Source organism: Phyllostomus discolor, chromosome 1, assembly GCF_004126475.2.
Source record: "Phyllostomus discolor isolate MPI-MPIP mPhyDis1 chromosome 1, mPhyDis1.pri.v3, whole genome shotgun sequence".
Lineage (NCBI taxonomy): Eukaryota > Metazoa > Chordata > Mammalia > Chiroptera > Phyllostomidae > Phyllostomus > Phyllostomus discolor.
In genome coordinates this window covers 83,337,745-83,481,923 of record NC_040903.2, presented here as the reverse complement: position 1 = coordinate 83,481,923, position 144,179 = coordinate 83,337,745, and the positions used below count along the sequence as shown (strand labels likewise).

The window sequence follows — 144,179 nt, the reverse complement described above, 5'->3', positions numbered from 1 at the left end:
TATTTCCTGTACCTTTTCCCCTTGCTCTCCCCTTCCCCTCCCTGCTAATAACCCTCCACATGATCTCCATGATTCTGTTCCTGTTCTAGTTGTTTAGTTTGTTTTTGTTGTTGTTGTTTTAGGTTCAGTTGTTGATAACTGTGACTTCCTCATCATTTTACTGTTCATAGTTTTGATCTTCTTCTTTTTCTTAGATAAGTGCCTTTAATGTTTCATATAATAAGGGCTTGGTGATGATGAACTCCTCTAATTTGACCTTATCTGGGAAGCACTTTATCTGCCCTTACATTCTAAGTGATAGCTTTGCTGGATAGAGTAATCTTGGATGTAGGTCCTTGTTTTTATGACTGAGTACTTCTTTCTAGCCCATTCTTGCCTGCAAGGTTTCTTTTGAGAAATCAGCTGATAATCTTATGTGAACTCCTTTGTAGGTAACTCTCTCCTTTCCTCTTGCTGTTTTAAGATTCTCTCCTTGTCTTTAATCTTGGGTAATGTAATTATGATGTAACTTGATGTGCTCCTCTTAGTATCCAGCTGGTTTGGGACTCTCTGAGCTTCCTGGACTTGTGTTTCTATTTTTTCTGCCAGTTGGGGAAGTTGTCTTTCATTATTTTTTCAGATAAGTTTTCAAAATCTTGCTCCACTTCTTCTCCTTCTGGCACCCCTATGATTCAGATGTTGAAATGTTTAAAGTTGTCCCAGAGGTTCCTATGCCTCTCTTCATTTTTTTTTTTGAATTCTTCTTTCTTCATTCTGTTCTGGTTGAATGTTTATTTCTTCCTTTTGCTCCAAATTGTTGGTTTGAGTCGTGGTTTCCTTCCCTTCACTATTGGTTCCCTGTATATTTTGCTTTATTTCACTTTGTATAGCCTTCACTTCTTCCTTCATTTTGCAACCAAAGTCAGTCATTTCTGTGAGCATCCTGATTACCAATGTTTTGAACTCTGCATCTGATTGATTAGCTATCTCCTAGTTGCTTAGTTCTTTTTCTGTAGTTTTAATCTGTCCTTTCATTTGGGCCAAATTTCTTTGTCTCAGCACACCTGTTACATTATAAGGGGTCGAACCTTAGATAATAGCCAGGGTGGAGCAACTCACAGTTGCTGCACTGTGGTGCTGTATGTAGGGGAGAGGTCAGAGAAGGACCAATGCCACTTGCTTGGCTCTTGCCCTGCTTTCAAGAGACTGGCAGTTTCTCCCACCACCACAACCCCCAAAGGTTTTTATATCCAGAAGTTCGGAGGCTTTATTTTGCCCATGCTGGAATCCTGGGTTTCATGGTCTGTCTCGCTCCCTAGCTGTTCTTCCTGGTTTATCTGCACATGAATGTGGGACTGCTGGGTCTGCCAGCTGCTGGCTTGCGCACCTGGTCCACCAGCTCCTGCCTTCCCTCATGTCCTCTCTGCCCTGGCTGCCCATCTCTGCCCCTCCTACCAATCTGGATGAATGTCTCTTCTTTACTCCTTGGTTGTCAGGCTTCCATACAGTTTGATTTTCTGGCAGTTTCTTTGAAAAAATTATTTTTTTTCTTCTTTTGGTTTTGTGAGGAAGTGAAGTATCTCTGCATACACCTTCATCTTGGCCAGGAAAAGATTTTCAAGAGTGATAAAAAATTACCTGTGACAGACTAAAAATCACATTTCCAAAGTCAGTTCAAAGAATGATAATGCTACTCCTATTATAATCCCCATGTTACACCACAGGAGGATGACTCGATTCATTACTATAGTTCTGCCTAAAAACAAATTCCATAATGAAAGATAAAAAAAATACACTACTACCACAGGATTTTAAACAGAAACAGGGATTTCTAATTCAATATGGTGAAAATGAATAGATGTATTAATACCATTCTCTCTTGAATGCCTATAAAATGACAATACTAATATTTAAAATGTATAGGCCTTAAAGATGTCTAAAAAAACAGAAAAAAAAACAAAAAGGGATAGGAAATATCAACATGTTTTGGAGGATAGACAATTTATGACTTGGGAAAGCAGAGGAAACTGAACCTAAGTTTCTTCAGAACAAGGAAGATTCTGCAAAAGCTCAAAAATTTGGTTTAATATTTTATAAGTAGGCAAGACAGTGGTGAAGTAGGAAGATCTGTCTCATGCTGCATCACAGGACCAAACTGGAAACAAAAATAAAGAAGGGAACAGTCACTCAAAATAAACAACTGAAGACTACTGAAGAGGACTCTCTTGATCAAGGATGGGCAGAAACCATCTCAAGACAAGTAGGAAGGGGAGGATGCGAAGGAGTCCAGCACTGATATTACGGGCAGCAAGCTGAGGTTACAACAGGGCTGTGGGAGCTTCCCCACTCAGAGGAGTGAAGTCTGGACCCCAGGCAGGTCTCCAAAGCACAGAGCAACAGTGCTGGGATCAGCTGCCTATTTAGCAACTGACAGTGAAAAGGCTGAGGAGTTTTTCTGTGCTTGGGAGAGAGGGAGCCTGCTAGTGACAAAGTCACTATTTTTTTCTTCCTAAGGGGAGAAAGCAGAGGCTTCTTATTCACAGCCACTCATCTTGGGCTAAGGCAAAGCGAAGGCAGCATGGACTGGAGTCATCTAAGGACAGTCTGGAGTGGGAAGCTTTGGGGAGAGACTTGGGGGAATGGCTGCTGGGTTCCCTCTGCCAGGATTTACCTCAATACCACAGCAGCTACTTTTCTTGAGAAGAATAAGCCTCTCCCAGGGAAAAAAACAATTAAACCACCCTGTGGGAAACCACTCACCCCACCCTCTGGTATCCTGATCTCTCCATCCTGCATCTATTTTTTTCTTACTTTCCCTTGCCCTGCTTCTTAACCCCTGCTGAGGAGACAGCAACATAGGCAGACAGAGGGGGTGTCAGAGACTGGCTTTAGGGTACTGCCATCCCATACACTGTCCTGGGAATGAGAATGGCTCTTTCTCCTCAAAGGAAAGCCATAGAAACACCCTACTGCTTTCTAGTAGACCCAAATTCTGGGCTCTGGTGGCCCCACCTGCTTTCCTACAAGGAGTGCTGCCCTGCCAAATTCAGGGCAATAATCTGGGACAGACTCAGACTTGTGGCTCAGGGACAGGGGAACACATCCACCATCTTTCTGAAGTCTGAGTGGCACCTCCCATGGGAGACCCAGGGGTCCATCATCCTGATTCCATCAGAGTCCCTCTCAGAAACAGGTTAGTGGCTAGACTAAGACTAACAGCAGTGGAGGCAGATCATGTAGTGCCTTTGGTCATTTGCTGACTCATCCCTGGACTCTGTGCTGATAAAAGCCAGCTTTGCAGTGTAGTGAGGCCTGTCCTGGGTGCAGATCAAGACTTGGGACAGCCACAAACTGTTGTAGCTTTGAACAGACTGCTGAGGGCTAGACATGGATAGCATCTGACATTGGCTTACACCAGCTCCAAACAACATAATTGCCTCATCCAAAAGGAGAACTCAACAGGCAAGCACTAATCTCTGCTGAGACAAATTCCACTTCATTCTTTTTCATTATTTAATTTTTTCTTTTGCATAGCTTTTTTATTATTTTTTCTTTTTCTTCAATTTTTTTGTTTTTTCTCTATTTTTTTCTCTCATATCTCTTATGATTTACTCTTCCTTTTTCTTCCATTTTTTCCTTTTTTATCCCTTTTTTGTTTATTTATTTTTTCATTTTCTTTGCTCTTTTTGGTGATTTTCTCTTCATATTCCTTACTCTTAATGTTTCTCTTCCTTCTCTTATAATCATTTTTCTTTTCTTTGGTTTTCTCATCTTCTTTTTTCTTTTACTATTCTATTTCTCTTTCCATTTTTATTATTCTTTGCTCTTTTATTGATTTAGCTGTTGTTATTGGAGATATTTTCTTTGCTTATTTTAATACTTTTTTGTGTGTGTGGTTTTGTTTGTTCTGTCAGAACCTGTATGACAGCATACGAGATGTTGTGGGGGTGGAGCCTCACAGTTAGCCAGCCAGAGGGGAGATCCCACCAAGGCACAGGACAACGGCAATCAAAAGCCAGATATAACAGGACAGTCCATATAACCCGATAAGAGACATTCCTAGAGCATCCAGCTCAGGAGACCAAGGAGACTGTACCACTGAGTCCCACAGGGCTCCTACCACTAAAGGCCACCCCACAAAGACAGGGAGTCAAAGCAGATATATCTAATACATAGAAACAAATAAGAAGAGTCAGCAAAAATAGGGAGAGAAAGAAACAACTCCAAATGAAAGAAAAGGAGAAATCCCCAGAAAAAGAGCTAAATGAAATTGAGACAAGCAATTTATCAGACATAGAATTCAAAGTAATGGTTATAAGGGTACTCAAGGAACTTAGTGAGAACTACGAGGAACTTTGTGAGAATTACATCAGCAGGAAGAAGGACATAGACACTATGAATAAGAACTGGTTGGAAATGAAGAATGCAATATCTGAAATGAAGAATACACAAGAAGGAATTAAACGCAGACTAGATAAAGAAGAGGACTGAACCAGTGATTTGGAACACAATGCAGAAAAAAACACCTAATCAGAGCAACAAAAAGAAAGAAAGGCTTAAAAAGAATGAGGATGGTTTAAGGGAACTTTGGGACAATATGTAATGTAATAGTATCCACATCATAGGGATACCAGAAGGAGAAGAAAGTGAGCAAGGGGTAGAAAACCTGTTTGAAGAAATAATGAAGGAAGTTTTCTGTAACTTCCCTAACCTGGGGAAGGAAAAAGTCATACAAGTTTGGGAAGTACAGAGAGCCCCAATCATGATGAACCCAAACAGACCCACACCAAGACACATCATAATTAAAATGGTGAATTTTAAAAACAAAGAAAGAATCTTAAAGGAAGCAAGAGAGAAACAGTCAGTTACCTACAAGGGAGTCCCAAGAAGACTGTCAACTTATTTTTCAACAGAAACACTTCAGGCCAGAAGGGATTGGCATGAAGTATTCAAAGTAATGAAAAGCAAGGATCTGCGACCAAGACCACTCTATCTAGAAAGGCTACCATTTAAAATTGAAGGTGAAAAAAAGAGCTTTCCAGACAAATAAAAGGCTAAAGGAGTTCATTAACATCAAACAAACATTGCAAGAGATGTTAAAGGGACTGCTTTAAGGAGAAATGTTGGGGGGAGGGCATAGGTATAAAGAGATAAAATGGCAATGAATAAGTAGCTATCAATAATAACCTTAAATGTAGATTTAAGTGTAAATGTAAATGGATTAAATGCTCCAATCAAAAGACATAGGGTAGATGAATGGATGAGAAAACATGACCCATATGCTGCTTACAAGAGACCACATCAGAACAAAAGATTTACACAGCTGAAAGTGAAGAGATGGAAAAAAATGTTCCACACAAATAGAGATGAAACTAAAACTGGGGTTTCAATACTTGTGTCTGACAAACTTCAAAACAAAAGCCTTAACAAGAGACAAAGTAGGTCACTACCTAATACTAAAGGGATCAATCCAACAAGAAGATATAACCCTTGTAAGTATATATGCGCCCAATATAGGAGCACCTAAATATATAAAGAAAATCTTGGTGGATTTTAAGGAAGAGACTGACAGCAATACAGTCATCACAGGGGATTTTAACACATTAATGTCACCAATGAATAGACCTTCTAGACAAAAAATCAACAAGGAGACAGTGACCTTAAATGACACCAGATCAAATTAATTTAATTGATAGTTACATAACATTTCAGCCCAAAGCAGCAGAATATACATTCTTACCAAGTGCACATGGATCATTCTCAAAGACAGACTATATAGTAGGTCACAAAGCAAGTCTTAACAAACTCAAAAAAGTTGAAATTCTGTCAAGCATTTCCTTAGATCATGGCTTGAAACTAGAAATCAGCCTTGATTAAAAAAAACCTCAAAAACATTCAAATGCATGGAAGCTAAATAGCATGTTATTAAATAATAAATGGACCATCAATGAGATCAAGGAAGAAATCAAAAAGTAACTGGAAACAAATCAAAAGGAACACACAACAACCTATAACCTATCAGACACAGCAAAGGCAGTCCTAAGACAGAAGTTCATAGGATTACAGATCTACCTCAAGAAGATAGAAAAATCTTAAATAAACAATCTAACTATACACCTAAAAGAACTAGAAAAACAACACACAAAGTCCAGAGTGAGTAGAAGGAAGGAAGTAAAAAGATCAAAGGGGAAATAAATTACAGAGAGACTAAAAAAAAATTTTAAATCAATGAACCCAGCAGTTGATTCTTTGAAAAGATGAACAAAATTGATGAACCTTTAACCAGAATCATCAAGAAAGAAAGACAGAGCCCCCCTCAAAAAAAGTCAGAAATGAAAGAGAAATAACTACTGATACCACAGAAATACAAAGAATTGTAAGAGATTACTACGAACAACTATGTACCAAGATATTGGACAATATAGGTGAAATGGATAAATTTCTGGAAACATACAATCTTCCAAAACTGAATCAGAAAGAAGCAGAAAATGAATAAACCAATAACAACTAATGATATTGAAGCAATAATCAAAAAACTCCCAACAAACAAAAGTTCTGGACCAGATAGCTTCACAGGCAAATTTTACTAGAACTAACACTGGTCCTTCTCAAACTATTCCAAATAATTCAAGAAGAGGGAAGATTTCCAAGCTTTTCTTATGAGGCTAGTATTACCCTAATTCCAAAATTAGGTAAAGACACAACAAAGAAAGAAAAGATAGCCCAATATGCCTGGTAAACATAGAGGTTAAAATCCTCAAGAAAATATTAGCAAACTGGTTCAAACAATACACTAAAAAGGTTACACTATGATCAAATGGGATTTACCCTGGGGATACAAACTTGGTACAATATTTGCATGTCAATAAATGTAATACATCACTTAAACAAAATAAGAGATAGAAACCACATGGTCATACCAATAGATGCAGAAAAGCATTTGATAAAATATTGCACCCATTTATGATAAAAACTTTCAGCAAAGTGGGAACAGGGATATACCTTATCATAATAAAGACTATATATGAAAAACCTAAAGCCAACATCATACTCAATGGGCAAAAACTAAAAGCATTTTCCTTAAGTTCAGGAACAAACAGTGGTGTCCACTTTCACCACTTTTATTGAACATAGTACTGGAAGTCCTAGCCACAGTGACCAGAGAAGAAGACATAAAAGGCATCCAAATTAGAAAGGAGGACGTAAAACTGTCATTATTTGCAAATGACATGACATTGTACATAGAAAATCCTATTGGAGCCCCAAAATTCTACTAAAAAGTGAATTCAGCAAAATAGCAGGATACAAAATCAATACCCAGAAATCTATGGCATTTTTGTACAACAATGACCTATCAGAAAGAGAAACTAAGAAAAAAATCCCATTTACCATAGCAACAAAGAAAAAAATTACCCGAGAATAAATTTAACCAAGGAAGTAAAAGACTTGTACTCAGAAAACTATAGGACACTGAAGAAAGAAACTGAGGAAGATACAAATGAGTGGAAGCATATGGGATCCTGATGTTCATGGATGAGAAGAATTAGCATCATTAAAATGTTTATATTACCCAAAGAAATCTATAGATTCAACAAAATCCTTATTAAAACACCAATGGAATATTTCACAGATCTAGAACAAATATTCCAAACATTTACATGGAACCAAAAAAGACCCCAAATAGTCACAGCAATCTTGAGAAAGAAGAATAAATTTGGAAGGATTGCAATGCCTGATATCAAACTATACTATAAGACCACTGTAATCAAAATACTCTGGAGTGGCATAAGAACAGACTCATAGATCAATGGAACAGAATAGAGAGCTGAGAAATAAACCCATGCCTTTATGGTCAATTTATATTTGACAAAGGAGAATTGAGCATACAGTGGAGTAAAGGCAGTTTTTTTAATTAAATGGCGTTTGGAGAACAGGACTAGCACTTGCAAAAACAAAAAAAGAAAGAAACTAGACTATCAACTTATACCATACAGCAGAATAAACTCAAAATAAATAAAAGACTTAAATATAAGTCATGATACCATAAAAATCCTATAGGAAAACATAGGCAGTGAAATTTCATGTATCTCACATAGCAATACTTTGGCCAATATTATCTCCTAGGGCAAGGGAAACAAAGGGAAAAAATAAACAAATGGGACAACATCAAATTAAAAAGCATCTGCACAGCTAAAGAAACCATCATCAAAATGAGAAGGGGAACCTACTCTATGGGAGAACACATTTGCCAATGATACATCGGACAAGGGCTTAATCTCCAAAACATATAAAGAACTCGTATGACTCAACACCAAAAAGACAAATAATCCAATTAAAAAAAATGGACAAAGCACCTGAATAGACACTTCTCCAAGGAGGGCATACAGATGGAAAAATGCTCAACATTACTAGCCATCAGAAAGGTGCAAATTAAAACCCCAATGAGATATCACCTCATGCCTCTCAGAATGGCGATCATTAATAAATCAACAAACAACAAGTGCTGGTGAGGATGTGGAGAAAGGGGAACCCTACTGTACTTTTGGTGGAAATATAGCCTAGTGCAGCCACTCTGGAAAACTGTATGGAGTTTACTTAAAAAATGAAAAAATGGAACTGCCTTTTCCCACTGATTTCACTTCTGGGAATATATCCTAAGAATGCTGAATAACCAATTCAAAAGAATACACGCATCCCTATGTTTACAGCAGCACTATTTACAATAGCCAAGATTTGGAAACAGCCTAAGTGGCCATCAGTAGATGAGTGGTTAAAAAAAAAGCTGTGCTGTAGTTATACAATGGAGTACTGTGCAGCAGTAACATAGAAGGAATTCTTGCCTTTTGTGACAGCATGGATGGAACTGGTGAGCATTATGCTAAGTGAAATAAGCCAGTCAATGAAAGACAAATACCATATGATCTCACTTGTAAGTGGAATCTAATGAACAAAATAAACTAATGAGCAAAATAGAATCAAAGGTAAAGAACCCTAGAGGAGACTGACAGCTGTAAGAGGGGAGTGGGGAGGGGGGACTGGTTGGAAGAAGGTGAAGGATCAAAGAACGAAGATGCAGGACCCATGGACATGGACAACTGTGTGGGGATCCACTATGGGAATGAGCGGGGGGCTAGGTGGAGGGGAGCAAAAGGGGGAAAACCAGAACAACTCTTATAGCATAAACAATTAAATAATTTTTTAAAAAACTGAGTTTTGTAAAAAGGGAGTATGAGGCAGCGATCTGGAATTAAGAGAATCATTTGAGAGTCTGCATAAGACACAGACCTCAAAGAGTTGGTGACATTCCCTCCCAAATTCTCAGGCTTGGGATTGATTCCTTGTAAATATGAATCAAAAAGTTCTTGGGCTTAAGGACAATGAGTGCAGAAAACCTCAAAGGCAGCTAAAAATAAGGAATGAAGTGCAAGTTTTTATATTCATCAGAAAAGCATATCTCCATCATTCATCAGCCCTCTTTCTCTGTCCAAGTCCCCAAGCACCTACCTACCTGCAGTCAGGCACAAGACTCGAGTGTCTTTCTGTGCAGTGAACAACCCCTGAGAATACTCTGCAGAGTCAAAGCCATTTGCAGGCATGCAAAGTGTCAGACCGGGAGAAAACCAGTAAAAAAGAAAACATGATTCAGGAAACAAGGAACCCAACAAAGAGAGAGAGTGAGGGAAGTTTCCAGGATAATAGCAAAAGAAAGTGACAGAATGACAAACCATACATAGGGGTAGAAAGTGACCAGCTGAGACAGGAGCAGGAGAGCAAAGGTTTCTGGAAATAAATTTAAAATGGAACTCAGATTATCTGGAAAGTCATGGGTTATGTGAAGACTTATTTAAAAGATTACTAAATTAATAAATCGACACAATTTTTAACTCCAAGAAAAAAGAAAGAAAGTGTAATCACGGTATACTACTAGATCAGCAAGGAAATATGTGTAGACAGTCACAATCACGTAAATACAGAATAAAACTTAGATAAATCTGTGATTTAATTACATTGGGAAGCTAGAGTGAGGGGAAGCAGGGTGTATGAGACAGCTAAATCTTTTTTTTTTTATTTTAATCATTGTTCAAGTACAGTTTTCTCCCACTTACTCCCATTCAAGCCCACCCACCCAACCCTCCCCTCTTCCCCCCCATTACCCCCCAACCCTAGTTTTTATCCATGTGTCCTCCAAATTTGTTCCTGTAAACCCTACCCATTCCCCCCTGAAATTCCCTCTTCTCTCCCCTCTGGTCACTGTCAGTCAAGACAGCTAAATCTTTATTTACCAATGTAAAAGGTCAATAGATCACGTATAAAATTGATAATATCAAGATATAGTATCATAAACACATAATTTTTATATATGAAAATAAATGCCAGAAGACACTGGAAACAGACTAGAGCTTGAGGGGTGAGACTGGGCAAAAGGAAAGGTGGGTAATTTTTTTTAATTATAACTGTTTTGTTACATACCATTATTTTAATTAAATTAGCTTGTAGTCTGTGTTTCTCAACAATTTTTAAGCCAAGACTACATTTGATAAACAAAACCCCAAATTCCTATATATTCTTTTAACATTATTCGAAGATTAGAATAAAGCAAACCTTGTGACTGAAAACACTTTAAAGCAATGAGAAAAAAATGCTGTTTCGTTTTCAAACTGGACATGCCCTTTCTTCCCCCTACCCCAGAACTAGATAAGAACACACTTCCCCATCCTGCTGAAGATAACAACTGTTCACCTTTTCTTAACTCTTGGCTGAAGCTGAGAATCTTAGAGTGTCTCCTTATTTCAGTTAGCCCAATTTAATGCATTGAATCCAAATTGTTTTCTGCCTGGCTTTCGATGCCTACCCTTCTCTCACAGCCATCTGCCTATCTAACCTTATTTTCCATTACATCACTATGGGCACTCTCCGATCAAGTTGGATGGATCCCTTAGAACCATGCAGGCCCTGGGTCATAACTGCTGTTATCTTTGGGTTCGAGCTGTTACTAAATACCTGGGTTCATCTCCTCTGTACCTGGCCAAAGCCTTCTTGTTCTTCAAAGCCTGTTTCAGGACTGGCAAAGGTATTTCTTATCATAATTCCATTTTATCAACTTTGTAGCTTTGTCTTTATTATTGAAACTTAAAATACTACTTAAGGAGAAAAAATTAGTGAAAGATACCCTTTATGGCATTTCAGGCAAAAGAAAAATTTAAACATACAAACACTTGCTCAAATTCAAGAGACTGCGGTAAATCTATAGGGTGTGTTATACCAGTCAGTTTCACAACTTATGTGCCAGGGGTTCTTTCAGCATTTGGCATTCTCCATTAGAGAAGTTTCATCTTTTGCCCTGGCTGGTGTGGCTCAGTGGATTGAGCTCTGGCCTGTAAACCAAACCGGGTCGCCGGTTTGATTCCCAGTCAGGACACATGCCTGGGTTGCGGGCCAGGTCCCCTGTTGGGGGCTCTCAACAGGCAACCACACATTGATGTTTCTCTCCCTCTCTTTTTCTTTCTATTCCCTTCTCTAAAAATAAATAAATAAAATCTTTTTAAAAAAAAGTTTCATCTTTTTAAAGTACTTAGTTTCCAAAACATGAACACACAAATCATTTTTTTTGTTTTGGTTTGGTTTTTTATTGTGTTTATTGAGTTAATTGGGGTAGCATTGGTCAACAAAACAGTACATGTTTCAAGTATACAACTCAACAAAACATCATCTGCATACTGCATTGTATGGCCACCACCCCAAGTAAAGTCTCTTTTCATTCCCATTTCCCCCTACTTTGCCCTCTTCCATTTCCCGTCACCCCCCCTTTCCCTCTGGCTATCACCATACTGTTGTCTGTGTCCCTCCCCTCTGACAGCTGTTTGTCTGTTCCATGTATCTATGCTTCTGTTTCTATATTGTTTGTTAAATTATTTTGTTCAGTCGCTGGTTCAACCCCAGGTTTCAACACACACACACACAAATTATTTTGTTCATTAGATTCCACACATAAGTGAGATCATATAGTATTTGTCTTTCTCTGACTGCTTATTTCACTTAGTATAACCTTCTCCAGTTCCATCCATGCTGTCGTAAAAATGAAGATTTCATTTTTTATGGCCAAACTGTATTCTATCATACACATCATCTGTCATTGTCTGTTTGACAGATAAGTAGCAAATCGAGGCTGGATTGAGACAAGCCAATAAATCTGGTAAGTATTTTTATATTGATCTTTCCTGTTTATTACTTAAAGATTACCATTTTTAATGTATTTATGGCACAAACAATATAATAATAATATCAAAGAACAAAAAGAAAAAAGTTATCTCTACTTCTACCACTCAACCTGTTTTCACTTTTCCATGTATTCTTTTATTTCTCATCTCTAGACATACATAATTTTACATGCAAAGCATTCTACTTTTTATTCTTGGTACTATGCTATAAACATTTCATGTAAAACCTCCTTTATACTTAACATTTAAATATTATAAAATAAACTGTCAATTAATATCTTTATAAAATTGGTTTATTGCAGTACCATAATTATTTGTGTCTCTGTCATTAGTCATTTATAAATCTTTCCAATTTTTTTTAGTAGGCTGTGGACAAATAGGCACTCATGCAACTGACAATGCTTATCAAATTTAAAAGGCACATACGCTCTGACCTAGCAAATCCATCTCTTGGTATCTATGCTTGCGAGGCAATTATGGAAATGTGTAAACACACATGTACTATTTGCTGTATTGTCTCCAAGTAAAAATACAAGTTGCCCTAAATTATCAAAAATAGGGTACTAGCTAAATAAACTTTGGTATACTTATATATTACATATTATATGGTCATTAAAAATAATGAGTTAGCCCTGACTGCTGTTGCTCAGTGAATTACACAGCAGCCTGTGAACCAAAAGGTCACTGGTTTGATTCCCAGGAGGGCACATGCCTACGTTGCAGGCCAGGTCCCCAGTTGCGGGTATGTTGGAGGCAAAAGATCAATCTATCTCTCACACACTGATGTTTCTCTTCTCTCTTTCTGTCTCCCTTACCCTCTCTTTAAAAGTAAATAAATAAAACCTTTTTTTGATTAAAAGGCATATTAACATTTATTAAATAAAAATTTAACTACATGTATATCTAATACAACATGTACAAGATCTATATGAGGAAGACTACAAAACTCTGGTAGAATATATAAAAGAATAACTAAATAAACAGAGAAATACTGCATGTTCATGCATAAGAAGACTCCATATTATCAATAAAGACAACTGCCAATGGAGCAGAGATGATGTTTTCAGCAAATGGTATGGGGCAACTGGTCATTCACATGCAAAAATGTGTCAGACATAGACTTCTCACCCTTCCAAAAAAATAGATCATAGACTCAAATGTAAAATGCAAACTTTAAAACTCTTAGAAGGTAAGATAAGAGAAAACCTTGCTGATGCTGGGTATGGAAATTACCTTTTAGATAAAATACCAAAGGTACAACCCATGAAGAAATAATTAATAAACTGGACTTCATGAAAACTAAAAACTTGGACTCTGTGAAAGGCAATGTCAAGAGAATGAGAAGACAAGCAATAGTTTGGGGAAAAAATATTTGCAAAAGATGCATCTGATAAAGGACAGTTATCCAAAATATACAAAGAATTCTTTTTTTCTCTCTAGGATTTTTGGCTCATTCATATGTGAAAAAACTTAGAAACCATTTGATACATCTACAACACATATACCCACACACTGTAAGTGAAGCATCTATCTTTAGAATTTGAAATATCAGCTGCTGGATAAGGCTATAGCTATAACTATAGATAGCACATCAGCTCCCAAATTGAAAGATTCCCTTATTTATCTCAGAATTGGAGTGGGAAACGCTACTAGCACAATATTAACCATTTCTCCTAAGGGAACACTGTACCAATCAATGCTTACACATTACCTTGATCTTCATTGTATACATATCCTTTGCCAAGCCCATTTGAAAAGCCATTCAATTGGAAGGTTTAGTTGATCAATCTACTTTGCAGTCAAGACAACTTCCAGTTCTGCAGTCAAAATATTTTCAGTCCAAACTGGATCCCATATATAAAATGATAACTGTGAACTAAACCTTAGGAAAACAACCCATAGCAACCACATAATCAAGATGAAAGCTTCACTGCTCAGCTAGGTAAAAATTATGTTTATATAAAGGGCACAGAAAAAAATTATCTTTACGATCAAAATAAACCAACCAAACTGTTTAATTTCCTTCCTTCTCTTCAATTAAAGAATTTCTCTGGTGTGGGAGACAGTTTAGTGGCTGAGACTATAGGTTCTGGAGTCAGACTTCCTGAATTTGAATTGCACTTCCCACAGCTTACTGCTCTGCACCATGGCCAAGTTATTTAACTCTTTTAGGGCCTCAATTACACCTATAGAAGAGGGGAAGCAAAGCTGCTAGTTTCATAGGGTTGTTGTTAAGATTAATTAAAAAATAGAAATAAGGTGTTTAGAACACCACCAACACCTAGTAAACATACGATAGTTATTATAATTACTATTTAATAGTATCATAATTCCTCATTGAGTTTCCCAATTTTTCTTCTAAGTGATCCAACTTAGAATATAAAATTGTCTTTAAGCAAGGTCTGTCTTGCTTTTGTCCCCAGACTTGACACAATACTCATTGCATAGCATCAACTCACTACGTGTTTTATGGAAGAAGAAAGGGAGGGAAGGAAAGGAAAGAGAAGTGAAGGAGGGAGGAAGGAAAAGAAGAAGAGAAGAGGGGAGGAGAAAGGAGGAGCCAATGAAAGAAAAGAAAAGGAATAAAACTTAAAATTTATACTCAGGAGTAAAAAACCAATAATAACATGTCATGGGAATAGAATTTCCCCATTAATTTCACAGGTAACATGACTGTTCTTTTTCTAAAGCTACCCATTTAATATTTTTGTTATACATGTACAATCACAGCAGTGTGAATACATGACAGCAGACGTGCTTTCTGGTTAACTTCCCAAAATTTTAAAAAATTTAGTTCATTTACTTTATGTACAAACATTGCAATTATGAGGAAAAACAAAGAATAAAGCATAAATTCATGTAAACAAACTAATTCAAACTTTAGTTTTTAAGTTTGTTTACCTTCAAGTATTTCCTTGGGTAAATATTGACCAAATAACTAGGTAGTTTAATGTGCTCATTTAAAAGTTTTATAATCTTAACAAGAAATAAGATATTTCTTATTTAAGTATACTTTTAAATTTTGAAATCAATTCTTTACTGGGCAGTGAAACTATAATTATACATAGTAATAAAAAAGAATGATGATAATATGATAAAATGTAAAAATAAATTTAAAGCAGGTTAATTATTTTGCTAACTTAAATTCAATTAAGAGTACATTTGAGTGGTCTGAATGATGTAGTTTGACTGACTTGATTTTCCCTTAGCAAAATAGTCAAGTTTTCTCTTTATTTTATATCTAATAAACTTTTACATAGGTATTTGTTTATAATTTGAAGTGAGATATTTTTCATGCTTTTCTAGGAATGCTAGTTCCTCTGGAACAAATATTTCCTCAAATTATATGTTCTACTGATGGAGTATTTTTATTCACTAAATTAACATTTTCTTGTTTATGTTGTTGTGTGGGACAATTCTTTTTAAAACCACTCTAATTATCCATCTATTTATCTTACAAGTGGAATCATAATTTTTGAGGTTGTTTTATTTACTATGGAAAGAATACAGTGATTTACTACAAAAGAACACCAAAAAGGCCTTTAATTCTGGTAGTTCTTACCCATGAGTCATAAAAACAAGAAAAAAGATTAAAAAGCAGTGTTTATAATCTTAGGCAAAACTGTACCCTAACCTAGTTATAAAAGTATGTCTTTTTAAAAACATCACACTCAGAACTATGATTTTAAACCCCTTAATTTAACTTTGCTTTGCCTTTGAAGGCAAAAACTCCTTGAACTTAAATAGCTTTTAAAATTAACTCTGCTCTCTCATTGAATTTTTCAAGTCCCAAAGCCACTGTTTGTTGGATTACAAATAGCATTTGTAAGAGAGGCCCCTCACTAACTGTGTACATGTACTTGCCAGCTACCATTTCCAGGGCCAATTTCCGTACTAGTGATTAAAGGGTTAGGTTATAATAAACCCAGTTGGTAGAACAAAGGCTAAGAGAGCAAAACTTCATTACCTTCAAGATCTCTATCTTTCTTATGTTGAATATTAAAATGTACTAAATAAAAGTGGAAAGGAAAAGAAGGTAAAAAAATTTGGGGAGAGGGGTAGATTATAAAAGATGGGCAAATGCCTGCATTAAATTTCATAGGAAGGAAGCCTAGGTTATTTGATATTAATGTAATGACTGTAAAATGAAAAAATTTAATTAGAGAAAAGTTAGAAGAAATTTACTCCCCCCCCCAAAAAAAAATTTGACCTGCCTGAGTGGTTCTCAGCCCCAGTACACAGTAGAATGATCTGGAAAACTTTTACAATATAGGCAATGCCTGGGCCCCAGCCCACTGAGATTCTCACTTGATTGTCCTGCTGTGACACCTGAGCACTGGCATCGCTTTAAATCAGCAAGATGGCTCTAATGGCAGGAGGGCTGACAATGCAGATCCATGTATTACCACATCAGTACTCCGCAGGTCTCTCACCAAAGGCCCTGGTTGCTTCAGCACCAATAAACGCTCACCGCTCACCGGGGGCCTGCACAGTGCCAGTGACTGTGCCAGGCTCTGAGGAGACAAACATGTTTGAAAATTAAAGACTTCATAGCACACCTGCAGTTCATATTTCTAAAAAAGTGGTCTTTAAAGTCTTCTGCCTTTTTTCCCCAGAGAAGATTTTTCCAGGAGAAAGCTATATACATCAACATGTATTTCTAATGACACAAACTCTTTTAAAACCCCAAGACTGATTTGAAAACAACCCGGAATTTGAAAAATAAGAACACAAGTGTCAATAACAATTAAAACATTTACTAACAAAAAATAAGGACTAATGTCTCGAGTTCAGGTCAAAACTAGAATCATGAATTTAAAGTAGATGACCAAAAACTTCCTTTCAGATTTATATACATCAATTCTTCTGGAATAACATATTTATGTAATAAACATTTTTCAGCATTTTATGCATTTTCAGTCAAAGACCACAGATCTTTTAAATGTTTATAAACAATTTCATAATAGATTTTTAAAAAGTCAATGTACAAACTTTAAAAATGTGTTTTCTGTATCTACAGTCTTACATATGGCTATGGTTTTCAGTGATACTCAAATATGAAGTCTTTAATTCTCTAAAAATCTATGTGCAAAAATTTTCACTATAACATTACTGGAAATAGCAAAAAAAAAAAACTTCAGCACTGAAAAGAGAGTATTATTCTGAGACTATTTACAAACATGGAGAAATTCTCACTGTATAGGGTCCACGAGAAGTAACATCTGCTTGAGTGTGGTTGGTAAGGTAATAATATGGGTGTAATAATTTATAGCTTTAATTTGAACACTTCACCTAAAATGTCATATGCTGTACTTGAGTGTGATATTGTCATGTTACAGAATTATATGCTTTATGACTTTGTAATAAAAAGGGGTTTTATTTGTCCTAGACCTTGTATAATTAAGTTAAAAGATTATTTTTTTACTATAATCACAAGTTTGCTTTTAAAAAGTGTATATATATATATATATATATATATATATATATATATGTATGTATATATAAGGACTAAAAAGGAAAATAAAATATTAACAGTTTACATATACAAATCCATTTTTAGTGAAAAATCCTGCGTAGTCCCTCGCTTAACTATGAACAAGCCTAGAGACCTCTCTCCACACAGAGGAGATGACAACCAAACACGTCAGGCCAAAAACAAGAGCATGCAGAGAAAGCACTTCAGGCTAGAGCTCTGTGATTGTCAGAGAGGAGGCTTCTTCCCATCAGTAGAAAAATTGAAGTGATGGGATGATTTGAACAATTAATATTAAGTAAAAGGATAAAAGCCCCTTTTTCAGGCCCTCTTTGCCAAGGCTAGCTGGATCCCCTAAGGCATGACGGACTCTTGTTTTATGAGTCTCTGTTGTCAGGACTAGAAAATTACTGGAAGTGCCCTGAAGGTGCGGAGGTCCAGGACAAGACTGATGGAAAAGCCTCAGATGACATCCAAACAAGCTGCAGCCTATAGGAGACCCACGGGAACATCCTGCTCTACAAATGCCCTAGTTACCCAGCCACAACCCCCTCACCCTTTATAACCCAATAAAAGCTCAAATCCCTAACCCCTAAGGGCTGGTGCCTTTCTCCAGGCCTATATCCCCTTTCCTTCCCTGAGAAGCAAGTGAAACTTTGCTCTCTCCATTTCCCTCTCATTGTGAATCTTTCACAGCCAGTGGTCACTGGCCACCCTAACATTAAGAAAAACTCCCCAGCTTCCTCAGCCATAAATTTAATACAGTTTTTTTTTCTCTTGATATATGAATGTTAATGAATAACAGTCCCTACTCTGTTGTGAAAACAAAAACATAATCCAAAGTTAAGTGAAATTATTTGTAGATTATTAATAAATGAATTTAAAAACCTGAATTTGATCCATAAAGAGACCTTTTCACAAAAAGTGAAAGATGATTTTTAAAAAGCATAAATGATATCTTGGATTTTATCTGAATACCCAAATCATAAACATTGGTGCTAGCATTATGACCCCCAGTCACATATATGGGCCCGATTCCAAAGTAAGAAGTAATAATTATGTTTCATGAGGAAAATCTGGAGAGTATATGTCACTATAACAAGATATTGATTAAAAAATACATGAAGTTTTCCTTAGATTTAAAGTGAATCTCTATTCAAAGGCCATGTATAAAAAAGCATTCTTTTTGAGAAACCTGTAGCATTTACTTTTACTCTCCTGTATTTGATTTCCTGAGGACTGCAATGGTTTTTCAATTAGGAGTTATTTGAAAGAGTTCTTACCATATAATACCATTGAAATAGTTCACTATGTGTGTATATAAGGTGTTTACTGCCATCACCACCACAAGTAATGGTAATATTATAATGATCATACAATTCATTGGGCTCTATTATATACATATCACGTCCTTAATGGGTGCTAAACATTTTTTATCTCACTTAATCCTCACAATTACCTATTTATTCCTATTTTAAGAATGAGAGGACTCTTGTTTTGTTCATTTGTTTATTTTGTTCATTAGATTCCTCTTATGGGCAAGATCATAATGGTGTTTGTTTTTCACTAACTAGTTTATTTCACTTTGAATAATGCTCTCCAGTTCCACCATGTTGTCACAAAGGGTAGGAGTTCCTTCTTTCTTTCTGCTGCATAGACTAAAAGTGACCAGAGGGGAAGGGGAAAAGAGATAATGGTGGGAAGAAGGGGAAAGGACCAGACAAAGAACATGTACAAATGACCCACAGACAAGGACAACAGTGTGAGAATTGACTGTAGGAGTGGGGGGTGGGATGGGCCGAGAAGGGAAAAGGGGGAAAATTTGGAATAACTGTAATAAAATAACAATTTTTTAATGATTTTAAAAAGGAATGAGAGGACTGTAGCTAAGCACAATTTTAAAATTTTCATGAGGTCACAGAATTAGCAAGTGGCAGAACTAAAACCAAAGTCCTTTCGTTTTTTTTCTCTTTTAAATTGGAAATCAAATACATTCCAACAACATATGCTCATTGTAGAAAAAATTTTAAATATAAAAAAGTCAAAGAGAATTAAAAGGCTTAGCCCTGAAAGATAACTGTTAAAGCATTTTTGTTGCATTTCCTTCCTATTTTTTTGCTGTGCCTTTTACACCAGGGCCTGTGATCTTATGTACCAAACTCTGTAACCCTCTATATTTCCTTCTGTGTGTATTCCAAACCTGCCCTTCTAGAGATTCCTGGACCCTGCTCTGTCCCTTACTCCTGTGCTCTAGACACAAGTATACAGAAATGCACAAGGAATTACACCCCCCATCCTATCTCCCCATGGTTATCATTTCCTGGACCAGGTCTTTCCCCTATCAAAAAACTGGCAAAAGGAAAGAAGCAAAACACAAATGACCAGACAAACCAAGAATTGCTTCAAGACAGACCGAAGTACATAATCAATCACTGGGAAACAATGTCTCAGGTCTCAAAAAATAGAGATAGAAGTTGTCATCAAGGCAGAGAAAGGAAAATATTGCATGATTTCATTGATATGTGGACTTTTAAAAAATCAAAACAAATGAACAAATAAAACAAAACAAAACAGACTCATAGAACACAGAACAAACTGATGGTTGCCAGAGGGGAGGGGGGAAAAAGAATGGGTGAAAAAATGAAGGAGAATATAATCAACAATAATGTGATAACTTTGGTGACAGATGGTTACTAGACTTGGTGTTCACATCATAAAATATATAAATTTCAAATTCCTATGTAGTACACATTAAATTAATATAATATTATGCATCAACTATCATTTTTAAAAAATGTGTCATCAACCCATGTCTCTGGAGAACAGACAGCATGCAAAGTGGAATCTTTAGTGTTCAACAGGAATCTAATAAAGTGTGCTCCAAGCTCTGATACACACAGAGACAGTTTACAACTGTCTCCTTAGTGACTGTCTTCATGAGTCAATACTTCTGAAACACAAATTGCAGAAAGTGTATATTGCTGTGACTTCTTTGAATGGCATTTTGGAAATAACTACAGGTGTGTAAAATATACTTACTCTTTTATTAAAAGATTTTATTTATTTATTTTTAGAGAGAGGGGAAGGGAAGGAGAAAGAGAGAGAGAGAAATATCAGTGTTTGGTTGCCTCTAGCACACTCGCAACTAAGGGCCTGGCCTGCAACCCAGGCCTGTGTCCAGACTGGGAATTGAACCGTCAGCACTTTGGTTCACAGGCTACCACTCAGTCCACTGAGCCACACCAGCCTGGGCAAATATACTTATTCTTTAATCAGAAGTTTCATTTCTAGAATTTTTTTCTTCAGACCTACTCAAGTACACAAAAAGTATGTACACTAATATTAGTAGATTATTGTTTGTAATTGAGAAAAATTAGAAAGCATGTACATATCCATCAGTGAGGGATTGCTATAGGTGCTGGGGATACAGAAGGTGTCCTCTGTCACAGAATGTCATTCCAGTGGACATCTGACTTGTCCTGCCATAGCAGTCTTAGTGTAAAGCACCCTCTGTGAGTCTGCATCCTGAACTGCTTCATCAGTACCTCAGATAATATCAATGAAAAATGATAAAATTAGCGCTTTTTTTTAATGTGACAGAGCCAGACAACTAAATGGAGAACCAGCTAAGAATTCAACAGACTGGTTATAAGGACGTTCAGGGAACTTAGTGAGGACCTCAACAGAATCTTAAAAACAGCAAGAGAAAAGCAGTTAGTCACCTACAGGGGAGTTCTCATAATACTTTCAGGTAATTTCTCAAAAGAAACTTTGCTAGAAGGGACTAGCAAGAAATATTCAAATCATGAAAAGCAGGGACCTATAGCCAAGATCGCTCTACCTAGCAAAGTCATCATTTTGAATTGAAGGACAGATAAAGAGCTTCCCAGACAAGAAAAAACTAAAGTTCATCATCACCAAACTATTAGTACATGTAGTGTTAAAGGGGCTTATTTAAGAAAAAGTAGAGGATCAAAACTATGAACAATAAGATGGCAATAAATACATATCTATGAGCAATTGAATCTAAAAAACAAACTAAGCAAAGAACAAGAACAGAGACAGAATTATGGATATGGAGAATAGTTTGATAGTTTTCAGGTGGGAGGGGGCAGTGGGGAATGGGTGAAGAGTTGAGGGATTAAGAAGTACACATAGGTAGTTACAGAATAGCCATGGAAATGTAAAGTACAGTATAGGAAATGGAGTAGCCAAAGAACTTATATGCATAACAGATGGACATGAACAATGGTGTGAGGATTGCCTGAGGGAGAGGGAGGTGGTAGGGGGCAAAGGGGGATAAACTAGGACAACCGTAATATTATAATCAATAAAATATAATTAAAAAATAAAACCATTTTGCTAAGGCAAAGGGAAATTTCAGCATAACCAAATCCACTGTATTATCACAAATTTAGAATTAGTGAAAATGTAGAATTTTATGGTTGGATGAGATCTCGAACTATCAGGTTGAACCATGCAACGTTCCATAATATCCCTACCAGTCATATACATATATAGGTATGTGTTTGTTGAGCATATACTATGTGCCAAGCCCATAGGAGGTGGTTTCTAGCTGAAGAAAATCTCAAGGGGCAATTCCTCATCTCCCAAAGATGTCCATTCCTCCTTAGGCAGCTCTAACAATTAACCCTGAACTGACAAATTATCCTCTGAAGTTGTTATTACGTCTGCCAGTGACGTCTGCCCCCCATTGCAAAAATCACTGCCTTATTTTTAATTTCATATTGCTTGAACTAGCTCCAGCATTTGACATGAATGACACCACCTTATTTTGAACTTCTGATCTAATTTCATGTCTTCCCCCTAAATTAGATTAGGTCCCCTCATTAAAACCTGTTACAGCACCCTATACTTTCCCTATAGAGTACTTATTAGAAGTTGTAAATAAATGCTTCAGAACATGGACCTTGGTGCTATACTGCCTGGATTCAAATCCTGCTCTAACACATACTACCTGTTTTACCTTGGGCAAGTTTTCTTTACACTCAGTTTCCTCAACTAAAAAAGACAAGAATAATAACATCACCTATCTCACAGGCTATTATGAGTAGTAAATAAGTTACTATTTATGAAGTGCTCAGAAAAATGTAATTGGTAAAATACTAAGTAATATGTGCTTGTAAGTTAAAGTTAAATAGATCATTTGATTAAAATCAGTGGCTCTACTAGATTATAAATTCTGTGAGGATAAGATGAAATCAAGTCTATTCTGCTTACCATTTTATGTCCACTGCCTAGTTCTGTGTCTTTCACATCAAAGTGTTTGTTGAATGAGTGAAGGAATAAATGTACAAGTGGGACAGGCTTATTGTTTCATATGAAAACTATGCACCAACCCAAGGACCATCCCACGATGGTCACTGTCAAGCACCGGGACAATTTCCCTGGAATGTTCTCACCTTGACTGCACTCAACAACTGTCCTTGGTCTCTTCTGACTCTCACATTTCTGGTTACACAAGCTGACCTTTGTGAAATGCTTCTGCCTTTTAACCTTGGCAACCTGATGTGTGGGTCACCAGCCAGCAGTGATCACGGAACGCTGTGGATGGCTTGTTGAAACTCGAGAAAAACATACACAGAGACAACCAGGTCCTGTGGGGGGAATAGGAACAGCAGGGCCACTCCTCATGTGGGGAGCGCGCCACTTAGCCACCCTCCCTGGTGGGGAGAGCGCTCCATTCCCCCTCCAGAGAGGCTTTTTATTGGTTTTGTCTGAATAAGAATTCAGGTAAAAGCTCATTACTCATTGCTAGGAAGTAAGGATCAAAGAATAGATAACAAGGAATTCTGAGGGTCTATTTTGAGTCAGGGTCAAAGAGCTGTAAGACTTTAAGGAACAAACTAACTTCTTCCTTGGACCCTTATCATTCAACTGAGAGCATTCTAAACAAAGGAGGTTTCACAGGATTTTTCATATTCTTTCTTAGGCCTGATCACCCGGGAATCCGCCCTTTTCAGCACAGAGCTGCACCACCCTGTCATTGTTTCAGGCTTAGGCGGAGCAAGGAAGTGAGGCAACCAAGAGATAAGGAGATTTTCTCCTAGACGGTGAGGACTCAGGCTAGGTCAAAGCCAAGGAGCGAGGGTCCATCACCCCCAAAATCCTTCTTTTGGGGGCCTCCCACGTGATCATGCCTGTCTTAGATTGTTCCCCCTTGGGGAATCTTACCCGTCATTGGTTAACTGACCAAGCTTTGGGGTTTAGTTATGAATGAAGCAGCAGAAGCAGCGCTCCTGCCAGAGAGATAAGCTTTTGTCTCCTTGCTGGCTTACTGTTCCAAGGGCGTTCCCTTAGCCTTAGCCTAGGCGGGGGTTACAGTTTCTGATACCAGGCAGTGTGGTTCCCAACAGATACCGCTTCCCTGCTTACTGAATGGGCACCCACAACAGCCTTCAGTTTTGCTTACTTACTTGATGTTAGTGTTTTTCTGAAGCCAAAGGTGCATAGCTGGTGTGTGTTGAAGCTGACACTGGAGCCCAGGTCTTCTGACTCATGATACATGATGTCATTTAAACTCTAGCGACCTACAGTTCTTGGATAGAAGGTTAAGAAATTTGGCAATCTACTAGTTAGAGTACTTTTTATTCTCCTCTTTATTTCTGTGTTAGGATCTCTCCATTTTGACCAGATCTAAATATGTAGCCCCTATTCAAAGTTTGCCTGCTATACATTTGATACAGTCAGCTTTGTATCTGTCACTTCACTCTGTTTTGTTCTCGTTGTTGTTGAGTTCTCTGTCATCTTTTAAAGGGAGCATTTACAGCATTTAGATCCTGCAAAACACTTGGACAATGCTAGAAATTATTTGGCATAAGAGAAGATTATGGGGTATAAAATCTACACTGCTCTAAAATAGTGGTAAAGATCCTCATAGTCTCTAGGTTAAAAGATGATAATAGGATGTGGAAGGAAAAGCATAACAGCAAATACAACTTTGCCTAAAAATCATAGTTTCCTCATGTAATATTTAGTCACCAGGTTGTGAATATGTGCCTATTGTAAAATACCTAGTCACAGAAATAAGATTTGAAAGCTACTGCATAACAAACTCATGAGTATCACAATGAGTTTATCTTTCCATGTTCATTTCTTTTAGGCAGAACTATTAGTAGAACTTGGTCTAGAAGGCAGACCCCTTGGCCCTTGAAAGTCAAGAGAATTAATGTAACAAAATCATAGGAAAACTAAGGTCAAAGATCACAAAAAGGACTCTACAATAAATTATGCCTTACCCTCTCAATTTTCCCTCTGGATAGTCTCAAGAAAATAAAGCCAGAAGTGTTTATTAGGTGTAGATAATAAACTGAGAAACAAGTCCTTCTCTAAGGCTAAGACCAGAAAAGTGGTAGTAGAGTGAACTGAAAATTGTGTGTTTTTTTAAAAATTGTTAAAATAATCAAACTCTTCCAGACACATACACTTGAGCATGCACACATGCACCCCACTTGTAAGTTAATATCTGATACTTTTTACAAATGTTAATTTTGTTGTCATTGATGATTTACCTGGTAATACTATTTGCTATTTACCTGGTGTTAGGGTAAAAATTTAAAATTTTGTGTCAAAGAAATAACACTTGAGTGGACGAAAACTAATGAAGTCTATTTTTCTCTCATTTAACAGTCCCACAGGGTGAATAAGTAGGCTGCTCTGCTCCACCTAGTAACTCAAGGATCTGAGTTCTCTCCATCTTTCTAGCTTATTTCATTTGCCTTTCAGAAAATCACACTCAGCTGATATACCACCTATCTTTTTTGTCACTCCTCTGTTTTGGGAGAGCTGGTTCTCCCTCATCTATCCCACTTCTGAAGGTAGGGGACAGGGTTCAGCCCTTGGATTGTTCCTTTTTTTAATATCGCTCACTCTCTAGGTGACTCATCCAGTATTGTGATATTAAATAATAACTACATTGATCACTTCTAAATGAGTATTCTTTTTTTTGAAATGTAACAAGTTTAATGTCATTTAATGTGTAATGGAAACTTAGTTTTAAATTATAGAAAATGTATCTAATTAAATTCAGGTACATACAATTTAAACAAACAGTTTGGGGTATGTAATTCACAAATTAGGAAGTACCAGTGTGTTTTTCCAGTTTGAACTTTTTTTTTAAGATTTTTATTTATTTATTTTTAGAGAGGGAAGGGAGGGAGATAGAGAGAGACAGAGAGAGAGAGAGAGAGAGAGAAACATCAATGTGCGGTTGCTGGGGGTTATGGCCTGCACCCCAGGAATGTACCCTGCCTAGGAATCGAACCTGGGACACTTTGGTTCCCAGCCCGTGCTCAATCCACTGAGCTACACCAGCCAGGGCTTAGTATTCTAAGTCTGGATTCCTCTTCTAACCTTCAGACCCATACTTACACTGGTCACCCAACACCTCAGTTGAAATGTAATAGGCATCACAACCTCGTCTAAAACTGGGTTACAGATATTTCCCTGAGTTACAGTAAATATCTGTAAAGCTGAGTTACAGATATATTACCCTCCTATAGTCTTCCCAATGTAAATTATAGAAACCACATCTTTCATATTCCTCAAGCCAAAATCATGTTTTCCTTGACTCTCTTTTTTTCTCTCTTTCACACCCCATAGCCAATCTCTCAGCAAATCCTACAGGCTCTCTACTTTCTTTATTTCTTTTTTATATTTTGGAAGTTCTCTTTTTATAGTTTACTTTTTATTGTATATTTTCCATTACCATTTATTTCACTTGTGGCTTTCTATTCAACATTCACCCAGAATGCAACAGCTCCTCATCTCATTACTTCATCTAGACGCTTCTTTGGTCCCATAATGGTCAATCAGCATTTCACGTCTCCATTCCTGGGCTAATTTTTCTCCTTAGCATTTATTTCTAACAAACTCTACATTATATTTATTTACCACTTTTTGTTGTCCATTTGAGCTCAAGGTGGGGGGGAGGTATTTTGGTCTTTCTATTCACTGACGTATGGCCAGCATTTAGAATGTTGCTTGCGTGGAATAGACTCTCAGTAAACATTAGATGCAAAATGAATGAATCTGGCTTCTCCTCCATATTCCAGGGTGTTTTCTTACCTGCTTGGTTGAGACTTAGTCCAATGATGGTTCGTGTTTAGCAACCAGAAGTGGGAGAGAGCACTGAGGAGTGGACACATAGTTCAGGGTCTGCACCTGGAAATGGCACACATCAGTTCCATTTATGTTCTACTGCAGAGAACTTAGAAACCTGGCCATATCTAGCTGTCAAGGGTTTGGAAATGGCACTCACAGCTTGAAAGTCATGGGCCCACCTACAACTTTATAATTTAGAAGAAGGATGGAACAAAATTTGGTAAACAGCTAACAATCTCTACCTTACCTACAATTTACACAGCTTATTTCATCCAGAATGACAACTCAACCCACTTTGGACTCCTAGAAGTAAATTACAGGCTGAAGATAGACCTGTTCAGTACTGTGAAACCCAAGAGTATTCCATAAACAATTGATACCAGTTTTCTCATTAAAACATGGCTGAGGCAAATCCCATTTGAAGGCTCTGCCAAAAAAGTAAAAAGGCTCTTGCCAAGTCCCAGATACTCCTGCTACTTGCTTTAGACAGACACTCCCCAGAGCATGTGGCCCATATTGTTACCCTTTTATTGTTTTATTGCTCAGTGCAAACTTCAGAAGTTGTGCAGAAATAATATTAGGAATGAAGGGAAAAAAAGAAGTTTGGCTAAAAAATCCTGAAATACTAAAATAAAATAAACTTATTTCTGAGTTTTTTATTCTTACCTCCTCAATTACTAGAACTCTTGAAATAAAACAATAAGTGAACTTTCCTCCTTCTAATAGCAATCTATGAAATGACCTTCAGAGAACTAGATAACGTAGATTTATGTGGTATGGAAAATCTACAATCCAAAGTCCAAGCACAGAGCTTTACAGCAAACATAATTTCAGGTATTGAAATTAATCAGTAAACCAGAAATCATATTATTGTGCTTTATCTAAAGTTTTAAAAATCCTAAGTCCTTTTAAGTCTTGTAAAATTAATGAATTGAAGTTAATTCCCAGCTAGCAAATAGAGTTTATGTTCTTATGCTTCAGGATAGAAACAACACAAAAAAGACATTTGTAATGGCGTATACCCTTTCAGCAAATAAAATGTATTAAGTACTTGAAAAATAATCATGGTTTATATCAACAAGGTTTATTAGTGCTTCACTGAAAGAACTTATGACATTTTACACAGTGAGTTTGCTTCTCTGCCAAAGAATCCAAAGAAACAATTGCAAGTCAACACCCTCTCCTCCAGGTTTCACTGTGTTCCATGCAATGTATTCAGATAATGGTAGCTGGCAGGAGCGTGACATTTTCACAGCTGAGAAGTGCACATTTTCCTCGTACTCTTGGATGAAATGATCTGAATTTTTTAAAGGGGACTCAATAGGCAGTCAAGGATCAGTAAAAGTAATGAAGTATTACTTCATAAATGAAGTATTTATATAACACTGAGTCTGTAGTGGTTTCGTTTATGTAACATTTTATGGTTAAACTGTCTAGTCTAGCTGGCTATATCCACTCTCTGTGGTCCAAGACTAGCTCGGGGATGAGAATAGCCTAGCTATGTCCTCTAGAAGCCAACTTCACAATCCTGTGGCAAATAGAAATTGAGAAATATTTGTTCAATCCTCATACTCCTCAGTTCTGTGAATCTAGCCCCCATTTGCCAATGGCTTTAGAGTCATTTTTCTTCATGGCCATACCTCTAGCTGTTAAGTAGGTTATTATTATATTTCTACTTTTCTTAAGATTATACAAATGAGACAGGAAGTTACTGTTCTATGAAATCAAGCACATAAGAAGAAAAGTATTATTTCAGATTTACTTCTTCAGTATACGGAGTTCACATATGCTGTGCATTTCTACTACATTTTTGTTCTCATTCTCAGTCTTTTGAAACAATTAGTCCATGGCCTCTTCAACCCACTCATATTCATTCTGTAGCAGTCATGGTTGTGATCTGGAGTACTTTCTGACAGCCAAGAATTTCTTCTTCTTCTAACCTACTACATCTGTAAACAGTAGATCATATAATTCATGTGGTAGTTTATAAATAATGCTTTTAACCAACAACTTTTTTTAATATTTGATGGTTAAACTCATGACAATATAACTTGAAATGGTAGCCTTCTTTCTACCAATCCATTATATTACCACTGGATCATTGAGGTTGTAGGTTTGGACACTTAAATTGCACATATGCTTCCCATGCACCAAATTCATTTATTTTTATTTTTTTCTTTCTTGTTGTTAGGATGCAATTTTTAAAATTACTTTATTATTGTTCAATTACATTTGTCTGCATTTTCTCCCCACCCCAGCAAAACCTATTTCCCTCCCTTGCTTCCACCCTCCCCCTTTGGTTTCCATGTACCAAATTTAAAAGAAAAAGAAATCACTTCCCAGATGAAATGCAAAACGTGTTGAATTACATACTCCCCAAAAGCACTTTATAAGGTACATTCTCCTTGGGATTATTATTAGGATTTTAATTAAAAAAAGAATCCTAGCCCAGGCATTGCCAATGTGGCTGGCACCAAGGGCATTCTTTGTACTGTTAGAGATTTTGCAGGTTGGTATTTTTGGGTGACTGTTTCCTAAAAAACATTCAGGAAAAAAATTCTTAACTTATAAGAAGGGGTCAGTGAGTGAGTTTACTTAAAGTCCCCTCCTATTTCTTGAGCTGAGATGCAGTAGGGAGCAGCTCACAAGGAGATGTTCTGTAAGGGCAGGATGTTGGGGGAACAATTGCCATCAGATCCCCCTTTCTGCAGGGACCCTCCTTGTCCACCAGCTCTGCCTCTGTGGATGTTTGCACATGTAATCACAGTGTTTGAGGCTTGGGGCTGATCCAGGCAACATGAAGTATTTTCCTGCATGATTGTACAGCTCTCTCACAACCTTGATAAAGCGTTATCCCCAACATTGATAACCTACAAAATGTGTTATGAAATGTGACCCTGTTTCTCTGGCCTCGTCCTGAAGGTCACACTCCAATCCCTGTTTGCTCTAAAGAACTGTTGCTGATAAACACTGTCATTCAGGTCAGCAGTCATGGTCAAAACCCCAGTCCATCTGTCCACAGCAGGCCCCCAACACAGCCTTCAACTCACAGCTTAATGTCATTTACTCAAAATATGGCCTTTCCTAAACTCCAAATCTAAATTAGTCAGTCCTATAACAATGGCTCAAATTATCCTATATTTCTCTTTTATGTCACTATTTGAAAATATGTATTTGTGACTTGGTTTTAAAGTTGTTTTTCCCCCATTAGGCTAATAATAAACTCCATCCAGGTAGTCTGGGTCTCTCACCATGGTAGTCCTGACAACTAGCATGTAACAAATGCTCAGTAAATAAATTTTAGTTGAAAGAATAAACTCCACTTCCACATTGCTTACCAGAAGGAAAGGTCTCAGAACATTGGCCATTTCCCAGATTCTAGGTCCTTGTCTTATGATGAAATTTTTGAAAAGTACCCAGATGTGTCTTAATGGTCACAAAGCTGGCTTATGTCCAGAGATTGCTAACCAGCTCTGGTTGCTCAACTATCCTTCGAAAGAACAGCTAGCTCATTCCCTGGCTGGTTCTGGCAGGAGAAGGCCAGGTGCAGGCAGCCACAAAGTCCCTGTGCATAACAAACAGAAGCTACTTGTGTGCTTCCCTATGTTCTCCACAAAGATTGTGCATCTACTTTCCCCACTTTCTTCTGGACATCTTCCTCCACTTGCACAGTTAGAAGGCATGAAAGCACTCCGGATAACTGTTTTTATGTCTTCAAATGTTGTCACTTAAAGAATATTATCTTTTGCAATTCCTCAAATTAGATTGCCATTATTGGTTAGCCTGAACACCAAGGAGACCTGATTATATAAGTGCTAAATCTAATCCTGTATCTCCGGAGTTCTCTAACTAGGAGAGCTTGGTGTGTATGCCACCACTTTTGGCCAGATGGCTATTGCCTCAAGACCTCCTCGTGCAGCTATGGGACAAACCATTGCTAAGCATGTTCAAACCAGCAGTGTCACTGGACCTGATATCGAACACATGCAGCCTCTCATGCTCTTCTATTACTCCTGCCCCTACCATGACATGAAGAGAGGGCTGCTCAGATATAAAGGATGCAGTCTCATGAGAGGAACTTGGTGACCATCTGTGGGCAGCCATCTGTGGAGATAAGCATAGTTCCAGAGCCACTAGACATAATAACTTCTGGTGATAGGCAAGCACCAGACGCTAAGTGCCCTCTCCACAGCTTGCATGTGACCTATGCCTGTAGCCACACCGGAGACACTCCTTAGCATCCTCCAAAGCCATGAACATGACTAGTAGCGGTTACAAATAAATTATTGTTAGAAATTCTTGCTCTAAGCCAGCTGACATTACAGTTCTCTGCCACCAGTTGTTTTGAGTGTGGTTCCCTTGCAGTTCCTAATAGGTCTCGGCCATACATAATTTATGGCTTCTATTTTAAAAGTTCTATCAGAAATCAATAAGAATATAAACACACCCACCATTATGAATGTCCTCGCAGCAACCGTCAGCCCCTGCCATGCTATTCTTTTCACAGAGGCAGCCAGAACAATTGATGCCCTTTTTATGTCAGTTGTTTTGCTCAGGTTGAGACACAGTTGAATGGACCATCCGCTAGTGTTAGGGAAGCGTACCCTGCCCAGAGACCTTTAACTATGAGCAGTCATTTAAAGCACAGTTAGAAGTTGGCAGCACAGTGGCACAGTTGACGTTTTAACACATTTAAGAATGAATACTATATAGATTATGTTGGGAATGTTTTCCAGTCAGCCAATCTAACTAAAATCAAACTAAATTGCTATCATGCAAGTCACTTTTTGGTGTTTATTGAAGTCTTTGACTGTATTATCTATGTTGAGTAGTTTACATACAATGTGACAATTGTTTAATTAATGTATGATCAATAATTTCATTAAGCCATTCAATAAATGTTTATTAACTGCCTAATATGTGCCAGTCACCACGTCAGGTATTGGTGTTATCATGATGAATAAGACTCTACCTCTGCCTTCACAGTGTGTTCAGCCTACTCCGTGTCCATGTTTAAATTCTTCCCAACACTCTGAAGAATAGGCAATAGGTCTATTCATCTGTATATTCTCCATGTCCTACTGAGTGCCTGGCACACAGTAGGTACAAAATAAAATTCTTGTTAAATAAGTTAATTAATAAATGAGGAAAGAAAGAAAGAGAGAGAGAGGAAGGAAGGAAGGAAAGAAGGAAGGAAGGAAGGAAGGAAGGAAGGAAGGAAGGAAGGAAGGAAGGAAGGAAGGGAAAGAAAGACCACTAAACAAATATTTAAAGATCTAGGCTGCCAAAGACCAACCACCAGAACGAGAAGCAACATCCATTTTTCACTCTGTTCTTTGGGTTTAGAAAACAGAAGAGACATACTCTTTGCCACCATTTCTACCATTTTGACTCCCATACAGCCTTCAATAACTCTTTTACTATGAACACATTATTTCCCTTTGTTCTTCCTTTGTTTTTTATGAAAAAAAAATGCCTAGAGTAACATAAGGACTAGATGTTAGGTTTAATAAGCAGCTAATTAGCTGGGGCTTCCTCCCCTTCCATTTGCCAAAGCAAGTTACAGATCAGTTACCATTAGGTTTTGATGTGAGATTTTCAAATATATGCATTTCCTTCTGTGACTTTATTAGACCAAGCCTGGACTTTAGGAGGTCCAGAAATCAGGAGATTCCTAAGGAATAGAATGTAACACAAAGCTCAGTCAACACCTCCTACTCCAATATCCGCTATGTAAATAAACTCCAAGTTTGAATGAGGCACCAGGCTAGTCTGCTGTTCTCTATCAACCATGGCGGAGAGTTGCATATCCCACCAGGTCTAGGAAGAGTCTTTGTAAGTGACCACTCAGCAGCTTCCCTGAAAACACTAGCCAATGAGCACTGAGCACCATTCCCTGCATATTTCCACAAAGAGTCCCAGAAATAAACTGGGCTTTCTCAATCTAAATGGTGGGGAAAGTTCTAAGTAATGAAAAATAATGGTCAAAATAGTATCACATAGGCCATTAAGCCTAGACATTTTTGTTTCTGGGAGTGAAAAAATCACAATTCACAAATCACAATTCACAAATCATACTACTCTTAAGGCTGTTAATAACTGTGGATCAGAGAGATCTTTAAAAGGCTCTTTGGTAAATATATATATATTCATTCATTTAACTAAAAACTTACCTACAAGGTGACAAGTAGCAAATTTAGTGATAAAGGTGAGTATGAACCAGTTCCTGTCTTGGAGGAGTCACAATCAAGAGATGGAATAGTTTCAAGTGTATTGAGTGCAGTGAAAGTATTTACACAAACTGCTCTCAGGGCAGAAATAAGAGCAACCTCCTTAGCTCCGCACTCAAGGGTACAAACTCTGGCGACAGATTGCCCTCCCCACAACCCAGCATCAAGCCCCACAGAGTGTGAGGTTTAAAGGAGCTAACACTTGCCAATCATTTGGTAAATTCTTAATGCTTGTTAGCTTCTCTCCCCAAACTAAGATACCTGGCTTGTTCTATCCATTGTTATTTGAAACACTATTTTTGTCTCATGTGTAACTTCATTTTTTGCCTCATTATTGAATGACTATTCCTCTCCCCCAAATCTTTATTAAAAATCTAAATACACATTGTTGTACATTAGCTGCTAAAAGCTGTCTTAAAAACTAATGAAAGTAATGCTCACCCACCCACCCCCCAAAGAAGATTAGGCTTGAAAGAACCCAAGTCCCAAGGGCATAGCCAGTTGGAAGTGGCCCCAAGTACAACACCAAGGATCACTCAAGTCTCCCAACACTTAGGTAACCAATTTACTTAGTACACACAGGTATACCATGAGCTCCAGGAGAAATGAAGGGACGCTAGCTGAAAAAAATTTAAGGCACAACCATAGAAGTTTTAAAACCCAATTTAACCCTCAGGCTACATTTCCTCAGGCTACATTTCATGGTTGGTGGTGGGGATGTTCCCCTGCTTCCTCATTTTCCAAATGGAGAGAATGAAATTTCTAAATCCCAGCCCTAGGAGGAGAGAAAGGACTGGGAGCACTTCTGGACTTTCCTAGCCCCTCCTCACAGCTTCCCAAGTAAAGAGGGATGATGTCTCTGATTGGTGATGTGGGGAAGAAGGGTCAGAACTTGTCTTCACTCCCTTTCCCTCTACTTTAGAGGGCCCGGTCTCAGGATATTATGGGTTGAATTGTATCCCCCAGAAGAGATACATTGAAGGCCTGGCCTCCAGTAACTCTGAACATAAACTGATTTGGAAACAGGGTCTTTAGAGAGGTAATCAAGTTAAAATGAGGTCACTGGTGTGGTTCTTCATCCAATATGACTGTTGTCTTTATAAAAAAAGGAACTTTAAGCCCTGGCTGGCATAGCTCAGTGGATTGAGCGTAGGCTGGGAACCAAAGTGTCCCAGGTTCGATTCCCAGCCAGGGTACATTCCTGGGTTGCAGGCCATAACCCCCCGCAACCGCACATTGATGTCTCTCTCTCTCTCTCTTTCTCTCTCCCTCCCTAAAAATAAAAATAAAATAAAATCTTAAAAAAAAAATTAAAAAAAAGGAACTTTAGATGCGGAGGCAGACACAGGTGGAAGGAGGACCATAAGAAGAGGTGGGGGAGAATACCATGTGACCATGAGGGCAGAGACAGGAATTATGCTGCGTGAGCCAAGGAGCACCTGGGCCTGCCAGCAACTGGAAGAAGCAAGGAACAGCCCCTGTCCTACAGGTTTCAGAGGGAGCCTGGCCCTGCCGGCACCTTGATCTCAGACTTCTAGTCTCCAGACCTGTGAAACAGTATCTTCTGTTCCCAGTCACCTTGTTTGTAGCACAGTAAATCCTCAATGTCGTTGATAGGTTCTCAGAACTGAAGCTAAGTGACCTATAGTATAACAAAATCAAATTTACCATAGGCTAATTGATATACACAAAAGTTAAATTCCTACTGCATCTCGTCAACGTCATAAGGAAATGCCATTGAATGAAACATTATTCGAGGACATACTGTACTTTGTTATAGTAGTCTACCAAGTTAGTACACAAGACAAACATTTTCTCTGCTCTGCTGCAAATGACCTGCCCCTGCAGAGAAAGCCCACATGTCTACCTTGGCTTGTGTCTCAGAGTCCTGACACAATCCGGGGTGAGGCAGGGAGGTAATGGGTCACACTAACAAACCCATTAGAGAGGCTCCTTCTCTAAATAGCTTTTATTGATAGTAAAGCCAGTAGTTTGATCACTATCTTATTTCTGTTATTTCTGAATTTGAAGTAGGGAGACAGGCCTGATGTTTTGACCTAAACTCCAAGTCCAGTCTAGACACATAGTACAGGCATTAACTCATTTAACCTTTACAGCAGCCCTATAAAGTTACATCTGCTATTATGCCCACCTTGCAGAGGAGAAGGCATGAGGAGGTCAAGTGACTCACCTAAGGGCAATGAACGCTGAGGCCTGGGGGCTAGAGTCTGTCCTCGCTGACTCTGCAAAGGCTGCGTTCCAAGCAGCAAGCCATTAAATGGTCCTATGAAGAGAAATCCTGTGGCCTAACATGTATGACGAGAAACCTGGGTTAAAAAGAAAAGTAAACTTCTCCTTAATCTCTTCTGATCTTTTCAGAGCCTTTCCCCTGCCCAGGTGCCTTGTCAGTCTGTCAGGACAGGGAGTGCTGTGTTAGACCAAAGAGCCCTTTTCAGGGAACATCTCTTGGGACTCATGTCCTTAGGCACACCAGCTTGGGAAACAGGGAGAGAATACTTTGGGTGGTAGGAACTCTTTTGTTTGAATGTAGTTATAGGATTTTTTATAATTTATATATGCCAATCAAAATGCTCAGAGATTTCTTTATTTGAATTTTATAGAGTCATATGCATATGCTTAGATAAGGCTGGGCCTTGCCATCCAGGGGCCCAGGCTGACACATTCCCAAGCCATTGCGACACGAGATAATGGAATTGTTGCAGCAGAGCAAGGTAGGCCAAAGGTGAGGCTCCATCTCAGCAGGAGAAAGAAGTGACTTATGGAAGAGTTTGGGTTTGAGCAGGCCTTGCAGGATAGGTAGAACTTCAGACAGTCATTTTGACTTTACTTTAGGGCAAACTACTTTTGACCTAAATTCATTCTATTCCAGTATAAGGTCAGAAACCCTGAAGATTCTAGAGATGGGTTAGGATCCTAGAGTTTGTATAGTGATAGTATTTCTACAGCTAAGCAGAGATCACAAATTGGTAGCCCCAAGGAAGGATGTGACTAACAGACTTTTATTTGGCTGTTTGTATATGATGAGGCCTGTCCGGAAAGTATCCAGCCATCTACTATGAAATATAGAGACATTTATTGAAGAAGATACAAGATATAAGAAACATTGTATATAGGACAATGATGCTTCACTCCCCTTCAAAGTAGGCACCTTGGGAACCTCATACAATTCTCCTAATCACCATCAGCTGCCCCATTGTATTTTCCTGAACCTCATTTAGGTCTGAAATCTCTTCCCTTTCAAAGGTGATTTTAGTTTTGGGAAAAGCCAGAAGTCATAGGGTGCCAAATCTGGGTGACTGATTTGAGTCACCTGGGTGATTTGATGTTTCACCAAAAAATTCTGCACAAGGTGTGATGCATGCATGAGTGGGTGTGTTGTCGTGATGAAGTTGCCAATCACCAGTTGCCCATAGCTGTGGCCTTCTGAATCATCTGAATAGTTTCTGTGGAAGAATGTTCAAGCTTAATGCAAAATTTGATGCAGATTTGTTGCTTTACTCACTCAGTCATTTTGAATGCGATGGCCACACAGTATATATGCTCATTCAATGGTGTCTACCAACCCCTCTGACTAGTACGGTGAAGTCATCATTGTTCACACATGTACATTCTAGTCCACTCTCCTTGGCTGCCAGGTTACATCCATGCTGTGAAAACCATTCTCATTATATTAACAATGGTTGGACTTTTTCCAGACAGACCTCATATGTATATATGCACTTATAAATGTAGGTTTAATTTAATCCATGCACTCTTGGGTACCACTATTATTCCCATTCTACTTACCTGTCTGATCACTGAAGGCATTTGAGTTTCCCTCTTCTAAGCTGCTGTAACAATGTGACAGAGCTAAGTGATGTGGTAGCTTCACTCCCCTATGCACATTTCAGGACAGTGGTGGACAGCATCATGGAACGCATCAGGGAGTTAAGTTGGTGAATACTTATGAAATATTCCTCTGGAAGTGATTGGATGATTCTTCCCAAGATAGTTACCATGACTTCCCTCTAAAATGAACTCCCAGTGCAGGGCAATAGCATATATTTATGTACTAGTCCTGTTTATAGCATTCAAGTTCAGTAATTTTATAATGGATTATATTACATCGAACTCGGCAGATCTGTCATTCTCTTAAATATACTGGGAAAAAGAGGAGGACAGGATACCAGATAATTTAAAATGTAATCTTTAAAAACCATTAAATAATGATCTGCAAGCCAGCTAAGTCATTCTCCTTGGAGGCTTTTTATGTTTGCTCTGAAATCTTTCATAGTTTTAGTTGTTTCCCTGTACTAATATGGTTGTCTCATCAATGTTCAGAAAATAAACATTGTAGGTTTACTTTCAAAGTATGTTTACAAAATACCATTATTGTTAGAGGCACTTGAGTACAATAAAACTCATCCCTACTTACAGAACTCTTAGTAGAGGTGTGGCCACAGGACCTATTCCATGCCTCTTCATAATTATGGTGACACAGAGTCTGGACCAAGATACCAACAGAAAAGCTTTTGTAAGCCTCTTCTCACCTTTTCTTTTCAAGGAGTGCAGAGATAGGAAGCACTCTCTTTACTCCTTCAATTGCTCCTCTAAGCTGTGCTGCAAATACAACTGTTTTTTTTTTCTTTCCTCTTTGCACAAGCATTTTTCTAAGCACAGAGAAGACACCGTGATTCCAAGAGATCATAGGCTTCTGAAAAGCAGGGTCACAGAACTGCCCTAACTGCCTTATTAGCTTCCCCTCTGGGCAGTCCTCCGTTTGAAAGGGCTGCTGGTGGTAAGACCTGGGCGGGGCAGTCGGCCAGCCAGAGGGCTGGTCAACATCCTTCTCCCTTTGCAGAATCCTGTCTGTGCCTTCTCTCTCAGGGCTGGACACTGCGCTCCGGAGCTCAGGCTGCTGCAGAGGAGGAGCCATACATTTAAATGCTTATCAGTGAATGGGGTTATAAGTTGGAAAGGGTTAGTCAGGAAATTTTACTTTTTATGATAACCCAGCATTATTTGATTTGCTAACTCGGTATTACTACTTTAATTTTTAAAAATATTTAAATCCACCCTTGAGTGTTTGGGCTGCTGCCCCTCCCTGCAGACAGATTTTCTGAAAGAGCTGCCTTCACTTGTTGGCTCCTGTTTTTCATCTCCTGTACAATATATTTAAACAAGGAATAATATGTAACTGACTTTTATCCAATATAACTTTTACTTTTTAATTTTTTTAAAGATTTTATTTATTTTTAGAGAGAGAGGGGAAGGGACATAGAAACATCAGGGGAAGAGGGACAGAAACATCGATGTGAAAGAGAAACATCAGCCAGCTGCCTCTTGCACGTGCCTGGACCAGGGACCTGGCCTGCAACCCAGTCACGTGCCCTGACCAGGAATTGAACCAGTGATCTTGCAGGCTGATGCTCAACCAACTGAGCCATACCGGTCAGGGCTCCAGTATAATTTTAAAATGTTCAACTAGTACTAAAAGGTTTTAGTAAAAATTAACACTCCCCTCCTCAGTCTATAATCCTGCTTCCCCAACCCTTCTCCTAATGGGAAACACTCTCAATTTTTATACTGTGTCTACTGGTAATTATTTACATGTTTTAAAATTATAGAATTATACTGCTATTTCTTGATGTATTTTAAATGTTTTTTATGTGCCTCCTGTTATCAAATGTAAAGTATATCATCACACACACACACACACACACACAACTTCCCTTTCCTTCTTCATCCTCTCAATATAGCTGTGGGAGCTCAGAAAAAAAAAAAAAAACCCTTTCTTCTCACCTTTCTATGTTCTTCTGCTGGGTTAATAATCCAATTAACAGAGACAGATGACCAAGAGAAAATGTCCAACATTTATTATGGATGTGCCTGTGAGGGTTCTGTAGAATATGAGACCTAAGGAGGCACTGGGCAGCTGAGGCTTATATGCCAATTCTGGGAGAAGGAGAGGGAGGCAGGAGTCTGAGATTTGAACGGGAAGGGAGGTCATCTACAGGTAGATGAGAAAGAGCAAATGTGGTAAACTAATTTTTGCCTGGGCCACCCAGAAACAGTGGAACTCGGAGGGAACCCAGGATTTGCTAGATGTCTCCCTGTCCGCCGCATTCTGATTACAGGATGATGCGAGCGTGAGGCTCCCTTCCTGTAACCAGGTTTTTTCTACCTGAATGTCTTTAGGCAAGGAAGGTGGAAAGCGTCCAAGATTCTTTCCAAGTCTTCCGTTTCTTAATAACCAGCTTAAAATCAATATCACAAAAGGCATATTTTGGGGGGTGGCAAAACTTTGGTCCCCTTCATAGCCTCGTTCTAAGTTTTGGCTAAGTCAGCAGCCACTTACATTACTATGACCAGTGGATATTCACTGTTCAAACCAAGTTGCATGTTTATGAATATTTTCTTGTCATACAACATTTGGTTTTTCCTGGTATTGAAACTGCCTTTGCTTGGCTTCCCATGTGTCTATCACTTATTTTTTTTGCTACATGTTTCATAGATCTGCTGAACCCTTACCAATAATTTTTCCCAAATATTAAAAAACATCAGCTCTCTTCTCTTCCAGGCAGGAGAGGTTGGTTGCCTTCTAGAGAGGCCTGGCGCTGTCTGTCTCATCTCTATGTCCCTCTGCTGGATCCCCTTGTATTAGTGGGGACGGGGGGGGGGGGGGGGGGGCAACTGCCATTGTAAAAAGATCCCCAAGTGTCTAAAAAGACACACTGGTGAGGTCTCTTTCTTGCCCCACCCCACCCCACCAATTGGTATGTTGAAACTCTAACTCCAATGTAACTGGATTAGGGGAAAGGGCTTTAGGAGGTCATTAAGACTAAATGAGGTCATAAGTGTAGGTCCTAATATAATAGGCTTGGCGGCCTTAGAGGAAGAGGAAGAGAGAAAGAGCTCTCTCTCTCTCTCTCCATCATGTGAGGGCACAACAAAAGGCAGCTGTCTGCAAGTCAGGAAGAGGGCTTTCACCAGACATGGTACCTTTCAGCACCTTGATCTTACACTGCCCAGCCTTCAGACTGTGAGAAATAAATGTCTGGTATTTTGCCCATGGTGTTTTGTTATAGCAGCCTGAGCAGACTAAGACAGAACCTTTTTACTGGTCCAATCTGACTATATCAATTATCTGTCAGTCTTTTCTCACACATAATTTAGATTCTGCAGGGAAGTCTTCTCCAATCTACTATCCAATCTTTTGAAATAATTCCAAGAGTTCATCAGGGGAAGAGAGTCTAAGAACTATAATTCAGTACAAACATTTTTACTTAATCCCCACATTTCTGACTCCATGTGCCATCCTATGCTTATGCCAGACCCAGTGTCCAAAAGTCAAGAATCTCTCTCTCTCCGGAGACTAAAACTCCTTGAGCAGGTTGGAGGTACACGGAGTGTCATCCTCTGGCTGGGTCATGTAAGGAAGGGGTCTGTGAGCTCAGTCATTCTAGAAACCTGTTCAACCACCATCTTTGTTTCATCCAGTCATGTCACCTCCACCTTTGGCAATATCTGCCGAATCCAGATGCAAAACTTCTGCAAATTGACTTGTTCCCTATCAAAATCCCTCAATCCTGCCCTGCCCCCAGGTGCAGAGGATCGCCCTGCCCCCAGGTGCAGAGGATCCCCCTGCCCTGTAAGTTAAGTCAGCTTCTACTTCTGCTCTCCACCTTCTAAAAATGCATTGGCATGGCTTATCTGATGTTGCCTCCTTTTCTATTAGTGTTGACTTCATGAGTTATTATCTCTTGCTATTCCTTTGTTCTTATTTAGTGAAGGTATATTGAAGAGCAGACCCAGTATATCCTTAAGCTGTTTTGGCAAACTCCACCTCAGTCTTCATCTCCCCAGAAACTGTTTTTGCCAAGGTTGGCAAAGATCCCCATTTTGCAAAGTAATTGAGGTTTTCTACCCTCTCCAGGCATCTCCTAGTTTTCATTTATACGATTGACTCTAATTCTGAATTCTTTATTGGTTTCTCCATTTCTACATGGTGTTGCAGTGTTGGCATTTCCCAAGTCTTAATATTGAAACTTCTCTTTTCTAGTCATTTTTTCACTTAGTAATTTCACCTGTCTCATAGGTTGAATTACTACCCAGTCCCAGATTCATATTTCTAGACCTCACCTCTCCTCTGAGCTTTAGACTTATCTAGTCAACAATCTATTTCACATCTCTCAGACATAGGATAATTATTCTTACTCATTCAACCAATATTTGTTGGGTATGTGCCATGAAATATTCTTGGTTCCAAGGATATATTAGTATCAAATCTCTCTCCTTCATGATGCTGATATTCCCATGGAGACAGAGATTAACAATTGACCATAAAGAGTCATGGTATAATGGAAAGTGATGTGCTACAGAAGAGAAGAGAAGAGAAGAGAAGAGAAGAGAAGAGAAGAGAAGAGAAGAGAAGAGAAGAGGAGAGAGAAGTGAGTGCTGGGATGGAAGAGCAGTTGTGATTTTAAGCAGGTCAGTACAACCTTACTGAGATGATGAAATCTGGGCAAAGGATTGAAGGAGGTGAGGTCAGGAAGCTATCTATGATATCTGTAGGAAGAACATTCTAAGAAAAAAAAGAGACACTACAAGGGTCCTGAGGTGGCCATGTCTCTAGAGTGTTCAAGGGACAGCAGGGAGGCCAGTATAACTGGAGCAGAATGAGCAGGAGGTATGTAGAAATAAGGTGATGACTTTGGTTGGCTTTTACTCAGAGTTAAATGTGGAGTCATTGGGTTCAAATTATAATTTGAAAGAATTCTTTCACTGTTGCACAGTGAATAGATATTATAATGCATGGATAAAACAAGGGAGACAAGGTGGGACCCTAGTGCAGATATTTCAAACTTAACATGTACAAAATAAAATTTTTTAAAAATTTCCCCTTAATCTATTGTTCTCCAGGGACTTCTCTATTTCAAAAATTGGCTCCACACAAAAGCTAAGGTCAGAGATCTATGAGTTTCCTTCTTTTCTATCACCTGCTTCCCCCTAAATCCACTAACAAATCCCATCCCTACTCTGTGAGCTCATCCCCATCTCCAAGCTATCATTCCTGGTCAACAACTGTTGTCTCATATCTCTGAAATAGGCAGCAGCCAAGTCAAAGAAGCTTCTGGCATTCGTGGCAATTATTGGGGTCTCCTGAACTGGAGCTATGAAAGCTACAGGGACATGTCTTCTGGTGACAGGGGGAGGGCTCCATATTACTTAGAGATCCTCTTCCATCACACTCTATAAATTGTCATCCTCCACCTATCTTCCAAAAAGTAAAAAAATTCCTGTTAATTGTTCAGATTTTTTCCATTTTATAATAAGGAAAAAAATGCCAACATGACCTTTTAAAACAATTCATTGTGGAAGAAGCCACGAGAACAATACAGAAATCAGAAGAAACAGCAATAAAATTTTCCATTTGGGGAAGGGAGAAAAAACACAATTCTGAAAGTGATCCTTTGCTTTTTTCTCTCTGCCACCCAAGTTCTATTTGTACTTGACAAAGCCAAACTAAACTTTTTTTGCCTTGTTTGGAACTGCGAGGATTTTTCCATTCTTCTTTTTTTCCCAGACCACAGCAGTTCTCTTCTAATATAGCTGGTTTTGTTCAACTTTTCACTGTAATCCCATTGGATTTCTCTCCCCATTTTCTCTAGAGAATGTGATTTGAGTACATATTTCAGTGCCAAAAAGGAAATTTTAGTTGAATCTTTTTTTATCACTGATTACTACTCAGTGAAGTTGGAATGCTCCCAGATTAAAAAAAATGATTCCGACATGTTTGCATTTGGCAGGAAGTATGCACCCATCCTTCTGTCCTGTGTACTGTGGAAGAGTTCACGGGAGGCAGCCTGAAGGCCTAACAAATTGCCTTATTAAATGGTGATTGCAATTTGCTTTACTTTATTGACTTGTATTTGTTTCCTTAGCACCTTTGCAATTTGAAGCATTTTTGCTCGTGCAAGGGGAGATCAGTACAGTGGGCAAAGTGCAGTGGTTCTGAAGCCAGCTGCTTGAGTTGAAATTCTAGCCTGGCTACTTCTTAGCTATGTGACCTTGAGCAGGTCACTTAACCTTTAACTCTCTCAGTTTCTCCATCCTGTTACATAAGATTAAGATATGTCCAGCACATTCCAAGTGCAATATAAGTGCTAGCTCTAGCTAAGGACTAGGTATGCAATTGTCACTGGATATCAAGTGATAGGCAAGACTGATACCATCTTGCCCTATGGAGTGTTCTAGTGGTAGGACATAATCAAGTGACTTAACATAAGCCTTGGTTTAATTTTTGTAATCAAGGTCTCTCTCACAGGATCCTTATGGGAATCACATGGCATATGACAAGGAAAATACTTAAACAGGATATGGTGACTATTAAGCATTCAATGTGAACCAATATTGTCCAGCAAGACAGGAGATAATAAAACAGCCTAAGAGACATACCACCTTATGCTCAGAGAAGTTTAAGGTGCTATAGGAGCACCCACTAGGCTATCTAAATTGAGTCTTGATAACTAAGAAAGAGGTAGCCAAAAAAAATGGGAAGTGAATTCCAAGAAGAGGAAACCAGAGATCTTCACTGGTTTAAAAAAAATGGACATTTAATGTATTGGAGAATGGGAGCTGGAAGTGGCATAATTTAAAAACAAAGGGCTAGGCAGAAACTAAGTTATTAGACCCTTTTAGCCATAATTTTATGTGCAATTTTACTTGATTGTGAGAGATGGGAGAAATGGGAAGCCATGTCATGGGCTTAAGTAAGGCAGTGATAAAACCAGGATGGCATTCTAGAAAGATCTCGCTGGCTGCAGGACGTGGATGGGCACGGAGGAGGCCAAGGCTGGAGGCAGGGCTCCTTTTGGGGAACTCCCGCCTGTTCCAGGTTCTAAATGAGGGCTGGAAGGTGGTGGTGACCTGCACAGAGCTGTGACAATGGGAAGGGGAGACCTGATGTCCTTCCCCAGTTCTGCAGCTTTGGTGACCGCTTCAGGCATTCACTCCGGCTTCTTCTTTCTTTCCATGCAGATGCCAAGGTGACCATTTTTTTGGCTCACCTCTTCTCACCTATAGCAGCAAGGGGTATTATTTTTCCTTCCAAAACTTCCCCAAACATCCTGCCATGTGGCCGGAGGGTTCACCAGTACTTGCTGATTTCAGGGCTTATTGCCTCCCTTGAAGAGAACAATTCTTAATTCAATATTAAGCTTGGGGCTTGTACCATTTGTCTGACACGCTGCCATCTGCAGCTGCCCCAGACGTGCCACATGACCCAGCACCTCCGAGATGACAAGAATGGCAGTTTCCAACCAGAGGGTTAATATTTACCTCACTGGGAGAAGGAACACAAGTACTTCTTCATAAAATAATGAGTTTCAAGCTTCTTCACCACTTGAACATACTTGACCCAACTAGTCTTTGGAAAGGATGTGGCTGCCGGGCAGTGGGGAGGGTGGACATAAACTCTCTTCTGGGAGCCCAACCATCCCTAATCACCTGTCACCGTTGGAGCTCAGTGGGACTCATAACCCAATATAGGGTTGTGGGTTGTGATAAAATAAACGAGCAATAAGTATCTTCTTCAAATAAAAAAAAAATGTCATTTTAGAACTCATTGGCCTCTCTATTTTCCTCCTAAATCCTTATGGTATTTGGGGTATAGGGAGTTTTATGGAGTTTGCTGTTGTCACTTTTGCTCAATAGAAGCCCTGATCAAAATAGCCTCAAGCAACATTATAAGTAAACAAGGTGAATTTAAACAGCATTTTCCACATTTCACTACTCTTTCCATTCCCAGCCTCTAACACTCTCTTGAAAGCAGGAAAATGAATTAACTAATTCACAATCAGACTTTAGTGTGAGTCTGTTAGGGTAAGGTGGGCCCAGTCCCATAGAAGCAAAGGTGGTCTTAGAGGGCCTGAGGAATTTTCTGAAAAACATGAATTTAGGGTTATGAAAATAACAGGTAGAAGTGCAAGTCAGAACTGGTTCAGTTGAGATCTATGTCCAATCTGAGAGCTGCTAACAGCAAGTCTTCCTCCCCTCCTGCCCCCTGGCTGTGCCCTGTGCAACTTGAACATTTCACCTCACAACATCCTGACTTCAGATCTTTAACTGCCACTATGGGAGCAAGCTTCAACCTCAGGCGAAAATCTCTTGGTTAGAATTGGGGAAAAAGCTCTTAGACCTGTGCCCACTCCAAAATAATACATGTATAGATTCTCTATCTTGGAAAACAGTGGTCTCGAACCTACACTTCAAGTTCACAGAGACTTCTCAGTCTCAGCCCTTCCTAGCTTTAGGGTCGGCTCTTCTAACCTGACCTGAATTCCATTCCCTCATTCACTGAACTCAATTGACTAGGTTTCTACTTCATGCTAGACACTGTTCTAGACCAGTCATTCTCATTCCTGGTTGTATACACTGGAATCATTCAGAGACCTATAAGAAATACAGTGCCTGGGACCCACCTAGAGGTTCCAATTTAATTGGTTTACTGTGCAGTTTAGGCACCAGGAGTTTCTGAAGCTCTCCAGGTAATTCTACTCCACAGATAAAGGTAAGGATCACTGCTCCAAATACTGGAGATACAGCAATGAACAAGACAAATAAAGGCAGGGCTTGTCTTAAACCAAGTTCAGATTCTATTCTGCCTCTGAATTCTCTTGCCAGCTGGTCCTTCTACTATACCTGCTCTTCCAGGCCTTGGCTCTAGATGAAACCAACTAACCACTGTCTCTACTCAAGCACGCAGGTGTCCTGGCACAGTTGTACTGAACATATAACTTTGCCGATTAGTTCCATTATAAATTTATGAGCTTCATCCTTAGTTTGACTCTCATTGCTGACAAATTTTTACTTATCTTTGGCCAGCTTCCTTTCTCATTTCTGTTAGCAAATATTTCAAGTCCTTATCTTTCTCTTAAAACTCTCTATCACACTCTCACTCTCAGCCAATGATTCAACCTCTTATTTAACAAAGAAAATAGTAGTCATTGTAGCAAACTCTCTTAGCAACCCTCCTTTCCACCTTAACATTAAATATCTTTTCTCTCCCTTATATCTTTAATTTCTATTTATAGCCAGATCCTTCTCTCCTCTCTACAAATGTGCTCAAACACCTACCCATTAAAACCTCTCAGAATTATCTATTCTCTCTCTCCTTTCGTTCACTGACATATATTTTGAAAGAATTCTCTATGCTTGCAGCCTCCACCCCATTTCTCTACTTACTCCACCTGAATTTCGATTTGACTTCCACTGCCATCACTCTGCAGCTGTGCTTTCCAAACTTTTTCATGTCATGGTAACCAAAGAAAATTAATATATTTATTTGGCACCTTGAGTACAGTGATCAAGGTCACTCTAATCCCTCCTAAAGTGTCAGGAATTTAAGCGGCTTATTCTTCAGCTCATGTGCAATATTCACGGCTCACCAGCCTACCTTGGCATACCAGGTGGGAAGCTCTGCTCCACTAAAGCTGTTTTGGCAAAGAACACACCAGCGACTTCACTGACAAATGCAATGTTTGCTTCTCTGTCCATGTCCATTCTATAGCAGAAAGTATTGATCATGGGGATTCTTTACTTAAAGTGACCACAGTTTGACCTCCGGCCCAGATGGAAGCATAGGTAGACACACCGTGCCTCCTCACACAACCAAAAGAAGGACAACAATTTAAAAACAAAAAACAACCAGAACTGACAGAAAATCAAACTGTATGGAAGTCCAACAACCAAGGAGTTAAAGAAGAAAAATTCATCCAGACCAGTAGGAGGGGCGGAGACAGGTGGCTGAGCAGAGAGGACTTGAGACAAGGCAGTGGGCTGGCAGACCCAGTGAGACAGCAGATTGTGGAGCGGGGTATGCATGGCTGCAGCTGGTGGACTGGCAAGGTGGCGTCTGGTGGATTGGGTGGTCCCACATTTGCATGCAGATAAACTGGGAGAAACAACTGGGAGTGAGATGGACTGCGCAACCCAGGGCCCCAGTTCAGGGAAATAAAGCCTCAAACCTCTCAGTGAAAACCCCTGTGGAGATTGTGGCAGTGAGAGAAACTCCCAGCCTCACGGGAGGGTTTGTTGGAGAGACCCACAGGGTCCTAGAATGTACACAAACCCACCCACATGGGAATCAGCACCAGAAGGGCCCAATTTGCTTGTGGGTAGTGGGGGAAGTGCCTGAAATCCAGCAGAGAGTGAAGCAAGCACCATTGTTCCTTCTCTGACCCCTGCCCTACATACAGTGTCACAACCCAGCGACGAAGGTTACCCTGCCCTGGTGTGCACCTAAAGTTCCACCCCTTACTACATAACAGGTGTACCGTGACAAAAAAAAAAATGGCCCAAATGAAAGAACAGATCAAAGCTCCAGAAAAAAAATACAACTAAGTGACTAAGAGACAGCCATCCTATCAGATGCACAGTTCAAAACACTGGTAATCAGAATGCTCACAGAAGTGGTTGAATTTGGTCACAAATTAGATGAAAAAAATGAAGGATACGCTAAGTGAAATATAGCAAACTGTACAGGGAAACAATAGTGATGGGAAGGAAACTGGGACTCAAATCAACAGAGTGGACCAGAAGGAAGAAAGAAACATCCAACCAGAACAGAATGAAGAAACAAGAATTCAAACAAATGAGGAGAGTCTTAAGAACCTCCAGGACATCTTCAGACATTCCAACATCTGAATTATAGGTGTGCCAGAAGGAGAAGAGGAAGAGCAACAAGTAGAAAATTTATTTGAACAAAAAATAAAGGACAATTTCCCCAATCTGGCAAAGGAAATAGACTTCCAGGAAGTCCAGGAGGCTCAGAGAGTCTCAAAAAAGTTGGACCCAAGGAGGAACACATTATAATTACATTATGCAAGATTAAAATTAAGGAGAGAATTCTAGAAGCAGCAAGAGAAAAGGAGACAGTTACCTACAAAGGAGTTCCCATAAGACTGTCAGCTGATTTCTCAAAAGAGACCTTACAGGCAAGAAGGAACTGGAAAGAAGTATTCCAAGTCATGAAAGGCAAGGACCTACATCCAAGATTGCTCAATCCAGCAAAGCTTTCATTTAGAATGGAAGGGCAGACAAAGTGCTTCTCAGATAAAGTCAAGCTAAAGGAGTTCATCATCACCAAGCCCTTATATGAAATGTTAAAGGGACTTACCTAAGGAAAAGAAGGTAAAAAATATGAACAGTAAAATGACAGCAAACTCACAGTTATTAGCAACTACACCTAAAACAAAAACAAAAGCAAACTAAGCAAACAACTAGAACAGGAACAGAACCATAGAAATGGAGATCACGTGGAGGTTTAGCAACAGGGAAGTGGGAAGAGGAGAGAGGGGGAAAAGGTACAGAACATAAGTAGCATAAATGGTAGGTAGAAAATAGAAAGGGGAGGGTAAGAATAGTATGGGAAATGTAGAAGCCAAATAACTTATATGTAGGACTCACGGACATGAACTAAAGGAGAGGAATGTGGGTGAGAGCATAATCAATAAAATATATTTTAAAAATTCACCACAGTTTGTTCAATATAATGTACAATTGGTGGCCAGGAAGTATGTGGAGAGAAGAGCAGGCTACCTTCCTTTAACTGTCTGCTGGGTTAAAGTCCAGGTGTTTAAGAAAGTTCTGCCATCAGTAGGCAATGCCCGGGCTCCAGAGTCAGAGTACGTGGCCAGTCAAGGTCATTTGCTACAGTCCAAGGACACCAGAGTCTTAATTGGCTAAACAATCGGTAAATTGTGATAGTCAAGAATCATTTTGTGTGTTAGTGTACCCCTAAAATGTTTTCACAAATTAATTCTAATTAAGATCCTAGGCATGGATTATTTGCATTTTTTTAGGACAAGCCATTTAGAGAGTCTCTGCATGACAGACGTTAGAGTGGTTTTGTCCTGTGTGTGGTTTAACTTGGGATTGTTCAGGGCAAACCTGCGTAACTGTTTGCCTTACTTCACATTGGCCTCTCTTTTTCTCCTACTTGACCCTTACTATAAAGATAAGGTTTGGCCTGACAAAAGAGCTTTTTTTTTCTCACCAGAATAAGAGGGCATGGAATGTTAACACCTTGGCTACACCTAAGCCTTGTAGTAGTTTGGAAACAATTTGAGAGAGTGACTGATTAAGCTACACTTTGAGGTCACTGGTGTCTTTAATTTGCCCTGTTATCATGATTTCCAAATGGGCTGTGGATGCTGACCTTCACATCCTTAGGAAAACCTTATCGCAAACCCACCTGTAATGGACTCTCAAAACTCTACAGGGACCTGGGCTGGTTATTCTCCCTTTGCCATTCCAGATACATTCTGCCCCTGCTCAGCCCTGTTCTGTACCCCTGGACACTAACTCTCTACCCATGCTGTCATCGGGGCTTCCTCACCCATCAGCTTTGGGTCAGGGTCAGTCATCAGTAGGAAATCTGAGGGCAAGAGGAGGGAGGTCAGAATCATTGTTTTCACTCTCTCCCCTCTTGCTCCCCCTAAGGCCACAGCTCCTTTTTGGCGGCCCCTTTCCACAGTGCTAGCTCCTCATATGGCCCTGGAAACACCTTTCCCTTCCCCCCTCAGGCCTAGAGGTGGACATGGCTTCCCAGGGTCCCTGGGTGCTCCATCTTTCTTGTTTTATCTTTGTACTCGCCTGTCTGACTAGACTCTATAAATAGTTCATTCATTAAACTCTTTCTAGTTAAACCCTTTCAGGAAGCACCATTCTAGTTGCTGGATGGGATGCTGCCTGATTCATCAGTCACTTAAGAAAGCCAATTAGGTCTTTAACAAAGACAAACTCTTGGGCATGCCATCCTTTTCCTGCTACAACCTTGTCTATATAAGGAATGTATAGCCATATGCTTATGGTTTAGCACTTTGGTAAAGACCATTACTATTATTATTCTATGCTTTTCTCTTAACCTTTTCTATTTCTTTAGTTACCTACAACTTAAATTATCTAGCATGTGTCAAAGGGTGTTACCTTAGGAATGAAGGGGCAGCAGGAAGGAGGAAGGTAGTCTGGTGACAGGGTTCTAAGCAGATGGGCTCATTGTCCATTAGTTGGGTGAAAGCCCTTTAAAAATAAATGTAAAATAAGTGCACTAAGTTTTAGGTTAATTCCAGGTAAAATATGATCACATTATGAGGATGTACTGGTAATGTGTCTGTTTATTTCCCCAGCTGTGTTGAGAATACTCTGAAATCAGGGATATGCACTACACCTCTGTCTCCCTTGCAAGATTCAACAAAAAGCAGGCAGTACTTGATAAAATTTATGGGATACGTGGGCCCAAAATGGGTGCAAATACAATTAATCAAATTTATTTATTGAGTAGCAACAGGTTGCTAAGTGGAGAAACATAGACTATATACAATAAAAATAAATTCTTTTCTTCAACTTTAATTAGAAGAAAAGTCAATCTAAGAAATAAACTAAACCAAAGGACGAGAGGGTTAAAAGGACAAGATTAATTTAAGAACTGAATAAAAAAGGGCAAGGGCAAGAGAATGAAGAATGCCAGGTTGGGGGTGTGTGTGTTGGGGGGATGATGTCAAGAAATTAAATAGAAATTTATTTTGTAAACACACCTTCTGAAAACACACCTAAGATTAGAAGAGTTGAAAAAACTGAGAAGTCAAAGATTTTCATCTCATTACTACTTATGTTCTATGTATCTTTATCCCTGACTATATTTAACTACTAGGCAGCTGTAAAGGTGATTGACATAGTATTTATTATATGTGTGATGCCATTGACTGTCCGGTTACTACCTTGCCTTCATTACAGAAAAGGCTTAGATCAACAGACGGACTTTGTACCTTCCTCGTTAGACATTTTTGTTTGAACTAATGGCTGAAAAGTCACGGCTGCATAAAGTAAGCGTGTTCTCCTACGATATCATTCTTCTTCACATTTTAAATTAGGAAAAAAAATAGTTTGCTTTAATTTGCAGTGCAAACCCTGTGCCTTTACAGAAGGGCCAGGTTGAGCGAGGTGATACCATCATCTACAGCGTCCTGATAAACTGAGTGGAGGAGCACACGTGTGTGTCCACATTCACTTTGCAATAGAACCGGGGAAACGATTGGGGAGGAAGCCAACGAAGACAGTGATTGTGGCCTGGGAGACTAGCAGGCTGCCCAGATGTGTTTTACAGGGAGTCAGTTTCCTGGTGTGGACACCAGTCTGTGAACTCTGGCCTTTAGTTCACTTTAGTAGGCTTAAAAATTCAACTGTGCTAGAAAAGCAAGGTGACTGGCCTTTTAGAGACTGACTCACAAGAATTAGTCACAGAACACTTTAAACACCAGGATATAACTGTGAAGTTCATTAGTGAATTCTGTTTCTCCAGAGTAGATTCCATGTGAGACCAGTGACTATCCAAGAGGGAAGGAGGTTGGGAGTAGGATGGTGGGGAATGACCCTCCCTATTGAGCAGGGTCCTCAGTTTCTCTGGGGAAATTGTTTAAAGCTACTTAAATCCCCTCTATCCTCTCCACCCATGCCCCTCTTACCCAGCTTGAGGCAGCCTTAAAATTCTGCTAGCCCCTTCTAAGATGTCATGGTTCTTTGACTAAAATTATGGCTAATGTTTTTTTAGGAAGGGTGTAATTTGCTCAGCTCTGTATCTTTAACAAAGGTAGAGAGTCATTGCCTTTTCCAAATTCTTCTCAATGTAAGAATCATCTCAGCCATTTACTTTAAGTGGTGTCTGGACTTCCTCCTCTAAAGGTTCATGTGAGCCTCATGTGATGGTGATTCTTACAAATCCACAAGTCTGGGCAATGCCACTCCAGGCTACTCTATCTAGACACTAAATCATTGTTCTCATGCGGGCCTCCTTTTCAATGCTGCTGAATATTCCAAGTCACCCATTCCCACTACCCTCCAGGAGATTCTCAGAACTTTTATCTGCCATTTCTCATGTGGCCCCAAAACTTAACCCTGTATGCTGGAGGCGAAGGTCATACAGTAAAACCCAAACAATGTTGCTGTTAGCCAGTCAAGCATATACACAGAACTCTGGGGGTTAAATCAACCCTTACTACTGGTTCAGGTGCTATATTTCAACCAACCAGATCCCACCCAAGAGTGATGGATATTTGGTACTGTTCTCTCTAGCTCGGTCAGTTTACTGCCCTTCCAATTCTGCTCCACCACAGCTGTATACTCTCCTAACAGACCCGTGATTTCCTCTCTTGGTCAGCAGTGGTCAGTGTTCTTTTGGATCCTAAGGAAAAAGGCAGGAGCAGGGATCCTCATAGTTGTTTGACCTCTGAATGGAACAGCTAATATAAAATGAGACTATTTGTGTTAAGATTCACCTCCTTTTTGACATATCTCCTGAACTATATTATGCTAAAAAAAAAAAGTATGTCTGCATTCCAGTCTTACACAAGACTATTTTCTACTACCCTGGCTTTAGGAAAGGGTCAAGCTATCAGCTCCAGAAAAGGCAGGGGGTGGGGATTTAGGAGGAAAGCCCACCCCACTCACATGTCTGCTCCATCCCCATTCACTTACTTCCACAATACTCTCATTGATTTCCTCTGAGCTCTTTGACTCTGCCTGTTACCCCTACTTCATGATCACAAACTCTCCAATACGCTCAATCGTTTCTTGCAATATTCCCTGTATTTTTGGGCCTTAGTTGAAATGTGGGAGCACACATTCTCTGCAGCCTGTAAAGGGTATCTGATTATCTTCTCACACTCAATGTACCCTGGAGTTGAAAGGGAAAGTCTGTGTTCCTTTGATTTCTAGAGATATTTCAGAACTGAGGTTATGCCAGGCTTTAGTGAGATGCCCCACTCTTTTGAGGTATTCACGTCTTCTGTACCATCTTCTTCCGCTCCTCATCCTGATGTATTATTAATGTTTGGCTCCTTATTTACAGTATTCTCTATATCTTGTCTGGCCATTATTCTGGGTAACTTCAACATCCATGAGAATTATTCTTTTAATGCCCAGAACTCTGAAGTGACCCCTTCCTCTTCTTTCCTCCACCTCACTCACCCACTCATCGCCACATCCCAAGGCCCTGCTGTTGGCTCAACGTGCTCAGATAAATACTTCATAAATCTTACCAGCTGATCTCTTATTCATCCACATTCTCCCATCTATCATTCCTGGTTTGCAGGTTCTGCCACGTCTCCAGATCTCTAGGTATTGATCTTTTTACTTTTCTTTTATTGATTGGCTCCCTCCTCTCTTCTCTCCCTGACCATTTTTATTTCTGAGTCCATTGTATTGACACTATCCCAGACTCCCTCCCTCCTTTGCCTGTGTCTCCCATCCACCCCTTCATTCTCTGTGCCATGCTTAAGTGGCTGAGTGCTGCTGGAGAAAGACACTATGGCCCCGAATTCCATTCAATCATCAATGCCATGTTGTCAGATTAAGAAGTTTCTCTAGTCAGTTCATGTTCTTACTCTCCAGTGGGTCCCCATTCTTTCCCAAGCCTTTCACCTGTTCCACTGCTTTATTCTCAGTTGATGATGTTCCTTTGTGGTCAGCAGAATAGGCCCCCAAAGATGTCCACACCCCAATCCTTGGAACCTGTGAATATCTTACATTACAAAAGGACTTTGCAAAACAGCCTGGATTATCCAGGTGGGCCCAATTTAATCACACGAGCCATTAAAAAACAGAACTTTCTCCAGTTGAGGTAGAAGAAGCCAGATAGACTCCATGTGAAGATTCAATACATTGTTGCTGGTGCTGGGACAGACCCCTCTACCTGCTAAGGGTGGCCCACAGCTGACAGCCAGGAGGGAAATAGAGACCCTGGTTCTGCTACTGATGCGAAGTGGATTCTGCTAACAACCTGAATGAGTTTGGAGTCCTGCTGGAGCCTGCTGCTAAGACTCTTGCTGGCTGACACCCTGATTTCAGCCTTGTGAAAGCTGGAGCTGAAAAACCAGCACAGAAGCCTGCACACCTGCCCTACATACCTGTGAGATAATACATTTGTGTTGTTGGACACTAGCAAGTTTTTGGTCATTTGTTATAGCAGCAATAGAAAACTAATACATGCCTTCTAACTCACAGAAAAACGGAAGCACCAGGAGTGATTGCAACTTTCTGCAAGCAGTCTGCAAACATTACTGCATCACTCCCATGCTTTTTTTTGTCTCCTCTTCCCTCTTGTTTTATTGGAGGAGCTGTTCTTTCTCATTTCTCAGGCTATTTTTTCCCATCTGTGTTCTGGATGCCATCTCCTCCTAACTTCCCCTGAACTGTCACTTTCGATTATCCTCCCCACCGTCTCTCTCATTTCCTTTCCTGCTTCCTTCCCATCGGCATTCCACTGTAGAATATTTTCATCACTACAATACCTGGTACCTGTTAGCACTGACTCCTCATTTCCCACCAACCCAAATTGTGTTTTGTGAATTTATTGTGGTATTACTTTAGCACCCCTTACAGGCCAGCACTTCAGGGAGCCAATTCAATGGCCTCCTGCTGGGCTCTCCCTTGGCCCATGCCATCAGGATCCTGCTCCACCACAGCATACCTGCACTTCCTCTGGTTACCGTCAACACAGACCTCCCTGCCACCAGATCCAATGGACTTTTTCAGTCTTTATTTCACTTGCTCTCTCAGGAGTGTTTGATATAAATGACCACTCCACCTTTCTCAAACCTCCCTTTTTCTTGCTTTTTGGTTTTTGTTTTTTTTTGACACTACATTATCCTGGTTTTCTTCCTCTCTCTCTAGTTTTGTATTTTCATATCTTCATTGTTCTCCTCTATCAAAACCTGTAGTGTTGGGCTCTCTCGGACCTCTCCCTTTCTCACTCTGTACGCTTTCCAGGCCACCTCATTTTTTCCTTATAGCTTTCTTGTTATCTACACACTGACTATCCCCAAATTCACATCACTAGTTTATGCCTCTTTTCTGAGTTCCAGGCTGATACCACCACATTCACTTACATCTCCACTGAGTTGTTGTACATCTCAAACTCATCAAGTTTCAAACTAAGCCCCTTCCTCCACAAACCTCTTTCTGTCTTGGCATTTTCTGTATTGCTTGGTAAAAGGCACCACCATCCACCCAAGTGAGCATGTAAACAAACAAAAAAAAGCAGGAGTTATTTTGGCTCCATTCCCATATCTAATTGATCTGTACATTCTGCCCATCATACTTGAAATCCACTGTGCTTCCTACATTCCCATCACCACTCTCCTAACCTAGACCACTGCCATCTTGCCCCTGGACTGCTACAAAGCTACTTATTGCTCTCCCTACACACCCCTGCCCCCCACCCATCTTGCTCCAGTCCAGAAGTATGGACAACAATATTAATAAAATGTGGCACATGGTACCTTTTATTTACTTTTCTGAGGACCCCAACACTTTTATTTAATTAGAGCATTGTATACATAGTATAGTAGTACTAACTATAAAAAAGGTAGTCCAAAATTTTCCATTAATAAAAAACTGTAAAAATATTATATTAAACTGTTCCCCAAATATAATCAGACTACCAGATTTCATGTTCAATATACACATAAGTGCATGAGCAGGACCCACTAATATAATAATTGTGAGAAAAGAGCATATTGTACAGTGCTAAGTTTTAAAAAATCAGAATAAAAATCACATGTATGATGTTGAAATTATCTTAAACAATAGAACTCTAAAGAATGCAGATCAGAAAACAAAATGTAAGAATGTTTCTTTTTCCTTATTTTTCACTTGCTCTATAATATGGTAATATTATCTTATATTTTGATAAAGTTTAAAATGAATGTTTTTCAAACTAAAAAAGTAAGATTATTGTTACATGAGTATACATGATACAATTTAAGAAATGGTGGTCAAAAGTATAAACTTTGGGGCCAGACATCCTGGTTTTATACAAGAGTGTCACTTATTTGAGTGTGATCTCAGGAAAATGGCAATCTCTTATCTTTGCTTATCTAATATGCAGAGAAGAGCTTTATGAGTACCTACTTCAGAAGGTTACTGAATGGATTAAATGATGTAATACAGGGAAATAAATTTGCATAGTTCCTGGCATACAATAACTTCTCAATAAATGGTATGTGTTTGCTCTGGCACAGGGTGAATACCTGAAACCCCAAATCCACAGGGTGAGCAGCCTTAATCTCTAGTTATTCTGGGAGTTACTGTCTCTCCAACTAGGTAGTAAGCTGCCCTAAGTCATGGACTCATTGTATTGAGTTGGCCAAAGAGTCTGTTAAACCCTGGCTGGCATAGCTCGGTGGATTGAGCTCGGGCTGCGAACCAAAGCATCGCAGGTTTGATTCCCAGTCAGGGCACATGCCTGGGTTGCAGACCATGGCTGCCAGCAACTGCACATTGATGCTTCTCTCTCTCTCTCTCTTTCTGTCTCCCTTCCCTCTCTAAAAATGAATGAATGAATGAATAAATAAATAAATCTTTAAAAAAAGAGTCTGTTGTTTTTTCCAAAAAATAAAAGACATTTTTCATTTTCACAAATTATTGATTTATTTTGAGTATGTCAGCTATCTCCTGCATGACATAACACTGACTGTTCTCAATTAATGTCTTGATTTGATCGCTATCAACTTCAACCTCTCTGACCATGGAGCATTGTCCAGTGAGAAATCTCCAGCATGAAACTTCGAAAACCACTGTTGACATGTTTGGTCAGTCACAGCACCATCTCCATAAACTGCACAAATCTTTTTTTCTTTCTTGCATTGTAATTGTGTTTTTCCCTTTTTTGAAAAATAAAGCATAAAATGATGAAAATGTGTATTTTCTGCCATCTTCAATATTAAAATGGCTACACCAAAATTATCCAACTTTGATGTTTTTTAAAAAATGCACACTGATATGACAGCTGTCACAATACAATCTAACAAAATCGTTCTGAATGTAGATAAAGACAACTAAGTGTTACCAGAGACATCTTACAGAAAAAAACAGACAAACTTTTTGGACAACCAATATTACTGCCTTTCAAGTTCCAATATTGCTTGGGTTGTTGTTTTTAATTACAAAAGCAATGCAGGCTCACTGAAAAATTGTCAAGAAATACAGGCCTCCCCCTCATACTCTACCCTTCTATATTTCATGGCAAGAGTTAATATATAGTTTGGTTATGGGTTTTTCAGAGGGCAGGGTGTCTGTTTCACAAAAATGGTATGTATGTGTTGTGTGTGTCTTCTCACTACTTGTATTTTTCACTTAACAAGAACCGTTTTCTAATTCAGAACCTATGGGACTATTTTATTCTTTTTTTCTAATTGCCTACATAGAATTCCATTACATGGAGTTACTTTACCATTGGTTTGTTCTTTAAGGCTTGTTCATTTGTTTATTTCACTCACTTAGCAATTACATGGCAGGCACCATGCTGGATCCTGGGAAAATTATAAATAGTGCCGCAATAAAAATCCTTATGCAGATTTTTTGAAAAGCAAACTTTCCCATTGCTGAGACATATGTTTAGAATAAGCACATAGAGATTCTTAGATACACAACGTGGGTACAAAGTGGAAACTCAATAACCATTTGTTGGTTGAAGGAATGACTTAGGTACATCCAGAGTAGGAGTTGCTATAAAAGGAGATAGACACAACAGATACAAGTTTTCCTAACTTAGTATGTTTTAATCAAGCCAAATGAATATCTGTAAAACTTGATTTACAGTATGCAATGGTTTAGGAAAAAAATCAACAAGAACATACCTGTCTGCCTTTTTATCCTTACAACACTTAGCATTATTATTTTTGGAAGGTGACTAATCAAGGACTTAGTAAATTTTGATACATTATAAGAACAAAAAGCTGTCATTAAAAAGAAGAAAAATCACCTCTGTGAGATGGACAAGACACTATTTTTCAAAACAGAAATTAGGACATATGTCTCCTATGTTGACAAAGAGTAGAATGTAAAAACTTCATGCAACTCAATCACAATTATACTGTTGTTTTTATTGGAGGATATTTAGGTGGTATATTAAAATTACCTAATTATTTATTTCACAATATTAAACTGAAGCCCAATAGTAACCACAAATGCAGAACTACCCACTAGGCCTCCCAGACGGATCTTCCCACAACAGACCTGCAGGATTTACATCACATGATAATGCAGACAGGATGGCAGGTTTTGTTTTGGTCTTTTCTCCTTCATCCATGTATTTAGGCCCCAAAGCCCCACAACATCATTTTTAAGATCTATAGAAAGTCTTATTTACACATATTTCCATAATGTCCAAATATCTGGGCCATAAAGTAGGAAGTATGTATGTGGGATATTCACCCACACTTTCCTGTGGCTGCCCATATGAATCTAGTCTTTCCATGTTACCCATGGACAAGACACCCGAGGTTCTGATTAAATCTGTAATGGTCTGTAAAATATGTTGGCTTGGCCCTGACTGGGTGGCTCAGTTGGTTGGCAAGGAGTACACCAAAAGTTTGCAGGTTCGACTCCCGGTCAGGGCACACACCTAGATTGTGGGTTTTATCCCTGGTTGAGCATATAGGGGAGGCAAACAATTGATATCTCTCTCTCTCTCTCTCTCTCTCAAATCAATAAATGTATCCTCAGGTGAGGATTAAAAGATTTTATTTTAGAGTTGGTTTGAATTTCCATTTGCTTTGACTGCATCCTGGCAAACCAATCTATTTGCTATTGCCTTCTGGGCAAAATGCCTGGGCTTTGTAAAATTAAAAATGAACTCCTATGGAAAAGAAAAAATAGACCCAAGGAAAATAAATTTCAGTTGTTGGTATTTTCTACTGAGTGCATTTCCCACAACAATGCTGTGGAACCTTTGGTTAATTTCAGGAGCATTTTCATTCAAGGGAGACTTCTCTAGTAATATCTCACACTTGTCTGTTTCCAGCCTCACTGCATATTTTTCTTTTTTTCTGCTACCATTGTGTTTAATTACCATAGACAAATGATTGTTTACTCATATTATTTCTGCACGAGGCACCCAGAGATGCCTATGGATTATTTCTGTTGATTATATGGAATCACCCAAAAGCCAGTGTAAGTCTTAAACACAATTACTGTGTCCAGAGGTAGAAATTAACAGAAATCATTTCTGTTAATTCAATTCAATGCAGATTTGGCAAAATCTCTAATTCATCCTAGGTAGAATTTCTGGGGCTGCCATTCTTGACTTTGAAAACTGCCCAGCAGGTGTGTATGAGTAGAAACACCAAAAACTGTGGAGCCTTGACAATTTTTAGGAAGGCAACACCCTTTCTAAAAACATAGTTGCTGAGCTCATCAAAGAAACCACACATGACTGCCTTGTGCCCCAAAAGCTGTGGCAAAGTGCAGTGTTCAGTTGAGCAAAGAAAGACTCTTTCACTGTTTATTTTGGTTACGGTTTCTTATCCTTAAGAGAAGTGAGTCAATTAACAGGACAATGACACGGTGGTTAGTCACCGAAGGGAAAGTATTATTAGCCTCATTAACTGGGAGCACCCTTCCAGCTCGCACCTGGAGTTGCCACCGTACGGACTGATGACTAACACTGCCAGGCCACACTGGGAGGTGTGGGCACCCACCTCTCAGACTTAGGCCTGGGCAACACCCTTTGAATAACCGCCGGTGTCCCCAAACCCACTCATGTCCACGTCAGGAAGCAGTTCCCGAATTAGACGAGTTGCGGGGGTGGGGTGGGGGTGGGGGATCCCTCCCCGGCCCCGCCCCTTAAAGTAACTGGGAGTGACACCTAAACAACTTTCCCAAATTAATCTCAGTCACTGGTCACCGAGATCCGCTTCGGGCGCTCAGCCTCTGAGCGCAGAGCCAATCGGCCCTTCCTGGCTAGCCCCTCCTTCCCTGCACCTTTAATGGCTGGGAAAGGGGAGTGTCGGCCGGGGTTTTCTTAAGAAGTCGCACCGGTTTTTCGAGCTCCGCTCCGCGCCTGGAGAGCCACAGCACCGGGAGCGGGCGCTGCCAGTAGCGGCCCGCGGTGAGTCACTGTTTGGACAAGGAGTGGGCGGGCGAGGGTGTGAGAGAATGAATGATGTCAGGAGCGCGCAAGGCGGCGGGCGGGGAGAGCGGGCCTCCGGGCCGCGGTAAACACCCAGCACTGCGCGGCGGGCCGGGACGGGCGGGGAGACCCCGCCCTCGGCGCGCACCAGCCAGCCCAGCGCCGGAGGTACTGCAGCGCTGCCGACACCGGCCTCGGGGGTGGCGGCCACGGGAGGGCGAGACCCCGAGCAAACTTTCTAGCGGCTTCGGCTGCGGAGGTGGCTGCGGCAGCGGGCTGTGTCCGCTAGCAAGTCGTCTGCGGGGAGCTAGTGCCTTTGCCTTCGGCTCGGAGCAGGTAAGGAGCATTCGTAGGGGCTGGGAGGATGATGGGGAAGCTGCGCGTCCAGCAAAGCGCGGGGAAGGGGAAGGTAGACAGACTGCTAGCGTGAACGCGGCTCTAATTCTGCCCCCGCGAGCTCCACCCCAGGGCATCCCGCCTAGGTTTTGCCAGAAAGAGGATTGACGTGTGGTTTCAGTCTCGTTGCCTTGAGCTTTCAGCTCATTCATTTGCAACCATTTCGGGTAACTCAGTCCTGGCGTTGAAAGGACGCTTTAAACCATAGGTTGTTCAGAGGCACTCCGGAGGTCAAGGCTGAAGTTCAGGTGGTGACGGAGGGTCTGATTCTCTTTTCCTTTTTAAGAGGCTCTGGGCAGCCGGTAAATAAACCTTTCAGGGTTTCGCGGCCCCTTAGGGAAAGACTTGGTTTCTTAGAGCAAATAGGTGGGAAAGGACCTGTGTATCTTTCTGAGATATGGGTAGTTGTTAATAACTCCCAGCTGTGTCTTGACACTCAAGCGTCGTGTCCTGCTTTCTTTTATTTATCAGTCGTTGTCATTCTTCTATTTTATCTTGCCTGTTCTGATATGACCTTAAACTCATTTTGACATGTATTTTAAATTTCAGAGAGATTTGTTTAATGTCCCCAGGTCAGGTGCGAATTTCGAATTTAAACTTTATAAAGAAATCTTTGTTCCACCCCTCCTCCCATATATTAACGGTTGGGTTCTCAGTTACATTAAACATTATGATTCAGTAAAATGGGACTATAAGGACTTTAGAGATAATTAGAATGAAAGCGCAAAAGACCTGTAATGTCTGGCACAAAGCAGACCCCAACAGATTGTAACTGTTTATAAATAATAGGGTGTTCCAGCTGGCTCAGGTGATAACCAATTAATTTCCACAAGTTTTCCTACTTACAGATTTGGTAGACTGAGGTTTTGCTTGTGAAATCCTTTGGCAAGTTCCTCCGAATGAGAAGGGGTGTCTTCAGGAGGTAAACATTTCAGTGTTTATACCTGAAAGGTGTTTGGTTTCCACCTCAAGTTGAGGAAACTGCTGCTCAGTGTTTAAACAAAGTCAGAGTTGCTGAAAGTGAAAACTTGGAATCTGAAGGAAGACTGGATGTGTGGAAAACTCTCTAACTATCCTTAAGTCTTCTTTAAAAAAAAAAAAAGAAAGCTGTGCAACATTCCCTTGGCTCAATGATACTCTTACTTCACAATAGACTTCCGGTTGAAGTGTTATTTTTTTTTCATGAGTTAATATTTAATTTGGTTTCTTTAGTTTCGTTTTTGAGTAAAGCTGGTTGACCTCTGAACCAGGTGGGAAACACTTGGACACCTTTGCATTGCTGCTTCCAGTCCTCAGTTTCTCTTCTGTCAGAGTCTCATAAAAGCCCTAGGAAATATTCCAAAGAAGCCTAAGCACTGGTTCAGGTGTTATTGAAAACATTTGTTTTTCCCATATCTAGAACAATTTTTAGAGTCAAAGGTCATGGGTGTTTTCCCTCAGCTCCTTTGTAGAGAGATCTTGAGACTTCAGTGGCGTCCGGAATACCTGAGGCTATCTGGGTGGTAATTTACCAGCTGAGTTACTCTGAACGAGTTACTTAAACTTTCTGGGATTCTTGTGGGACTTTAAAAAAAAACAAGGAAAAAATAGAAATAATCTTACATTCATTAACATAGACAATGGAATGCAAGTGAGAACTTTCCTTTTTAAAGATTTTATTTATTTATTTATTTATTTACTTTTTGAGGGGAGCAGGGGAAGGGAGGGAGAAAGAGAAGGAGAGAAACATCAGTGTTTGAGAGATACATCAATCGGTTGTCTCTCACACTCCCTCAACTGGGGACCTGGCCCACAACCCAGGCATGTGCCCTGACTGGGGATCCAACCAGGGACCTTACGGTTCTCAGGCTGGCACTTAATCCACTGAGCCACACCAGCCCGGGTAAATTTTTTTTAAAGAAGTGATACTTTGAGGTGCGATTATTTATTTATTTATTTTAGGAAACAACTACTAAGAATTCTAGACAGTTTCAGACTAAAGGTAGCCTATCTGCCTTTGCCCAGTTCTCTTATGGAGAAATTGAAGCCTCTGTTCTGAACTACTGCTATCAGACATTTATTCAGTTCATTCTGTTGGTGAACATTTAGTGAACAACTGGTATTCCAACCACTGTGCCAGGTGCTATGGATGCTAAGAAGAAGGAGACACTGGAATGAACTGGGTTCATTCTCTACATACTATTTTCTAACTTACTTTTTTCCCACCCAAACATGGGCATCTTTATATCTTTAAAATATTCGTACAATGTCATTTACAGTTTTCTGTTACATATCTGCATTTCAACTCAGTCTCCTATTGTTAATTTGTTTCTAGTTTTCACTAAAGCAACTTTGCATTAAATATCCTTCTAGCTATATCTCTGTGCACATCCATGATTATTAGTCATTTTAAAAAGTGATTTATAATGTTTAATTTAGCTTTCTTTTTAAAACCATATTCAGAATTAGAAAAGTTTCTCCTTCCTCTTTAAAACTTGGGTTTTATGTTCTATGTACCTTTGGTGTTTCTCACAAGGTTTCAGCAATAGGATCAACATTCTCAGTGGAGCTGCATAATAGGTCAGTAGCTCATTGCATAAGGGTTTATCTGATGAAAATGGAGCACACAGGCTTTCTTAAAGAACTGTTTGTTTGTATTACTGTTATTAGCCCCAAAGCAAACTTCTTTTCATGGGGGAGGAGAGAAGAATGGAGCAGAGCTAATTGTGCCAAGCAGCTCTCTAGAATAAATTGTACTTATTCAATTTGCTTGCTTAGGTGCCCAGTAAGATTGGTAAGTTAAATTTTTCAGATACTGCATTTACCAGGCTTATCACTAGGTTTTAAATAGTATTAATCACTTTTAAATAGGTCATCTTTTAAAAGAAAACCTTACACATTTGTTGTTTGGTTTTTTTGAAAAGTATATCATTGGTAAGACATTTTGGGTTGATTTAATGAAAGTGCAAGAAATTTCCATTAGTGAATTTTCATATAGGTATAAAGTATAACTTCATTTAAACATTCTTAAGTTTTATTGGGTTGACTAAAAAGTTCATTTAGTTTTTTTCATACGATGGTTGTAGTAGTGCTTAATTGTCTTTAACTTCATTCAAAATAATTTTGTTAGATTGTATTATGACAGCTGTCATATCGGTATGCTTTTAAAAAACATCAAAATTGGTGAATTTTTGTGCAGCCATTTTAACATTGAAGGCGGGAGAAGATTCGTAACATTTTGAGCGTATTATGCTTATTATTTGAAGAAAGGTAAAAACAGAGCTGAAATGCAAAAAAAGATTTGTACAGTATATGGAGAAGGTGCCGTGACTGATAGAACAGGTCAAAAGTGGTTTGCGAAATTTCTTGGTACTGTTGACATTTTGGCCAAATAATTCTTTGCTGTGGGGCTGTCTTGTGCATTGGAAGATGTTTAGCGACACCCCTGGCCTCTACCCACTAGAAGCCAATAGCAGGAGATAGCCAGCATACTCAAAATATCCAAATCAATAAAGTTATTGGTGAAAATGAAAAATGTATCTTTTATGGAAGACAATAATAGACTTTTTTTTTTTTTTTTGCCAATCCAACACTGTAATATCATACTTTCTTTGCTACCCTGAGTCAAAATTTTAATTTTGCTTTGGGTTTATTTGTCTATTTCCAATGCTGGTTACTTTATCCTGATAGATGTGATAAAGGTGTTGGAATATGAATGTTCAATTCAGCCTTTTCCTATAGAAACCCAGATCAGTTCACTTTAGTAATTTCTCATAATGACTTGTAATTAGCAGCAGAATTTTAAAAAACAGTTAATAGAATTAATGTGTAAATAGGATAATCAGGTATGTGCTGGTTGTTTTTCCCTACCTCCAAACCCTAATTTGATTATTTGCTTACAATTCAAAATTCAATCCTACAATTTTGTCTTAGTTTGATAGTGTTGCTTAAAACTTCCAAACCAAACTTGTGCATTCTTAGATTTTTTTTTTTTTTTTGAAGACACATTAACTGGATTGAGTGTCTGGATTGAGTAACTGGAAAACTCACTCACTGGATTGAGTTAGTTTTTTGAGTGTACAAAACTGAGCCGGAGCTAAAATAGCCACCTTAAGCATTCTCAACTCTAAGTTTACCCAGCATGCCTGCCCATACCAAGAAAGTGTTCCGTGGTTATCTGAATAAAGGCGAATTACTGTCCAACTGAAACCGTGGAACTGGAAACATCGTATTTATTGAAAATGGGGAATAAGCATTTACCTCTGGACGTCAGTCACTTTTCATGAAGATGATTAGAAATGCAAAATACACGATAAGAATTAAACTTTTAAAAATCCTTTCTACAAATTAGAAGGGACTGAAGGGAGGGGTGCCCCTGAAGGTGGGAAAGGAACTGCAGAAAGAAGATGGGACAATGCCAAAGGCAGATCCTGTGCTCCTGGAGGGGTGTATGTCCTCTCAAGGCTCCTGGGAACTGGCTTCTTCTGTTGGAACCGGGGTCGTGTGTATGATCCCTGAGGGCCTGGCAGGGGTAAGAATGTGTGTCAGAGGTGTCTCTCGCCTGCTCTCCAATAAGAATCTTCCTGGGAAGCTGCCTTTTAACACACAGCCCACCCAGGTGGGTTAAGCCAAGGATACTTTTCCTTATCTGGGAAGTACTTCAGTTAGGTGGTCTGATGTAACACCTAGAGAAAATGAGAAGGAATGAGGGTTTTTTGTTTGTTTTTATTGTTTTGTTTTTTAAAGATTTTATTTATTTGTACTTAGAGAGATAGGAAGGGAGGAAGACAGAGAGGGAGAGAAACATCAATGTGTGGTTGCCTCTCATGTGGCCCCCACTGAGGTCCTGGCCTGCAACCCAGACATGTACCCCAGACTAGGAATCGAACTGGCACCCTTTGGTTCACAGCCTGCGCTCAATCCACTGAGCTACACCATCCAGGGTTGTTTTTTTTTTTTTTTTTTTTTGCGGGGGGTGGGTGGGGAGGGGAGGGGAGGGAAGAGAATCAAAGAAAAGAGTAAGTGGTTTTGAGTCCTGGACTGCTTAACTAATAGAGGTGCCTGAGAGGGATACCTTCAGATAGTACCTGTCTCCAAAGAGTTGTGGAGACCTTTCTAGAAGACTGGCAGCAGTAGTTGGAAGTGAAGGTAAGCCTTTGAAACAGAGGGGCCAAACAGAGAGGCTAAACACTCAGGTTAGTTCTCCCAAGCTTCATCATGCAAAGGCAGGGGATAAAGGCAGTGAGGTAAAAGCGTGAGGGTTAAATAATGGCAGGTCCTCTGAGGTAGGATGGCAACGACAAAATGAAATGCTGTCTTCATCTTCAGATGGACGGGGCTTCGAAACAGAAATTGCGTTATCTCCTGGGGAGGGAGGAACAACACAGAAAGGTTAAAGTACTCAAGGCTGCAGAGCTGGTAGGAGGTGGAGCAGGGATTCGAAGCCAGAGGCAGGGGTTCTAGTGCCCACAAGCTGCCCCAAGTCCTTCTTGGCTTCCCGTAATGTCTCTACTGGTTTCCGAGATATGGCAGGTTTGTTGGGATGTACTTTTGGCACAGGATTGTATGTTACCACCCCATCTCCTGGGATGTTTCTCTGGCCTGTGCTGCCTGCAGGTGGTGAAGTAATGCCACAGAGATGAAGTTAGGCCACGTGGACTTGAGTCTCAGCACTACCATCACTCACCACTAGGTGACCTTGAGCAACTTTCTCAGCTGAACATCCATTCCCTGAAATGGCTGAAAAATGGAAATAAAGCGGTATTTACTTCATAAGGTGACCATACGAATGCCATGACTTTGTGTGGGTAAAACATGGGGAATAATGCCTGTCTCAGAATAAACACTGAGGGCCTCAGCTCTTGTTATTTCTTTACATAGAAGCTTGACCTCTAACTTTGAAAACAAAGGGTTCATTCCTTTCATCTCAAAAATCAAATTGTTATTTCTCATTAAAATGGCTTATTTTGTGATTAGAGTATGTATTTGTCACATCTTGCCTGTACTGGGACGGCCTGGATCCTACCCTTCCTCTTCCCCTTCAGGATTAAAATTAAAATATTGAAGTCAATTGTACACTGCCACTGAATTCAGGAACTTTCATAAGAAGTTTGTAAGGTCAGCTGTGAATGCTGAAAGCTTTCAAAGCCACAGTCACAACACGCCCGGCCTCTCAGCGGATGCTGGTGGCCTTGGTGTAGCACAAACACTGCTGTCCTTGCAGAGCTCAGCCTTCTGTGGAGTTTTGTGCCACAGACACCACTGTCCCAGAAAATGCCGGGGCCATTAAGAATCACAAACTCTACTGTCCTCTCCAGTGCTCTGCACCATTCTTTAGGAGGCCCTGAGACAGTTCATTTAACATAGCTGCTGCTACTTCTGGATTTGCATTTGTTCATTGAGTTGCTTACCCATCCAGTTTTTACTACCCCTGTAGTTGCTACTGAACTTCAATAGCAAGAAGGGGCATTGTTGGTGTTAAATTGTGTGTGTGTGTGTGTGTGTGTGTAAAATATCATATGCTCTATGAGAGATTAGTTAGTGCTGAAAAGTACATTCCCTTGAAATATAGTTTGGTCGGTCAGTTATGATCAGGAAGCAGGAACATTTAACATTTTACTTAAGATACTTACAATGCTCACTGTGTGCCAGGATTTGTTTTGAGTACTGTTAGTCATTTATTCCTCTTAAATTACTGTGCAGCAGATATACCCATTTTAGGGTTTCTATTTGAAACAGAGGTTAAGTCACTTGCTTAAGGTCACACAACAGAGTTGGGCTCTGAAGCAGACCGTCTGGCTGCAATCTGACCACTGCTCTGTTCACTGTGGAATCCAGCATTCATCTCATAGTGTGGGCCCCAGTGCTGTCCTTAAATTTGCGGCTTTATCAAAGGAAAAGGTACGCCCATCCAGACTCCTTATGTTGTCAACTCCTTATGACTTACCGTGTGGAGGATTGCAACTAGGCCATGTGTTTCCTTCTGGCTATTGAGAGATATTGACACTAGCATTTCCATATACTATTGTCCAACATTTTTCTCTGAAAGCTCCTGAGTGCTTTATCTGGTCTGGGAAAGCAACAATGTATTCCCTCTCCATTCCACCATTCAGCACCTTCAACTCAGCAAGAAGAGCTGCAAATTACACCTGCTATTCTAACAGTTTTTAATTTTAGTTTTAGGGCTTTCACCTATTGCAAATTAAGACAGTTAAATGTCCTTATTTGTGGAGAATCTCTCATGCATGTGAGGTTTATTTGGCTGTTTTCTAATTACTATTGAAGACAGTAGAACACAGTGGTAGGCAGAATCACATCTTAATCCCCAGAACCTGCTATTTTAATACATCACAAAGCAGAATTAAGGTTGTGGATGGAATTAAGGTTGCTAATCAGGTGATGTTAAAATACGCAGAGAATTCTGGGTCTTCTGGGTGGACCCAGTGTAAGCACAAGGGTCCTTCTTAAGTGCAAAAGAGAAGAAGAGTCCAAACAGGAGAGTTGGCATCAATCGAGAAACTGCCACAGCCATTGCTGGCTTTGAAGGTGGAAGGAGCCATGAGCCAGGGAATAATGCACAGTCTCTAGAAACTGGGAAAATCCAGGAAATGTGTTCTCCTCTGGACCCCAGGAAGAAATGCAGCTATGCTAACACTTTTGTTTTATTTTATTTTTATTTTTAAATATTTTATTTATTTTTAGAGAGAGGGGAGGGGAGGGAGAAAGAGGAAGAGAAACATCAATGTGTGGTTGACTCTTATGCGCCCCCTACTGGGGAACTGGCCTGCAACCAAGGCATGTGCCCTCCCTGGGCATTGAGCCAGTAACCCTTTGGTTCTCAGCCCACGCTCAATCCACTGAGCTATACCAGCCAGGGTGACACTTTGATTTTAGCCTAATGACATCTGCTTTGTACTTCTGACCTCCAGAGCTGTAAGAAAATAAACTTGTTTTGTTTTAAGCCACAAAATCCGTGGTAAATTGTTACAGCAGCAACAGGAAACAAATATAGGGAGTTACTAGAACAATCTAGGTTTTGATTAGTTCCTGTGCCAGCCCTGGGAAAGGCTACCTAATCTCATGATACATTGTTATGGGCACATCAGGCATAGCAAGTGTTTACAGTTTGAGGCTGTTTTAGTTTACTATATAAAATTAACTGCTTTGGGCAAGGGTGTGAAGGGGAGTTAACTTTTAGTAATTCTGTACATTCTTATAACTAGCAAATATTTAAAATGGCAGTACCAAGATTTCAGCAAAAAACAGTCTTATTGATTCTGGAGCAATTGGAGCCACGTCGGCCTTTTTCATTAGAGTTGCCTGACAGAAATGTGGTTCTGCATCCCACCACAGAGTGGTGGTCATAACTTTGTGTTCGTTTGGGACAAGATGATAGCCTAAATGCGGTGGTGGAGATTATCACTTGAGTTTTGACTTCAGATTCCCTTTAAATTTTTTTAACCTTTTATGTGCTCTGCTTGCCTAACAATATTCTTATGAGTTCTCTGAAAGCAAAGGCACAAGGGCTTCCCAAATTGTAATGAATTAAACAAATAAAAGGTGTTAATCATTCATGGGGTCATCTATAGTAAGTACCTTGGGGACTATAGGCCCCCAGGGTAGATTATATCTTGGATTGGAAGTGTTAGTTACTGAAATTAAAAATAACAAGAAATACTGTCAGGCATGGAGTTAGGTTTTTTTCCCCCTTAAGAAATCCTCCAATAACAATCTTACATTGTGATTTGTAAGACAGCTTCCTTCAGTTTAGGGTCTCCTGTTGGTACAATGTAGAAAGAGCAAGAAATAAAATCTGTACGATGTACCAGAGTTAAGAAATAAAATCTTGGGAATCTTCTTGTCATGGGAAATAAAATGCAGGATAATGTAGGATTTTTTAAAAATAACATTAAGGAAATATGGTGGCAAATTAGCTGGATGGTATAAATATACGTCTAGCAGTTTCTGGGAAGGGGTGGAATAGGCTCTCTTATGTAGAAGTATACAAATTTTAAAAACTTAAAATCATGGGATAAGGTATTTTCATATTTGCTGTTCTTTTAAGTATACCCTTTTTAGATCTGGAATTGCTTTGTCAGTTTAGGGGGAAATACAGGGTCCAACAGAAGTATCATCTGCTTCTGTGTGGTTGGTAGGTTAATCATATGGATATAATAATTTACAGTTTTAATTCGAACATTTCACCTAAAATGTCATATGGTGTGCTTGAGTGCGATATTGTTATTTTACAAAATTACATGCTTATGATTTTATAATAAAATGTTTTGTAATAAAAAGGGGTGTTATTTGTGCTGGACCCTATACATAAAATGATCAATTTCCTCTTATAAATGTGAAGGTATAGAAAAAAAACAAATGATGTGAGTGAAGGAAAGTTTTGATCTGTGTTCTAAAATGTTTTTGTCTAGAAAGTTCTCAAGATGTGGCACTGTGGGTGTACTGTCCTACATGACTACCTCGCTTGCATTTTATCCTCATCAAGCAAGTATTGGTTAATGGCTTGCTTTTCCCTGCCAGTATCTCTATAGCAGAATGAGCATGTCTTGGCTATGTCCATGGTCAGGTAAGCACCTTCACCAGTCATCTCCCGGCTGTCATTCATAAATTAATAGTTCCATGTTTTCTGTTGCATCTTCATTAGTACAGATCAAAACTCAATTAGTACAGAGAATTAGTACAGAAATTCTCTCTCCTGGGTGAAGTGGCAAAACAGTTTCTAAGCTTGCAGAGGCCAGACCCGGGACCAGTTGCTGACCTGCTCCCAGGATGTAATCATCCTGTAAGAACCCATAGCAGTGGATTTCATACCAGAAAATTCCCCCAGCCATTGGGCAAGCTACTTTTCTCACAGAGTTCTCAAGATAGGTTGCCTTGGACTTCATAAATGTGTTGACTCTATCAAATACTGGCACTGTGCAGTTGGCTGAAACAGACTCCAAGCCCTCCGTAATTCCTTCTGAAATTGATTAATGCATTCAACACAACTTTTTTGAGCACTTGCTTTGTGCTAGACATTATTTTTGATCCTAGGGATTCAGTGAACCGTGGTCAAGGTCTCTACCCTAATGGAGATTGTTTGAGTTTATGTGTTCAGAGAGGAAAAGGTGTCGAAAAGGGAGGTTGAGCAGATGATAAGTAAGACCAATAAACAAGCCAGGCAAGTGCGGATTTGAACTTTGGAGGAAACGTGGTGGCCCTGTAGAGTGACTGGGGACACCTGCAATAGCGCCATTGGGAAAAGTTTGTTGGAAGAGGTCAGGCTTGTGCTAGGATGTGAAGGAAGGAACCAGCAGAGGGAACAGAACGTGCGTCTGCCTGGGGTGGGAAAGTGCTTGGTTACACAGGGAAAGGGTGGGAGGCCAGTCTGGCTGCAGCATCTGGGCAGGAGAGAGTGGCGTGAGAAGGAGAGAAGGTGGGCAGGACCACGTTGGGTAGCGCTTGCAGACTTTTTAGCAGTGTGAGCCTCACTCCAAATGTGATGAGAAGGCATTGTGAAGTGATCCAAAGAGGACAGGGATATGATCTGAGTTACATTTATCACAACTGTGTAACTTAGCTGCTGGGCAGAGTGGAGTAGAAAGGGACAAGAAGAGAAGCAAGATCATTTTCTTTTCTTTTTTTTTTAAATTTTATTTTAATCATTGTTCAAATACCAGGAGATCATTTTCAAAGCTATTGGCAACATTCATCGTGAGAGGTGGTGAGACTTGGAGTAGAATGGAGAGCAGTGGATAGATTTGAGAGGTTTGGAGGTAGAATCAACAAAACTTACGGTGTTTGGATGGGTGATGAGAGAACAGGAAAATCAAACAGGACTCTTAATGTTTTGGTGGGTGATGGGCTTGTAGGGAAGAGATCTTTTTGGCCCTTGGTTAGACTGAGTTGCCTATTAGTCATCTAATAGAGATAGATGTGAAATGGCCAGCAGTGGTTGAGACCTACATTCAGAGTTGTCAGCATAGACATGGTATGTAAGGTTAGGGAAATCTAAAATCACCTAGGGAAATTTCATAGGCAGAGCAGGGAAATAGAGATCAGACCCTGAGGAATAACAGAATTAATGGATCAGGTAGGAGACCATGAGGTAACCGGTGAGGTAGGAGGAGGCCAGAAGAGCTGTGTTGCAGATGCAAAACAGAATCTTGTGTTTAAAGCAGGGTGGAGTCCTCAGTTCTGTTGTAAGTTCTTGAGTTGAGTAAAATGAGAGCACAGTGTTTACTGGGTTTTGCAATGAGGAGGATTCCTTTAGGTGGTGATCTTATTGTACCACGTTTAGAGAAATGATTTAAAGCACAAGTGAATTGATCGCCAGCCTTCCTATAGGCAGTTTTCCTCACTTCTGCATTCCGCCCACAGGGCCAGGGGTTCCCTCTTTGTTCCAGAGTACTTGGGCCTTTCTCTGTCACTGGACTATTGTAATAATGATCTTTCTGTTGAAATTATGTTCCTTCTAGACTGAGCTTCTTGAGAACAAAATTTATACTTTTTTTGGTATTTCATAGCATGATGCAGATACTCAATACATGTTTCCGAATTAATGAGTTGAGTATTCTCAAATAGTAGTTTTTTTGTGTTGTATTACACCTGTATACCTTTTTAGGAGACACATACAAAAACCTATGGAAATCACTTCTTATGCATTTCAGAAACCTTATCTCTTCCCATCTCTGCATTCTTTTGGTGAAGTCACTGCTGTTACTCTGTACATTTCACCATTTTTGACACTTGATTTGCCCCATTGCATACTTAAATATCTTAAAGGCCTAGTAGCAACTGACCTTAGGAACCTCAAAAATGTTCTTGTTAGCAAGTTTTCCTTTTTTTTCCCCCTTGGTAGTTATTTTCCCACCAAGGCTGTGTGGAAGTGTTTTTTTCTTCTATACTACTATCCCTTTGTTTTCCACTTCATTATCCTTCTGTTGCAACACCCCAATTATTTCAGTTGCTGTGGAGATATTAAGTGTATTGCTAATAATGGAGGTTACTCCTTCAGGTGGAAGAATGGAAGTGAGAGGAGGATTTTAAACTTGTTTTTGTGCAGATGTTTCCTAGGGACAGAAATAACTAAGTGGTGCTGGAGATTGGGGTGCAGAGACGCTCTGGGGCCAGCTTATGTGTTTCGAAAGGAATGGTTTTCTTAATTAAAGAAAGCGTTAGTTTAAGCTTCTGGTCCTATTAGAGATTAATTCCATATCTTAATAATCTAATATTGATTCTTTTATATCCTTTGTTTAATAGGACGTTCCCTCATAGAGAGAAAATGTTTTGTGGACTTTCTTTTTTAAAATTCATTTCCTAAAACCTTTTTAAAAAACTTTACTGAAAGAGGTATTTTTCATCTGATATTTGTTTCCTGAAACTTTGCAGTTTTTCATGAACTTTATTATAATTAAGGTGATCATGTGTCCTAGTTGTATATCCCAGCGTACACCTGTTGTCCTGGTGTGATTGTTAGTAAGGATGTTAAATTGTGTGCTCACCCTGATTAAAGACCACATTCAATAGGAAACTGAGGGAATTAAATATATTTTGTTTTAATCCATGTAACTTTTATATATAGATATATATGGATATAAGTGAATTACATACATACATACATATACACATTAGGCATATAGATACTTTTTCTTTTGCTCTTTCCAACCAAACTTATAGTTTAGCACTTGCCAAATGACTTGACTGTAGGAGGATATAGATGACGTATTTTTTGTTATTGTGAGCAAGTCAAGAGAACTTTCATCTTCCTGATCTCCTAATGGTATATTTTTACTAACATGCATTTCACTGCAATAATGCCTGACCTGGCTCCACCTAAATGGGCAGAAGCCTATTTTCAGGGCAGCAGTAAGGTGTAAATGTTCACTGTTCTGATTCGAAACAACTTCCCATGTCTCTGGTTTGATTTCCCTCTGCCCAGTGTACTTGCTCTCCTCTCGTTCACATTAGATTCCCCCCGGCACGTGGAACAGGTGAGTATCCTAGACTGTTCCCTGGCCTCATCTCTTTATTAGCAGCTCAGTTACTGATGCATCTGAAAGTAGAACAGCAGCCACTGGAATAAGGAAGAGAAGGTCTTTTAAATTCTTGGACATCTTGAGAAGAGTAAAAAATGCCATTTTGACACTCAGTCTTTCATGTAAAGAAATACACACATTCCTTCTCCAACCCATTCCCCTTAATATAAAATTTATTATTGTAAAATCTCTAAAAATTACACTAAAATTTTTATAATTGATAGATTTTTGAGAAAATTGGCAGGTTATGCTCTGGGATCAGGGGACACCTGAAGTGGTTTTAAATGAAAATAAGAGTTAGTGAATTGCTAGTAATGGAGACCCTCCCTTGAGGTTAATCTCTAGAAAGCGGCCCTGACACACCTTTCAGTAAGTCACGAGAATAACGTTGGTGAAGGGGAAGGGCTTGGCAAAAGCCAGTGAACACCTATTTCGTGTCAGGCTGGGTGTACTCTTGTGAACAACCAGACACAGTCCTGCCCCTGGAGCCCGCCACCTAGTGTGGGAGACATCCAATTCAAACAAGGAAACAAGTTCTTAACTACACTTTGCAAAAGGAGATGAGATCTGAGAGAGAAAAAGAGGGGAGACATATGTTAGACAGTGGTCAGAAAAGGACCCCTTTGAGGAAAGAACATTAACCTTGAGGAATGAAGGATGAGAAGATGTGGTGGGAATCCACACAAAAAAACCCATGCTCTCGGTGGTGTACCAAGGTAAGACTAGGTTAAGTAATTTGGTCGTGGTAATTTAGCCAATTGGCAAATGTAAAGCTCCTTGTAGATCCCACCGTCAGTGTTTCTCAACCTTATTTTCTTTTTCATTCGTGTGTTTCTAGACAGGTTTTTCCTAGCCCCGCACCCCCTCTGAAATTTGGCCCACAAACCCTTTTTATTCACCCTTAGAGCAGTGATTTTCGATATTGAGAATACACACTCTTTTTAGTTATCGTCTGTGGGGCTCACTTTGGGACAATCAGAAATAGGCTTTTATTGGGTTTAATCTAGTGTCCTTGGATCTTCAGCTAGATTTTAAGTTCCTTGAGGTTTCAGACCATCTCTAGCAGGAACAACAATAATAGTAGTTGCCACTTACGTGACACTTTAAAAAAAAAAAGTCTTCCATAAGGTTGGGAGGGATGGAATAAAAATGTTGGAAGTACCCTGGCTGGCGTAGCTCAGTGGATTGAGCGTGGGCTGGGAACCAAAGTGTCCCAGGTTCGATTCCCAGCCAGGGTACATTCCTGGCTTGCAGGCCATAACCCCCAGCAACCGCACATTGATGTTTCTCTCTATGTATCTCTATCTCCCTCCCTTCCCTCCCTAAATAAATAAATAAATAAATAAATAAATAAATAAATAAATAAATAAAATCTTTAAAAAAATGTTGGAAGTAGACTATGAAAAATCCTTAAGTAGTTTAGTTAGTGTAATTTTGTATTTAGATGAAGAAACTAAGATTACTGGGAAAGTCGAGATTAATCCGTCTCTCTAACCCAGTTTGGTGCCGTTTCCAGGACCAGGAAGAAGGTGGCTGTCGTGGGGAGGAGTTTCGGGTGTGTTGGATGTCCTGGAGGATGTGGATGTGCACACCGCTGCAGTCTTAGGAAGGTTAATTAGGCACACTTCCCGTGTTTTCTGAGGCATGATAATAGCCATGACAAGGGATAAAAGGGAAGACTCAGATTAATAATTGTTTCTGTGTTTCCACAATAGCACATTTTCTGGAAAGATAACTATAGGAATCAAGAAGAAAAGTAAACTAAGCTAGTAACTTAAGAGAATGAGATAAAGGGGGTGATATAACTACTTTATCACCGAGATTCTTATCATTAAAGTTGAGATCATACGTGTCTAAAGGACATAGGTTTATTAAGGGTAATTAATGTTACATATTTTAGGTTGGAAGGAATACAGGAATAAACAGGGTCCGGCACAAATAATGCCCCTTTTTATTACAAAACCATTTATTACAAAATCATAAGCATGTAATTCTGTGACATAATATTATCATGCTCAAGCACACCATGTGACATTTTAAGTGAAATGTTCAAATTAAAACTGTAAATTATTACGCCCATATTATTACCCTGCCAGCCACACTCAAGCAGGCGTTACTTCTGCCGGACTCTGTATTTGAAGGACGTTCTACTCTGTATCTTTGTCTATGTATCTCTCTCTGTGTTAATATGTGTGTGAGAGAGAAATTTAGATGAAGCTAGTTCTGGTTATTTGGCAAACAGTGATGGAAACTGGAGTAAAGTGCGCCTGTCTTAATGAACTGTCTCCTGTTTTTCAATTGTGCCTTGATGAATTTCAGAGGTAGGCTCAGTCTGTCTAACACGAATTTCGAAGTGATTGCTTCCTTTTATTGTTTCTTCATCGACTACTAGTCACATGGACTGTAGACCTTCATTTTTCTGCAGTATTCTTTATCCAGTGGTGTAATGGAAAAGCTTATATTATCCCTCTCTTTTAATCTTTTTTGTTGTTTTTTTTTTCCTTCTTTTTTTTTAAATTTTTATTTATTTATTTTTAGAGAGGGAAGGGAGGGAGATAGAGAAACATCAATGTGTGGTTGCTGGGGGTTATGGCCTGCAACCCAGGTATGTACCCTGGCTGGGAATCGAACCTGGGACACTTTGGTTCCCAGCCCGCGCTCAATCCACTGAGCTACGCCAGCCAGTTGTTTTCCTTCTTAAGTCAATCGCCTTTAGTAGGTGAGTATGAAGCAGGAAAATTATGAAACAATAGCTGGAAGGCTGAAATTTATGAAAGTCTTATCTAAATGGCTCAATTTAAAACAAATAAAGGTAATCAACCTATAATGTTAGTGCCTATGTTTCATTTCTGGGTGTTTTGGTGTTTGTTTTGCCCCATTCACACAGCCGTGGAGCCCTGGCCTCACTCTGGCCTCACTCTGGCCTCACTCTGTCGTCATTCAGGGAAGTAAGGCTGGGTTTCTTTCTTGTTTGTTTGCTTGCTTGCTTATTTTAAATAATGTACTTGAACCTTACCTCCAAAATGCTATTTGTAAAACAGTCTTAGGGTTGCATACATACTTTTTTAGACACCTAATTAATTAGCTACTTTGGAATCCTAAGGCTCCTGTGATCCCTTCCAACACAAAACTAAAAAAGACAAAAACATTAACAAAATGCTGTTTTTGAATCACTTGTCCTCAAAAGCAGCTTTGTTCATTTAAATGAGATTAGATTATATTCTAAAAAGAAATCTGCTTTGACACCTTAAACATAACCAGAATTTAAAAATTTTGCTGTCTGATAAGCCAGCTGTATTATTAACTATTTGTTTATAAACCACAAGTGTTACTAACAGTTTCTAAATGTTGTGTCTGAAAACGGAAGTGTGAAAGTAGTACAGTGTCAACTGTGAATTGCCATGGACACAGTTGTCAGTGAGAAACAGAAGAAGCAGAGGGTGTGACCACAACAAAGGGAAATTGGAGGTGGGGCTCTGAGGTCCAGAGTCTACAGGATCCACATCGTTCTAAGGCTGCTTTTACAGGAGGAGGCTTGGAGATCTCGTGCCTTTTGGATTAAGAGTGAAGAATAAAATTATTGTGCAGTGAAACACTACTTTGTAGAAGGTGTTCAGGGTGACCACCCAGGTTGCATGTGTAATTATGAACTGTAGGTGTAATCCACAAAAGCCTTAAGAAGGCTGTTTGAAATTGAGATGTTTTAATTTAAAGTCACAGTGTAAAACTCACATGGGATTGTGCAAATGGCAGAAAAACATCTTTTGGGACCTGGCCATTGTTTCTGTAGTCAAATTTCTGTCTTACTGGCAGATACATTTCCTGTAAGCTTCATTTTCTTAGCTGATAGCAAGGATCTGGTGGCAGGGTTCCTTGAGGCACACAGCTTGGGAACCCATCACTTAGGGGGTTCCATGAAAGTGAGTCTTTGGCTACAGGACTATTCTTAAGGGATGTCGTAAAGATGTCATTTTGGAAGTAAAGTCTTAGGCGTAGTTCCATCAGGATACAACTTTGAAAATGACACATCACAGATTTGTACTAAGCCCCCTGCCTATATATGTTATGCTGCACACTGAACAAGACCTTTAATTTCAGCAGGCAAATGATGCGCCCTGCCATTTTGGCATTTAGAGCGTCGCCTTCACGTCTGCTGGGAGGAATGTGTGCGTAGAGCGTGACAGCCTGTGGTGGCGATGATGGGGTTACAAATCTAAACATGTCACAGCTCAGAAAGGCGTGCCGCCTTGACCACAGATGCTGTTTCATCAACATTAAGCAGTGTTTAGAATGTTTTTTATATTTAGAAGCCTGAAGTGATTTTGAGCTATAACACAAATTTAAATCAATGGTTGTACTTGAGCAAATTTTCATTGTTCTTTAAGCTGTTAAGTGAGCACCGTTCTGCCATTAGTGTTTGAGTGTTGCTTAACAGCTTAAATCACAATATTTGGAGTACTTATTTTTATTTTTGAAAAAATTATTACAATCTTAAATATGACTGTGTTTATATGTAATTCTGAGGAGTACTTTTTTGTAAATAAATCAGTCTTATTTTTTGGATCAGTTTTACATTTACAGAAAAATTGAGCAGAAAGTGTGGAGTTCCTGTCTGCCACGTCCCTTCCTCCCCCAGTTTCCTGTCATTGACATCTTGCACTAGTGTGGTACATTTGTCACAATTGATGGGCCAATATTGATACAGTATTACTAGATAAATTCCTTAGTTGATATCAGGGCTCACTCTGCTGTAGAATCTCTTAGTTTTGACAAACGCATGGCGTATATCTGCCATTACAGCACCACATGGAATAGTTTCACCACCCTAAGAATCCCCTGTGCCTCATCCAGTCATCACTCCCTTCCCCTGGCACACTGATTTTTTTCCTGTCTCTTGTAACTTTGCCTTTTCCAGAATGCCAGATAGTTGGAATCATAACTCTGTAGCCTTTTTAGATTATTTTTTTTAATTAGCATTTTGCATTAACAGTTCCTCGTGTCTTTTTGTGGTTTGAGATATCTCATTTCTTTTTACCACTGTGTAACATTCTGATGTAGAATGTATCATGGTTTGATTATTAATTCACCCTTTGAAGGACATCTTGGCTGCCACCAGTTTTAGCAGTTGTGAGTAAACTTGCTGTAAACATCTCTGTGCTGGTGTTTGTGTTAGCATGTTTTAAACTCCTTTGGATTAAATACCAAGAAGCATGATTGCTGGATCATATAGTGAAAATATGTTGTTTCATAGTCAACTACCAGCCTGCCCTTAGGTTTATAGAAAAAATTGACCAGAAAGTGTAGAGTTTTTGTATGCCGTTGGCTGTGTCATTTAGTATTGCCATGAGCAATGAATAGAAGTTTCTGTTGTTCTGTATCCTCACCAGCATCTGATGTTCCAGATTTTGGTGTCACTGTTCCAGATGTTGGCTGTGCTACTAGATATACCGCTATCTCGTTTTAATTTGCATTTCCCTATGACATACATGTGAAGCCTCTTTTCATATGCTTATTTGCCACCTGTGTATCTTTAATGACGTCTGTTCAGGCCTTTGCCCCATTTATTAATTGGGTGTTTGTTTTTCTGTGGTTAAGTTTTGAGAGTTCTTTGTATATTTTGGATTATAGTCCAGATGTGTCTTTTGCAAATATTTTCTCCCAGTCTGTTGCTTGTCTTATTCTCACAAAGCTGTCATTCACAGAGCACAGGTTTCAATTTTCGTGAAGTCCGGTTTGTCACTTCTTTCATGAATTGTACTTTTGATGTTAATATGTAGAAAGTCACTTCCACACCCAAGGTCAATTAGTTTTCTGCTGCATTATCTTCTAGAGTTTTGTAGTTTTTCACTTTACATTTAGGTGTATGATCTATTTTTAGTTAATTTTTTAAAGGGTTTAAGGTCTGTGTCTAGATTCTTCTCCTCCTCCCTCTCCCCTTCCTTCTCTTCTTCTTTCTTCGTCGTGTGTGACCAGTTTTTCCCGCGCCACTTATTGAGAGGACTGTCTTTGCTCCGTGGTGTTTTGTCAACAGTCGGTTACCTTTCTTTTTGGGGATCTGTTTCTGGGCGCTCTGTTCTGTTCCATGGACTTGTTTGTCTGTTCTTTCACAAACACTAGACTGTCCTGATTACTGTAGCTTTAAACAGTAGTATGCCTGAAGCTAGTTAATGTTCTGACTTTATTCTCTCAAAATTTAGTTGACTATTCTAGGTCTTTTGCCTCCTCATATGAACTTTAGAATCATTTTATCAGTGCTCACAGAGTAACTTGCTGGGATTTTGGTTGGGATTGCTTTGACTCTCATTCAGGTTGGGAAGAACTGACATCTTGACAATATTGAGTCTTCGGTACGTGAACACGGAATATCACTTCATGCTCTTTTTGATATCTTTTGTCGGAGTTTTATGGTTTTCCTCATATAGGTCTTACACATATTTTGTTAGATTTAAGCATAAGTATTTCATTTTTGAGGGAGGCTGCTAATGTAAATAGTGTATTTTAAATTTCAAATTGTACTTGTTCATTGCTGGTTTATAAAAAAGTGATTGACTTTTGTATATTAACTTTGTATCCTGCAATCTTGCCATACTTGCTAATTAGTTTTAAGGGGTGTTTTTTATCAGTTATTTCAGGTTTCCCCTATAGATGATCGTGTATTCTGTGAAAAAATTTCTTCATTTCCAATCTGTATAGCTTTTCTTTCATTTTTCTGATCATATTAGCTCAGATTTTCAGTTTCATGTTAAAAACCAGTGGAGAGGGAACATCCTTGCCTTGTTCTTGATTTTAGTGGTAAAGCTTCTACATTCTCAGTATTATGTGTGACAATAGCTTTAGTGGGTTTTTTTGTAGTAGATATTTTTTATCAAGTTGTGTAAGTTCCCCCCACTTTTTCTAGTTGACTAAGAGTTTTTATCATGAGTGGATGCTGAATTTTATCAAATGCTTTTTCTGCATCTATTGATATGATCATGTGATTTTTCTTCCCTAGCCCATTGATGTGTGATAGGTTACAATAATTTATTTTCTTTTTTTTTTTTTTTATATATATATATTTTATTGATTATGCTATTACAGTTGTCCCATTTCCCCCCTTCTCTCCCCTCCACCCTGTACCCCCCTCCCACCCACATTTCCCCCTTTAGTTCATGTCCATGTGTCATACTTATGAGTTCTTTAGCTTCTACATTTCCCGTACTATTCTTGCCCTCCCCCTATCTATTTTCAACCTACATTCTATGCTACTTATTCTCTATACCTTTTCCCCCTCTCTCCTCCTCCCACCCCGCTGCTGCTAACCCTCCAGGTGCCCTCCATTTCTGTGGTTCTGTTCCTGTTCTAATTGTTTACTTAGTTGCTTTGGTTTTGCTTTAGGTGTGGTTGTTAATATTTGTGAGTTTGCTGTCCTTTTACTATACATGTCTTTTCTTTATCTTCTTTTCTTAGATAAGTCCCTTTAGCATTTCATAAAATAAGGGCTTGGTGATGATGAACTCCTTTAACTTGACCTTATCTGAGAAGCACTTTATCTGCCCTTCCATTCTAAATGAGAGCTTTGCTGGATAGAGCAATCTGGGATGTAGGTCCTTGTCTTTCATGACTTGGAATATTTCTTTCCAGCCCCTTCTTGCCTGTAAGGTCTCTTTGGAGAAATCAGCTGACAGTCTGATGGGAATTCCTTTGTAGGTGACTGTCCCCTTACCTCTTGCTGCTTCTAGGATTCTCTCCTTCGTTTTTACCTTGGCTAATGTAATGATGATGTGCCTTGGTGTGTTTCTTCTTGGGTCCAACTTCCTTGGGGCTCTCTGAGCTTCTTGGATTTCTTGGAAGACTGTTCCCTTTGCCAGATTGGGGAAGTTCTCCTTTATTATTTGTTCAAATATGTGCTCAATCTGTTGCTTTTCCCCTTCTGATTCTGGTACCCCTATAATTCGGATATTGGAACGTTTAAAGGTGTCTTGGATGCTCTTAATCTTTTCCTCAATTTTTTGAATTCTTATTTCATCATGCTTTCCTGCTTGGTTGATTCTATCTTCCTTCTGGTCCACTGTATTGTTTTGAGACTCATAATCCTTCCTTTCACTATTGGCTCTCCTCCGCGTGTCTTCCTGCATCTGTTTTATGGTAATCTGCATTCTTTCATCTAAATTTCGTCCAAAATCCACCAGTTCTGTGAGCTTTCTGATCACCAGTGTTTTGAACTGCGCATCTGATAGATTGGCTAATTCTTGGTCGCTCAAAAGGATGAGTCCCGGGGGACTGATCTGCTCTGTTGAAAACATTTTTTTTTTTTCCCCTGCCTCTCCTTTTTTTTTCCGGTCTGGTCGCTCTTGTTACGGTGGGGGGCGGAGCCTTAGGTGTTCACCGGGGCTGGGCGCCCCCGTCGCTAGATTATGACGTTATATGTGGGGGCGGGAGCGGGGCGGGAGAAAACAATGGTGGTAGTTCCGTTCCCCTGGACTCAGACCCTTGTCTGGGCTTCCGGGCCTCGAGTTCTGCCCTGGTCCACAATCGCTGCCCCTCTGGGTCTGCCAGCTGCAGCTTGCGTACTCAGGGATCACCGCTGCCTTCTTGCGCGCCCGATGGCTTTTGCGCCGATTTTGCGCCGATTTTGCGCCAAACCTTCCCCCGACCTCCGCGCGCCGCCAGCCCCGCGCCCGCCCGGCTCGTCTTCTCCTACCAGTCCGGATGAATGCGTCTACTTCAACTTCTTGGCTGCCCGACTTCCATTCAGATAAATCCTCTGCCGGATCTGGGTGTTATTCTGATAGTAAATTATTGTTGTAAATTATTGGTTTTCTAATCTTGGTTGTAGGAGGAAGTACGGTGCGTCCACCTATTCCTCCATCTTCACAATAATTTATTTTCACATGTGTAACCAGCTTTGCATATTTAGTATAAATCTCAGTCATGGAATATCATTCTTTTCATACATCATTGGATTCAGTTGATATTTTGTTGAGGTGTTTTCCATCTGTGTTCATGAGAGATGGCAGTCTGTAGCTTTCTTGTAGTTTTATCTGGTTTGGTATTAGAGTAATGCTGGCCTGATAGAATGAATTAGGAGATATTCTCCTATCTTCTGAAAGAGATTATAGAGAATTGGTATCATTTCTTCCTTAAATGTTGGTAGAATTCATCAGTAAACCCATCTGGACCTGGTGCTTTCTATTTTGGAAGCTTATTAAGTATTGATTCAATTTCTTTAATAGCTGTAGGTCTATTCAGATGGTTAGTTCCTTGTGTGGGTTTTGGCAGATTATATCTTTGAAGTAATTGGTCCATTTCATCTATATTTCCAAATTTGTGGTCAGAGTTGTTCGTAGTTTTCCTGTATTTTCCTTCTAACATCCAGGGGATCTGTAGTGATGTCCTCTCTTTTATTTCTGATATTAGTAGTTTGTATTCTCTTTCCTTTTTTCTTACTTAGTTTACCTAGAGGCCCATTGATTTTATTGATCTTTTCAAAGAACCAGCTTTTGGTTTCATTGATTTTTCTCTATTGATTTTCTGTTTTCAATTTCATTGATATGTGCTCTAATTTTGTGTTATTTCTTCTACTTACTTTGAATTTAATTTGCTCTTCATTTTTTAGTTTCCTAAGGTATACACATAGGTTATTGATTTTAGACCTTCTTTTCGAAAACATGCATTCGCTGCTATAAGGTGTCCTCAAGCACTGCTTTTGCTACATCCACAAATTTTAAAAAGTTATGTTTTCATTTTTATTTAGTTCAAATTATTTTTAACATTTTCTTGAGATTTCTTCATTGCCCCATGTGTGTTAATTAGGAGTATGTAATCTCCAAGTACTGTATTTTGGAATTTTCCAGCTATCTTTCTGTTTTCCTGATTTCTAGTTTAATTCCATTGTGGTCTGAGAGGAGACATTATATAATTTCCATTCTTCTTAATTCATTGTGTGTTTTATGGCCTGGAATATGGTCTATCTTGGTGAATTTTATTTTTTAAGATTTCATTTATTTATTTTTAGAAAGAATGGAAGGGCAGGGGAAAGGGAGAGAAACATCAGCTTGTGAGAGAAACATCAATCCGTCACCTTCTGCCCATCCCCAACTAGGGACCTGGCATGTGCCCTGACCAGGAATTGGACAGGCGATATTTCAGCTTGCAGGACGATGCCCAACCCACTGAGCCACACCAGTCAGGGCTCTGTGTGAATTTTCTTCTGAGTTTTAGAAGAATGTGTATTCTGCTGTTTTGGGATGAAGCAGTCTATAGATGCCCATTAAATCTAGTCGATCGATTGTATTGTTGAGTTCTGTATCCTTACTGATTTTCCGCTTGTTGCATTTGCTAAAGTGATTTTTTTTTTTAAGTTTCACGATTAGCAACATCAGAATTCAGATTAAAACCAGATTTCCTGATTATAATAAAATATTCTTTGCCAGTGTTCTTCCCCCCATAAAGCCCCTTTACTTCTTGTTTTTATCATATTTCCCACAGCTCTCAATTAGAGTGGCTCACCAAGTAATGCATTATTACAGTTTAACCAAGGTACCGTGAAAAGTGAAAAATGAATGTTCCTCTTCTCACTGGAGAGAGTACACCTGCTTGCATTGGCTTTATACATTTTTGTTTGTACAGAAATGTGGTGGGATTATTTACTCTCTGTAAACCTTTCTGTGAGGATGAATAAGAATTATTCTTTAATCTTTCCTATAACAAGCTTTACATGTTAGAGAGTTGGTGGAGGACCTCAATGGTTCTTTTTCCCTGTGCTGCCAAAGCCTACCCTTCTCTTAACAGTACCATATTCTGAGATCATGGTGGTATCTCAGTATCCAAAGCCTGGATTATATTCCAAAAGCAAGAGAGTAGCATGGTTATTAATAATGGTATTCAAAATGCTTACTCCTTAAACTGTTCCTTCCTGTGTCCTCAGGTGTAGCAGGTGACTGACTTATTTACTTGGTCAACATCACCATCCATTTGGTGACAACCCATTAGAGCCAGAACGATGCCTTGGGTTCCACCAGCAGGACCTGTTTTAATCTTGCTACTTGCCTCTGATGCCTGCCCCTAAAATGTGCTTATCATTTCAGACATTTGGCTGCTTTGCTTCATCCTCCTTCATTTTGCTAAGGTTCAGTTGCACAAATTTCAACTTGTGGGCCCTTACTTCACTTCTGTCTTTTTTCTTCCTCTTTTTCAGTAATTCTTGGTACTTTAATTGTTCTTAAATAGCTCTTTGGGGTCCTGAGAGTTTATTTCTTGACTATCATTTTGTTCTCTAAACATTGTACCTCATCAAAGACTTAAAAGATCTTGAAAGATGCTGCTTCATGAAATAGAAAGTTATATAAATATGCCAATATGTAATTGGCTTTGAATTTCTTAGAAGAAATGTTGGAAACCTGGAGTGAGGATGTCTGATACGGGTAGTAACAGACAAGGAACACCAAATAAAGTTTTAAGAGTTCAAGTATGTACAGATTATTCATATTCTAAACCGAGTTTCTCACAAGAGAAGCAAACTGCTGGTGGCTAGTGAGGAGGCTCGAGTAAGCAACCTCTTAGAAATCTTAAGACAATGAAAGATTAGGAGAGAGGAAATTTTTTTTTTTTAAATTGAGGACATGTATTACAGAACTAAGAGACCTGGATGCCTAAGAATCTAGAGGAAACTTCCTAAGCAAGAGCTGAAGAGTTAGCACAAGTTTAGCTCTAACTGAATTACTCAGGTGTGAACGAGTCTGCACATTCTGTTAACCTGATCAGTTATGGTATATACACTATAGGGTCCTTTAGGTTTATGATGCTCATGTATGTCCTGAAGAGTAACCCTCTCTCCCAACACACATCCTCTCTCCCTGACTAGAGGTGAACTCTCTCTGGGAGCCCCATTTCTACCCCCTCCCAAATTTGTTTCTATTTTAATTCATATTTATCCATCTCTACTTTCATTTTTCTAGTTTGTTTTATTTTCAAAGAGAACTTTGTTTGAGCAAGAGTAATAATCATAGTACATTTGTACATTTTTACTTTAATTTTATGTACTATATAATTATGCTATATTTACCCAGAGAGGCTAACCTTTTAGCTACCTGGTGCTGCGTCACCACAAATGGCACCTTGCTAAAAAGAAAACTTTTAAGTTTTCAGAACAGAGTACTCTTATTTGCTCACCCTACCCATAGTGACCAAAATGAAAAATTGAGGTTTACTATTTTTATCCTTAGTAAATAATTTAAACAGACTATTGCAATAAACCTTTTTTAGAGACTGTTAATATAGTAGCTGATATTTGGAAATTTGCCTTGGAAGTTTTTAACTCATCTTTTCTGTAACTTTTTAGTGACAATGACAATTCATGTTTACTTTAGAACATTTTAAATCTGGAGGCAAAAGCAGGATTTAAGTCACCCATATATCTGTTACCTGTTAACATTTTGCATTGTCTTCCCAGCACGTGTATGCTTCCCCATGCAGCTTTTAAGAGAACAGGATCCATAGAGTCACACACATATTTTCTGTACACGTAACTCTATCATGAAGTTGTCACTCTCCACCAAACATGGCAAAGAAGCATTTCACTGTTCCATTGCATCTGTCACTGCAGTTCATTTAAGTGGTCCACAAGTTTTGGACCCAGTTGTTTCCAGTTTTTCAGTATTTTTAACACTGTCAGGACTCAGAGCTCCATCTTTGTTCCATTCTTAAGGCACTTATAAAATGCTAGGAATGTGTGTAACAGCAGCTCTGGAGAGCAGCTCGATGATTTTGTTTTTGATACATAAGATGCAAAATCTCACGTTTTTGATCTGGCTTTCTTCGTTCACCAGCAAAATTAAACACTTTCTCAGTTTCAGTGCAAAGGTATAAAGGGTTTATTTCCTGTTGTTGCAGAAGGTCTGAACGGCTTTTCTGAAATTAAATAATTAAGTTTCACTGTTATGATAGTATGTGACCTTCAGGTCATTCCTTATGACTTGCACTATGAGGGGTTTCAGGAGTGTGGACAGAACAGTAACAACTTCATGTCATGAGGGAAAGAACTAGGTTGGCTGTTGTTTCTTCATGGAAGACCCAACAGAAAAGCTGTAGAAAGCGGAGGTTGCAGGCACGGGGCTTTCTAATCTCTTGTTCAGCCTTCCTCTCTGGGCTTTAAAAAGAAGTCCTATTTCTAGGATGTTTTGAGTGCAGCCTGTATTAGGCAGAGGAAAGTACAGAGTGATCTTTCAAGACATTTTAAATTTAAGAATCTATAATTAGAAAACACTGTGTGAGTTCATGATGCCATTTCACTGTTAAAGCACCCATCTAGTGGGATTATTCTACCATGTACCCCCTTTTTAATTCTTTTTGAAAAGGGCACACATTTTAAGTTTGACTAGGTGAAAGTCACGTTTAGCTATGTAATTGAAAATGTGTGAGCTGATGGCATTATTAATATCATTAATACCACGTTATAATCAATTACAGCTGTACACAGACTTAAGTTATGGACCAAGAGCATCTACCTGCTTTTCTTTCATTTGACTTAGGTTTCCTACCTAAGAAACAAGATGTTGGTGTTTTATGAGCTACTTTGACTTTCAGCTTCTCCCAGTTTGACACTCTTGGCTCGTTTCCGTGTGGCTGTGTATAGGTACATGAAAGCCCTCGGACCCTCAGGATGCGTCTCCCTGATGAATCCCTGTTAGCCTAGTTCTCACTTAATCAGGTATTTCTCTAAGCCAGAAATTTTTAATCTTTTCATCTCATGTCACACATAAACTAATTACTAACATTCTGTGGCACACCAAAAAATATGTATTTTTTGCCCATCTGACCAAAAAATAGGTATAATTTTGATTCATTCACACCAGATGGCTATTGTTGTGTTGGCTATTGGTATTTAAAAAAAAAATTGACAATCTAAAGGAAAAGAGGTCAGTGGCCCTGACTAAATAGTCAGGTATTGTGTGTTTTAAAAATTTAACACTAGTTGAAAATTGCTGCTCTAAGCTAATTTCACTTGTCTTTATAAATGGGTAATTAAATTGATCCTTATGAGAGAGTCACTCAAGTTGGCAGGTACATAAGTAAGCCCAGTGAGGTCACTGGTGGGTGTTCACGCTGCAGCAGCCCCTGCAGACGGGGGCAGGCTCAGCGTGGGGCCTCCTGGTGGCTGTGTGTGTGAGTGCCTTTGATGTCACAAGCCACAAGACCCTTTCGGTTCCTGTGACTGAATATGAGTGCACATTATTTTTTCCTAAAAACTCTGTGCTGTAGAAATGTCTTAATATTGGGAACCTCTGAAGGGTTTAAAATAGGAAAGTAAAATTTTAGAAAGACTGCTGTGGAAAATTGGGGTGGGCGTTAACGAAGAGATTATGGTAATCCAGGGAAATAGGGCGGTGGCTGGAAGTAGGGTCAGGTTAGTGGGGATGTGAGTGAAGTCCAGAAGGAGGGTTATAGCTGGAGTAAGGTTCCAACTGAAATGAGAAAAACATCCTTCAAGGGTGGGGTGGTCTCTCCAAAGGGTTATGCAAGTCCCACTGAGGGTGTTGTAGGTGAGTGAAGTAGAAAACTAAGCTGCTTATCTCTTATTATGGGCCTTACTGGAACATGGTGTTTCTGACCAGTAGAAATTTATTTTATTTGTATACTACAGTTCAGATGTACTCTTGGCCTTTTATTTTCATAACAGCTTTATTGAGATATAATCACCTACCATAAATATCACCCTGTAAAGAGAACATTTCACTGGTTTTTGATATATTTGCAGAGTTCTGTAACCATCACCACGGTCTAATTTTAAAACATTTACATCACCCTCAAAAAGAAACCCATTGACATTCACTCCCTATTTGCCTCTACCCCCCGGCCCTGGTAACCACTAACCTACTTTCTGTCTCTGTGGATTTGCCTGTCTGCACATGTCACATACATGGAGTCATACAACATGTGCTCTTCTGAAACTGGCTTCCTTCTTTTAGCGTAATGTTGTCAGGGGTTGTTTATGTTGAAGCATGCATCACCACTCTACTCCTTTTTATTGCCAAATATTTTTATTTATAGATACGCCACATTTTGTTTATCCATTCATCAGTCGATGTGCATTTGGATTGTTTCCACTTTTTGGCTATTGCGAATAATGCTGCAGTGAACATTTTGATACAAATTTTTGTGTGGACTCATGTCTTCATTTTTCTTGGGTCTGTACCTATGAATGGCACATTCATTCTTGAGCCTCTTCCAACAGCTGAATATTTCTGGTGAAAGTGGCATCTCAACTGAAAGTCAAATTCTGGTTGCAGACAGGTGTATGTCCCATGATTGCTAAATGGGTTGTTAGGCGGTTAAAAGACACACAGATCAACTACTGTGTGTGTGTGTGTGTGTGTGTGTGAGAGAGAGAGAGAGAGAGAGAGAGAGAGAGAGAGGGACTGCAGTTGCCTCGTTGATCTCAGGGCGTGTCCATAGGATATTTACACTGTGGTTCCATGAACAGGAGACCTCTGGACTGTGGCAGTTTATTCGTTTACTCCCACCCACATTCAGTTACTGTCCAAACGAAAATAGCATTTCCTCAGGCAGACTCCGGCACTGATTGCTCTAATTCAGCCACATTAGCTTTGCTCTGATGTTCACTGACTTCTCTAGGAGACTTGATCACAATTTTTTGTTAACCTGTTACCGTAGTTTGTTCCTGTGTAAGAATGTGGGTGTCGTGAGGGAAGGGAGTCTGCTCTGCCTCTGAGCAGGGCCTGTCCTGTATTAAGGAAATACCCATAAATGAAGGGCCCAGTTCCTTTCCTGCTCCTGAGATGCTGGTACCTGTTAGAGCCAGTCATTTCCTGGGGACAGTATCAGATAGCTCCTGGTTTCACCTCCACCCCCGGAAACCAACAAAACATTACAAGAAAGTGTCATTCTTATTTAACCTCTCACTTCTTCCGCCTTTTACAGCTGTCGCCCTGTGCCCTGTACTGCTCTGCAGAAAGGATCGACTGCGAGACTGGGGTTGTTGACTGCTGTGAGGACCAGCGTGAGATCGCTGGGCACCACCTGCATACAGTAGGTCTGGTATCTCCTGGCGCTATATCGTAAGTATAATTTCCATCAACAGAAGGCTGGCTGCCTCCCAGTTGTCCTGCAGTTTCTCTGCTGGCTTCTCTTTCCTGTTAAGACATTCATTTCCATAAATGCCTCAGCAATGAGAATTTCAATTTTACTATCAGAAAAGGGCTAGATTTCAAGCTGTTTCAGGTGAGAGGATGCTTCCTCACTTGCTGGATTGTTGCCTTAAATGCCAGCAAGAGAAAGAGTGGTAACATCAAAACAATGAACCTCCTTCCGTTTCTGCTAAGAGACAGCCCTCAGTAACTATGTCAATGATGCACTAGGAAAGGTTTATGGCACCAAAAATCTTCAAAGAAACATCAGTCAGCTCTGCCCCTATTTGGCAATGTTACTACAATTATTATTAGCAATGTTATTCTGCTTTGCAGTTATTTAAACCAAGGTTAAAGCAGCGTGGTAGCTACACCTATTCTGTCCCCCTGAGGAAGAAGGAGGTTTTCTCTTTTGTGATTGACATTGTGCAAGTCAATTCACTGTCTGTACTAATTTGAATCTAATTTCAGTGATAATTTTATTCTTGAAAATAAAGATAGCAGTTGCATTTTTAGTACAAAATGTTTTCTCTTTTTTCTCTACATATATGAGCACCTTATGACTGGGGCTCATTTGACTCTTATCACAGCTGTTCTTTGTCGTCAATACTTGTTGGTGTGGTGTTTGCCTAAAAAGACTTCAGCTGTAAGATGGACCCCAGGGCCATGTAATCCCAACCTAATTAAAAATAAGTTTTTATGAGTATTTGAGTCACTATTCAGCATAGCATTCTGTAGGGTTATTTGTTTTCTGTAAAATTCAAAATAATTCTGGGAATGTTCCTGGGCTTCTAATGCCTGTATTGGGCTGACACTGCTACTGCACAGCCACACGGGGTTCTGCTGCCCTCTGCCCATGGATTCCAGAGGCAGAGGTTTGGTGGAAAAGGAAAGGAGTTGTTTATTTAAAGGCTATACAATTTAGAAGAATAACAGGTTTCTGCCTCAAAGCCCATTCCCTTTCAAACACCCAAAGGCAGATAATCCCTCCATCTTTTACCAGCTCTGTTCAAGGATGCGCCTGGAATCCCTTCTCCCATTAAAAATACTGTCCTTTGGGATATGCAGGTGGCTGCAGCATGATTAGCCAGGCAGCCTGGCTCCTGGTCACAGCCTGGCTTCAGGCACCTCTCTTGAGTCTGTGTGTGCCTGGCCGGGCAGGGCTGTGCAATAGCAGCTGCTGCCACTGCTTTGTGCACAGGGTGGAGTCTGGCTGGTTCCTGGTCACAGCCTGGCCTCAGGTACCTCTCTTGGTCTGCGGTGCCTGCTGGCCCGGAACACTATGGCCCCCAAACCCCGACTGGACTAGCGAGGAGGAAAGAAAGAAAGCAAGCTTTCATATGTGCTCCATTTTAAATCTTTCACCCCCAAGTCCCACGCTCTGTGGGAGTGTCCAGTTTGTTAGCCAGTTTGGGCTAATGTCCACCATGCACATCATCTCCACACTGTTCTTGCCCCGGCCCCCACCATGATCTGGAAGCAGGTAGGAGGGCCTTCTAGCTGCCCAAGGCAGGGCGTCACCTTGTTACATGTGTTGTGACCTATTCATCCCTGTGCAGGTTCTGTGCAAACTGTCATGAGCTGCGTTAGTTGTTTACTTTTCCCCGGGGATATGGAAGCCCATCAAGCCCTAGCTCTGGTTACAACATCCGGCTGCCTTCTGCACTTCCCAGCCCCTCTCAAGGGTCCCTCCCTTCTCAGTGAAGGCAGGCTCTTTTACCAGCTGCTACTTCAATCTGCTGCCTTGGGATGTCCTGCAACCCCTCCCTTCTCTGGGGAAGTGCAGCCTCTCTGCCTCATGGGGGTTCTCCTGCTCCTCAGCAATCTGACCAGAGCCCCTGACCAGGTCAGGTCAAAAATCTGACCTGACCAATATACCCATATTGGAATGGGTATTGTATTCCCATTACAATACCAGGAATGACAACTACTTCTAAATGTTTGAGCCCAATGGCATCTCTCCCTTTGCCTGGTTGTCTTTCCCATTGAAGCCAGGAAAAGAAAAGAATTCATTTATTCAACAAATACTGAAGAATTTGTCTGTGTTGAACACTTTTTTTGGTCTTGCAAAGAGGGCAGTGAGCAAAACAAAATCCTTGCTTTCATGGAGCTTTAAAAAAAAAACTCCCATATGTCTTCAGCAAACAAACGGGAGGAGGGAGGTACAGAGAACTTGGCTCACACTCAGGTGTCTTGGGGAAAACCCCCTGAAGACAGCAGCCAGGCACAAGATGAAAAGAAGGTTATTGGAACCTGATTTAGAAAATAACCTCATGTTCTAGTTTAATCATTGCAAAAATATAGAAGATTATTAAAACAACAAACAAACAGAAAGATCCCAGGTCGATGTAACTGGGGCTTAGAAAAGAAAGAGGAGTTACTTTTCAAGTATACCATTTTAGTACATTTTTTTGAGGTTTACAGATTCTGCCCAAAGTCTGCCTCCAACATCCCCTCCCAGCCTCATTGTCAGAGTCTAAGGCATCATTCCTGTTTCTCTGTGCACAGACAAGCAACTATGAATGTGAGCTCCTCTTTGCCCCCTTCATGAAGAACTTCTCTGTAGTACATGTTTCTCTCATAGTGTATGTAGGAGGTTTTAACACATCAGTACCAAGTGAGCTTCCTTGTTCTTTTTTATTTTTCCTCAATGGTTGCAGGGTAGTTCATTGTATGGATGTACCACAATTTAAATAGTGACCTATTGACAGACACTTGGGTTGCGGCCAATCCTTGCTCTTAAGCAATGCTGCAGTAAATGACTGTGTGTAGGCCATTCCACATGTGTGCAATGATACTGTGTATGCCAATGGTATCTGCCAGTTTATACAGTTGGCAAAGTAGAATTGCTGATCATAAAGTGTGTGTATAATTTTGGTAGATATTGTCAAATTGCCTCCCAGAGAGGGTTTTTCTTATTCTTACCACTGCTGGGAACTTGTGAGATGAACTGTCACCAGGGTCTGGAATTTTTGCTCATTCAGTGGGCTAAATGATGTCTCAGGATAGTTTCAGTATAGGAGTATTATTTGTTCAGAACTTTCAGTGTATTTTTTCCAAAAGAATAAAATGCTCAGAAAGCTAAACAGGACTAGAATTCAGCTGTTTTTTTATGTAAGGTGACTGTTAAAGGCCATCCTAACTTTTCTCTTATGTAATTTAAATAATCCTTGTTTGGGTTAAAAATGCTACATTTTAAATACTAAAAACATACAGGATAAAAGTGCCTCTCAGGCTCGTGATGGACCTAGATGACCTGCTAAGAGTAAGTCCTTTCTCCCGTAGTTTGGTGCTACAGCTGACTGAAATAGAACAGTGTACAAGTGAGTTACCACAGCAGGCCTAGACTGCCGTCCTTACACAGGCCCGCTTGTAGGGTTGGCCTCGGCTGGCCTCTGGGAATTTGGCTTTGATGAGGAGGGTTTCCATCACGATGTCACTGTGCCTGAACTGTCTGTGTGAACCATCATGGTGTATGGGGAACACCTGCTTGCATTCTGGGAGGAATTTTGGGGACATGCCCGGCAGCAGGTGTCTGTGTGAGCAACCCCAATGAACACCCCAGGCACCGAGTCACTGATGAGTTTCCCTGGCAGACAGCATCTCACAGGTGTTGTCACACTCATTGTCGGGGAGCTGAGTCTAACCTGTGTGATGCCCCTGGGAAAGGAGCCTTGAAAACTCGCTGCTGGTTGCCTGGGGAGTTTGCTGCATGTGCCCTTTTCCTTGGCTGATTTTACTGTGTATCGATTTGTTGTAACAAATCATAGCAGTGAAGAAACTGTATGCTAGGTCCTGTGAGTCCTCCTAGTGAATTACTGAACTGGAAGTGGTCTTGGAAACTTGGACACAATCAGCTTTGCAAAGATTTTAATACTCTGTCTGCAGTGTTAGTGGTGAGTGACACACATATTTTTTGCATGCAATTAATTGGCCTTTGGTATTATATCTTGACTTGTAGTCTGTGTTCTGTTGTAAAATGTGTAATCTGTGAGATTTCTGAACAGGGATTTAGTATTTATATCTACAAACAGAGGCAACAAGAATGCTGCCAGGCACTGAATGGTTTTAGGTTTAGTGACAAATCCACAACTGGCCCTTGGGTCCTCCCAATGTCCATATTTAGGCTTAAAAGTTTCTGGCTTTAATTTTCTATAATTTGATTATTAGCTAAATGGTTCATTCAGATTCCTTTGGTTTCACAGCTGACACGGACACCAGCCCGCAGTGTCCGTGGCATTATGGATGAGACAAAATAAATTCACACGGACTACCGAGTCCTGTGGAGGAAAGGGGACCTCTTGACTTCTCTCTCAAGGGGAGAGCAAGCCTCCAAGCACCTGGGCCACCCTTTCAAGAGGAGAGCACCCAGACCCTTGCCTTGGGAGGCTTTTATTGGATTCAGTTTGCATAGGAATTAATCATTATCAGGCAGTAAGGATCAAACAATGGATAACATACAAAGAACTCTGAGGGCCTATTTTGAGTCAGGGTCAGATAGCTAAATGGCCATAAACTTTGGGGAACAAACTCACTTCCTGCTTGGACCCTTATCATTTAATTGAGAGCGTCCTAAACAAAACAGGTTTCACAGGATTTTACATATTCTTTCTTAGGCCCGATCGCCCTAGGGAACTCGCCCTTTCAAGCACAGGGCTGCACCCACCACCAGCATTGTTTCAGGTGTAAGTCAGGCAGGGGAAGTAAGGCAGCCAAGTGATTAGACTTCTCAAAGATAGAATGAGGACTCGGGCTGTGTCAAAGCCAAGGGACGAGGGTCCATCACCCCTTTCCTGTAGCCCCCAAGTCCTTCATTGGGGCCTCCCAGTGATCATGCCTGTGTTAGGTCGTTCCCCCCTTGAGGAATCCTACCCTCATTGGCTAGCCGATCAAGCATTGGGGGCCAGGCAGGGTGAAGTAAAAGAGGCAGAGGTGGTGCCCTTGCCAGGGAATAAGCTTTGTCTCCTTAGTGGCTTATGGTTTGAAGGCCACTCACTCAGCCTTAGCCATGGGAGGGTTACAGCTCCTGAAACCAGGCAGGGTGGTTCCCAACAACAGCCACTGGATTTTAGTTAGGCAGCCTGATGTCTAACTGTGCTCTGATGCTAAAGCTCACCCACAAATCAGTGATCCCAGAAACCTTGCTCTGGACGGCAGGCCTTTGTCTAGATGGGACATAAGGCCCAAAGATTTTGAAATGAAGTTTTATTTCATATAATTTTGTATTAGCATCTCATTTGAAATTTGTAAATACTCGAATAGAAAACTGACAAATGTGTTAAACATAAAGATTAGTTTGTTTAAGCTGCTTTTGCCAAAGAATTAGATGGCATCTAATGGGAAACATTCATATTTATGTGGTTTAAAATGTTAAACATAGACCGCAGTGGTGTTCTCCATGCTCACAGTTGACTGGTATTTTTTTATTTTATTTTTTTTAGAATAACTAAGGTTGCCATTGTGGCAGCCGCTGTGCTTTACATACATACCTTATTTAATTTTCATAGCAACTCTATGAGGTTGCTACTGTTAACTCCAGTTTGAGACACAGAAGGTTTAACTGACTTGCGTAAAGTTAAATAATTGGCTAGCACGAGGCAGAACTAGAATTTGAATTTAGCTCATCTTTCTTCAGAGGCTGAGTTCTTAAGCCAATCTGGTTTCTGGGGTCACATGGTTACTGGTGCTTACATACTACTCCTTCTGCCTTAATAACCCCACCCTAACTTGCCCAACCCCACTTTACCCTGCAGATGTGAATCGTGAGTCTCTTTCTTCCAGGAAGGCTTCCGGGACTGGGGAGTGTGCCTTGGCAGTGGGTTTCCATAAAGCCATCGGCTTCTAATTACCCAGACACTTTTTCCTTGTGTTACAGCTATTCCCCCAGCTAGTCTTCAAGCTCGGCGAAGGCAGGGGTGAGGTCTGTCTGGTTCACCTGGCCATGACAGACGTTCAGATACCTAAATGAAGGTTAAGTAAGGTCTCAGAAGAAGAGACAGAATTAATGGTAGTTTAGCGCTAGAGTACACAAAGGCAGGACACCGCTGGCCATCACAGATGAGGGTTTGCTCCCATGTAAGTATCAGGAAGCTTTAGTTATAGCATGGGGACAGGCATTCTTTTATTACTGAAACTTGCATTAAGCAAGTTGTCAGCAACAGATTCATGAACTTGAATCCTAAGCTTTCTGCTGACAGTTCATTTCCCAAGGACTAAACTCCATTTTGGAAATCTGAAGAAGAAGCTTTGTACCCCAGACACATCCGCGAGGCAAGCATTCCATGAGGCCGAAGCAGGCCTGCTTGTCCTCTTCGAGCCCCAACCTGGGAGAACTGTCCTTTAGACAGGATTTAAGTACTCTAAAATGTTTTGAGAAAAACTGACCCCCATATTGCTTGCCAGTAGTAATAGCGATCAACAATAAACCAGTTCTAAACAATGAGAATACACCGTTCTTAAAGTTATTACAGAGTTTGGTGGATTCAGGAACTCTTTACACGTGAAAAGATTTTCCCCCCATCTAGCATGACTTTCAAAAATATATATTTGAAGATGATCATTTTAATGTATGTTTAAGATGAAAATCTTTGATAAGTAACTTATCTACATACCCTTTTTAATAGCTGTGAAGTACAAAGTAAATTTATATCGTCTATTAGGCTTTTAAAAACTATTTTATTTTTCAATTATACTCAACGTATAATATTTTATTAGTTAGGTGTACAACATAGTGATTAGACATATATATAACTTACAGCTTGATCACCCTGATAAATCACATACCATCTGATACCAAACATTGTTATCACAATATCAGTGACTATGTTCCCTGTGCCGTACTTTATATCCCCATGACTATTTTGTGACTTCCAATTTGTACTTCTTAATCCCTTTTCCTTTTTCATCCATCCCCCAACCCCCCCTCCCTCTGGCAACCATCGGTTTGCTCTCTGTACCTACGAGTCTGTTCCAGTTTTGTTTGTTCATTAATTTCCTTTTAGATTCCACATGTAAATGAAATCATATGTTATTTGTCTTTCTCTATCTGACTTATTTCATTTAGCATAATGCCCTCTAGGTCCACTCATGTTGCGGGAGTTTGATCTTTGTTATGGCTGGGTCATATTCCATTGTATATGTTATTATCCATTCATCTATTGATGGGCACATAGATTGCTTTAATATCTTGGCTATTATAAATATAAATAATGCTGCAATGAATATATTGATACATATGTCTTTTTGATTTAGTGTTTTGGGTTTCTTTAGAGGAAGAGCCAGAAGCAGAATTGCCGGTTCCTTCTTTGTCCCTTGTTACAGAGCCTTTGTTTGAAAGCCTATTTTGTCTGATATAAGTGCCACTGCCCGGCTTTTTTGTTTTTATTTCCATTTTCATGAAATATCATTTTCCATTCCTTTAATTTCAGTCTCTGTGTGTCTTTCAATCTGAAGTGGAGTCTGTTGTAGACAGCACTTGTAAGGGTCTTGTTTTGTTTTCATTCGGCCATGGTATGTCTTGATTGGAGCATTTATTCCATTTGCATTTAAAGTAATTGTCAATAGTATATATTTATTTCTGCTTTACTATTCATATTTTTTAAAAGATTTAATTTGTTTCTTTTGTTAGAGATAGGGGAAAGGAGGGAGAAAGGGAGGGGGAGAAACATGATGTGCCAGAGAAACAGTGATTGGTTGCCTCTCTCATGCCTTCAACTAGGGATGTGGCCTGAAGCCCAGGTATGTGCTCTGACTGGGAATTGAACAAGCAACCTTTCAGTCCACAGGCTGGCATACAGTACACTGAGTCACACCAGCCAGGACTTACTATTCATATTTTTAACTTTATTTGTTTCTAAAGAAGATCCTTTAACATTTCTTATAATACTGGTTTGGTGGTAAGGAGCTCCTTTAGCATTTTCTTGTCTGGGAAGACTTTGTTCCTTGATTTTAAATGATATCTTTGCTGGGTGGAGTAATACTGGTTGTAGGTCCTTGCTTTTCATCGCTTTGAGTATATCTTGCCAATCCCTTCTGGCCTGCAAAGATTCTACTGAGAAATCAGCTGACAGTCTTACGAGAGCTCCCTAGTAGGAAACTAACTGCTTTTTTCTTGCTGCTTTTAATATTTTATATTTGTTTTTAACCTGTGGTATTTTAATTATGATGTGTCTTAGTATGAGCCTCCTTGGGTGTATCTTCTTTAGGATTCTCTGTGCTTATAGGACATGTATGTCTATTTCCTTCAGCAGGTTAGGGAAGTTTCCATCATTATTTTTTCAAGTAGATTTTTAATTTATTGCTCTCTCTTCTCCTTCTGACACCATCATGATGCAATGTTGTTACACTTGAAATTGTCCCAGAAACTCCTTATAATATCCTCATTTTTTTGGATTCTTTTTTTCTTTTTGCTTTCTTATTGGGTGTTTTCTACTTCCTTATCTTCCAAATCACTGATTGGATCCTCTGCTTCATCTGTTCTACTACTGATTCCCTGTAATGTAGTCTTCATTTCAGTTACTGTAGCCTTTATTTTTCACTGTTTTTTTTTTTTGTTGTTGTTGTTTCTACTTCCATTTTTATGTTTCCTAGTGGGCCAAGACAGGCCATTTGTATGGAAAACCACTGGAAATGCTTTGGGTAGGTCCACAAGTTGAGTGGAGTGGGATCTCAAGGAATCACCAGTGTGGGGTGAACAGTGTTAGCTAGGTTGATGGAGACTCAGATATGGTGCCCGCCTGCTGGCTTTGTGGGGAGAGGGCTCAGCAAAGGAACAATGGCCTCTGCCAGTACTTCTGTTTGGAAGAAAGCTGCCTCTCCAGCCCTCACCCCAAAACCAGATGATTCAGTCCTTCCGTGTTTGTCCCTGGAGCCTTTAGAGCTGCTGTCCCAGTTCTGGAGCTCAGAGAAAGTAAGTCTAGGCATGGGCCCTTTAAGAGGAACACCTGGGACTCCAGAAAGTTTCCATCTCAGTAAACCATAATCTCTATTGGTTTTCACAGCTAGAAGTTTTGGGGACTTCTCTTTCCAGCAGTGGATCCTGGGCTAGGGAGTCTAGTATAGGGCTGGGACCCCTTGCTTGTCTGGGGGTACCCCCACAGCTAACACGTCCCTCCTGATTTTTAACTGCCACACGTGGGTATGGGACCAGCCTATTCTGTATCTCTGCCCCTCCTACCAGTGCCCCTGCTAATAGTCTCCATGTGGTTGTTCTGTGTGTCCTTAGTTACAGGATTTCGGTTTAGTTAGAATTCAGGTGGTTCTCAATGATGGCTATTCTGTACTTTTGATGTGGTTGTGGGAAGAGGTGAGTACAGCATTTACCTACTCTGTCCACCATCTTGACTGGAAGCCTCCATCTGTCGGACCTTTAATAGTACTGAATAGATGTTAGGCATACCGGAACGCTTGTGTTCAGATGAATATTATTTGGTAAGGGTAAGGAAAAAATCTTCTAAATTACTTTGTATCCTTCACTCTGTAAGCATTACCTAATCTTAGGGAGTCAGGACTTTCCTATAAAGGTTAATGGTAACATTTAGGTACACTCTTAGGTCTTGCTTCTGTGTCTTTAGCAGGCATGGGTAAAAAACAAGGACAAAGAGAAAACTTCAGTTATCTGGTCAATGTGTGTATGTGTTGCTTTTGTTTTTAAAGCAGTTTTCTTCCTTTGAATATTTAATGAATAGAAATGACTAAGAAAAATAGTAGTGGTGCCCCAAAATGTAAGAGGAAAGCAATAACTGGTAGAGAATTTATATGAAGGCAACCATTCTTTACTCTAGAGTGTTTTATTCTATTAGATTGTTGGCTTCTAGAGTGACTTAGGCATGTGTGCTAACTTAGATTGAAGATAAAAGTCAGCAAAATGACCTTAGGCCGACTGCGACATGTTATATTTATTATGGCATTTGAGGATGAACCCCCTCAATTCTGAAGCTACTTATATGTGGTCATGAATTCTTTTTTTGTTATCCCCTCCCCCCAAAAAATTAAAAAAGAGAGAGAGAGAAGATATAAGAGGTTTTTTGGCCTGAATGTTGCCTACTAAATGAATCAACCCTCTAGTTGCCTGGAAAAAGTTCTTTTTGGACTATGAGGTCAGAAGTAGTGACTCAGTGCTGTTTAAGAATATGTTACATTAACTGAATTTGTGAGAGAGAACTAATTCTTATGGGGATGGCAGGTTACTACTATGACACCATATAATTTTAATTCCCTATGTATATAAGATTCATGTAATTATCTTTTGTCTTAAAGCTTTTCTTCAGAGTTCAGTAAGTAAAATAATGTAGCATATATTTCAACTGAAAGGGATTTGTCCATTCCACGCATAGTATAGGGCCTTTTGAATTTCTGTGACTTAAAAAGAACATGGGAAAGAACGCTGTCAAGGTTAAGCATGAAATCAACAGTCTAGTGCTCAGAGGAGGTTGTGCTTAACACATGTCTGCTTTACATCTGACTGTACCTGTGCCTGAATCACCTTCCTCCTGCCAAACACAAATAGGTTTCTAGGCAACAGAAGTGATTCAGACACTAAACAGCTCACTATAGTGAAATGTCCATCTGCAGTGTTCCCAGGAAATGCCCCTCTTATAAGTCACTGGGGAGTTAGATAAAGATTCACAGGGACTGGGGGCATCAGATGAGTTGGAGCTGGTGACCATGTGTTAGAAGGTAGGGCTGGCTAATATTTGGAAGGAAGTTACATCACAGGGCATACACAGACTATAATCTGCATCGAAACTCTGGGGAGGAAATTGGATGGGGGAGCAGTGGAATCTCTCCCCAGAATGACTCACAGGGAAGGGAAATTAATTCATAGCCCTTAGAGGGAAAATAGTACGTCTCTAGTTGTAAAAATAGACCAAGACCTCAGAAAAATCACAAATAACATAGTGGCTAAGAACACAAACTCTGGATCTGCATTTCTCGGTTTCACTTCCTCATACCTCAAATGGTGGTGATAAGGGCACCTACCTCATAAAGTGATTGTGCATATTAACATGTTAATATCAGGGAAGCACCCATCTGTTATTGTAAGCTCTGGGGAAGTGTTATGCCCTCCACCCTCCACACTACTCCCTCAGTGCTGGGGGCAGAAACTGTGAAGAATGAAGGAAGACCCAAAGATAGGTAAGCACTTTCTAATGATTTATCTCTTCTTTTATGATTTTGCGGACTGCAATTATAGTAATTATGATTATAGCATCATTTAAGGAACCTCTCCAAAGGTTTTTCAGCGTTAATTTAAAAATGTTTAGAAGCCCTGGTCAATGCTATAAAATAAGTACATGACCATTTTATTGAGTAACTGTGAAGATTTCTTTATTGCCAAAATAATAGCCTAATGAGCTATGGTTAACTTTCGGGTCTCTGTAAAAAAGTAAGAGGCAGAAAACTGTTTAACTCTAAAATTTTCTGACATTCCTTGAAGCCACATATATAGTGCTCTCCAGATTTGGCATTGATGGTAGAATCCATGTTTTAAATGCAGTCTTCTAGCTTGAATAACTTTCTGTGAGTTTAGAATACCAATTTAGGAGAAATGCTTTTAAGTTCGGTTTGTTTTATAAAGAAGCTAGCATTTCCCCCATTCATTTAAATTCTGTCTGTCATGGGAATCTTTATTATACTTAATGGAAAACTGTCTAATCATTATTCATAGTGAACAAACAACTTATATATTCAAAAACAGAAGAAAACCATAAAATAATGCTTCAGAGTTCTAACATATGATCAGCTGCTTTCAAAATTTCTTTTATCATGTCTGGGGTTAAAATGGAATAGCCTGTTACCCAGAAAAAAAATATCATGTGTAGGATTGGCTCATCCATTACCAGAGAAGTCTCTTCTTGTTTGATAGTATAAATTGTTTGTTTTAAACATTAATACTGGCAAAAGGATTAATTAACTTTTTAAATCAAGATTTCAGATTATTTGGGACATTTTTATTAATTTTAATATTTCAGAAAAAACCTTTTTAAACACCAAGTATTTTTAAGTATAGCTTATCACTATATTATTTCCTAATTTTGAATCTGTATTCATATAATGGTCTATTGGTATAATTAAGTGTAATACTTTATTCTTTTATGTCCTTGGTGTTGACCTCTGAACTCACCTAGTAACTTTCTGTCATTTACCTTGCATCTACTTAGCCATCTCTGTGTCCTAGGTTCTAGGACATAGGACCTTTCACCTTCAACCTTAGGAAATTACTATTTCATTTTAACGCCTTTTCCCCCCTCTAATAAGCCTGAGATCTGGAGCTCTTCACGAAGATGTAATGAACTGGTTCAGCCCTGGTGGGAAAGGGTGTTCACATCAGATCCCACACAATAGTCTCCTTACTCCATCAAATGCCTAAATAGTGAATGGAACCTAATGGACGAATCTTCCATGAATTTATTTCCTTTTCCTGTGGCCTATTCTGACATTTGTGATTTCTGACCATGAGAATAAAGAAGAAAAAGATTAAACCGTGTTTTTTAATAATTGTAATATGCTAATGACCAGTCATTTAACATAGACCCTTGAGAATTGTGACAAAGGTAGGGCAGAAGAAAACTGAGGTCCAAGGAGCCTGCTTTATCTTTCCTTTCTTTTAAATTTAAATTTATTGGGGTGACAATGGTTAATAAGATTATAGAGTTCAAGTGTACAATTCGGTACATACACGGTGATGAAGAAGACCCCCTGACCTTCGGGGTGGTGGGCACACAGTGCAGTGTACAGCTGATGTTTCAGAAATTGCTGTAATTTTCATCAAGTGATGAGAGTCAGGGTTAGAACCTGGGTCTTAATAAAACCCACGTGGAGCTGTTACCATCAGTCTCTACATCAAGCTAAGTTAAAATACCAAACATTTTCATCTTTGGGGGCCTCGACTTCTCACATCACAGGACCGATCTCATGGGAGTGGTTTGAGCATCACAAGGAAACACCTAGAGTGTCCCATGGTCGGTGTTCATCAGTGTTGCCTGACCCTACTCCTTCTCTTTCTGCGAGAAGTGGGACTTTTTGTTTGCCTTCTTTAATTCTCTTTGGTGAGATCACTAACATGTCTTTGCTTTCTTTTCATAGAATGATATGTGTGTACAAGGTGGGGCAAAGGTAGGTTTATAGTTGTTTATATGGAAAATAATATAATAGTTAATAAATAAGATAAAAATAGACTCTGTGCTTCATATACTCTAACTATAAACCTACTTTTAATCCACCCTGTATGTGTCTTAATATGGCAAAATGTATTAGAAATCCATAAAATAGCAAGGGTGTATTAGTGAGAACACTGAAGCCTAAGGTTGCTAAATTACCTGCCCAGGATTAGTCACAGCCTCTTTGTGGCCAAATGTAGATGAGGATTCCAGCCTGTTGACTTCTGATCCAGGGCCTTACATTGAGGTCATTAGTCCTTAAACTTTTTGGCCATGGAACCCAAATTTCAGCTGAGATTTTGGGTAACCCTCCAAAATTGAAAGCAAAGCAGAACTTGACTAGTGGAAGTAAGATGGGGACCTGGAGACATGTCCGTGTGGTCTCCCCAAGACGCTGCCTTGTAGCAGGCCTCTTCTCAACGTGGGTCACAGTGCAGGTAATGCGTGTAGCCCTTCCCCTATCCCCTCACGTCAAACTAGCCCTGGCTAGTTTGTTCTGCTTCTCTGGAGCATTTTTGTCCCCCATATCTGAAAGTGAACACAGTGGAAAAGTTGGGGGAGTTTAGTTGCCCAGACTGCAAGTCAGAGCTGTAAAGTGAAGGGCAGGTCTTCCCAGTTGGCCTGGAACATTTTTACTGTGTATCCGGAGGCAGCAGCAGGGACAGTCTGGCTATGCAAAACCACTGATCTCCAAGGTTGGTTCTTCTGACTCAGCAGGGGCGTCCTACCCCATTCCTTTTTCTTTGAGGTAAGAATCCATCCTGAAGCTGCGTGGTCCTGTGTAAATGCTTGCCCAATAGAGTGGTAGAATGATGTACCAAGTCAGGAACTACCAAAGTACCAAATGCTGGCCCTACTACCCACTTGCTGGTGACCTTGGGCAATTCACGTAACCTCTGTGTCATCTACAAAATGTGAGTAGTAGTAACATCTACCTTGTAGAGTTGTGGTGAAGATCAAACAAGATAAAGTATTTAGAATAGTATTTGGGCAATAATGACTACCATATCAGTGTTAGTTGTGGCTCTTACTCTTTAAGCCATATAAATTTAAATCATTAATGGGATACAAAGTCAACATTTTTAAAACACTTAAATATTCTAATCCAGTATTTAAAATATATATTTATAAATACTTTTTCAAGCAAAAGTATTCATAACCACAAAGCCAAAAGTATAATAATCAAACGGCTTCACAATCTAAAGGAGACTTGAGGCCCCAGAGAAATTTTCACTTCTCCCTGGTTGTTATTCATGATGAGGCAAGTTACACCACTTGATTAACCGACATTTCCTACTAAACTCTCTTTGATAGTTGATCTTCAAATGTAGGTTTCTGTTTGTACTTGGGTGAAAAATCTCTGTAGAGAAAGCCTGTTTAGTTAGGCAGTTACCTGTTGAAGAACAGCAGCATCCTTGATGGGTGCATTTTTTGTTTTTAGGAGTAGGTGCACCTTTCAGAGTAAGATGAAGCGGTTTTCTGCGCCCTGACGAGCGGGTTCCAGAGCCCTGCTGCTGCAGAGTCCGGCCTTTCTCCACCCGCTGCTCTGCCCCTGTCTTGTCACACTCGCACATTCACCACGTATGATGACTGAATATAATGATTCTGGGTTTTCTTACTATTTACAACCTTTGAACTGAAGTCTGATTTACACCTATAGAGCACCATTTTTCAGAGGTTTGTATAATCGTGCATGAATATATCAGTCAAAAGGCAAACGTAAAAAATAGCATCTGTACCGTGAAAATGTTGGACACAAACCCCAGCCCCCAGGGGAAGGTTAGTTTCTAAGAAGCCGCAAGTTATAAATTGGCGTTTGTTTTTAAATGGGAACTGGAGAGAGGGGCATTAGGCTTAGTAACCCTCACCGGGCAGTGAGTACCCTGTGAAATCATTCACTTTTGGCCAGAGTTGTAGCAGGCAAGGTTCTTGGGTAACTCACATCTAAGCTGAGACCTGAAACCAGGGGGTAGGGCTGAGAAGAGGTTTATTTAGGCTGCTAAAAAAATAAATATAAAGGCCTACTAAAGGGAATAGAAGTTAAGTAGATATGGAAGGAGGCACAGGATTTAGGGAAAAGAAAAAAAGGAGTTAAAAACTATCTGAAAGGAAGGCAGAGGCCAGGACTGGGAAGGTCCTTGTAAGCCACACCAGAAGGGCACACCCACCTAAGAAGCAGCTGAGAGAAAAAATAAGTGAGGTAACTGGGGAAAGGTGAGCTGACTGGATATTGCTCTTGCAGAAAATATGTTAATTTTGTTTAGATGTAACAATGACATTAAGGGTTTTTCTCTTATCTTGAAGAGACATACTGAAATATTCACAGATGGAATGGTATGATCTCCGGGATTGCTTCCAAAAAATCCAGGTAGAAGGGAGATGAAAAAGATTTTCACGATAAGTGTTGTGCCTGATGAGGTTGTTCACTATACTATTCTCTCTACTTTCAATATAATGTGTTTGAAATTTTCTAAGCTTTTTTTTTTTTTAAGTCAAAATAAGCAGTGGACTTTTGACCATCAGGAGACATTTAAGGGCTTCGAGTCAATAAAGCAGGAAATGGACTGGGAACGAAACCAGGGGGGGAGGAGTGCTGCATTGAATGCCCGATCAGTCTTTTTCCCCACAGTGATCGTGGCGCCTCAGTTTCTCCTTGAGGATGATGTTCATGACTCGATCTCTTGTTAGTGAACTGTGTGCTATTACCATTTTCTCTTATCACGCTCACGTTGCACTCTAGTAGTACAAAATACTAGCAGCACCTGATATTCCTAGGATTATATTGGCTTTCTTTTTGTAATAATAATGTTTGTCTTGACTGGATAGCTCAGTCGGTCAGAGTGTTGCCCCATGCATCAAGGTTGTGGGTTTTGATCCCTGGTTGGGGCACATACAGGAATCAACCAATGAACACATAAAGAAATGGAACAGCAACTTGATGTTTTTCTTTCTCTTCCCCTCTCTCCCTCTCTCTCAAAAATCAATTTTAAAATTAAAAAAAAATAACGTCTCTTTTAGTAGATGGATTTAATTGTTGTGTCTACTGATGTGTTTGGACTAATTTCCTGCCCTCTGCAAATAAGAGGTGTTGGTGAACTGGGCAAATAAGCTAGGGAGGGTGGAGGTGAGTGATAGGTGGGAGATTAGAATGGGCAGGACCTGGGCTGATTGTCAGGGGAGGGGGGGAGGGGGCGGGGCATTTGAAAGCAGGGATGACAGCTTTGATTTTATTTGCCCTGAGTAACTGGGTGGATGGTGGGACAGTTTACTGAGATAAGAAGCAGAAGAAGAGGCATTCTCCTGGTTTAGGGAAGTGACAGTTGCAGTTTTTGGGTTAAGAGTTCCAAGCATCTGCTTTCAGTTCTTAGGGCTGTGGACCCTTCAGATGAAATTTACTCTTCTCCTTACCCCCATAATCCTTTTTTGGCATTCTTAAGATGTGCCCCTAAAGTATAGATACATGTTAACGGGAGTATTTCTGGTCTTGTTCCGCCAAGCTTTGGGCCCCCAATCTCCAAATATAGATATTGTAGAAGCAAAAAAAAAAATTTAACAGTCCTCTCAAAAAAAAAACCCAGAAAACAAATACCTTCTCTTTTCTAGGTTGTTAACTTTGTTTCAATTTTTTTAAAACTACTGGTTTTTGAAAAATAGCATACGTATGTTTAAAAACCATTTCAAGTGATTATTTATCGTCAAATACTTTATTTATGTAGAGTCATCAATGAAAATTAGATTTAATGGAAATAAGATTAAACATGGAATTACATCTTTTAGCTTCCTGCTACTAATTGGACATTGAGTTTATATTCTTTCCTGACTACCTCTTGGCGTGGCATCCAGGTTCAGAGACAGCGCTTTTAAACATCCTGTGTTGTTCGAAGTCTCCTTCACTCTGTAGGAAACAGCTCTGACTGAAGTTGACTCCCAAGGACAGGCCAGTGCTAATTGAATCGGATAACTTTATACTCCCTGCTTTTCTATTTGCTACTGATTTTTGGAGCTTGGCATGTTTAAAGGCTTTTGGAAAAATAAAGACTATTCTTAAACATTAAAATTTTCATTTTCAGTTTCTCTGTTACACCCTAAACTTACAAAATTCCTTAATGGTGGGTAATCAGCTTCCCTCACCCCCCGATTTTATGTTCATTGTTTGAATTTCCTTTTTACTTTTACCTGTATCTGGTATATGGGTTACTAAACTTCAATGCTTTTTCAGCTCCTCTGTAATTTATAAAAGTCGTTTTCATTGCTCATTATTTTTTAAGTGACCTTTGGTTGAAAAGGGGGGAAGTTATAGTCAACAATCCCTTGAGGATGAGAGCCAGCCGTCTCTGCCACCTTCGTTGGTTAGTGCCCAAGCCCCCTCTGCACAGGACGGAAGGCCAGAGATAGTTCTGTCTTCCGTGGTTGTCCCTAATTTGCCTAACCATCCAGGCTGTCAGCAGGAATGGAACAGTTGCTGCATATTTAAATCTCAAGTTCTGCTTATCTTGAATTTGGTAGTTCTGTTTCATTACAGTTGGTATAGTTTAAAAAGTTTCCTATATTGGTCATTTCTATCCTGCCCGCTTAGGATAAAATTATAGAATTTCTTCATTGAAAGTCTGATTGAATCCTGAAACCTCCTGGATATTTGACAGCTTCAGTTTTTCTGTCCCCATGTAATGTCTTTGTTTTTATCCTTCCTGCATTTATAATGTAGCATCTTTAACCTTTTCTTAAAAGCCTCATGTAGATTAAACATTTCTTAGAACACAGCACTGGGGTGGTCGATTAAATAAAGTCCATTATGACCAATATCATTAGAACATTATACACAGACACCCATTAGAAGTGGAAAAGAACTCAAGGCAAAAATCTATAATTAAGTATGGGGACATTTTCAGTGGAATCCCTTTTTCGTTTCAGAACGTTATATAGGTTTTGGGAGCTGTTTACTGTACTTGGGTCTCTGCAGGTTGGAACAGAGATGTTCTTGATATTCTTTTGACCTGATGGCACTTCGATGTTTTTCCCCGATAGCGAGCGTTCATTTAAAATGTTTGAATTGAGTGTCACTTCATAAACCTGATCCTAGTTTGACTAGCTCTCCTGTAACTCTCTTGCCCCATCCTGCTTTATTTTTCTTCACAGTACTTTTAATCCTTTTGTCGTTATTGTTCCTGTTACATGCCAGCAGATCGTAAGCATGAGGGAAGCGACTTTTTAAAATTTGTTGAATCCCTACAATGGTTCCTAGTGTAGAGTAAGTACTCACTAAGTATTGTTGAGTGAATAATCTTTGGCTTTGTAAGGCAGTAAAATCAAAGCCTTCTGCTTATTTTTTTCAATGTTAAAAAAGGTAAAAAAAATAAATGTTCCATATAATTTCACATTTGCACTTTAACCATATATATATTAATATATGTAAATCAACCAACATAGTTAATTTATGTATATTAACATGTACATAAATCTGGTTATGTATGTTAATAGACACATGAATATGGTTATATATATTAGTTTAATATATGTAACCAAATTTATATAACCTTTGATTAATATACATAACCAAATTTATGTATATTAATATGCGGCACAACTTTTCCCCACAATGAAGAACTGTGCTGTCCTCTCCATTTTGCAACTTAATTCCCTCAGCTAACATTGTGTGGTAGTATTTTATTGTACTAGTAAAACATATTTTTAATGTAACTAGTCCTATCTTGATGGTCAGTATGGTTTTAGTCTTAATAGGTCCAGAATCACTTATCGGTGATTTCAAAATCTAAACTTCTAAAAGCAAAAGGCTCCTCCTTCCTTCCCTCCTCTACCCCTCCCTCCCTCTCTCCCTCCTTACATCTGTCCTTCCCTTGATAACCTTTGGTGTCAACACCCTTCTTTAACTGACCAAGATTTCTTTATAGTCTATTCATCCATCTTAGTGTGAATATCCAGCTGTCTCATTTAGATATATCAATGTGTGATTATCTGCTGTTTCCCAAATCCTTCAAGATAGCGGTGGTGAGCTGTGTGACCTAATATATGGTACATGTATCTATAATCTTTCTGAAATCCAAAGTTCTGACTTTTTAAATGCATTTTTTCCAAAAAATTCTAATTAGTGAATTTGGAAAATAATCTTTTCATGCTTATCCAGTATCTTTAAGATAAATTCCTAGAAGCGATTCAGAGTAGGTAACATACAGCTTTTGAAATTGGGGGGGAAATACTAACTTAAAAAAATATGGGATTAGAATTTTGGAATACTTGGGATTGTTATTCAGTAATATTTTAATGTATTTTTGCAAACATGTTTAAATTAATGTTTCCAATCATTGTTTCAGTTTGTTAAAATGATTGTTACATATAAGCTACATACTCTTTTGAAAGTCATAGTTTATTTAATCATTTGGTAATTTTAGCTTATATCCAAAGTTTTATTGTCACAGAGAGGAGAGGACAGAAACTGTTAGCTGATAATGAGTACCATACAGCAAGAATTCACCTAATATCAGGAAAAAAAAAGTTAAAAAAATTCCAAGTACACAAACTTATTAAAACCTCCTTGATGCACAAAAATTACCAGTATTTGCAAAAGAAGGCGTGGGGATATGCGTTTTTGACTGAATTGTCTTCTCCATCAAATCCAGTTTGGACTGGTTCTCTGCTAATTTGGCAGCTGGTTTTTTTCAGGGGAATGACACCAAATGAGTGACTGGCTTTGTTCTGTGAAATATTGAGTGACATCATTATATAGAAGTGATTCATTTATAAAGTAGTCCTCACTTCCCTCTTGCTCGTAAACCCTGCAGAAAAGACATCACACTTGAGCACAATTAAGTCTCTTCTTGAAAGTCAACACTAAATAAAGGCCAACTTAATTGATTGCGTGGACTTCAGATTAGGGCCGCAGCACCCACGTGGTTATTAGTTTATTAGGCTTTCTCAAGCAGCAGCATTAATGCAGACTTTTCCAAAATGCAGTATTCTGTATATTTTTTATTGCAGTTGCTTGAGGCTGAGTTGAAAACATGAAACTGAGATTTCAGTTAGTAAATGCAAATGCTTCTGTAGAAACAACAGTAACAACTATACCTGGTTTCTGATACTTTTGGCCATAAATAACACATTTATAATGAAAATTTCTAAAAATATGGACTGTAGACAAATGTAGGAAGGAAAAAATCTTATCCTCCTACTACTTGGACAACTGTTCTTAGTAGTTTAGTGTACTTGGGCTCTGGCTTCTCTGCATGCATTTTTTACATACTTGAAATTGTACAAAACACAATACCTTTTTAAAAAAGCACATTCTCTGTGTTAACTATGTCAGTGCCTGCATAGTCGAGATAACCACTAATATTTAGCTGATTATAAGAACAATTAATGTGGAAATTTAGAAAATACAATCAGAATAAATAAAACATACCCTCCCCCCATAAATTCATCAAGTAGTGTTAATATCTGGTATATTTTTTTCAGATTCTTTTTGATATATATAATACATATCTTTACATTGCAGAAATCTAAAGATTTGATTTATTTTTAGAGAGGGGTAGGGAGGGAGAAAGACATGATATACGAGAGAAACATCTATCAGATTCCTCCCACACACCCCCAACTGGGGATCTGGCATAGAACCCAGGCATGTGCCCTGACTGGGAATCGAACTGGTGACCTTTTGGTTCTCAGGCCAGCGCTCAATCCACTGAGCCACCAGTCAGGGTTCCATTGCTGAAATCTTAACTGCAGTTTTCTTGTCATTAAAACCTTAAACATAACTTTTAGAAACTATTTGAAAATACTTTTGTAAGCAGATGCAAGGATAAATACTTTTATCACAGAAACTTTGGAGAAAATAGGAAAGTACAAAAGCAAATAAAAATAACTGGTAAACCTTCCTACCAGCATTAATGTGTAATATTCTTTTGTTATATTCATTAACTTGGTCTGTTTTATGCATACATTTACATGTTTGTGAACATAGAATATAGTGCTGTTTTTAAACAATGAATTTAATGTATTTCATGGATACTTCAGTCTCCTGCTGGAGATTTTTAGATTGTTGTAATGTTTCACCGAATGTATTTTTGGATAATGTTTTTCTCTGTATTTAAGACATGTTCCGAAATTCTCCATCATAGAGTTACTATGTCAAGGGGTATGTATAAGCATTTTTAAAACTCAATCATATTTAAAAAGAGAGGCAGACCTTCAAAAGAATTGTACCGATTTATGATGCTACCAGCAGCTCACTGCAGTTTTCATGCTGCTTTCCCATTACAGTTTAAACTGCATTTTAATGGCTTTGATTCAAGGTCACCTTTCAGTGTTCCTGTCTATGGATTGTAATGAGGTAGAAGCTTGTGTGTTAATTTGTCAATAAGACATTCAGGAGGAAGTTTTTGTTCTAAATACTGGGAGCTATTTACTCATAGGAACTCTGTTGCCAGGATTTGTCAACAGGGGAGAAGGAAGGGGTAATCAGCTCCAAGTAGAAAGCAAGGAAGTGAGACTGGGCCACTGTAATTTTATCCCCTACTTCTGTTTCCTTGCCTGCCCATTCTCTACTCACAGCATGGCTCTCTCAGCAGAAGTTATTCCCTGTGCTGTGTCTCATTCCCTGTTCTCCCAACGTCTTATGAGGGCAGCTTCAAGGCTTAAGTTCCTGAAGTCACTGGCCCTTACCACAAAGCTTATGAGAATGACAAACTGACTTAATGTGCAAAGAAAGATGAGATCCAAGGCCCCACATGCAAGCCTTGATTAAATAATCATAATTATAATATATTTTGTATATTATTTAGGTAGAATTTATTTATATTTATGTTTCAATTATATCTATTTACATGTAGTAACTAATAGTTTCTGCTAAATAGACTATCTAACTTTTTTGACATGCAAAATTAATTTCAGTTGTAGTTGTGTTTACTGTTGCCACAGTGGAAATGTTTCAGCATAGGTCGTCACCAGCTTTGTAACACTATGTTGCTGTGCAACAAAACCTACCTCTTATCTCCACCCCAGTTTGGTTTTCCATCCAAATGTTCAGGGCTCTCCTGGTTCTGATGGCAAAGACTGATGCTCAGCTCCATTGCCTGTGTGTGCTCCCCAGGCTATAAGCTGCCCTTTTCCAGAATATGTCTGTCTTTGGGGCCCAAAGAGCCATTTAGGTGCAGCAATCGTGTTATTTTTACTTTTCTATATTTCTTTCTGTTTATGGCTTCACTGTAAAAGCTCTTGCTTGTTATTGTTATCTCTTTTCCATGTTTGGGTTTTTTTCCCAATTATCTTTTGGAGGGACTGCTTGGGTATGTTGTATTGGAACTAAATTTCTCATGTCATGGTATTCACTAAAAGCAATACAAAACAAGAACCATGTATCCCATTCTTGATATTTTTGCTTAAAGGATATAGACAGTTGGCTGAGGCTCACTACAAAATGGTATGCAGACATCCATTCTGTGGTCTTTATTATACCAACAGCTGCCTACACTTTGGTGGGGAGTGTTCAAGTTGCAGACAGGGGACAGTGAGGAGAGTGAACAGTGAAAGACACATTTGTTTATTAGAACCTTTGCTTTGCAACTTTGTGAACCAGCATGGTGGGTCACAAATGGAAAAAGACTTGAGTGAGCTGTTCTCCCTGTTTTAAGAGACAAATGCATCAAAGCATTTTGACACAGCTGAAGCTTCCTGGATTATTTGTTCTTGCTAAAGACATTGGGACTTAGTTCTAAAAAGTCTCGTATTCCCCTCACAGAGCACATGTTTGCTAGCTGTCATTCTGAATATCCAGGTACATTGTTAAAATGGCTTTCTTTTAGTCTCAGGATTTTAGTCTCGGAAGTTACTTTTGCTGCCTCTTCCCCATTGTGTAGTCTTCCTTGTGTTGGATTGGGTTGGGGAATCTGGGTCCCCCTTCGCATCCCCAAATCTAGGAAACATAAAGCACCATTATTAGGTTATTTGCAGAAACCAAAGCCTAGATTGGAAGCATTGGTCAAACAAGAAATAATTTATTTAAATACAACATAGCAGTTTAAATTCTGAGAGAAACTGGAGGCAAACACACTGACCTTAATAGCTTTGGAGTTACTTTTTATAGTCTTGCACCACTTGAAAGCAAGGGCTTGTTCTGCCAGTCATGCAAAGGCAGCTTTAGAAAATACACAGCCCTGTGTTTCTTGATGGGAGCTGAAAATAGCATATACCTTATGTGAGTAGAACACATTCTTTATTACTTTATTTGTAGAACATTTTTGTGGTTGGCGTAAGAGAATGAGAAGTAGGCTTCTCCTCATTCCCTGTAGGCTTTTGCAGGGTTTTCTGAGTTTTCCATGGTCCCTTTCCTTTTGTGGCTTTTCCTTTCCTGCAAGTGAAAACCATGCTCTGCCTCCAGGGCCCACGTGGGCTGAAGCATAGGACTTTCAGATGCACAGAGCTGTCTGGTCTTCATGCCCCCTACTCACCTTTGCCCTCTGCCAAGGCCAGTAAAACACCACACCTGAATTGCAACAAGCAGATGGGGTCAATTTGCTGAAGGTGCAAATTCTAGAACCTTCCTTCTCCTTAATTTTTCAGTGTTAATTCTGGCTGTCAGGAAATGTTGTCCCCCTAAATCTCCCAGGTTGTATTAAGGTGTTTTTTGAACATGTGTTGTTGACACAGAACACTAAGCGGAAATATAATAATAGCCCGCTGTACTTTAAATACATTATCAAAATGTCTGATTCTGGACTGAAGACCTCTGCAAGGAAATTGTGTAGCTCCGAGTCATTCCCACAGCAGCACCACTGGAGAAAGCTTCTTGTTCATAGACACTGGCCCGCTGCCGTAACCATGGCATGCACTAACCGCAGGCACTGGATTAAATGTTTCTCCTAAAGTCTCTGCTTTTGCTTCCACGGTAGAGCTGGATTATATAACTCCCTTCTTTGGATTGTTGCTTAAAGGCAATTTCACTTAAATCTCAAAAAAAAAAAAAGTGGCAGTATTCTCTTCTAATGCACTAGTAAACAGCAAGCAAACTTTCAAGATGCTCTTTTAAGATACACATTTAAGTAGCCTGTTTATATTATTCCAGGCAAACTTTTTTGAAATTGTATAAAATAGACACTCAGTTTGGTCACCATGTGGTAGATGGAGAAGTCAATAGGTATATTTCTAAATAAATCTGAAGGTTATGGGATAAAGGAGCTTCATTTGTAAAAACAGAGAATTCTGAAATTATTTTTAAGGAACTATTTTTTTCTTCTTATTCCTTAGCATGTTTTCCTGTCATAAGATATTGTGTTTCCAAATCTAAAAACATTTTTGTTGACAAGGGAATATACTGGGACTCTGATAGTGTGATCTCTTTGTTTACTTAAGAATGAGATCTCTAACATCAGTTAGAACACGTGTGCTTTGGGGAGGATAATGTTAAAATCTTAGATCCAGCTTCTGCTTCTCTCCCTTTCTTAGTCCAGCCATTCTTAGGAGAAAATATAAGCTCCTATATCAGACTTAAATATCTTTTTAAAATGTTAAATGGAGTGTTTTTTATGGTTATCAGAAACCTCTCACTTGAATAGGTAACCTGCACAAATGCCTATCCCAGAGCAATAAGTATTAAAACCTACGGGAATCAGTTTCTAGGTATGTAAATCTTTGGGGCATATAGAGCCAGCAAAGAATGCAGAAGCAGATAATTATCACTGTTGTTCAGTGAGGCTGTTAGATGTAGCCTTCCTGATAAAACCTCCAGGGCGTTTATGTAAACAAGTGCTGGCTGCCTTCCTCTGACCACTGAGCATGGAGCCTTCCTGCCTGTTGTATGGAGCCATGCTAGTGTCCAGACACGTACCTTGCAGTGCTTCTCCATTTCTCATGAAATAACACAATTAACGGTTTGGATTATTCAAAGTACCAATGTCTGTTTAGATTATAGGGGATGTCTTTTGTTTACCTGCTGAAGCAGGTAAGTATTTAAACACAGAGATAAGCCTTCAACCCAGCTTATTCTTGGAGGCCATTGGTATATCCTGTGTCACTGGCAGTAAGTTCAGAAATGGTGGGAAGTTAAAAAGCCCAGCCCAGTTCTTTTTACTAAACACTGAAAATACTTACCTAAAGGAGGAAGAAACTGCTTGGCAAGTCCCCACCCCCACCCTCCAGGAATTCTCCAAGCTCTCCTGGAGGAAGGGAAAGGGCTGGGGTGGGGCAGGAGCGAGCAGAAGCCAGCTTTTGGGAAAGGAGCCTGAGGTGTCCCACTCTGTCCCTTAACTCTGAGAACCTCTGGTTTACAACATCCCAAAGGCAATCAGAAGGTTTTTTTTTTTCAATATTTCCTAATCTTTGACCCTGTTTTTACCGCCCTCTTCTGTCTTCAGGGCCTGTTTACCTACCTATCTAATCCACACACTCCTTCACTCTAATCCATTTATCCCGGCTGCCCTGCTCACTCACAGATTTGTGTGGTGTTAAATTGTTTTTCCAAGTCGAGTTTTAGTGAAGATACCTTATTATATCAAACATAGTAAAATCGGGGACAGTTGATACTGGCCGAAGACTGTTCTACTTTCTCAACACTTGCCGACCCGTGCCCCATTCCTATAAGTCATTGTTTGCAAAGTTGCACAACCAGTATTTGCTCTGTGTAAACAAGGGTCCATGTCAATGAGTATTATAGTGTCTACCTGGCTTGTTAAAGAGATTGATTTTTTTCTTAGTGAGAAAGAAGGAAGACCATCTTATTTTCCTTTTAATCCAATTCATAGTAAATTTTGATGAGTTCTATTAGAAAACCCATCTGTTTTTTGTCACTTTATATTATTTAGTTACACGTTTATTTTTGGAGCACAGTTTACAGAAATTTTGTTAAACAGTTTGCCTTTCATTGACTGGTTCTTGGTCTTGTCTGTAGAAAACATAGAAATGTGTGTTATTTCAGAGTCACTGCTAAAAATGTGCTCAGCTGGTAAGTACGACGCTTTAAAGGGGTAAGTGATCCTGGAATGTAATAGAGGATGGGATACTCCTTGGTTTTCTAATTCTTGAGAAGCAACTTATCTCAGTGGGTGCTAAAAAAATCTTTTTAACAGCTTAGTAAGTTATAACTTACTATGAAATTCATTTGTTTTAAAAGGGTATAATGAAGTGACTTTTGGTAAATTTATAGAATTGGGCAGCCATCGTCACTATCTAGTTTTAGAACATTTTCATCACCCCAGAAAGAAACTTCAGGCCAACATGTTTGCCATTCATTCCTACCTGCTGGCCCAGGCAACCACTGTGGATAGGTGTATCTTTCCCTCAGTACAACTGGATACAGAACTATGTCCAATACGCTCTTGTATGGGAGAGTAAGTAGGTATCAGAAATCAAAAGGCCTGTCCTCTGCCCGAGCATCTCTCTCGCAAAGTTCAGAAGGGCAGTCATTGGTAACTGATTTTTCAATTCTGTCTTCTACGTTAAAAATGTTTGTCCTCAATCTGTTCTCTGAATTGTCACCAAGCTACCTTACAAGCCTGCTCATTTCCCTACTTTAAATCTATCACCCCTATACAAATGTGGGGCTTGTGGCAGTATAAAAACGTATAATGCTCTTTCAAGGACACTTTTTCATGGTAGTTTGTTGAGAAAGTATTTCACAAATATACATGATAAATTTTTAGTGAGCAGTAGATCTTCTTTTTCAGTTCTCAAAAACTTTCTAGTAAAAATATTTAACGAATTTTGTGGGTGCTGCAGTGGGATCTCATGACTCACAAGGTGGGCACCCTTGCATCCATAAGCCTGTTAGTACTTAACATTTTTAAAGGGGAGGATTTTATAAACAAATTAAGCTCTACGAATGTTAATAAGGAAAAGCTAAGATGTCTTGGTCTCAGAAAAAATTTTATGGGCATAAAATTTCTTGGCTAAACTGGCTCCTGTTAACATAAAGTGATATACCTGTGTTACAAATTTAACATGGTGGTTTATTAGCTACTAGAATCAAGTGGCACATATGGGTAACAGGGAAACATTTTCCAAACTTTTTCCCCCTCCTCCATAAGAGGGTTGGATTATGTATTAAATTTTTTCTTAGTATATATTAATTTTTGCAGAAATTACAGAGATTGAAAATGGCTGTAATGTTATATCTAGAGGGCTTTTCTGTGTATTTCTGTATCACTTTTCAGAAAATAAACCTTATAGTTGATTGTCTCAATCTTTTCCACTGACTATATTGTTCACCTGTAATATGTAATAGAGGGCACTGAGGGGGGGTGGTTTGCCATTAAGAACAGGAGCTCCTGAGGTCAGATTTCTGGTTCAAATCTGGCCTCTGCCGCTTTCTACCTGTCTGACCTTAGGCATCTCACTTCATCTCAGTTTCTCTTTTTTAAAATATTTCCTAGGGTTGGTATGAGGATTAATTACTGTATTTTTTGGACTATTAGACGCACTTTCGACCCAAAATTTGAGAGGAAAGGGGGGTGTGTCTTATAGTCTGAATGTAGCTTACCTGGCTCACCGTGCAGGGATGGGGGGGTGGGGTGGCGGCAGAGAGGTGAAGCAGGGTCACAGGAGGCAGCAGCAGGGTCGCTGCTGCATTTTCCTTCCAAATTTTCGGAGGCCGGGGGTGGGGGGTTGTGGGAGAGTGTGTCTTATAGTCTGAAAAATATGGTAAATGATACACAAAGCACAGTAAGTACATTAATGGCACATGAGTAACATTTACTGAGAACTATTACTTTGTGGCTGTTTTATTCCACAGCTTGACTTTTTAGAGGCTTTCTGATGACTACTGAGTTTTTTTAAGGCCTGAGAAACTCATCAGCTATTTGTTTTCATTGATAGTCAATTCAGTAAATTCTGTTTCAAGACCTAGATTTCTTAAACCATTAGGTTCACTGTATAAATCTCTTCTTTATTGTTCCAATTTGTAAATGTTAGAAACACATTTTCTTTGCTCAGTGTTTAGCTTCCATCTTCAACAGATTACATACAAATAACAGATTATACTAAAACCCATACATAAATGTCTAAGTTTCCTTAACTTTTAAATTACATTTACACATTTAATACATTGCCTTCTTGAACACTTCAAATGTATAACCACACTGACATGCAAATCTGGCAGCAAAGAAGGTCCAAGCCCTTCAGCCGGAAGCACCGCACGTCTGTGCTGTCCGAGAGCCTCGGGTCAGAGCTGCAGTGGGGTGGCCGGGGAGTCACGAGCCTCACCCTCGTGCCTCTTCTTGCAGCCTTGAGTATGTGTCGTGTGGCCCCTTCCCCTTTTTAAACCATAACCTCTGATATGAATTGCTGAGATTCTCCATCCATTCAGATCTAAGTTTCTACTAATTCAGTACTTCACCCTTCTTCTATACTATTTATATACTTGACTCACAGTTTCATAGTTGCTGAATCAAAACATGTTATTTTATAATAAGATAACCAGACTTTATTTAATACCCTGTCTTTGGATATTTTGCTGTTTCCAGTTTTCAAGCATACTTGTAGAAATGTTCTGCACACCCTTATCTCTTTTGGGTAGCTCACGAAATAGAGTAACTGGGTGCTGTTACCCCAATATTAGTGATGTGACGTAGTCTCATATCTACTGGTGCAAACCTTTGACTGGTGAGCCCATCTGCTTCCTGGTGAAGCCGAGAATCATTTTATCAAATTAAGGAACAATCCTATTGGGATTACTAAGAGAAAATATTGTTATATATTAATACTGTAGTATCAAGCCCTTTATGATATAGTGGAGGTAATAGAAATAAAATATAGAAACAAAATGATTTTTTTTGTATTTTGACAAAAAAAGCTTCTAAAGTTAGTTCTTTTAGAGATAAAAAGAGGAGCAGCAGTGGAAGTCTTTTCTTGGCAGATATTAGAACACACATTACACAGTTAAAATTGTGGCATTGGCATCAAAAGAGTGTAGCTAAGACTACCTTTATTTCTCCTATTGAAAACCTTCCTAAAAGTCACGTGGATGCAGTTGAATTTTTACAGAATGTCTTTTTGATTGCATTCAAAATGATCATTTCTTTCTGCATACATTTGTATTTTATCATGATCATTTACTATGGTACTTGGAAACCTTCCTCCTTGCATTTCTGGAATGAATCACCCCTCGTTCTAAAAAAACAGTCATGAAACAACATCAGTGTACTGAGTTTCCGAGTTTTGCATTTGCCTTCACAAGGAAAATTAGTCTGCAGAGATCTTTTGCTCCTTAAATGTTATCTAGAGTAACTTCTGACATTTTGCAAGGGAAAAGGACTTGGAAAGCTGTTTTGTGCTCCAGCACAGGCCCCTAAACAAATGCACTAATGGGACTGCCGTCCTTGGAGAGGACTATCATGGCTCCTGTCACTTTCCCAGATACTTACTGGTTGGGAAAGATCACCAAAGGAATGCGTGTGTTGTAATCATTGTGACAACACACATTGCAGCCCAAGGTTGGTTGACACGTGCTTTATGTATTTAATCTTCCTAATGAAATCCCAAGGAAAATATCAATCAAGCTGCTAATGACGGTAAATGGGCTTTGCTCTCACAGAGTGCTCTCACTCCCAGGGGCACCGAGCCCTTCACGGTTAATTACTTCAGTCATCCTCCTGGTTGTCCCAGGAGGTGGGTGGCTGAGCACTTCCTCTTTAAAAAAAAAAAAAGATAATTAATTGAATTTTCTTCTGTTCTACATTCTGTGTTCTAGAACCAGGTGGCTACCTTATAAAGACCATCTGTACGTCAGTTGGCGAACCTGGATTTTAAAATCACAAGCTTCTTTCACATACAAATGCCAGGCTTGAGGCAGATGTGGAATAGTAAAGTTGGAGGAGATTTGGGTGGTAGTTTGGCAAGATGCTCTGAGTGGTACAGTCCACAGCTGGTAAAGAGAGACAGGTAATGGCTGAGTTACTGCTTTGGTACCTCAATTAGAAGTAGTAATCCTTGGTGTTGCAGGTTGTTTCTGACACTACCTTCCTGAGGCATCTCCACATTATACATACTCTTCCTCCAGCTTTGTGCTAGGTCACTGCAGAGAAGGTGCGCTTCACCTCCGTGAAGCCCGTTTTACAGAGAGGGACACTGCTTCTTTCTCATCCTGGTCTGATGTGTTAGTAGCTGGGGTTTTCACAGGGACACAAGTGAGATGTCTGAAATTTTTAGTGGGTTTCCATCCTGCTCTGACCCTCTGTTTCCCTGCCAGGCTGACTTTCCTCTTGTTTTTGCTTCCTCAGAAATGACAGTGCCTCTCTCTCTGGAAAACATCTTGTCAGGAGAGCAGGAATATAAGTAAAGCTGTTTTTATCTAGCAATCACCTTCTTCTTCTCTTTACAGTATGCCATTCAGTCTTCTCAAATAGTTGGGTGGTTTTAGTTCTTTCTGTCTCTTCAGTTAGATTGTGAGCTTTTTGGGTGAATGTTCAGGTCAGTGTCATTTTGTTGGGGTTTTTTTTTTAACTCCTTTTAATTGCCCCCACATACCCCTCATCTCTGGGGCTTCTAGGTGCACAGTGAACACTTGTGGTTGCTGTATTTGCCATCTACAGCTGTCAACAAATATTGCCTTTACCTATTAACTGTGTCATTTTAACATTTTTTTCTTTCGTTAAATAAAGGCTTAGCTCTCACCACTTTGAGTTTTTTTCCTCCTGCTAATTTTTTCTCCTGAAGTTACCCTGAAAGAGAGGCCTTTAAAAATGCAAAGGATTATACTTAAATTGTGCAGTGTACTCAGGCTGGGGACTAATTACAAGGTCCGAAAACCTCTTCAGGTTGCTGGGCTCTGTAGCAGGACTTAAAATACTGCTTTCCTAAATTGAGAACAGCTGGGGCCGTGTTGCCAGCAAGTATAAAGGGCCTGTGCTGGCGCTCTGTGTTGTGAAGAAGCCTCTGCTCTTTGGAGCCTGTGGAGCTTCATCCAAAGGCACCCTTTCCTCACCGGGGTCCTGGTGGGTAAGTGCCCAGAGCCAGTCCTCTGACTGCCAGCTTCTGTTGTTTGCCAGAAATTGTTGTGGCTGCATCAGAATGTTACTAATGTACCGTCAGTTGTAGTAAATTATTTTATCCTTCAAAAAAAAAAGGAGAGCCTGTCACCTCAAGAGACATAGTTAAGGCTCTGTGTGACTAAGGCTTTGTGTTATTTCAGAGACTGTCAGCTTTCCTAGTGTATGGCATGCATCTCTGAATATAAAAGGGTAAACTGAGGCAGCTCCATTTCTCGAATATATTCTGGCATGGTCACTTTAAAAGATTCCAGATTTTTAATAAGAATATAGGACTATTTGGGCAAATGCTGAGGGTAACAGTTATTCAATGCATACAATCAACTCATTACGGCTTTGAACTCTTTAAGGCTCATAGAAAAGGCACAGTCCTAGAAAAGAATGACATGACCCAGGCAGGTTCTAGCTTATTATGACTTCATGGTTAGCAACAGGTAGTAGTGTTGGAGGAAGTGTTTGCAATGTTGGGTCCTGGCTTCTATTTAAAGAAATTTTAAAGAAATTGATATGCTGACATCAGCTCAAAAAGAGAAGAATTCCAAGATAAAACAATTCATATTTTTTAAATAAACTCATCTCAGCAGCTCTATGTTCTGACAATATATTTATAAAGCAAATGGCCTTGGTATTTGTTTCCATGTTTCGATAATGTTTTGTTTTGGATGGTTGACAGTTGGACAGGTGGGATTTCTGAACATAGTTTTGTTTTGGTTTGACAGGTGGCACAGTGAAACCGTCTGGGAGGAGAGAGCCGGCCTGCTGCCCTGAGAGTGCTGGATGCACAGCAGCGAGCTGCATGGGAGGGGCAGTCCTCAGGCTGCTACGTTCTACCTTTTGTACCCGGAGGCAGTACCAGTTGAAGAGTCCATGTGGATCTTGGAAACAGAAGGATTAAAAAACATTTCTACAAAGAACTTCACCATCTCTCTTTTGATCTGAAGACTGGGAGACAATGGATATTATAGAGACAGCAAAACTTGAAGAACATATGGAAAATCAAACCAGTGATCCGGCAAATACTTACACAAGACCTGCTGAACCTGCTGAAGAAGAAGAAAAAAATGGCAACGGTAAACCTAAGAGCTTATCCAATGGGTTGCGAAAGGGCACCAAAAAGTACCCGGACTACATCCAAATCGCTATGCCCACTGACTCGAGGAACAAGTTCCCCCTGGAGTGGTGGAAAACGGGCATCGCCTTCGTGTACGCCCTCTTCAACCTCGTCCTGACCACCGTCATGATCACAGTTGTGCACGAGAGGGTCCCTCCCAAGGAGCTCAGCCCTCCGCTCCCAGACAAGTTTTTTGATTACATTGATCGGGTGACGTGGGCGTTTTCTGTATCAGAAATAAATGGGATTATATTAGTTGGATTATGGATCACCCAGTGGCTGTTTCTGAGATACAAGTAAGTAGGCCTAACGTGTTTTTTGGGGAGTTGCCCTCAGTTTGTATTTAAGTCAGTAGATGTGTACTCAAAACTGTCTTTCTTGGTTTTACCTCATAAATTCAGTCTTATTCAGGCATTTGATGAAAGGAAGTGATAGAAAGGTCGACCACATTGGATAAGTCCAGTCACCATTCAATAAACATATATGGAGCAACTGCGTATGAAAGTGACAATTGTATAGGAAAGAACAGAAATGCTGTGGTGGGTGATTCAGAGCTTATGAATTTAAGGTGCAGTTGTGACTTCAAGCAACTTGGCACTATGGTATTGGCACGATAAATCAAGAGTCCCAGAGAGTAATACCATTCACTTCATCATGCTGGTGTTCTTTTGGGCTTTTGACAGGTGGGGAAAGCAGGAGGCTGGGGAGCTTGTTTCTCCATTACTCACAGCGTGATGACTATATTACTCTACACATATTAGCATGCTTTGAGGTTTGCCTTTATTCAGGAGTTCTCAGTTTACATTTCTTTTCCATTTGTCTATTGGCAATCCAGTCACAAGAATCAGTTTAAGAAACTGAATTTAGAAATGGGTCCATGCGGTTTTGGTTTTAGATTTCTAAAGGAAATGTGCTGTCTGGTTTCCCCCGTGACACCACAAAGGGGCTCTCAGTTCCCTCCTTTGCGTCTCCCTGTTTTCCGAGGAGCAGGAATCAGGAAGTACTAAGCCAGGTACTTTTGCTTGGATGACACTAAAAACTAAGGCATAGCTCTGAAGTGGTAATTTTTGCTTTCCCATTAATTCCATAAAAAAATAAAATCCCCTCTATTTCCCTTCTCATCTCATCCGTCGTTCAGATATTTGTCCTCTATTAAGGTTGTAGTAATTAAATCACTAAAATATAAGATTAATTGAAACATTGATCACAAATGGAGGCTTTTGAAAATGTGTGCTTAGTTGCTACAATTCAAAAATTCAAAATTCAGTAGGATTTTAATATGCCTCAAAATCATTTTTAGAAGAGGGAATTTATGCTACATTGTTCTTTCCATTGGTTTTTGCTGTGAGGTTAGAAGAATTCAATCTATTTATCTTTGCCAATGAGTCCCCAAGTATTTTCCTTAAAGTATCTCTCTTAATATGTTTCCTTAATATGTGTAAGTAAAATAGCTATCAGTTTTCTTTTACTTAGTGTAACTTTTTGCTGCTAAAGTTGTCAGTTATGGCATGCTGATGCTAAAAGTGAATTATATTTGTTGAGCTCCAGCACTTTTCTTTTTCATTTCTGGAATTCACACTGAATATAGAGAGACTGCTTGGGCCAAAGATGTTTGCCTTCTCCTCTAACTGAGAGCCAAATTTTATTCATATATGGGTGAAAAAAAATTTTCTAGCTTCCAACCTGAAGTACAATCTCACTTTGTTTGAATCCTCACCTGAGAATTGTTGACTGCCTCTTCATTATTACCTTAGGGTTTACCATGTCAAAACTTGTGGTCACGTAGCTGGCCACATATTTTAGTAATATCTACTGTTTTGTCACGACCCACCATCAAAAACTTGTTGGAGAAATCTAATTTTTCTTTCACTTCTGAGGTAGAATTAGAGCTTGTATTTTAGTAACTAGCGGAGTAATTTTCATGATCTGTTTTGAAAATTTCAGCTGAGTAAGAACTCTCTCTCTCTCTCAAAAAATCTTTCAAAGCCACGGGAAAAAGTCAGTAGTAGTAGCTCTTTTTCTAAATAAGGCTGCAGAATGCATGTTGCACCTTCTTAGTTAATTTTCCATACAGCTGAACTCAATATACTGGAGTGAATATAATTGACTGTTAATAATTCCTGCTTATTACTTCATCTTGTCTAACACGTGGAGCACAATTTGGAACTCTTTGGAGGCCTGGAGTTGAATCAAAAGGTGAATTGTTTTTCACTTCACCAAACTGAGAGATTCAGCACTGTTCTATAGCCTGTTCCTCTTCAGCACTAGAAAAGGCAAAGTCTGAACAGGAAGCCTTTAAAAGAAGAGCCTTGCAATAAATACATACCTTCATCAACTAGTCAAGGTCCTTGACTAGTCTGAGAAGACCCCAGAAGCCCTGGAATATTCTTAAAATAGTACTGGAAATGGGCATCTAAACTTCTATTTGTACATGATTCTTTAAATTAGGAGTCCAGCAGTTACCTGAATTAGACCTCGATACATGTTAGACCACAGTCTTGTAGAAAACTTAAAATATGACACATGCCCAAAACTGCCTGTTTTTTCCAGAAGTCTTTGACTACTACCAGTGTTAGAAGGTGATGGGTCTCAAAATGGGAGACCTGGAATAATAGAGTGTGTGCACTAGGGAAGGCACACATTGTAATTCCGGAGGCTCTCGGGATCCCACTCATCTCTTAATCCCCAGAGCCTCAAGTCTGTAGACCCACCCTGTAGCCAAACATCTGAAGAGGAGCTGTCATCTTCAACTAGAACGCAGGACACTTGGCACCTTTGAGGCCCGTTCAGGTACCCGTGGGACAGTGGTGCAAATGGGCGAAGCCCTTCCTTTGGAGGACAGTGTGCTCAAGGTCGACAGCTCAGAACCACTGCCTTAGATGGAGGACATGAGTGGTAGGGGACAGGGACTAATGTTAGTCAAGACAACTATCTTTACCAAAAAAAAAAAAAAAAAAAAAAAATGAAAAAGGACTTGTGAGTGGGGCGGGGTTTTGATTTTTTTTTTTTTTTTTTTGCCTTTCTGTTCAAAATTGAATAAAATAAGGGTAAAATGATTAGTTTATAACTTCACTGTCAAATATTCTTAAATGTACCAGGATGCTGTAAACTTCTTCAAAATATTCTCTGAAAATCTATAGTATAGTCTTAGACCCAATAGACCAAATAGCTCGTGCCCAGATCATCAGAATACTTTTGGATGTCCCCAAATAAACCTTGCTTATTGTATAACAGGTTCAATGAGTTGTCCCATCTCCCTATGTGTCCAATTATGTAGTGTCACCTTAGCTCATTAGTTAATTCCTCCATGACCGTGGGTTACTTATACCTTTGAAATGTTCTCAAGAGATGGTTTATTAATGTTCTGAGTTGACGAGAAACATAGAGAGGTTCATTGAATTCTCTCACAAAGAGTGGCTTTTTTAGGAAAGGCGGTTTTCTAGAGCCCTCAGTCTGTTTTAACTCCTCCACTGCCCACAGACTCACCGCTCAAGAGCCAGCCCACCCAGACTCGTTACAACATATGAAGCCCACAGTGCTGCCTTTCCCTGAACCGTGGTGACGGCCGCTCAGAAACAGGCTGCCACACTGTGGTCTGTTAATGCCATTCTGCATCATCTTTTTATTCTGTTGAACACTCTTCGTATTGCATTAGGAACAGGCACAACCAGTAAACTTGTTCTCCCCCATCCCTGTTATTCCTTTAGGTCAATAGTGGGACGCAGATTCTTCTTTATCATTGGGACTTTATACCTATATCGCTGTATTACAATGTATGTCACGACCCTGCCTGTGCCCGGAATGCACTTCCAGTGTGCTCCAAAGGTAAGTAAGCACCTCTGAGTTACCATGTACAGGAGATCAAGAAACCAGCATTAACATTGGCTCTCCGTCATACATTTTTCAATACACTTTCATGGGTCGAACTGAAATCTAGCGTATTTTCTGTTTTTCTTTAGATTTGTGGGGGAAGAAATAAAAATGTATTCATAAAATGTATATGTACGTAAAAATTTTATTTTCTGCTAACTGAAAGTTGTGATTGAGAATTTGACTCTGCTGTTTTACCTTCTCTGTACTCAATTACGCACTCATTCTGCAAGTGCTGCCATGTACCACGCACTGTGAGGTGACAGCAGTGACCAACAGGTTCTTCTCCTAGAGCCTATATTCTATTGTGGGATGACAAGTGAGAAAGAAATGTGTAACCCGTCACATGGTGATAAGCCAGGTGGCTGTCAGATGAACAGTAAGGCTGAGTAAGAGTGAAAGGGACTATGGGGTAGGTACTGTTTTATGCAGAGGTCAGAAAGGCTTCTTTAATAAGAAAGCATTTGGGCAGAAATCAAGATGAGAGAGTGAGCCATGTGGATGGCGTGAGAGCTCCAGGCCAAGGAAGTAGCTCAGTCACAGTATGTTCGAGAGAGAGCAGGGAGGCCAGTGCGGCCGGCAGAATTGTGTGGGTGAAGGTGGTGCAGCTATAGATCCCATAAGACCTTGTGGCCCTTGTAGGAATTTGCACCTTAGTGGTGGCAAGTAAGGAAGAAGTGAGAAGTTATTCGATTCGGGACACAGTTTGAAGATAGAGCCAACAGGATATGTTAATAAGTTGGATATGGGTTTAAGAGAAAGAAGCCAAGGATGAGCCCAGTTTTTAGCCATTGGAAAGACCGAGTGGCCTTCTCCTGTGACAGTGTGAGAATGGACACTGAAACTGTCTTAAACCAGGATTCACAGCTTTGCTGGGAGAAGTCATTTCTTGAGAGAGCTGTTCATCATCTTGGACCCCAGCATACCCTGGTTTATACAAAGGAAGACTTACAAATCCTGTGCTTTCTGGATGAAGGAATAAAGTCCAACATCATATTTCACTGGACACTAAGCAGATGTCCAAAGTGGAAGGAAAAATAGAGTTGTTCTAAAGAAGTCAACAGTCTCCCTCACCAAATATAGGTGTGGTTTGGAGAAGCTGTAATTTTCCAAAGCCATCAAAGCAGAAAGTATCTGTAATTAAAACAGTGTGCATATTGAATTTAAACATTGGCTGATTTTTAGTGAAGCTAAATTAAGGCATGGGAGAAGTTCAGAAACATAATAAACACTTCTAAGGGGTTATTGCATCGTGTTAAATGAAGAAATGGCCACAGGAAAAAAGGCAAGCCCATCCTAGTAATGGATGAGGTTTGCAGGGGTGAATTGCTATGATTATAGAAAGAAAGTAACCTCCATGGAGGAGTTGCAGTTTTCGGAAGCCACAGTAGTAAAAATACCCCTGGAAAACCCAGCAGTAAACACAGTGGAAGCTCTGGGAGTGTCCTTACTAATCAGCTCCCATGTTCAGGTGTCGGGACCCCTTCCTAGAGTGTAAACAGGCTGAAGGTGCTCAAGTCATATGATTCAGTAAAACAAACACCATCACTCTGTTGGATGGAAGCGATGTGGTGTTACAGAACAGGAGTCAGAATTGCATTCTAAATGTGGCTTTGAGTGCTCCATAGATTTTGTGGTTACAAGGCTATTAGGTAGTCTGCCTGTCTCCTTTGTTGCCAGCTCTGTAGAATGCCCTTCGTGACTATAAGCAATGACAGAACTGTGTATACTGAAACCGCTCTCTGTGGCAGGGTGTCAGTTCTAGTCACTGACGCCTAATACAACTTGTCACCCACTGGATGTGGTTATCACAGGACCCTTGCTGAAATCCTTGGCTTTCACAGATTCCAGCAGCCTTCCCCCTTATCTGTCCCCTTATCTATCCTCTTGTTTCCCTTCAGTCCTCTGCTTGTGACTTGCTCCCAAACCACCAACCCAAGCGATTGTTTGCAGTCACAAAATCTATGTTCTGAAAAGTGTGTTTAAGTAAGTTGCACATGAAATTACATAGCTTTTAAAACCCATTTTGCTACATACAAGAATGTCGGGCTGGCACAGATACAGTCCCTTCCCTGAGAAAACCCCCCCGTAGATGTCCAAAGGACTTCTCCCCTTAATTGAAGGGATGATGTGGATGGTAAGGTCTCTGGCTTGGCAGTAGTCAAGCTGGGCTCTCTTGCACCTTATTTATTTTTGTGGAAAATGGTATGTGGTGCCCTGGCTGATGTGGCTCAATTGGTTGGGCATCATCCCACAAACCAAAAGGTCACAGGTTCAATTCCTGCTCAGGGCACATGTTTGGGCTGTGGGTTCTGTCCTCAGTCAGTGCATGTGGGAGAGGCAGCTGATCATTGTTTCTCTCTCACATCAATGTTTGTCTCCCTTTTTTTCTCCCTCCCTTCCCCTATCTCTGAAAGAAGACTTTTAAGAGTGGGGCGGGGGGGGGGGTGTGGGGGGGAGACTATGGTGCGTGGTGGTGATAGTTTGAGGAACCCTTAGGAATACTGAGTCCTGTCTGCTTTGGCTGTTATGATTGATGCTTTTTCTCTTAGCTTTTTACATCTTCTGATGTCTGAAAAATGAGGAAATTAATAGAAATTAGGATCTTAAGCGTGTGTGATAGGGGATTCTAGTGAAATAGAACAGAATTAGAAAGCAATCCATTCATTCCCAACTCTATCCCCACCCCCCACTTCCCAGTAGTTTGTCTATGCTCTTTATTCCACCCTCCTCCCCACCAAGCTAAGGTTTTATTTAGCATTTTTACTGGGCATGATTGGACGTCTCAGGGTAGCAATGACAAGATTGAGGAAATAAGAACTGAGAAAAGACACAGCAAGGAGACAGTCCTTCCTCTGTTCTGTAAAGGTACATTGAATCAAATGCTCTCAGATCTGCATTCACCAGGACTGCTGAAAGAAAGAGGGGAGAAGAGAAATGTCTGGCTTATTTTGGCTCCTAGTTTTTTTTGTTTTTGGATCCCTCCAACCCCAAGTAAAGGGATTGATGGCTTTAAGTGTTTCTGCCCCTAAAAAACTAGAGTATTGACTTGGGATGAGTGAGTGGATAAAAAAATTGTGGTTTTGTGATAAAGAATAGTGTGTCCTTTTAAAGGGAACATAGTGGTTGGGCAGAGCATACATACCTTTATATTTGATCTCGGTGTTAACAGTTGTTTGCACCAGCTGCACGACAAATTCCTGAAGGGCCGAGGGTCATCTGATAAAGCACGTGGCCAGGTCCCGCCCTCCTGTCAGGGCACAGCACATCCTTTGTGCAGTGTGCAGTGTGCCTTTCTCGAGCTGCACCGGAGAGAGTCCTGCAGCTCTGTCAACAGTAGTCCCCTTCCTCGGCTGTGGGTCCTTGACCGCCTTTTAGAGCCTGCCTCCTCAAGGCGGCATCACCTGTTACTCAGCACATTCGCTTCACAGACTGTCCACTCTTGCTAAAACACACAAGTGATCTTGGTTTTTGTCACCCAGGTTTGCCCTAAGCAGACTTTTGAAGAAGGTTGTTTCTTCAAAATCTCCTGCGTCTCCCCCTGCCCTGGAGTCCTGGCTTACGTCATTTTCTGTTGGAGACCTGTTCTCAACTGCTAAGCTGCCACTTGTGTTTGCTTCTTTTTACAAGGGTCACCCAAATACTGCAAGGCTGTCCAGACCCATGAGGTAGTAATTATTCAGGAAAGTTTACGTACCCCAGTGCGGATGCTTCAGACAAGGACTCCTGCCCCAAGTCCTTATTGTACCGGATAGGATGGATTGCCATGTGCTTTGGAGGCGACCTTAATTTCTCTCCTCCTAAACCCTCCTCTCACCCATCTGTACATGTCTTACCCTCATTCGCCACTGTAAATCCACCTGGACAAGACAGTACCCGTCTTTACCACTAAACAGTTTAACCAGCATCATGCTGAGCTGGCCATGCTTCAGGGACCAGCCGCCCAGAAGGATCAGCATTGAGTATAAAAGGCAGCATGTGACACAGCTGCCCCCTGAGGTCCCAAATGAATAGTCATTAATGTCTTTCTGTATTTCTGTTCTCCTGTGTTCTGTTACCCAACCTTATTTCTGTGTCATTCTTTAATTTTCTAAGCACAGTGAGTTTATTCTAGATCGATCTTAAATCTTCCACGTGGCTTCCCAACATGTCAGTATTGCAGCGCTCCATGCCGACCATCGTGACCAGCTCAGTCCACTTCGCCTTCTTATAGGCAGAAGTTTTAATGGGATGTAAACTTTTGACTATTGCCTCAGATTCCTGCCCGGCCCGTCATTGTTTCCAGGTTCTCATTGCGGCCTCTAGTGGCTTCCACATCCTTATCCAAGGGAGCTCTGCTCTGAACCCCTGCCACTGCACACAGGTTATTTCTTTGAGGGATGTTTTTCCTGATCAGAGCTACTCGTTTTTAAAGCTGTCAGTACTTTGCTAATCAGTTATTTTCAAATCTACTTAAAGTGTCTAATGTTTGCAGCTTCCCTTTCTAACTGTGCTTGATCAAATGTTAATATAGCTATATGTACACTTCAGGCTGCCCACTTAACACAAGGTATGAATACACTGTACAATATTGGCAATGTGGTATGCAGCTGAATTAAATATTAATCATCTGAAACCCTGACTTCCCCCTGCAAAGAGGAAGGAATGTAGCTTTGATCTTCTTTTTTAGCACATAGCTGTGGTGAGGTCATTGGTTATTAATATTTTTAAAAGCTTTGCCCAAGGACACAACATCTCCAAAACATATTATTATTAGTAACATATTGAATAATTTAAAATGTGTCACTAAAACTGGCCAATAATAGTGTATAAAATCCAGTCTGAGGAACTTCCCCCCGGAGTTCTTTTTGACTTTTTAAGTTAAGAAGAAAAACAAAAACCACAACTGGTGCCCTTTCTAAGTGTCCCACAAATTCATCTGAAATACGATTTTATCAGCTTGTAAATTTTCTTCCTGATCCTGTGTCTTTCAGCTCAATGGAGACTCCCGGGCCAAAGTGCAGCGGATCCTGCGGCTGATTTCTGGTGGGGGACTGTCCATCACCGGGTCGCACATCTTGTGTGGAGACTTTCTCTTCAGCGGCCACACGGTTGTGCTGACACTTACTTATTTGTTCATCAAAGAATGTAAGCACTGACTCATTCCCACATGACTGATTGCTGTCGTGGGAGGAATCCCTGGGCCCTGAAACTGATGGGAGCTCTTGTTCTATTGGAATCGATAGCTATGAGAGAGAGGGACAGAGAGTTAGTCAGTCAGCTTTCGATTGCTTCAACTAGTCATATGTGATTTAAACACTGAAGGCTTAAAACGTGGCCCTGGCTTCTCTCTAACATTTAGCATGCCTCCAAAATGTCTCCTTCCTTGGTTAGTACTTCTCAAGGTATGAAAAGCTTTTTAATGTTGGGACCAAGAAGAACAATTGTCAAGATTATTGCAAAGAGAATCGGTGCACGCTTAAGCCAAACTGCCACTGTGTCTGAAGCTTCCATTCCATCATTTCAAATAATTTAGTTACTGTTTTTCTCTTTTCCTTTTTAAAACATTTCCTTGCCCCAACTTATTCTAATTTCATCATTTCCAGCTGACTTCTGGAAATGATGAAATGTGGTTTAATAGGTGTCTTCATGGAACATTCTGCCAACACTGATCCTTTTCTTCTTAAGAAGCGTTACCGAGGCAAGAATTTGAAGTATCTTTCCTGATTTATACACTGAATTTCCATTATACAAAACCGTAGTGTATCTCAGTGACTTCAGTGGCTGGAACAGTGTCTGGTTTATTTTGGGTTGTGTTTGGTTTTAGCTGCCCAGCAGATCCCATTCTTGTAGATTTCTGAAGTATTATATATTTAGACCCATTATCTCAAACCCCTTGTGAAATTGTGATGCTTCCCCTCCATTTTTGCACAGCTGGTCTGTGATGACCTTCATCTTTACTTCCAGGATACCCCATGCCAGTGTTTTTCAGAGGTTCATCTCAGTTCTCTGCACTTTCTTATCATAGTGTAAAGGAGGTGCTTTGCAGAGACCAGCAGAGGGCAGCCTACCCCTCTGCCCTCCTTCCTCTTCCCTGCTGTCTGGGCCAGTCATTAATCCAAATAGGTCAGGCGTCATCCACTGGCAGTGAGGACACCAATGTTTATCTTCTGGTGGTGGAAAAGTGAATGCTTGCCCCATAGGTTGTCTGGAGTGTTCGATTTAAGTTTTGCTTTATAGGCAGTATGACAAAGTATGGAGATCCTATGCAGTAAAGTCTTTTTTGTTTTCAGTGAGAATTGTGTAGCTTCTGAGTTGTTTCCTTGGTAAATGCTACATATGAACTTGGAGTAGGGAGAGTAGCTTGTTGAGTATGTGGCCTTCATCACACTCAACTTTTAAAAAAATTTTTTTAATTGTATGTTGTTGATTATGCTATTATAGTTGTCCCACTTTCTCCCCCTTTGCCACCTGCCACCCAACCCCCACTCCCTAAGGCCATCCTCACACCGTTGTTCATGGGTCAGGCATGTATGTCCTTTGGCTGCTGTTTCCCATGCTGTATCGTACATCCCCATGACTGTTTTGTAACTATTAATTTGCACTTCTCAATTCCTTCACCCCTTTTCCCTATTTTCCAGGCCCTCCTCCCCTCTGGCAACCATCAAAACTCTCTCTATATCTATGATTCTGTTTCTCTTTTGCTTGTTTGTTTATTTTGTTTTTTAGATTCAATTGTTGATAGATATGTATTTGTTGCCATTTTATTCATATTTTTTATCTTATTTTTAAAGAAGACCCTTTAACTTTTCATATAATGCTGGTTTGGTAGCTTTTTCTTGTCTGGGAAGCTCTTTATTTGTTCTTTGATTCTAAACGACAGCTTTGCTGGTAGAGTAATCTTGGTTGTGGGCCCTTACTTTTCATCACTTTGAATATTTCTTGCCAAACCCTTCTAGCCTGCAAAGTTTCTTTTGAGAAATTAGCTCACTGTCTTATGGGAACTCTCTTGTAGGTAACTAACTCCTTTTCTCTTGCTGCTTTTAAGATTCTTTGTCTTTAACGTTTAGCATTTTAATTATGATGTGTTTGGGGGTGGGTTCATCTTGTTTGGGGCTCTCTCCTTCCTGGACTTGTATGTGTATTTCCTTCACCAAGTTAGGGAAATTTTCTGTCATTATTTTTTCAAATAAGTTTCCAATTTCTTGCTCTCTCTCCTCCTGACACCTTCATGATGTGAATGTTAGTATGCTTGAAGTTGTCCCAGAGGCTGCTTACAGTAACTGTCCTAATTTCTTTGGATTATTTTTTCTTCTTGTTGTTCTGATTGGTTGGTTTTGCTTTCTTATATTCCAGATCTCTGATTTTATTCTGATTCATCCACTCGACTGTTGATTTCCCTGTAAATTGTTCTTTATTTGATTAGTACCCTTTGTTTCTGGCTGGATCTTTTTTTATGATGTTGAGGTCCTTACTAAGTTCCTTGAGCATCCTTATAAATAGTGTTTTGAACTCTGCATCTAATAGATTGCTTATCTCCATTTTGTTTAGCTCTTTTTCTGGAGTTTTCTTCTATTCTTTAATTTAGGCCATTTTTTTGTCTCCTCATTTTTGCAACCTCCCTGTGTTTGTTTCTATTTATTAGGTAAAGCTGCTGCATCTCCCAGGCTTGGTAGAATTGCCTAATACAGTAGGTATCATGTAGGGTCCAGGGGCACAGCCTCCCCTGTGACCCAAGCTGTGTATACCCTCTGTTGTAGTTAGCCTTGATTGCTTTTGGCACTCCCAGGGTCAGCCCTGCCTGTGTCACACAGCATAACCTACAGAAAAGTCTGTAGATGGCTGCTACTTTTGCTGGGCTCGGAGGTGCCCCAGGAAGGCCAGGCTGTGAACTCGCCCAACTTAGCAAGAGGTACCGGGGCTTGCTGAAGCCAGATGCTGTTTGTTTGAGAGAAGTTAGGAAGATATGAAGCATAGGCCAGGACAAGCCATTCTTATGGAAAAGCCACTGGAAATAGCTTGGGTGGGCCTGAAAGATGGGTGGGGCAGAACTTCAGGGAATCACTAGAGTGGGGCAAATAGTGTGAGTCAGGTTGATGGAGTCTGATATGATACCCACCTGATGGCTCTGTGGCTGTGTTGGGGAAAGGCCCAGAAAAGGTACAGTGGCCTCTGCCAGCACTTCTGTCTGGGAGGAAGCTGCCCCGCTCCCCCCTCCCCCTACCCCCCGATGCTGGACAGTTCACTTCCTCCATGTATGTCTCTGGTGCCTTTTGATCTGCTGCCCCCATGCTGGAGCTCGGAGGGAACGAGTTAGTCTGTCTGTGGGCCCTTTACGAGGAACTGCCATGGAGTCCAGCAGTTTTTGTCTTCCACAGCATCAATCCCCACTGGTTTTTGCAGCCAGGAGTTACTGGGACTTATCTTCCTGGTACTGGAACCCTGGGCTGAGGGGCCTGGTGTGGGGCTGGGAACCTTCGCTCCTGAGATATCCTTCCTGATTTTTATCTGCCACTTGTCAGTGTGGACCTCCGCCCTTCCTGCCAGGCATGATGTGGTTTCTTCTTTAATTCCGTAGGTGTAGAACTTCCATTCAGCTCAGTTTCTGGTGGTTCTAAATGATGGTTATTCTATAGTTGTAATTTTGATGTGGTTGTGCAAGGAGGCAAGCCTTGTTTGCCTAGGCCACCATCTTGAGCAGAAGTCCACACTCAACTTTATGGTGGAGTGCCTTCTGCGCCTTTCCCCTGATTTATACTCATGTTCTGGGAAGTTTTGGTGGAAGGAACCTAGGTCTGTCTCTGCACCAATAGCAGAAGATCGTCTCTTCCTTACATTTTAGTTACTACATTTCCAATGCCTAGTTATTACTGGTTCCGCAAAGCAGTAGAATGATGTGTGTAGCTTATGTCTCTAGCTTTTGATGAAAAAACTTACATCAAGAAAACTTCCATCTGTCTGTATGTAAGATCAATCATTTTTCAGTCCAAAGGGGCATTTCAGTTGAAGGATCATCTCTCTAATCTGAGCATCATAAAAAGCTTATAGAAGATGAGGATGAGAGTAGGGAGGAATTGCATGTTAAGAGTGAACCCACTGTGAGTTGAAAACCATAAAGTAATCAAGAGAAAACACTCCAGGGAAGCAAGAGAATGTTTTATAAAATAAGCAAAGACATGATGTTAACAATAACAGCAGATAGACATAACACGTCCTCTGTGTCAGGCACTCTTCTAACACCTTGATGTAAATTAACTTGTTGAATCCTGCAACCACCCTTAAAGGGAACACTGTTTCTTCTCATTTTTCGAAGAGGAAGCTTAGGCCCAGAGAAAGTGAGTGACAAGACTGTGGCCCACAGTTAGTAATTAGAGGATAGATTATCCAAGCCCGAGCAGGTTGACTCTAGAAGTTACACTGCTAATTTCTTGGCTCTGTTTAGAATTTTCAGAAGCCCAAGTTGTCTGATTTTATAAAATTACTAGTGAGTGCATTGCTCATTATTGTTCTTTCCTTTACCTCAGAACAATAGCAGGGCAAGTTATGATAATTTTTTACCTTAACGAAGACTATGCAGTATGTAGAGATATTTTCTTCCCAAGAAATGATTTTGGTCTGAGGTTTTTAAAATTGTGTAAGTTTACATACAGCAAGGAAAGAATTACATTCTGCTTTTCCCAGTCTTTGATGGGAAGTAAAATGGCAAATCCGTAATACTTAATACAACTCAACTGTTTCAGTTTTCTATGTAAACAGGGCATTCCGTGTTTCTGCCTGTTTCCTGTGCTATTAGGAAACAGTCACTTTCTAAGTTACACCATATGTTACTATTGTATAATAGTTAGAGTAAGGGCACCATATGAGTGAGCACTGGTTCCAGTGGTTCCTTTGAACACTCTGCTTCTAGAATCAGGTGCATCATTTATATATTTTTTGCTTTCCTGCCTTTTGATCAATGTGGACTCTCTCCTTGTTGGCCCTGTTGTCACAAGTGGATCTGAATTTAGTCATAAGAGCAGATGAGAATGTGGAACCAGGACCACTTCGAGGTTAACAACAGAGGGCTTTACACAGTTGTGCAAATATTATATCATTGGAGCTTAGATTTCTGATAAAATTACACTGGAGAAGTCAGCCTGGCTCCTAGCATTGGGTTGGCTAAAAAGTTTGTTTAGTTTTTTCCATATGATGCTTCTAGCAATGCTTAGTTGTCTTTAACTTCATTTGAAACAATTTTGTTAGATTGTGTTGTGACAGCTGCCATATCATCGTGCATTTTTTAAAAACTTACTAAAATTAGTGAATTTTTGTGTAGCTATTTTAATATTGAAGATGGAAGAAAATACACAACATCTTTGGCATTTTATGCTTTATTATTTCAAGTAAGTAAAAAATGCAACTGAACGATAAAAAAAGATTTGTGCAGTGTATGGAGAAGGTGCTATGACTGATGGAATGTGTCAAAAGTTGTTTGCAGAGTTTTTTCATACTGTTGACATTTTGGCCAAATAATTCTTTGCTGTGGGGCTGTCTTATGCATTGGAAGATGTTTAGCAGCACCTCTGGCCTCTACCCACTAGAAGGCAATATCAGGAGATAGCTGACATACTCAAAATATCCAAATCAATAAAGTTATTGATGAAAATGAAAAATGTCTTTTATTTTATGAAAAAAACTAAATGAACTTTGTGGCCAACCCAATAGCATGTATGTATATGTCTTGCTAGTTGAGAAAACATTTTCTTTTTCGCCTCGCTGCCACGCAGAATGCATTGTGTCTATTATTCAGTGATAATTGGACTAGGATACCACACAGATAGTGGAGTTACTAATATTTGTGTTATCAACTTTTAGTTTGATGTGATCCCACTGGGTAATATCAGAGAGCAGAGGGAATTACCATTTGGCCATTTCTATTTCTCAATTAAAAAGCCAAGGTCCCAGGGTGAGAGTGTAACAGAGGATGCATTTTTTAAGGAAAATCAGTGCTGGGGTTCCCACGTATCCCTGAAACCTCATGTTCAATTCTGTGGAAGGTAATATGACCATCAGGCCACCCCCTTACTCCTTCACTACTTTGGCTTTGCTTCTTTTGGATAAACAGATACAAAATAGTCTGGTTTACTCAGACATTTTGAACTTGTAAGGTAAAATGCCAGATGACATAATAAGTAAAGGAAGCAGGTGTGAGTCTGTGGGGAGGGGTCGGGGTTATGATGCTGAAGAACGAGAACTCTCTGGATTTCTACGTGTTAGGCTCAGAATGTTAACAATTGAACAAACCAGAATAGCTATGGGGACTGGATCTGCCTCCTGCCCCCCAGGCTACAGGAGTAAGGCCTCTTCCAGCTTTAAAATTCTGGGGCTACATGAGTTTTCTGCCGGGATTTAGTAGCAGGATGAACCATATGAAAAATACTGAGTTGCACATTCATAATTAGAAGGTCAGACTTTCAGAGGCAAATATTATACTTGAGAACAAAAGAACAACAGCTGTTTTACCAAAAAGTATCTTTTATTTGAATGATACCTGATTTGGCATTTCATCTAAAGCTCTGGAAATAGAGACTTGCTTTTCAACCATTTTTCCACATTTGAAAGTAAATATCACTATAGATGTAAACACAAATAAGAAATAAATTTTAGTTTACTAGATTATTAACATTGTGAGCTAATAAAGTTTTAAAATAGAAAAAAGATACTAAAGAAAAAAGAGGAGTTGCTGGAAATGAACTCTGGCCCCATTCGCGTATGTCGTTAACTCTTGTGTGGGAATGTGGTGGGGACTCACATCTCAGCTGAGGAGTCTTGTCCAACCGATCAGTGTGGCAGACTTCTTAGTGGCCTCACTAGGAAGGCTAAAGTCCATCAGTGAATGGGCAAGAATCCTAAGCTTTCCATAGGGAGTGTTTAATAGTTGCTAGTGTTTAATAGTTGCTTTACATAGGGAGTGTTTAATAGTACCAGTATAAAATTGCTCAGAACCAAAATATTGTTAGCCACAATGCCATTTTTCTCCCCTTGGGGAAATCGAAGTAAGCTTCTGTGAGACCTGAAGGTGTTACTCTGGCATTCTCATCCCCCACCCCATTTTCACTGACAACTGCCTTTTCCTTTGAGCACTGCTCCTTTTCTTTCCAGTGGAATCTCTGTGTGAGCCAGTCCAACCAACCTACTAAGACACAGTTCTGTTCACCTCCATATTAAACAACTGAGCAGGGGGGAAGGCATCGAGAGTCCAGTGTGAACAGCCTCCCCAGGGAATGACTGTTAGACCTGCTACCAGTGGTACCCGCTTCTCCCTTCCTACCTGAGCAAGTCCTGGGCTGTTCACAGGGACTCATTTTGGGTCATTAGTTTTCTCCTTCCCATGAGTTGTTGACCTTACATTATTCTAATTAAGGTCATTAGGATACACTAAGCATTAAGTTCATCTGTGGAATCTTACTAACACAACAGTTTTTCTACTGTCCAGATTCGCCTCGTCACTTCTGGTGGTATCATTTAATCTGCTGGCTGCTGAGCGCCGCCGGGATCATCTGCATCCTTGTGGCACATGAACACTATACTGTCGATGTCATCGTTGCCTATTACATCACAACACGGCTGTTTTGGTGGTACCATTCCATGGCCAATGAAAAGGTGAGAGTGGTGAAATTATCCTTGGGTAATTTCTTTTCTTTAAATGCAGTGGAGCACTTTTCATACAGTGGGGCTTAGGTTAATTCAGTTCACTTCTTAAACTTACATGCATCATTGCTTCTTAAAATAAAGAACACCACAAATGTAAATAACATTTGAGGATAAAAATGTATGACTATAGAGCACAGTGTTTTACTAATTCAACTAATTTTTATGAGAATTAAAGAAGTACATATGCTACATTAAAATTTAGGAACCTTCTCTGTAGAAGTGTTGTGGGCCGCTTAGGTAAGACACCCCCTGCCTTTGAAGAACTTAATTTTGAGAACAAGATGGCAACTATTTTTTAAAGTCAGGCGAAGTAAGTCACTTATGAATAACTGGATTTAGTACATTTTTTGGGTGATGCTGTGCTAGCTGCCTTCCCTTCTTATTCTTATTTCTGCTTCGCCCTATTTCCAGATGAATATTTTTTTCTTCTGCCACTCATTTCGAAAGCACTGGCTCAAATGCCACCTCTTCTGGGGAACCTTCCCAAACTCCTGCCCTCTGCCTCTAGTCCTGAGGTAGAATTAATCCTCCCTTTCTCTGTGCTTCCTTAGCCCTGGCCTGTGTCCTTGGTGTGCTAGAGGTAGTCTGTGTGCCATGACATAACTTACCTTGAGGTCATCTTGTCATATTGTCTGATACACAGCATGGTTGGAGAATTTGAGAGAGATTGAAATGTGTCTTTCCCAAGGCACCTAAATCTAGTTCTCATTTAGTGGTGTCCACTAATAAATGCCCTTTCTATGCATTTATTTGTCTTTTAGCTCTGTTTCCTGTTTTATAGTCTCCTACTTCCATCTTCCATTTAGTTGTCTGCTGATAACCACTGAAGCAAATTTTTCATCTCTCCTCTTAAACACACTCAGCCTTGTGAGCTCTCCTTTCCTTCCCTCTTCCATCTTCCTTGACCCTCAGATCTGACCACTCACACTTGGTGAAAAGTGTTCCTCCCAGATAACTGTCACATCGCGTACCTCCCTAAGCTCCATTGTGGTTGCAATTGCAGGCAGAAGATGTGCACAAGCTACAAAGAGGGGGCTGGGGAGTGGGGGGCCAGGTCACATCAGAGTTAGGGAACAGGGTAAAGACTGCCTTGTGATGTGGATTCTGCTGCTTTCCCTGCTAAGTTACAGTGGTGGACAGTTTAATTGGAAAAAAAAAAAAGTTGGATGTGAATCATGAAAAATATGTCTCACTTGACTTTTCCCCTACCTTTTTCAGAACTTGAAGGTCTCTTCACAGACTAATTTTTTGTCTCGTGCATGGTGGTTCCCCATCTTTTATTTTTTTGAGAAGAACGTACAAGGCTCAATTCCTTGCTGCTTCTCCTGGCCACTCTCCTGGCCTCCTGGCTGCTTTAAATCATCGTGCAAAAAGTACTCCCGGGTTCAGAAGACAGGCGAAGACAATGAGAAATCCACCTGAGCCACAAAACAAAGGCAGCAGCTCTTATACCAAAAGAGGTATCGCTGTCACCAAAGGTGTAGTTTTTTGTTTCTGTTTTTTATTTTAGAACTGACTGGTAAATGAAGAAGTGGACCAAATTTGGGGTAAATGATTAGGAAGGTGAACAAAGTGTTACCCTTTGACTGTTCTTTTTAATTCATCCTGAGAAAGTTATATTCTCCTGTGGCTCTTCATTCACTGGTGACAAGCCCTCCACCTGGGATTTCACTACTAGCACGCTTGTCCAAGAGGTGCCAAAGAACACGTTACACCTTTCCTCAGTCTTTCTCCACTAAAGAATTTTTTCAGGATTTTTTTCCCCTCCAAGATCGGAAGAATTTGTTAATGTTTTAAATAAACTCTCTGGACAGACACAGCTACTGTGTAAATAGAATAACCTAATGTTGAGAGTGGGTTTTCGCATTAGGCCTGTTAGTGAGGGGGAGACTCAAGGGTTGTGAGTACGCTTTGGGCGTGCTTATTTTGACCCTTTCATGGGGAAGGATGAGGTTAGGCCTGGGAATATGTACTGCTGCTACCACCCAATGTACTATCTATCACTTTTACTTTATTTTTTAAAACGATGATTTTATTTAAAAATGGAAGAAACGTGATCTAAGTAAATATGGAAGCATTTGACCCACCCCACAGATATTACTTGTTTGCAAATATTTAATTTTAAGATCTCTATTACAGACACACAGGAAACATAGGGCTGTTTCTGCTCCCAGCGGGCCTGGTTTGCACTTACCTGCTGTCTGCCTGGTGAATTTGCACCTGGTACCGGGGCAGTCAGCTGCTGAGCACAGGCTGAATACACGTGTGTGAACCGATGCTCTAGCACACGAGGAAGGAGCCGGTGTGTCTCTTCCAGGTCTTGACCTGTGTGAGATCCGTTTTAGAGCTGCTTATTGATACTCAGAAATATAATTGGTCACATTTCACTGAAAACCATTTCTTTCTGCTTTATGGAAAAAACCAAGATGGAGTCCAAAAGTTTAATTCATCCTTGCCTATTTGCAAGAGACCCAGCTCCTTATAGACTGAGTGTTTATAGGAAGCACTAAGGACACACCACAACTGAGTCATTTTACTCTGACCATGAGATCACACCAAGTTGCTGCTCTCTAAGCTGTTGTTGGGATCAGGGTGTGAGGCCGTTACAGCTAGTTGATAAAGGGGGCGTATCATTTCTAAAGTTCTTTCAGGTGATGCAAGAAAGAAAAAGGCGGACTTGATCAGATTTAATTTTATCAGATTAGTGTACTGTTTAATGCTGTTGGATCTTGTGGATAATTCTTACTTAATTTCTTAAGACTTCTAGTAACCTTACAAAAAGATTTACAGTTACAAAATCATTGACCCAGAGAGCAGGGAGGCCAACTGGGGTAGAATGAGGCAGTTACATTTATATTGAAGGTAAAAATTTCCCTCCACTTAGAATGGAAAAAAAAATCCCTGAATATGTTATTATGAACTAATCAGCCTTGATTTGATATACACAATTGACTTTTAAATTGCTCAAAAGAAGCACAATACAAACTTAAATGTGTTCAGATGGGCCATTGTCTGTTGGTGCTAAAATTCTGTGTGTTTTCAATATGGCTCTTGCTCTGTATAATAGAAGAATCACTAAAGGAAAGGTGGTCCAATTCAAAGACAGATTATTTAAAAATAGAAATGAAACCCTGAACTTTCTTGGCAGGTTTTGAAATGCAAGAAGTTTCTCCAGTATTTATTATTAAACCAGTAAGAAACATATATATACCTTACCTGAGGTGTTTAGCTATCATTCTACATAATTTTCCCTTTTCATTCATTAAATATTGATAGTTGTGCTAAAACAAGGTGTTCTGCTTGAAAACACTGGTTTTAAATTTCTGCTGTCTGATTGTGAGGAAAAACATCTGGCACTGTAGCCTGGGTTTTGCTCTATGACCCTGGGACATGGAGCCTCTAATACAAATGAGACAACCTCGTATACCTTAGAGCCTTATTCTGCTCCATCTTATATAACCCACTTTTCTTCATATTAAATTGGGAAATGTATTTCAGCTTTTAAAATCATGGTGCATTGATCGTTGGAAACCCTTGAAACAGTAAACCTTGCATTTTAGTCAAGTCATCTAGTGTTTCATTTTTTAAAAAATAATGCCATCACCTGTTAAAGAACTCGAGGAAACATCTGTGACCCCACATGTGGACGGACACTGCCGCTGCCTTCCGCTTTACAGCGTATGTCCTAGCTTTATGGTAGAGGCTGTGGGAGTATGTGGTGTCCAGAGAAGGGTGAGAGGCAGAAATACCAAAGTTTCAGGATAGAAAATTAAGAGAAATAGTGAATCTCTTACATTTACGTTCAGGAAAGCAAACTTGAGATTTAACCCAACATGCCACTTTGGAATATAAAACATAAGCAATTCCTAGATTTATTGTGGTGATCATTTTGCAGTATATAGAAATAGCGCATTGTTATGTTGCACACCTGAAACTAATATAATATGTAGATTATATCTCAATTTAAAAAAATTTCAATCTTGCCTTTTTGAGACAGATTTTGGGAGCTCCTTTTCCTTGCTGATCAAGATGTGAATTTACTAATTATTCTTGTTTTTGTCAATTACTACTCCTGTTGGAAACTTTTGCTATAATTTAGTCCTCTGTGCAGTATCTATAACATACAATTACTACAAATTATACCACTTTTTAAAAAAAATTTTTGAAGTGGCAGTGAATTCCTCTCAGATTCTATTTTTTAGGCTCCTCTACTAACTCTAAAAATCAAAAATTCTTTCCCAATTCCACTGGAAGTAATTTTGAATTGGTTATTTAATACACTGGCATCTTGGGAAGTAGGTTTTGCTGTGGAGGGAAGGCTGTTTCGAGGGAGGGCGAGAGTGTAGTCTGGTTTGTGGATGATCTTGCATCAGGTTCTTTGCTGTATACCAGCACCCCCTTGTGGAAATGTGACGTGGAACACAAACTTGCCACTTTATTTACAGTGTATTTTCAGAAGACATGTTTCTTATCATTTTGCCAATAATCTGAAAGCATAGTGCAAAAGGAGTTATTTTTTAAGGTATTTTAAACCTTTCCCAAAGGGAAAAGGTACTGGATCACAGGGTGTTGCAATTCTAATCTTTTAATCCATTGATCAAAGAAAATTCGCAGGCCATTTTTACCTCTCACCCTCACAATCATTGTCTCCCTTTATAACTACCAACACTATGTTTACTTTGAAACACCAAGTTGGCTGCCTTTTCTTTTACATGCTAAAACTCAGGCAGCTTCTTTTTCCCTTGAAAGTTCACATTTTGTTGCTTGAATATTTTCAACATTTTTAAATTTTTTTTATTGTTATTTTTATTTTGCACTGTAGAATTGATTTAAAATTTAAGCCGGTCCTAACACACTTCTTTAGTGTAAAGGAAGTGTAAGAAGGAATTTCTTAATAAATGAGTTTGCAATGTTTAGATTAAGCATATTAAAAGTAATATGTGTTGAAGGTTTTCTGTTTGTATGTATAAAGATTACTGGTATTTTTTTAATGTCATTGTGTTGCAATAATTTAACTCATTTGAGTTACTTGCTAAAAATATTTTGTCTATTAAGAAGTGCTCTTGACTTTAGTACCTAAACATTAAACTCATGTCAAAGGTACCCAAAGATGAGTTTTTATACAGATACACATCTTGTAAGTTGTGGCTTATTTTATTATTCATTAATGTAATTGTGCTATGTTCTAAATGAATCATGAATGAGAATAGCTCTTTATTCTGGAGTTAAAATGGTTTTTTAAAAGAGAAAGAAGAAGCTACATAAGCTAATCTAGCTGCCAAGTTGGAATTCATTATTTAATTTACCTCCTATGCAATGATTAATGCTCCAAAATGTATGGTTATGTTACGGTCTATTCACAAAACAGATACACCATTACCAGGTTTGAGTAGTAATGAATCGCATTCTTTCAAAGATTTACTGTACTGTTTCAATGTGTTAAGTGCCTTGTTGTAAAGTAAAATTTTAAGCCTAGAATGCATTATTTTCCTGACATATATTTTTATCATGATATATACTGTATGTTATTATAATAGTTTTATTAAATGCTTATGTTTTAATCAAATAATGTAAATTTCAGAAGCTTTTTTCTCTTCTACCCACCAATACCTTAATCATTGGTCTGTCATATGGGATTTAAATTCAGGTTCTTCTTTAAAAAAGAGGAAGTTATCTTTGTTTAGAAGTATATTTTCCATGCTTGTGCTTTTGTGGTTGTAAAAACATTTCAGGAGGAATTTAGGAGTGTAACTGTAGTTTGTACTTCAAAATGCTGTTTTACATTTACATTTTAAGTGCCTAATTGTTAGTTAAAACTAATTTATGTTTTTATTCTGAAGAGATTATATGTACTTGGT

At 39.7% G+C, this 144,179-nt stretch overlaps 1 protein-coding gene across 2 annotated transcripts; it reads left to right on the top strand.

Moving 5' to 3' along the window:
* The first annotated feature begins 59,818 nt into the window (after positions 1 to 59,818).
* SGMS2 (sphingomyelin synthase 2) lies at positions 59,819 to 143,978 on the top strand. Of its 2 annotated transcripts, none has more exons than XM_028507623.2 (7): positions 59,819 to 59,970; positions 89,319 to 89,455; positions 121,388 to 122,075; positions 125,487 to 125,604; positions 130,623 to 130,776; positions 138,104 to 138,270; positions 139,540 to 143,978. In XM_028507623.2, the coding sequence occupies exons 3-7, from the start codon at positions 121,621 to 121,623 to the stop codon at positions 139,741 to 139,743; spliced, it is 1,098 nt and encodes a 365-aa protein (XP_028363424.1). In that variant the 5' UTR covers positions 59,819 to 59,970; positions 89,319 to 89,455; positions 121,388 to 121,620; the 3' UTR covers positions 139,744 to 143,978. The 2 variants fall into 2 exon arrangements, with proteins under 2 accessions (XP_028363424.1, XP_028363425.1); XM_028507624.2 differs by lacking the exon at positions 59,819 to 59,970 and adding an exon at positions 60,080 to 60,327 and having other exon boundaries at positions 139,540 to 140,137.
* The last annotated feature ends 201 nt before the right edge of the window (positions 143,979 to 144,179 follow it).

Excerpts from the sequence above, each read along its gene's own strand:
- SGMS2 (XM_028507623.2), top strand. The coding sequence starts at position 121,621 with ATGGATATTATAGAGACAGCAAAACTTGAAGAACATATGGAAAATCAA. Across the intron at positions 125,605-130,622 it reads ACTTCCAGTGTGCTCCAAAG|CTCAATGGAGACTCCCGGGC; the intron begins GTAAGTAAGCAC and ends TGTGTCTTTCAG. Across the intron at positions 138,271-139,539 it reads ATTCCATGGCCAATGAAAAG|AACTTGAAGGTCTCTTCACA; the intron begins GTGAGAGTGGTG and ends TACCTTTTTCAG.